Below are 144,179 nucleotides of genomic sequence, written 5' to 3'. Positions count from 1 at the left end.
ACACCTATTCATGCATACCTGTCATTACTCCTTAGTTATAAAGGGGTTCAATCCTTTGGTTTTAAGATGATGAATTGATCTAAATAGAAAAACTTCCTCATTTTCACAACACGTTTGCACATGTGCACTTGTATGATTTTACATGAGGATTTAATGCATATACCATTTAAAACAAAAGTTCAGCCAGGAACAATGAGAAATCACGTCTTACCCCGGCACCAAATTTCATTAACACACACCAGCTCTCACAAGACTCACAAGGAACAGGCCTGTGAACCAAAATTTTGGGTGCTGATACATTACTTAAGAGATCTGTCTTGACTAACAATGATAAAGTACGGTGTGGCAGCACATGTATGTGTTGAGATTGCTCCAATATCTCAGAGTTGATATGGGTAACATACAGTATATGGAAAGAAAAAACTGTGGAACACAATGAAAACAACGACTTAACACATACTCTGCTTTTGTGGAAAGATACAGAGTGGACAATAGTCAGCCCACCAGTCCTGTGGATATATAGTCAAAAAAGCATTTAAGCAAATGGGGGATAAAAAGTAGCTCTGGCAGCTTTGCTATGGTGTAGATTACATTTAGATAGAAATAGCACACACACCACTGCATTCTCTTTTGTGGAGGAATAAAATCACCTGAAATTGTTAGGCCTTACTAAAAAGAAGTAGATTCCTGCACACACAGATCACCTCTGCATATTTTATTGTTGGCGTTTCGGTCCTTTGACCTTTCTCAAGACATCGCACCCACATAGTGACACAGTGTATATATACAATGTTTAATAAGTGCATACTTGTTTGACCATCAGCACCTGTGGAAGGGCATCAGGCCTCCATACAAGATTTTATGGGCACACAAGGACATTTTAAACTGTGTACAATTCTATCCATTGCACTAGATTACATTTAGGCCCACTCAGCTCCTGGTAACTGCCAGTAAATATAGCTTATATCAGCTTCATCCGGTGGTGGTGCTTTTCCATCCTGATGGGAGTGGTCTCTGGATGGTGGCCATTGGCGAACATGAACACAATGTAAACCATAAACGCCACCGAATCTCATCCCAGTTGAATGATTATGTCTGATTGCTACGGTATATTCTTCTGGAGTTGATTGTTTTCAGATGGCATTTTCCACCACCAGCCAAAAATACCAAATCGTCGGATTACATGCGAAAGAACTGTGTTGCATCCTTCGAATACAGCTCCAGACACTTGTAGAATTGCTGCCAAGGCACATTGGAGCTGTTCTGGCACACCTATGTTGATGTGTCCTTTATTTCGCTAGTTACCTGTAGATGTGACACTTGTGGCTCCGGGGCATCCTTTGTCTCATCACAAAACCACTAGCAGTTGACACAAACATCAGTGGACACTCCGGGAATACACACCATCTCACTTGTCACACTGTAACAATCACATCGACAACTTGGTGCAAACTTGAGGTGTAAAAATGTACATAGACACAGACATCACCTTGGATTCCTGTCCTATATGACCACTGACGTATGTGTGTGTGTGTGTGTGTGTGTGTGTACAGTATATGTGTGTGTGTGTCTGTGAGGAGATAGGTGGAGGCCATCTTTCATCTCCTGCTGTGATCAGGTACTCTGCATGATATGATATGATGATACAGGCCCAATTAAGGGATGGGGTTGTGTGAAATATGTGATGACAGGGCAAGCGGAAGACTAGACTGTGATCTGACATCTGAGAGGGAGAGAAAGACAAGGAGAGAGAGAGAGACAGAGAGAGAGCGGTAGCGAGAGATTGGGTATGGGCTGGGGAGGAGGGAGGGACAGATAAGATTGTGAAAGGCTCGGAGGAAGGGAGGGAAGAGTGATGTCGGTAAGGGAAATGAAGAAGGGGTAAGAGTGAGAAAAATAGTGAGAATGAATGTTAAGTAGGGAGAGACAGAGAGAATTAATATGATTAGGAAGGAGAGGGGAAAATGGAGAGAGGCAGAATAAAGATGAATGGAGAATAATGAAAGATAGAAGAGGGAAAAAATTAGGCATTTTTTTCCCCAGGAGAAACAATGAGGCAGATGGATACCAGAGGAGCTATGGGTGTTACTTTTGATCCTACTTTTTGCAGATTTAATACAATTTTAGGGAAACTTTGATAGTGAAATAAAAGCCAGGTGGTATTTTTCATTCACAAACAAAAAGCTACAAAGGCAACTAAATTTACCCCAAGTTTTCAAGTAGGTCTAGAAAATGAGCATGGCAGTAGCATCTCAGTTATATATTTTTTTCTCATTTGTGTGTAAGTTTGCCATCTGTAACACAGCACAGCATGAGATGGGAGTGAGATGGGAGATAGGATTGACATAACACGCTCTGGTTTCTCGGTATTGTCTGAAACCTGTTTCCCTACATTTCCTAGGTCTGCCTGGATAAACTACAGCCGTGTCAGCTGTATGATTTTGATCAGGATGCATGCTCCTTTGATCACCATGCCGGTTTTTATCAGCATGCATGCTCCTTTGATACCCAAATAGGACCCAATTATGTCAAGCACGTTGTTCTTCACCTGGAGTTCAAAAGCTTTGCATAGAAACATAACAGGAAGAAATGACTCGCACTCAAACAACACTTATGGGAAAAAATAGGCTTTATTTAGCTGTCAAAAATAATATACTCAGACTCAATTATATTATATGAAATAAATACATTTCAACATATGGAATATTATCTTATTTAAAGAAGTATTGCCGGCAATAAGAAATTATTTTAACAAATGATGCCTACTAGTGTAACGTCACAGTTTGACATTGGATTTGCTTTTTGCAGGTCAATGTGAAGAGTAGTATTTAACTTGAGCCTTTATAACCAGCCAGTATATACACAATGATTGCATATTGTACAGGACCAGCTGTTATACAGAGAGTGTTTTATGGTGTGGATATCTTGAAGCGGCTGCCTTGATGAGATCCAGGCTTCTCTCCAGTTGATCAGGAAGGCTCTTTTACCTGAAAAGAGAAATATGACAACTATTAAAATAATTCAAAGACATTTCAGTTGATAACTTACATCATATTAGATCTAATTACAACTAAAGTTCTTTGAATACATTTTGAACTTTCAGTAGTTCTTCAATGTGTCCTGTGTAACACTACACTTTCAGGTGCAATTTGCTCTGACAAACTATAGCTTAACTTTGCATTGTAACCAATAGAATAATTGACCTCACATTCCCAGCTGTGAAGGGCCAGGCTGACATCATCTACACCGACCTGTAAGTTACAGTTTCAGCACAACAAACACACATGACCATGGCGTGTACAGTATGACACTGCTAAAGCATGAAGGACAGCACTTGCAGTAGAGTTTCATCACATCCCAACGCAAGATCCTGCGATGAAAGGAGTTCTGTGATCTGTGAGTTCCCCGTGTACTCGACGGCGACAAAGGACTCGACAATAGCCGCTGACATGAGTCCCCCTCATATCACGCTGCACTTTCCTCCCATTGTTCCCCCTGCACTTCTCACATGTATTGTCTTACATGATATCCTTAGAACCCGATAAGACGCCTGGTGAAGGTTTTTTGTAGCTGAGGACACAGGCCTGGGAGTGTCTCAGGGTTACAGCTGCTTATTATTCTCTCATAGAGGAGACTAGGAGACTGCAGGGGCTGGGGAACGCCTTATCGGATCCCCTTTACACCCACCCCAACCTGGGTTACCTCCGCCCCTCCGTCCCTTCCTCCATTACTCCCACCATACCTGACACTCCCTTCCTCCAGAAAGACATTATGGTATTACATTTCCCCGAAACTATAGAGCCCGTTGACAAGCATGGGAGGTATTCTGGGGCCCGATATGAATGTATAGGCTGTATAGTCTGTACGGAGAGCAGCTGGGGTCATTTGAGACCAACAGCGAGGATGCCTGACTGGTTTAGTTAAGTCTTCACTGTATGGGTGTCATTGTTTGCATCAGACAACAAAGATAGAGTGACATATCATTTTTAGGATCCCATGATTTCAGCAGAGATGCTTCCTAAAGGCCTGGTCTAAATGCATTTCAGATTTATCTTGCCAGACGCTTGAAGGACCTCAAAAGTGGACACATCACTCGCAAGATAATATAAGTCAACAACTCCCTGCATTTTTTTGCCAAGTATTCCAAATGTACAAACCCACTGTTTTGCCCAGGTTGTCTTCCTCAACAAATATCTCTGATGTTTGGCTGACAGTACAGACCAGTTTGGGGTTCGGCAGGGGGTCCCTGGGCTTTCAACGGCCAAACTCAGCCCAACTCCAAAAGATGAAAGGAGCAGAGTTCAAACAAGTCAGGCGCGCCACCCTGCCTGCTCGGAGCACCTCAAGGGCACACACTCCCTGCCTGGGCTGCCTGTCTGTCTGTGGCAGCTGATCTGAGTCAAAGCTACATGTGCCTCTCTCCGCATCCTCCTTCTCTGCTCTGCTGACTCTGCAGTTTCATACCTATATATAGGGATGTCCGCACTGTGTGTGTCCGCGTGTGCGTATGCATGCGGGGGTGTATCTGTACCCCGGTAGCTCTGAAGTCCTTTGACAATCAGTGAATGAACTCAGTGACTCAGCCAGGAGGTGTGTGTGTACTGGATGTTTAAGTGTGAGTTTGCATGTGTGTGTTTTTAATGTATATTTTTATTTATGTAGGTAGGTGTGGGTGTGTGTATGTGTGTTCATATATTAAAGCATGCTCGTGTATTTCTGGCTTATGAAACCTGTCAGAGTACTTGCAGAGGTTACAAAGGCTTGTGGGCGTAAACAAGATGTCTTGAACAGGTCATGTTCTCATTCAAAACAGGAAGATGGGCGCTAAGTTAAGTGTAATATTTTCAACTCACATCCACATAATAAAAAAAAAAACTCAGAACTCACTGCAGAAAAAAAAAAAATCTGTACTGGCAAAAAGTACTGTTCTTTTTTTTTCATTCCAATATTCCAGATTCTTTCATGCCAGTCTACCCTGATTTTCCCAGACCAGATCTGCAAACGCGAATGGTTGTCATGCTCGCCATCACAATGCGCACTTATGCGGAAAAATCCTGGAATTTTTGGGAGTGTTCTCCCCTCATCCACAAAAAAGGATTTCATGTCGAAGTGTCTCTCGGGAGATTGACAAAGGCAGAAAGTAGGGCCTGGTGTTGCCCCAAGTCTGATAACAGGGTGGAGGAGTTGTATGCCTTGCACTCCTCCTGCTAACTACTCCCAGTAGACTGCAGTGCTCTCTGAGGCATCTGACTCTGCTGCTGATCTACAGAGAGCAGAACTCGACTGAGGCCAGCCACAATTGGAAGAGACTAGTTTTACAGACTTGGTGCACCCAGAAATATGAAGCACACACACACACACACGCATGCACACACATACAGAAGCATGCACAGGTACTATGTATTTGCAATATGTGTCAGTGTTGTAAATGTACATTGGATAATCTAGGACTGAGGAAAGTGCGGACACATACAGTATATATCTTGATACAGACTGAGAGAGAAAACAGACAGACAGAAAGACACACATGCACACACAAACACACACACACACACACACACGCACAGACATGAATACAAAACATACCCATAGATATGACAGAAAGACACACAACGCATCGCCTCTCCCTCCCTTCTCTCTCTCTCTCTCTCTCTCTCCCTCTCTATCTATCTATCTCTGCCCATGCTTCTGAACCTTAGGGAGACATATTCTTTTTCATCTGTCAGTATGGATGGAAACAGACATGTTCAAAACACACAACAATGGCCTCGCCAGCACAGAGGAGGCTCTATGTTTTGTATGCTTGAAGCACTGCATTATCTCCTAAGTGTCTAGCAACCCCAGTATAGTAAATAATGGATACTCCTCTTCCCTCTGAAAACCCCCTTTTTCACTTCAGGGACCAGTCATGGTTTACCTGTATAAATGCCCTTTCTGTGTCTTTGGAGAAATGGATAGCACTAAAGGATGTGGGTCAGACGATTTCATTAGCACAGCATTTCTCTCTGTGTCTCCTTCAATCAGCCGTTTGACAGAAGCAATGTCACTCAAAATGTCTTACGGACATTCTGCTATAGAATTCGCTGAGAAAAAAGATGCAGAGACTGCTGATCCATAGCGGGGAATTCATGAAATGTAGCCCATATAACAAGAGGGCAGAAACAGTAATGCTTGAAAGGAGAAAGCGCAGTCACCTCTGAGATCCGCTGGATATCCTTGCCGTCTTTAGCCTGGAGACTCTGGTCATTATGCCATTTGTTTTTGGGTCATGATCTATGTGGTTTCCCTCGCACCTAAAAACACAGGAAGGATACAATGTTATTGTTTGGTACTATATATACACGTACATTTACCTACCATAGCAATCCCTTTTCTACTATGCATAGAAACAGTGCATGTACACACACACGCACACATAAAGACACATACACAAGCATGCAGGCACTGTCTGCCTTTCTACATTTCTTATAGAGCAAAGTTTGTGAATTACATCTAATTAGAGGATGATAGTCCTGTGTGATTTACTGGGCTTTGCTATTTGACCTACTTGTCTCTCTATACTTTGTTCTTTTACATAAGCATGTAACAGTAAAGTCACCACACCACACCACACAGATAACTCTCTTTGGTCTCCCTCCCCCATTCGTTTTGAGGTTACATCGAAAGAGTTTCAGCTATTGTGAATTATTTACTTGATTCACCATTCGGCCCTTTAACCCCTCAGCAAATGCACAGGCAGTCAGGGTTAAAAATACACTCCCCGAGGATCTGTGTTTGACTGTATGTCTGTGTGTGTGTGTGTGTGTGTGTGTGTGTGTGTGTGTGTGTGTGTGTGTGTGTGTGTGTGTGTGTGTGTGTGTGGGTAGGGATGTGGGTTCTAAAATATAAAACAGTATATAACCCATGACACATATACCCCCATTCTCTCTTCCTCTTTATCTCTCTCTCTCTCTCTCTCTTCTCTCTCACACACACACACACAGGAACTCATCAGAGCATCATTATGTGGCTACTTTCTGAGTGAGAGGCCATGCTGTCCAGATGGGATTATTATAACACAGCTTGATCCTGTGCAACAGCTACGAGTGTGATTGTGTGTGTGTGTGTGTGTGTGTGAGAGAGAGAGAGAGAGAGAGAGAGAGAGAGTGTGTTGTTTTGTTATAGGGTGAAAGTGAGTCCTGACCTGTGCTGCATGACCTAAGTGAATGTGAGTGTGCACCTCTCTGTGCCCGTGAAAGGTATAAATGATATGTTGCAAGTGCAACCATAAAACTGTGCCAAGCCAAACCATTAGCGAGAAGCCGTTTCCCTCTACAACTGTGCCAAAACTGCTGAACTTGATTACATTAAGTTACAAGAGAGTGTGAATAAAATGGACAAATCCATGTTGAGCCTATGAATCAAAGGCAGAGCACTGGATGAAAGGTGTCTGTGATATATGCCTGCCTAACAGCTAACTGATTGAGGCTGTAGCAGTTTCTCTGTCTGACTGAGTGAATATTAATGTCAGTGAGATATGTGGGTCTTAATGGATCTGCGCACACACACGGACACACACACACACAAACTCTACTTGGCCATGTCGCCGTGGTACCTCCCTGGCATGCAGAAGTGTTGTCATGGATACCCCCAGACACATCCGCCATCCTATAAGCGGGGGGATGCTGAGCGCTTCAGAGGGGCTGGCGCCGAGGCTGCCTCCCCCCCCTTCCCCCCTTTCCTTCCCCAAAACCCATAACCCCCATCCTCGATCCCCTCCCCCAAAACTGATTCCCTGTCCCTCATTCTCCCCCAGTCCCAGCTCAGCCTAAAAACACTCTGTGCTGGCTAGGCCTGGAAGGAGACAGCAGCTATCTTGTCCCAACACTGGGGCCTTCACTGCCTGCCCTTCACTGGAATGGGTTCATGTAACTGTAATAGGATGGAACAATGGAGAGAGAGATATAGACAGAGAGAAACACACCAGTACCATCTTAATTCTAGTTTGAGAAAGGCTAAAATAGATGTTGAACAGGGAAAATGAATGATGTTCTCTGTGTGTGTGTGTGTGTGTGTGTGTGTGTGTGTGTGTGTGTGTGTGTGTATGTGTGTGTGTGTGTGTGTGCGCCTGTGTTAGCCTCAGGGCTGTGGTTAAGCCTGTAGTTCATCCTGAACTGATCCTTTTCATTAGCCGTTATCAATAATTCAACGTCGCACTTGCTTTAATGCTTTAATGTGGGCAAACCCTCAAACCACATACGCACGCACACACACACATACACACACACACACACACACGCACACACTCCACTTAACAGCACTCACTCTTGGCCTGCGCCCAATGCCACTGAGGTGAACATGGATGTGTAAACGTGCACATATGTGACACAGTCAGTGCACTTAAAGCTTTAAAAGGTAAAATACCTATCAGTCAGAAACACCATTATGTCTTACGAGGCGGTCATAGAAATACCTAGATTCAGGAAAGGATCCGTATATTATTTCACCACAAAAATCTGTTTTATATCAAGTTATATGTGTAATAAAAAAGCACATCAAATCCTCTGCTGTGATGTGAAGAAATGAAAGGGTTAATCTTTTATGACGTGTCCCCGCCCGTCCATGCTCTCCTCTGCCCTCCCTTTCATATTCTCCAGTATGGCAGCGCTCACTGCCTGCACGTATGCTGAAAAAAATAATCCTCTTTGATTGGAAGGCTAATTTGAAGTGTCAATTATTCTTATGCAAATGCAGGTACAGTTTCTCACATCTGAAAGGGGTTTGAGGCACAGATGGGTGCGTGTGTGTGTGTGTGTGTGTGTGTGTGTGTGCGTGCAAATTTCCCTCTAAAGCATACAGCACCATTCCATCCCCCCTCCACCTCTTCATCTATACCTCATAGGGAAGAAAGCTGGCATACAAAGACAGCTGGCATAATGGGACAAGGATATTTGCATGCACATTGTCCACACTGAACGCCGAACAGATCATAAATTGAGGATACAATGCCAAAACAGTAAGAATGGCATAGAAGTGCAAGTCAGCGCCCAAAACATTTGACAATGCGAAAGCTGTGGCTCTATGTTGTAATGTAAATAATGCGATGATGTTGGGTAAACAGAAACACAACAAGGGCGCGGATGTATCACTGGGGGTATTGTGGACGAACAAAACAATTTACTAAAGCTTTTGTCAACTAAACACTTTCCAGTAACATTCTCTTTTGCCTTTGCTATACCAGAGGTGGAGGCAAGGAAAATAATCGCAGTGTCTATACAGAGAAAGATATAAGCAGATCCTGTTTAAAGAGGTAGAGAGAGAAAGAAAGAGAGAGCCAGAGAGAGAGATAAATGGAGAGAGAGAAAGAGGGACACAGAGAGAGCGGGAGCATGTGCCTTCATGCATACATTTGTGTATGTGTATGTGTAAATATATGTGTGTGTATATATACATATATATATATATATATATTCGATCATGTGGTAATTAAAGCTTTTATCTAACTCTAACCTAAATCTGAATCTGGAGGAGAGATGTAGAAGGACGGAGAGAGATAAAATGAGGATGAAAAAGAGGAAAAAAAATCAGACCGACAGTAGACTCTGCAAATAGACAGTGTTGTCTGACCCTCTCAGCTGATGTGGTGGTTTAAGTAAAAAAAAAAAAAAAAAAAAAAAAAAAAAGGCTTTTCAGGCCCAAAACAGGATCAAACAACCTGCTGCAGAGTCCGGTTACACCATAACAATGGCTTACATTCACTCCCTGCCTCAACACACAAGCTTTTACCTCAAGTTTCCCCCCCTCCCTCCTCTATCCGTATTACTGACTCAAAGGGTGGAGAGGGAGAGAGTAAGGGTGGGTGGGTGGGTGGGGGTGGGGAGGGGAGTGTAGCGATATCTTAGACGATAATGGTGTTCAACAGATTAGATGGTATCAGCGTACCATGTTTGTTTTCAACTGTCGGCTTCTACAGCTCTACTGAGATCTATGGTCAACCCCGCAGGCACTCTCAATCTCAAGGAAACCTTTAGATATTGCTGGAGAAACTGAAGTACTCAGATAAAGACAACTGGTGAGGAGAGAGCAACTGAGGACAGATCCTTGTCTATAAAGTGAAATACTCTCACATTTTTTGAAACCTGCAAACATCGGGAGAGAGCATGAACAACATGACAACTTTGTGGCTTAAACTGTCAAGAACATTTATTCTCCCGCTGAGCACAAAGTGAAGGTGACGACATTAAACGTTGGATAGACTTATAATTGACTGCCGAATGAATAAGTCGTTTTTTAGACCTCACTTCATTATCTCAGGATTTTAAACACGCAGACACATTGACAGAGACTGTGGTCCATGATTTCCTATTGACATTCATCGTATAGCCAACTACAACACCAGTCCCTGTAAGCTTCTCTGTCCACACTAGACAATCTGATTAATCACAGACCCACAATAGACAGCTACTATCTCCTAACCTCCTCAGACCCTGCTTCTCAAGCAATGAAGAGCAGCTCTGGCAATTTGTATTTGTTTTGCATTGGTTCAGTAGTTCTGGGGGAATTAGTATGCAGTCAGGGATGGGAGAGCTTGTCAAGATCGGGAGGAAATATCTACCCACCCACTGGGTGGATCTACATTCATGAACAAGGTTGACAAGGAAGCTGACTAGTGTAAAGACAAGGAGCAAACAAAATGGCGGAGAACACCCTGAATATTCTTCTCCATATGAGTGCACTAAGAACACCTTCGCAGACAGGACCAATCTCTGTCTATCTGTCTGTCTTGTCTGTCTGTTTCAATCTGTCAGACACACTCTCTCTCCCTCTCACACTTTCTACCCCCTCTTTTCTCTTCCAGAAGTGTGTGTCATACACGTCAAAATGGTAAGGCCAGTCCTTTTGAGCGGGTGTTCTGCTGGACCACAGAGCGAATAAACATCCACGTCAGGAGAAAGCGATCCGGGGCCCTTCTCTCACTGAGCCCAGGCTCTCCTGGGAAACACACAGCTCATACAATGGATAGAGGAGGCCTTTTGTTGAGTCTCTGAGAGCTGCAGGGCTAGCTCTGGATCAAACAGGGGTGTGTGTGTGTGCGTGTGTGCATTCGCATGCGTGTGCACGCACACACACACACACACACACACACATACATAGACATAAGTAAACCACGCTGACACGCGTGAGCGCACACACACCTTCGCCCACACACACACACACCGAAACATAGACTTTCCTCATCTGCCTAAACTCAGTGTGACTAAGTAAACTTCTTCACCCTTTTGCAGTAGTTATTGGGGCCAGGAAGATGAATTTGAAATAGCCAGCAAGGGAAGAGAGGAGAGACAAAGAGCAGAATGCTGATGTGATTCAGTGTCGACTGATTTAGGCTGGTTTAGTGTCAGTCTAAAGGGGCTTTATGTTGTACTATATACAAATTACAGTTCAAAGCCTGTGGCTGGACTCTCCTGGGTTCAAGCCAGGGAAATCCTGCATGGAAGTATCTAGTGCAGGTGGTAGTCTGTGTGTGGCACAGTTATTTATTACATAGGCTTGTGACACTTTAGTATTTCAAATATATAATCTGATATAGGCATGAGATAATGATGGGGCACTGCACAAAAAAGAAACATTTATATTAAAAGATATTAATAGATAAGCTGCACTGTATTACTCAGGTGAACAAAAGAAACTACAAGTTTAAGAAACTTTATGGCAGCAATTGACTGAGTGTAGACTAGATGCACGTTAGTAAAATATGTAGTACCATCAGCTGTAAAGTCACCATTGTCCCAAAACTGTGTTTATCAAGGCTGAATAGTATGTGGGAATGCGGTGACAATACAGACACCGGAATACAAAACTGCTACAGTTCCTCCCCTCTTCCCAGAATGCATTTTAATAAATTTCCATTCCATCTACTGCCTTGCTCCTGGCCGTCTGCCCCTTGTGTAGGATCTATGGGAATTCTCCCCCTGAAATGAACTCACACCGCCTGACCCTATTCATCCCCAAGCCTGCACCCCGCTTTCTCCGGGACACCCCCTTTTCCAGTCCCCCGGTTTCCCACAGACCCCCTCTCTCCCACTCTCTGCATCCTCCTCTTCTTTCTCCCTACCTTCCCACTGCCCCCCCCCCCCCCCCCTCCCGAGTCTCTGCCTTGCTTTCAACTCCAATTTTAGGCACAATGAAGTTGTTCTGGCTGACAGTTTGGCCAGTAGAATAGGTGTTGTTTGAGCCTGCTGTGTGGCCCTGTAGTGGGCCCATTCTCCCCCTCGCTGGCTCAGTTACCGAGAGCCTTGTTGGTGGGACACGGAAGCCATCCGTCCCCACGCTCCCACCCTGACCCAAACAATTAGCCTCAAACTGCACTCAGGCTAACCTGCACCTCCTCTTTACACATGGACACGCATGTATGGACATATGCACGCACGCACACACACACACACACACACACACACACACACACACACACACACTTAGAGCTCCTACCTACTGAATCCTCAATTTCTCACCTAATAAAAAAATGTGTCCAATAAAAAAAGCATGAGGTGTGAGCATGTGTGTGCATGCTTGAAGTGACTGTTACAGTAATATCCCTCCATGTAAGGCCTTCTGCCTTTGTTCCTTCATAATCACAATGATTCTATCATGATACCATGTGGATCTCCACTATATGTTTGTGTTGTGTATATCAGCAATGCCTGAGCCAGGTTGGCCTGATTTACTCAGTTACTGCATGTCTTCTAGGACGTATCAGAAAGGATTCTGTATTGGGGTCAGCTGGAAAGACAAAGCCTCCAGCCCTCTCTCCTCTGTCGCTTTCAGTAAGCATCAACCAAGCTCTCTCTCCCCCCCTCACTCCCTCTATTTCTTTTTTGTGTCTCTGCTTTGTGCTTCCCTCTCCTTTTCAGTGTGTTATTTATCAAGCAAATATATAGATTCGCACGATAAATATTCTTCCAGTGTGTATCCCCTCTCTCACGTACACACACACACACACACACACACACACACACACACACACACACACACACACACACACAGAGGCAGGGACATGAGAAAGTGGCTGGGAGAGGCCCTGATGGGGGTACCATATGTCCAGGCGTTGTATATCAGTCGGCTCGCCCCCAGCGCTCCGCCAGACCACCATAACTTAGTTTGTCTTCAGCACAAAGTTTGGTCCAAGCTTGGCTGGGTTCATTAGGAACCTATTCTCTGGAGCCAATGAAGCTCAACAGACCTCCAACAAAGGAGCTAATCACACCCACTGTTGCGCTCCCTCTCTCTCTCTCTCTCTCTCTCTCTCTCTCTCTCTCGTTGTCTCTTTCTCTCTCTTTCTCACCTTTACTCTGTTTCTAAGAACTCTATCTGCAGAATTTCCACACAGTCGCCATCTCTTACAGTATGGGTTAATACCCAAAGGAGAAATGAATGGAAGCCAAAAATAATCAGTAGGTGCCAAATAATGCCAACTGTCGACCAAAATTTAGACCAAACTGTATTCAATGGACTGTAGAGCTCAAAGAATAAAAAAAATAGGAGCTACAGGATAGCTAAATGATGAAAAAAAATAACAACTGTCCAATAGCCGTGCAGCTAATTTGTTTGCATGTCCAGAAAGGCTTTGATATAGAAACAAAAGTGGATAATTGTGGCTCTATTGAAGATTCACACCTGTGATTGTTTGTGTATGTGTGTGGGCTGACGAAGTGTCATGTTCTCACCTGACAGACACTTTGCTGTCTCGGATGAGAGTGTTACAGAGTGAGATGTGGTGTGTCGAATGTGGTGTGAATACGCCTACCTACAATATGTGTCTGTGTGTGCGTGCATGTGTGTGTGTGTGTGTGTGTGTGCATATGAGTGCATGTGCGAGCTAAGGATGTGGTGCACCGACAATGAAGAGCCCCAGGCAGCTGAATACTTGAAATGACCTTGAACCTCAGCATTCTCCATTCCCATGGCTGCAGGGACGGTGAGCATGTCTGTGTGTTTGTGCGTGTGTGTGTGTGTGTGTGTGTGTGTGTGTGTGTGTGTGTGTATTTGAGAAGAAAAATGAGTATTTGGAGTCTTTGCACTTTATCTCAGCACATAATAGCTCTAACAATGTGCTGTAACAGAATCAAAATAATTCCAAGGCGAAGCATCTAGTAATCCAACAAATATATTGCATAATATCAGTGAGAGAGAAACTCAATGTCCATTAAACATTGTCTTATAATTTAAAAAAAAATGTAATTTTTCTATTTCTCTAAAATAAGTTTAAAAAAAATTAAATCCAGATTGTTATACTTGTTACAAGGTAGTGATGCTAGTTTTAAGAAAATTCTACATAGATAATAGATTTTCATCAATTATTAGGGTGAAAAAAGAAAAAGGCATTTTTAAGACAGAATTTCAGACTAAAATCCTTATTAAAATAGGCCGCTAGTGTGTGTGATGTCCTATCACATCAGAGCTAGCTCGCTACTGTCACATGTTTGCGTGCCCCACTGACTCCCAGCCCGCAGTGGCTGTATTTGTTCACCCTGTGTCCAGCAGAGAGAGAGGCTCGCTCCTCACCGTATCCCCTACTGTGCACACAGGCTACAGGCAAGCACGAACATGGCTGATCTGGACACGGCTTAAACACACAGATACTGTACACACAGGATGGTCCCAAAGCACACAAATACACAGAGATGACACACGCAGACACACACGCACTCGTGCACGAGCTGATGAAGAGGACTTGGTGGGTTAAGAATGGCAGTGGGGGGTGGGGATAGCGAAGGGGGACCCAGCAGGGGGTGGTAAAGGCCATGTCACCGGGCCCTGCTTGGACACAAATGTCAGCAGCATGACTACCTGTACATGGAGACCGAGCAGTGTGAGACCAGAGGAGATGATCAAGGAGAAACAGATCAAGAGGAGAGGGACAGATAGCCTATCACAAACCAAAACAAACAGAGGTACACGAGGTAGCTGTGGATAAAAAAATCAAACAAACTAAAAAACATATCAATATGCAGATTATAATTCCAGGCCAGGTTTTCATAAACGTCTTTGTCCTGTTGTTTTACGGCATTAAGATGACTTTACATCTGAGATGATTTGGGGAATCCAAGGCCAGTTACAAAAAAAAAAGAGAAAAAAATACAAAAAAAATAAATAAATACTAGCAGCACATGAACTGAAAATTATAATAAAGTGCAGCAGGATTTAAACAGGAAAACAGGCTGAATCATTTTCTCTCTCTGATGCTTTCTACAGTTTCAAAATGGTTTCAAAAAGTGACAAATGGTTTCAAAAGGTGACAAACTCCCCCTCTTCACACTGAGGTTAAAAAATGAAGCATTTTGTTTTATCCTGTAACAGCTATGAAACAATTTTTATTCTTAAGTTATTTCTACACAAGTGGAATATTAATTGACCTGCCTCCACTCATCAAAGGCAAAGCTCTTTTCTGCAACATCAATGCATGAGGTATTTTTCCAACCCTAACGCTACAATCAGATGCATTACTCAAACAGTTGCAATACTGTGTACACCCCTGCCTCTCATAGCCTATGTTGCCATTCCTGCTCCCCATCCATTAGATATTGAACATTTCAACTTTCAAAGTGGAGAGAGAGCACTATGCCCTCTGCAACCTATGAACACTGAATACAAGCATTTATGCACTTGTAGTTGCATACTCCAACAGATACCAACACACACTATGCTGTAGCTACTAAGGAAAATGTGTCATTCTCTCTCTTTGAAAGGTCAAAATTCACCATTCTGAGGCTCTTTGAAGAAAAACACAATGCTGCTATACATGTAGTCAATATTAAAGGAGGTAAAACCACCTACAATTCAGAAAAGCATGTACATGGTGACATATGTTCCATTCATCGGCTAAGAGGCTCTTGTATATGCATGGATTCTGTAAAATCCAGGCAATGTATTTAATGTACAATAAAATCAATATGCATGTGCATTTTTGTATTGGTACAAACCGTACAATGCAATGGCAGTTAACTGGGAGAATTACAAATACAAACATGCACATCCACAGACACAAACAGAGACACAGTCACACACAGTAACACAGACAAAATGGACAGCTAGCTCAATAGCTCAATAGTAACTGGTATTATAGCATTAGCCATACCAGCTTAGATCCCAATAGACATTAGAGTGAAGGGCAGTAGCAGACGATATAATAAATAATTCTCAGGTTTTGCTTCAGTTGCAATCAATCAATTTTAGAAAAATGTCAGCATTACAGTGTAGATTGGGGGTCTATGAAACGTATACTGAATATATGGTTTTGACTTCAGCTCCATACTGTAAATCATTATGAAGGTCATTATGTACTCACTAGTTTAGTTGGTGCAGTTGAGTCAAGGTGAGGTGTAAAAAAGATATTCTTTGCAGACAAAAAGGTACTGTATATAATGATTTGCGAAGGATTTTTTTTCTATTGAGCTTAAATACTAATACTAATAGCTATCAATTTGATGGACATTACACATAATACATCCATTTATAGAAGGTGTTAGAGCCATTTCTACGGTGGCCGAGAGAGCTCAACGCACTGCAACTTAAGAAAACACATGCAAATAGACAAAACACAAGCAAATTAAGAAAACATCTTCATCAATTTGACAACACATGCGCTGCAAATACACACAACACAACCAAATACAGAAACGCACTGCAAGTAGCACAGACGACAACGGATCTGTTCCCAGGGGACACAAAAAAGTGATGAACCTGGCTGGGACACGCTTGTTGTTCAATGCTTTGTGACTTTTGAAGTTATTGAAGTCGGCTACTCGTCAGTGGTGTTGGAAAATGAGCTAATATGTACGTTTTTTTTGGTTTATTTTAACATCGTGATCACATGATTCAGATATTGTTGCAGATATCTGCTGTTAACCTAGCCTTAGCCTCACTTTTTGGTTGTGTTGTGAGTATTTGCAGCACGTTTGTCTATTTGGTTGTGTTGTGTGTATTTGCAGCACATGTGTTGTCAAATTGATGAAGATGTTTTCTTAATTTGCTTGTGTTTTGTCTATTTGCATGTGTTTTCTTAAGTTGCAGTGCGTTGAGCTCTCTCGGCCACCGTACATTTCTTTTCTTTACCTTTTTTATTTGAATAGTGTAGAGGAATAGCATCACCTGGTGGCCAAGTCTCTGTTTACACCAGACGGAACAGGAAATATAGGAAGTGAGCAATCACGGGGGCTTTGCTAGTAATTGATCCAGGTGGAAGACGCCGGAGAGCATAGTAGTTTTCAACTGTAAACAATCCGAAATTATGTAACCTTTGTTTTGTTATTTTGGTTACCTTTCGTGTTATTTGATTTACTCATTATCATATACTGAAAAGGCCTATTTCAGTTTTTTATTTAAACTTTGTGGAAAGCCTTTTTCTTTGTTACTTCGCAACTTCACCTGCTACTCCATTCATTCATCATCACCATTACGAATCATCAAGAATCAACAAACTGAGAGTAAACCAATTCAAGAAACGCGTTGAGAACATGTTTGGTGTCTATAACCATGTGGCACATGGAAACATTAAAATTGGCTGCTACAGAAGGTATTATCCATAAGTACATGGTGTCTTTATCTTGTTATCAAGACATGTAACTTACACTGATGTAAATGTGGGGCCGTGTCCATATCACTTTTGTGAATACATAAAATTATGTCTTTCACCGATTTGATAATAATTTCATTTAAGCCGTTTCATCCCCTCCACATAGTTAACTAACTCATGTTCCAAGTTGTCTAGGAAGAAATATAAATTTCTATTGGTCCTTGTTTTCTTTGTCCCCGCCTCCCTTTCATGCACTTAAGTGATTGGCTGAGTGGCTTTACTGTCTGAAGTTAGCTGCTGAGAGGGAAGCTGTGCAGCCAAGTACAGGTTCATGGTATCAGATAAAATACTATGGTTGTGCAGATTTAACTGAAATTAAGTCATGGGTAAGAAGAGCCAAGAACCTAATCTTTCTGCCAGCTTACTTACGTAAAGCACTGCAGAAGTAGCTAGTTAGCTAGCCAGTCTAGCGTGCGCAGTTTCAAATCCTGTCTGCATGGCTAATAGCACAGTGTTTGCTAAATCAATTTATTTTCGTATTGAATCTTTCTGATTTTAATGTAGCACATCCTTGTGATCAAAAATAATCAATCTAAATTTCTTAATTTATGTAATTATCAAATTTTAGCTCATGTTAGAATGTTAAATAATCATGACATACTGTAAATTACAAGATTCAGATGTACATGTGTATACTGATTATATTCTAACATAATTGTGTCCAAAGGTTTGTGTTCAAGAGCACTACGCAGTCATAGAATATTGTGTAGCATTGCAGGAAATGTGATTAAAAAATGTCACATTTTTTCTGGGTGAGGACAGACACCCTCCAATTTGTGCCCCTACCACTTTCCAAATCTGACTTATGCCCTTGCATGTAAGGGCTGTAGCAATAACTGTTGTAACACACACACACACACACACACACACACACACACACACACACGCACTGATCTCCAGATGGCCATATAGTGTAAGTGCCCTGGCAAACACAGCAACAACAGATTCCCTGAACCCAAACCCGAGGCCATCTTCCTCCCAGCATGCACTTTCTTCAGCAAGAAATGTCCTACATCCTGACTGTTAATGCAATTTTTTTTTCCCTCCCGCTCTCCTTTCCCTTCATTTCCTTTTGTTTCCTTCGACTCCAACCACTGCCTGGAATCACAGCAAAGTTCCTCAGTGAAAGCAGTGTGTTCTACTCATCACCAACACCTTTACAGATCCTCAGCCAGACAGTGGTGATTTGTGCCTGTGTTAAGGCGGAAATACTCCTTGCCTCTTTCACTATATAGATTGCTGCCATTATCCGGAGCCATTCCTCTAGCTGACACAGAAAAGAAGTAGAAAACATGGGAAAAAAGGATGGAGGAATTTCACCCAACCCCTGTATGAATTGCTGATGGGACCTGAGTGACAATTTGGTATGCAATTGTCATTGTCACTCACAGAGACATTGTCAGCGCTGATTCTCATCTCGTGGAGCCAAGCTTTGCTGGGCATAGCGTGGTGTCAGAGGACAGTTTCCATTGAGGCAGTCCAATCAGCATTACATCGCTTTCATTGGCATAGCTGATAGGGACTAAATGGGGTTTGGGTATTTTGGGATTAACTTTGGTTAATATATCTGCTAATATATTGCATATGCGTGCACACACACACACACACACACTTGCATTTTACACTGAGCCAAGACATTTCACTGTAGTGGAACCTGACTAATATTTCAGCTAATGTGGAGTGAATGAGGTGGAAACGTAAATTCAACACTGTCCTCTTTCACATTGAGGAATGAAATCAAATCTTTTGTGGCCGCTGGGCATTGAGGGTGGGAAAAAACGGCAAGACGAGAGTGTTCCTTGGGTCATTCGTTTGGGCTGTGAATGAGCCAGTGCCCAAGCGGGCAGGATGGTGTGCCAAGGCTTTGCTCTCTGCTAATTGATTGCCTCTACTAACAAGAGCATAATGTATTCTATTGTGATCATCCTTTGCCCATGTTCATTAAGCCAGGAAAACGGCGTGATCTTTCTTTTTGTCTTGCTCCTAACCCATTTCTCTCCCCTGCTTACCTCATCCCCCTCCCAGCTCTCTTTTTTTTTCTTCCTCGCTCTCTTTCTCTCTCCCCTCTCTCCCCTCTCTCTTTCTCTCGCACTCTCTAGATGGGAGGGTATTGATGCAAAGGTGGTATGACAGGCAAAGCATCCTTCACCACCCCGTATGCCAAAGCGAAGCTAAGGGTAGGAAGAAGTAGAGGAACAAAGGAGGGATGGAAGAAGTAGAGTAGGTGGCTGGGAAGATGATGAAGGAAAGAACCGTGAATGAAAGGATGAGAGGAAAAGACAGGGAGAAGGATAGGGGGATGCCAAGATGAGGGCTGAGAAGATAGAAGGATATGGAAACAAGAGGAAGATGGTGGGAAAGAACAAACAATGGAAGAGGGAAAAAATATGATGCCAGCAAAGGGGTTGAACAGGATCAGAGAAGCACCTCTCGCCATCTCCCTCCCTCCTTCCCTCTCTTCCTCTCTAACTCCCCATCTCTCCCTCCTTCCCCCATCCTCTGTCCCTGTCAGGTTCCAACTCGCTCCCGCCCCCCCCCTCACACCTCTCCCCTCTCGCCCCTCTTTCACCCACCTCCCCTCCCCACCTCCCCTCCTCACCCCATCCCTGGTTCGCCTCTTAATGAGAGCTGGCGGGACAATAGTGCCATTGTTGCCCGTGTTTGGGAACCCTGCACTGAGAACAATCGCTGTTTACCCAAGCAGTGGCACAGCCCAGACCCTCTCCTTCATTACAGCTGGGCCAACTCTGATTAAGTCTGCTCCGCAAGTGCTACAATAAGCCATTGAGCCAGCCACTACAGCCCCTCGCTCTCCTCTGTCTTCTTTCTCTCCCTCCATCTCTATCTCCAGCCCTTCATCCCCTGTCTTCCCCCTACTGTCATAACTCCATTTTGATTCACGCTCTCGTGTATACGCTCATCCCCGTTTCCGATTGCTAGCATCGGTCCCACTCTGATTTGCATATGGTTCATCGCCAATGACCAAGAGAGTCACATGTTCCCACAGAGCGTGAGAGAGAGAGAGAGAGAGAGAGAGAGAGAGGGAGAGAGAGAGAAGATATTGGGGTATATACTGTATGACAAAATATTCCAAAAACCATTAGTTGCATATAAAAACTGGTTCCTTCACAAAATGACCTTCATAATCTAGGACAAAGCTAATTTCTTTACAAAAAAGTCCCAATAGGGTTGAACATGCTGCAGGGAGTGGCCATATGACCGATTGCAAAAAAAAGAGAAAACGGTCTTTCCATAACTCTCAGATCATAATAAAATCGGCATGGAGGTGGTGTTATCAAGCTGACTCTTGTGGCGGAGACATACTGAATCAGTGGATTGAAAGCCTTTTCACTCACCACATCCTTCAGCTCCGTGGCTCGTAAAAGAACCATGCTACCAGCACTATGCAAAACAGCATCATGAATATGCGTAATTAGGTGGGACTGGTGTAATTTTTCTGGGTTATGGGATGTGACATTTGTGGGGCAGGAGCATACATCAGCGTAAGCACGACTGACAAATGCATAATCCCTTTCTCTGCATTAAGGCATTTTACACTTTGCAATACAAAATATACAGTTTGCCTTCATACACTTGAGAGTCACACACAAAAAATACACACGATCATACGGATAGACATGCATGCACAGGCACACAGTCAGGTGTACACCCATACAATAAAAACACGCCTATGCCTATGCCATAAAAACAAATTCATGCGGTTAAACACAGATACACTCTCAAAACCATACGCAAAAACAGAATATGCTTGACTAAATAGATCATAGGTATCTAAATTCTAAAAACCTGTGTACAAGAAATAGAGCAAGACAGAGTCAGAGTATATTTCCAGTTACTGTAGAAAAAGTTAAAAAAAAAAAAAAAGCTTAGGTTTGGTGAGAGTAGTAGACATGAGGGTTGTCAGAGGCACCCAATTACTCAATGAAAATGGAGGAGACCTGAAATAAAAACCAACAAAAAACCTGAAATATGGGCCAACCTTGGGAGGCATGGAGGAGGACACAAAGCCTGCCATTGCCAGGCAACAAGGTAAATAATGGCAGGAGGACTGATATGCATGCATGTTTATTATAATCTGTTATTGAACTTCAATTGGTAATGAGCTTCAGACATTGCTGGAAGTAGTACAGCTGATAAGAGAGTGGGTGGAAATTTCCCTCCACACTTCACTGTGCTGTTGTGAAGTATCTGGGAGTCGGTAAAATTTATGCTGATCTTCTGATGACATTGAATTAATAAGTATCCTTTATAATATATCTATATTTTTTTGAATTAGGGTTGCATTTAGATGAATCTTCAAAAGAACTGAACACATGAATAAGGACAAATGAGGGCATAAGCACATAGGCACAAGTACACTGAAAAAAGCATCTATTAATGATTTCATCGTATTCATAAATTATTATACTCACAGCCACCCACACACACACACACACACACACACACACTCATGCACCTTCAACATACCTCTTCAGAGAGGGCCAATTTATAGACACTAGCATACTGTATTCACCCCCCTCACCACCTCTACTCGTCTCTCTCTTTTCCTTGGCATGCCCCTTTCCCTTTCCCCATTCACGCATACAGACACATACACACACACACACACACAAACACACATATACATGCACAGCACCCTGCCACAATCCACCGCCCTGCCACACATACCGAAGGGGAGGACACATCCCTCATAGCACCCAGGAAATTAACTTGACATTTGATGCAGACAGAAAAAATATATTTCGGTGGGGGGAAAAAAAAAAACAAAGTGTACCAAAGCAGAGATAGCATAAACCCATCCCCCGTTCGCCCACCCCCACCCCATCCCCCTTAAGCCCAGGAACGCATTCGAGGGGGATTTCAGCGATCTGCAATGCAGACGCCACTGGGTGCCCACGAAAAAATGAGCTTCATCTTTTGCCTGTCCTCCTCGGTGTATGCTGTCTGTCCCTCTTTGTTTCCATCTTTTATGATGCTGGCGCTCTATTTTCATATCCACTTCAGCCCCCCACCCCCTCCTTCTTCTGTTTGTGTCTTTCGATTTGGGAGGAAGTTGAAAAATAAGAAAAACAGTATTGGAGGATCACTTGATGGTGCTTGCGTTTGCAATAGAAATTAAGGCACGCCCTTTAAGCCACTCCTTGTTAATATGGAAATGCATCCAATAAGGGAGAGGATGTTTCGAAACAGTTGTTGCCGCGCCGTTGCTCGCCATTTAGCATTTATTTTGTAAAAACACTGACACATACTGTATACCTTTACTGAAATAGACTTATTTGGATAAAACCACATTTTTTTTATTTGAACCTCTGTGTAAGTCTGTGTTGATCACTCCAAAATTAACAATTAAATGAACAAATAAATAGTAAATGTGCCCATTGTTTACTACTCTGTGGAAAACAATGATACCATGTTAATCATTAATTGCTCTGTAACAGTAGCCGCTCATGGCGTTCATACTACAGAGATTACAGCGCACCTACAATGTCATGAGAGCAGACTAGAAAATAAAGTGCAGTGTGATCTTGCATATGTTTGATAAGATTAACGATCGCGTTAAAACCCTCTTAGTCACCTCGGCAAGGCGCCCAAACAACATGAGCAAGAGCAGGGCACAATTAATACATCATTATGCACTGCTACAGCTTATATGCATGCACACATACAACACACACACACACGCACACACACACACACACACACCAAGAGCGCGGACCAGCCAGTGTCTGTCTCAATATCCCCTGCATTAGACATGCAGGAATGTTAACATCATTATGCACAATTGTGAATGTCTGTCTGTGCCCTCCCTCTTTTCTCCCCTACCATATTGTGTCTGCGGGTTAGTCCAGATATGTGTGTGTGTGTGTGTGTGTGTGTGTGTGTGTGTGGTGTCTGGAGGAGGGCGGCATTATTTAAATATGTTTTTGTGTATGCAAGTTGACACAAATCACTGATTGTTGAATGGCTATGGGGACCTCTGAATATGAGATTGTTCAACCATATATCCACTAATACCTGCATTTTTCAAATACAGCCGCACCGCATGATTTATATTCCAGAAAAAAAAACAGACGGCTTCAGAAAATTATTCCATTTTCATTTAAGGATTTTGATTAAAAAAAATGCTAGGATTCATCTAGAAATTAGGGCTAAGTTTAGTTTTGGAATCTATCGCTGAGTAGATACACTCTTGCATGTCACACACACACACACACACACACACACTTTGAACATTGTGCATAATGTTGTATAATGAATTATCAAAATGAAGATCTATAATTTAGGAGAAGCACAAGTGGCTTTTAACTTTTGTATGTAGCAAATGAATCTCTTTGTGTATTCAGCACTGCTGCATCTATGACAATACCCTGCTGCAGCAAATAGATAACCCTACTAGTGTTTTCAATATTCATGGTGAGAACCAATTCATCCAGGAAAATAAATGTGATCATATGCTTTTTTTTCCAGGGCTAGAGGAAAATGGAGAGTAGGCTGGGTTGTCAGCGCCTAATCCCCCCCTCACAGGTTTAATGAACGCACTCATGAAAATGTCACATTTTTGATAAGGTTGAAGTTTTTACTGGGAGGGCGAGGAGTAAAGGTATGACTTTCATTAGCTTTGGTGTTTCTAATATCTGTTTTGCATTTCTCTGATGTGGTAAGGATTTACGGTCAAAATATTGCATTACCCAAACACACACATTGAGTACAGCAATGCCGTTTGTAGCCGTTTTAACGCGGCTTCCTCATTTAAATTCTCTGCATTTGAGAATAGGCCCCTTAATGAACACTATGCAATTTGTTGCATCATAAAAAAAACATAAAGAGCAATTTCTGGCAGAATAAAAGAAATGCAAAGATCCATATTGTTTAGGCATTGCAAGTAAACAAGCCGGTTCATCCAAGCTTTATCAGCAGGGGAAATTTTTCAAGCTCTTGTTTTTAAGCCAGGATTTGGAATCAGATTCAAAACAGATATATTTTTAGTTATCGGGCACATCTTAAATCAGCTGGAGCGGAGGAAGATTGTCCAGCAAGGGTGTATACCAAGTCCTTGGCACCCTTCTCTGCTTTTACAAACTCCCCTGCTGCCACCTCGCTCTTCCTTGCTGCCAGCGATTTGCATTCATTTGCATGATTTTACTATGTGCATATCCTTTGTTCTGACTGTATGATGATGCAGGAGAAACCCTCCCTACGCAGCGCTATTACACAGTCCGCTGACAGCTACTTGGATATTAAATGAAAAAGCTGCAGTTTTATCTGTTTTAATTATAAATTGATAACTAGTGATTTCAACAAATACCCCACGCCTATCCCGGTCCACCAATGATAATGCAATGCATCAGAATGAGGGAAAAAAAAGATGAATATGTTCCAGTTTTGTGGAATTTTTGAACAACCATGGAAAGGACATACTGTGCTATCGCTAAGAGGCATGAGCATCTGCAATATATAGCATGGGGAAAGGATTGCATCCAAGCATGAAATATGGAATTACATGACAAATAGGAAATAGGAAAAATTATAGATGGAAAGTAAATCATTTTAAAGAAATCGCACCTTTCACATTTTTACTATATTTTCATAAATTATGTACTATTTTTCTCCCATAGTTATGACTTTACCTTCTAGGTTTTAGCCATCATTTGTAATTGTTTACTACTGTATTTCTGGATAATAAAGAATTATGCCTTATTTACATTATTTACAATGCTAATCTATGCTGTGCAAAACAAGCCTAGTTTGATGTTTGTGAATGGACCTATTTCAGAGCCTTCCTGCATTCTGGCATCTTTTGTCCTGTGTTGTTGTTTTATCTATGCAGACAACATGCACACACGCACACACACACACACACACAAACACACACACACACTGATAGACACTAGAGCACTCCTTAATCATGCAGACACATGCAGACGACTTCATTAGTCGCTGTGGGCTAGCATTGATGATACAGAAGCAGGCCGAGGACTGGAGGGTCTACATTCACAAATGCGGGCGCCACATTATAAATACTTACTCCCGCTGTCACCCTAATAGAAATGCTCTAGTAACCAGCTCTAGTGCAAATATGCATGTGTGATAGATGATTATGAGTACAGGATAGGCAATATGTGTTGTAATGTAAACAAACTATACATTTTGTGCTTTCATGGGCACTATTATCTTAATATTCTATAAACAGTAGTAAGGCAAAATTCATTGTCTACAGTGCAAATTATATTTTATTTTTTGCATTACCAATAGCATACAAAAAAGAAAGATGATCATAGTAATTTTAATATCTGGAAAGACAGAGTAAAAAAGAAAGGATATAACAAAAAAAAAGAAAAAAGAAACCTTCGTCCCCATTTCTAGGGGAATGTTTCCTGAGATTGTCAGAGCATAATTCATCTACAAAGATGGAAACTGTCCTGGCTTCCTGTTTCAGCTTTGAGCCCATGACCCTGCCATGCTCTGCACACAGGCAATGGCTGATGGGAGGTTAGATGTTGCTAGGACTCTTAAGAAGCATAGCATGAAGCCTACCTTCCTGCAGCTAACTAAATAATGCAAAGTCAGATATAGGGGTCTAATGACCCTGACACACTTTGAGGGCTCGGCTTTTAGCTTGGAGAGTGCGGCCAGTCTATAGGAGATGGTCTATACAGCAAACCCTAGCAGAGACGTTGTATTGAACTCACTAGATTGGAGATCTTGGGCAACCAGTGAAGACTTTCCTCAACCAAGAATTACAGTAAAAAGTCTGTCTTTCAATACTGTTCAATAAATTGTTCAGTGTTCAAGGGCATTGATTTACCTCCAGATAGCTATGTGCTTTACAACCTTACACAGTGACACAATTCTGAAGACTCAGGCAACAGCCTTCACTTCTACAACGAGCTAGTAGTTTTCACCATCCGAACATCAAAACTGTGGTCAATCTGTGGTCAACAACAATATTAACAATGACCTTGGCCAGCCTCAATACTGACTACCACAAAAAAAACGGAATTCCTAAAAGCACAGGTGAAGTTATATTGGAATAACAATAAAGAATTACACCAACGTTGAAGTAAAAAGGTGTTTACAGTAATACTGTTGTGGTGTAACTGTTTATTCTATACCAGTAGGTTTCCAACATTTTTGTCCAGGAGTCAAAAGTGTAGGAATTGTGTTACCACTGCAGAAAACAAAATGTATTGTAGAGTCTCTTAGACTGCTTAGAGGCTCTCTCTCTGTGGTAGGAGCCTAGGTTGTAGAGGTTTAAATGGTGAGTACAGACTGGAGCACCGACTTTCCTGCTCAGCGACTTGGCCTGCCCTTCTAATTGGCCCTTCTGAGCAGTCCACCAAATGCGTGTGAGTATTGGGAGTAATTACGACGGGTAACACCACCACACACTGAGGCCCATGGGCGCTGACACACCACCTCTTCTCTTCAGCTCCTTATTCTTACAGCATCACACGAGAAATGAACTTTTCCTTTGACTCTGAGAGCACTCAATGCAGATACATTTGGAGTCACCAGAGTACTTTTATTGGGTTTCACTTTTTCATACCAAGGGCGCCTTTGTGTGGTACTGTTTGTAACCTTTTTGAGAACAAGCATAAGATTGGTATTTGCAGCTACCAAGTGTTGTTGTGTATTTTCTGCTGACAGTGACACATGCCTATCATTTCAGCTAGTTGTGCACAGTGCGTACATCTAATATTTCAAGACTTTTACATCACTTCAGCCTCCCTGGTGGTCAGCTAGGTTGTAAGAAAAGTGGGGTCAAAGTTGAAATCACGGAAACACAGATGGAACTCAATTGTGCATTACTAATAAGCCCTACCTTGACATCAACACAAGCTCAACTCATTAAAACGTGCGCTTCCTTCAATAACATAAAATGTCAGATCTAATAATAACTGGAGGGCTAATTGATAGAGCAAGATGTCCTGCACGCAACACTAAGAATGCCACGGTCGAGGGTAATTATTGAGTGTTACCGCAGATAAGGTCATTATAATGGCTGAGCATGGATTTCAATGGCTAGAGCTAATTTCTGAAATCACTTCCTGGTTGTAGTTTGTAGCCGTGTATGTGTGTGTGTGCACATGTGGTGTGAGTGTTGTGTGTGTTGTAACGATGAACAGTGAGCAGTAACCTCCGTTTCCCCTGTGCCTCTTGTCTTTGGTATGGACCAGAGGGCAAAGGAATGGGTCATGGGATTTGATATTGCCCATGGTCACGTCGCCTGAGCTCCCCTCAAACCGCTGTTATTCTGTTTACTGTGTCCTCTGGACCGCTACTAACATCTCTGCCTTTATCCAACACACACACAGGCTAACTTTGCTGCAGGCAAACAGACACACACACACACACACACTCACACACAGGCACAGATGGGAGCAGAGGGGAAAAACGCTCAGACCAAAGCCCCGCCAACAAAGAAATTTGGCCGTTTTGGACAAATTTTTCCCCTAACTCATGTTTTAATCTCTCAAATAAATCTTAAGAGCTTCAAAAAGAAAAATTCCGAGCAACTGTAATTTGTGAATTTGAGAAATGAATGAAAATTAAACTAGGTGAAAATATCATCGTTGATATCAAGGCCTAGCAACAGCTCCCTCATAGGAGAGTACACAGTCATTTTATAGCTTTTATGAATTAGGGTCCTTTAAGTATCTCACAGTTTGAACATTTTGTCTCTGCCATCCCCGGAGGTCACAGTAAACCCACAAATAAGGAGTAATACGGTTTAGGGGTGAATAGGCTAAAATAGGGTTGTTTGAGAGGTCCAAAGTTCAGGGATAAATGCAGACATACTGAATGTTTATATGGGTCAAAAAAGTTGGTTATGAAATTATTTATGAATAAGGCAATGCAAAGCCATATTTCTGTTAGAGGGCAATTGTACAGGTGCTCTACAACTGCTGGATCCTATCTGTGCACACATCTGGCACATGTACACTTGTAGCCCAGACATGCTAACACACATACACACACACACACACATACACACACACACACACACACATACACCCTGGATTCCTAACCCCAGCTCACCTTATGTGGGTCCAGTGGAAAGCAAAATCCCAGAGATCTCATGGTTGACCTCCAGCTCCTGCAGCCTGCAGTTCTCCACAGCTACATTTCTCCAACACTGCAACAATGGAAGACGTACACACACAGGCAGAGTGTGAATGTGGTGCAGCAAGGTGTAACCTTTACATGTTAAATAACAATTCTTGAGCAAATCACAATTAACATGTTTCCATCAAGGGGAGAGAAATGCAAACGCACCGTCATGTGATGGAGGAGGGAAACAGAGGTAGCATTTACCATTGCTAGTTTACTTGTAGGAATTCAAATTGGTAATAACTTTGTGCAAATGTCTTCTCAACCTTTACACTTTGCCACAAATAGCAAGTCAAACCCAGGACCTTTACGGCACATGAACAGATGGTTTACAGATCATTTGAAGGTCATGGGTGGCATGTTTTTTTCATACTTCAAAATGCTAATATGAAGCCTGGTTCAAATGTTACCTTTAAAAGTCTACAGTAGCAACATTATTGACTCCTACATTTTAAAATAAAATATATTACAAAATGAGCAGACTGAAGTTCAGCCTAGTCTTTGCAGTAAAGTCATCCAGAACCATTTTGGTGAATACCAATGCTATGTCAACAGCCATGCTGTTGAACCCAGCAACCCTTGACCTCTGCCCTCTCTCAGTGAGTGGGTCAAAGGTCAAAGCTAAAGGACAAGTCTATTTAAGGTCAAAGGTAACCATTGTAGATTTTAGCATCCTAAGGTTAATTTCAGCTTTTATCTTTGACTCCAAAGAACACAGCAACATGCTGATGAACTGGAAACAATACATGATGTGAGTGTCCTAGAAAACCCTTGTATCTGTTGCTGTTATTTTTATTTTTTTTACCATTTTAACCTTTTAACCCTTTAAAGAGATACGACTGTTGACATTCTCCCCCATGTGAAGTTAGGGTCAAGTGCATCCAGTCAAAAAGTATTGTCAAATGTCAAAAATGGACGGGCATCAATGAGAAAAAGTGCACTTTCTCGTGTTACAAGGATGATTTCCTAATTTCAGAATTTACCTTTTATCTAAGATCTTTAATAGATATTGTATTCATAACCTGGAGTGACTGTTGGTTATTACAGCAGAGGATTTTCTTGTAATTTATATACTGTATATGGAATATCTTTCCCCTGGTTAGGATATTTCCTGTTGCGTTCCCAAGTGATGGTGAGGCTCTTCTGACACGTCAACACCAAGCTGACAGATGCCACTTTTTATTAAAGCTCCATATCAAAACACACACACACACACACAGGCACACACACCCACAGGCACACGTGTACACACACACATGCACGCAGACACATTTGCACTCACTCATACACTGTGGGGGTGCAATGTGGCAATAACAAATAACACAAATACATAGAACTGTAATTATTTTCTTCTCAATTTTATTCATGTTTTATATTATTAAAAACAAACAGCAAAAACAGGACATTAAAAATCATGAATCCTGGAAAGTTAAAAAAGACAAATGCATACCATACAATCATACCATATACCCTTTAATTTCACACTTCAGGAAAAAAAACCAAAAAGACAAAAAACAAAAAAAAACAATAAGGATATCTTTATACTTGACATATTCCCATACTCCCCATTCCAGTGTTCTACACTGTTTGAGTGTGTCTTGTGGTTGTGTGGCAACCCCATGTGTGTGTGTGTGTGTGTGTGTTTCGAGCCCTACGGCAGGGTTTAGGGTAACTATGCAGCACTCCCCCCTCCACCTTCACCCCGTTCCCTTTGCGGCTTGTGTGTCTTGTCTCATCCCATCTCTCTCCTGCCCTTCTTTCCCCCTCCTCCGCTCCCCTCTCCTCTCCTCTCCCCCCCTTGCTACTCTGCTTCTGGCCTACAATTCGGGGGTGGGAGGGGATGAGGGGGGCAGGGGGGTGGTACATCAGCGACGACAGTGCCAAGAATCAACCACTGCTCTCTCTAAAAGCATCAATGTGGTGATGCAGCACATGCTAAACCTAACGCTTAGCCTAACCGACCATATATGTATGTATTACATACGCTTATAACACACACACACACACACACACACACACACACACACACACACACACACATAAAACATGAAAATGATATGTACAAAGGTCAAACCCCCTCAAGGATATATATTATAGCATGGACAAATTAAATTTATATTTAAGTGAACCACACTGAGTTGGCACATGCTGTATGAAACGTTAAATTGGAAAAAAGAAAAAAATATAAAATCTTGACTAATATGATGCAGTATTGATTGTGCCTTTCTCATATTGTGTGACTCCTCAGCAATTGTACCTACCTATATGACAAAAGGAAGCAGTCACAGAACAAAAGCATTTCCTTTACGAGAGGTGTGTCTACTCTCCACCCCGGTGGCTTACAGTGTTTCATTATCCAAAGTCGAGGTCTACTTTGCCACCCAGCTCCCCCATGCTGCCTGTCTCATTTCCTCCCGGTAACAATCCATTAGCCAACGCCAGGCTCAAACACGCAGCCGTTTAATTATACTCACTTCTCTGGCAGCACGCCGGGGCGTACCACTCATCAGAAGAAAGGGGGAGGTAGGGGAGGGAACAGCTGATATTGTATACTTTATGCTGGTAAAAGGGAACAACAGGCTGAGTATAGTAGCTCACATAGACAATATATATAAAAATCAAACACACGCATACACTTCTGTCAGATAAACACAACTTCCAGATGAACACACATGCAGCCACGGCATATGCACAGACACACGCATACGCACCAATGACCAAATTACACCGATGTTGTAATTGTAACAATAGTCAAATACCTCAGATACCTCAGACTTGCCGAATCTGGTGATTCTTACTGTCGTCCTGCAATATGCACTAGTGTGTGTGTATCTGTGTGTGTTACCTGTGTGTGTGTCTATGCCCGAAAGACGGGGATGATGTGCACTATAATTCATTTTGAATAATTTCCTGCACATTCTTCTTCTTGCTATGCCTCAGGAGCACTTCAGGATGAAAGGGAATGCTAATGCTCTGTCTGTATCTCACTGAACAATGTGTGTTTGTGCGCGCGCATGAGTGTGTGTGTGACAGTGTGTGTGTGTGCATGTGTGTATGCCTCCTCATTGAGCACGTTTATGATAATTAACAGATAGGAGAGGTCAGCTAGAGTGTGTGTGTGTGTGTGTGTGTGAGAGAGAGAGAGAGAGAGAGAGAGAGAGAGAGAGAGAGAGAACGATAGAAGTATAACACTGATTTACATAAACTAGTAATATTGTCACTGAGTTCCTTCCCTCTGCTCTTGTCATTTTTGGTATAACAGTAATAGGAATAGTAGCATCTACACTCTCACCAAAAAGGTTCCACTTTGTAACTTTTATCAGGAAGTGTGCACCTTTTTTCTTAAGGTGTGTGGATATATTCATGTTATAATACATGTTTCCTTGTATTTAATTTCTATGATGTATAGACCTTTACAGTGGTAAGCTTTTGTTGAAAATTACTATCAGCAAATAATTTGAGAAACTTTTTAAACACTGCAGGAAAATAAACTTCCATAAAGGTAACTTATAATTGCTTCAAACTGAAATGGCTCCTGTGTCCCATTACAATATTCTATTGAACTGTGCTCAATAAAAAGCCAACCCACAAATAGCAATTGTTTCTACTGGGGTGAAATTACATACAAATGGGAAATTCAAATCCTTTGAATATTAGCAAATATCGGTTCATTTCTGATGGCCAGGGTGGTAGTACTAGCACTCCGTACTCAATAAACGGCGTGCATTAGAAAGCTCAACACAGGCCGATCTCATAGGTGACAGTAATCGAGGGAATTAATGCATGCAAATGAAATGCTCAGCATGCATTGCTGGCGATGACAGTAATTGAATAATTGACTTTCAGAGCTCCATGTGCCCGTCCACATACTGCGCTGAATTTGTATGCGTTAATGTGTATGCGTGCGCGTGTGTCTATGCCAGCGGACATTTTAGGTCTACCCTTCTCACACTCTCACCACTGCCAAACGCCTTAAGATGGTGGCACCTTGAGGCAGAGAGAGACACTCATAGAGAAAGCCAACCTCCTCCTCCCTTTCCCCCTTCCTCTACCTCGGGTCCTCACGACAACACAGGACAGGCCCCCCTTCCTAACCCCTAGCCCCCCTAATAAATATTTAATTCACCCCTCTCTAATAAGGATATTAGGCGAGTACACCCCAGCCCTGGCGTATATGCATGAGTCCTTTCTCATCAAATTTACATAAAAGGGCCAGATGCTAATGCGAGCGTAGCAACTACTGCTTACTATTCTATACGCACCGGTACTGGCTCCCTAGACAAGCCCGAGATCCCATATAATTTAATTGCCGAACAGTATGGCGTTTTCAAGTGGTTCGCCGTATTCAAATCGCATCAAGGCCTCGATACCGTGTGCTTTACAAAGAGGGAAAGGTTGGCATATTTTAATTGTAGTGGCAGCACATCTATAGTATTTATACTGACTTCATGTCTCATGTAGCCCCTCCCCTCTTTGAAAAGGTACATAAAATAGTCATCTTTATGCAAAAAAAATCTGTGGATATTCGGGCAATGACAATCACTAGATTTTACAGGGACAATGTGTTTTACAAAGGCAGCGCTTACTCAAACACTGATCCCCAATTCAACAATTAAAGCCATTTGAGGTCAGGAAGCCGCATTATGCTGATTGTGTTAGGAGTTAACTAATGGGAATATAGCAAGAGACAATTAGCACTGTGATTTACAACAAATACCTTGACACTGACAGTCGGTAGATATATGTACGGGAAAATACAACGTCCATACTACTTCAATGGAGACTATAGCATGTTGAGACTGAGCACTCCGATGTTTGTAATTAATAGAGGATGAATAATGCAGTGACACGAAATACATTATTTACACGCTTTCATCTTCGAGGAAGATTCAAAGCGTATTTCAGATGCAATTATACTAATTTATTTATAGTGCATGGTATTTGCATAATCAAAAGCCAGCGGAGCACAGATATCCTGGAAGACAGGCTGACAGCCAGCTTTAGAACTGTAGTGCAAAAATAGCATTTATGCACTCAGCCTGAATATCGTGCACATTGCTGTTGCCAGAATATCAGTTTCTAATCTTGCAGCTATAGTTAAATCTGTGTTGTACAAGTTGATAGCATTATTATCATTGGCAAAATATACACATATACCATAGCATTAGCACCATGCTGTAGTTACAGATCTAGTAGGAAACTTCTGCAGATCAAGACCCTATTTTTTGTGTTCAAATTTAAAAATTAATCATGCTGACTTGCCAAAGCATTATCTAAATAATTTGTATTTATCTGGCATTTGAGCAAAAATATCCAGCTATTTGTAGATCGGAGTAAACTGCATCATTACAATCTCACACAGCTTTGCTTGCATTACACTTGGTTATTCCACAAATGAGGTGATTGACATAGTGTTGCAAAAAACAGGACACAGGGTAACCATTATGCTATCTAAATAATGTCAATAAACGATTATATGTATATATATACTGTATATATATGTGTGTGTGTGTGTGTGTGTGTGTGTGTGTGTGTGTGTGTGTGTGTGTCTATATATACATATATATATATATATATATATATATATATATATATATACATATATATAGATGTATATGTGTGTGGTTATATTAGTGTAATTTGGCCAAACGTTCCCCTCAAACTAAAAACAGAAACAGAGCATAGGCTGGTTTACTTTTTCTCTAAAGCCTCTCCAATGTTTCGTCTTCCTTCCCTTGTCCAAGAATCTTTCTGATGTCCAAATCCCTTTCTGCTCTTTTTTTCCTGCCTCTATTCAGCCATTTTGGCAAACAATAATCAGATTCTGCGGTGAGTGCTAAATTAAAATGTAACAGAAGTTGTGGTAGACTGACAGACATGCATGGTGATGGACATTTTTGATTCATTTTTATGATGTGTCCCAAGGCAGGTTTAAGCATGATACAGAAAAACTTCTAGCAGTATCTAATTTGGGCCAACTACATTTCAGTTTAGTACTTGACTCTGGCTTCATGTTAATTTTAAATGGGCTGACTTTGTGTGTGGCCAATCATGAATGGGCCCGGCAGCTTCTGTGCCATGAACATTTTGTATCTACTGATGAGTTTGTTGTACGCAATTTTCTGGGATCCATTTTTTGCTCTGGGCTGCTGAGTTTCACCTACTGGTGAAAATTGTAGAATTTAGTTTTGCTAGCTACTATTCATTTGTCATCATGTTTAACTGTAAGCCATTGTCATGTGATATTTTGGTACTTAATTTTACTGAACAGGCTTTTTTGTTGTTAAGAAAATAAAAATCTAGCTCCCTTACTAACCCTCAGATTTCTCAGAAACTTTTACTGAACACCCAACTAATCTATTTTCCTATAGTTCAAACAAACAAACAGGGGTGGCTTTCCTGATAACGATGTATCTCAGATACAAGTTTATAAGAACTACTACTACTACTACTAAGATCAACTTCAAGAATCCTGACAAGACATAACAGGTCAATTAAAGTAATCATCCATTTTCTGAGCTGAAAACACAACAAGTTGATTGAAGAAACCTCGATTTTAAATCAGATATAGTTTATAGCCTCCAACAATTCACTGTATTTTGTTGCCTGTAGATTCTTTATAATGGTGCCATATTAGTAGAACTGTGACTGAGGCTACCTTGTGTTTGTAGGCTGGTGTGAAAATATAGACCCAGCAGACCATTATAGGTCAATAATTTTCACCTGATGAGAGAAAATATTTACTGAATTTGCAGGCTCATAAACCACACTTTTCATGTTGTGGGCCAATTGCCTGGGATCTGCTTAGAACAGTGCAAAATAGCTGACTGCATAGGGTAATACAGCAGACGCTCGGATTTGGCATTGGTGAAAGAGAGGTAGCACTATTTATGTATTTATTTATTTGTTTTCACAATAAGGGTTGGGACAAAAAGGAAATGCCTCTAATGGCTTTGACGTAGTGGAGCGCAACGTTTAGATAAGACAGACACACAGCACCTGCAAAGAGATACTTGAAATCTCACGACTAGTGCCAGGTTGACGTGAATGAACGACACATTTCACTTACTAGCTACTTAAGTTAAGTGAACTGAACAAATATCTGGACGTGCTTCGGGAAAGCCGCCCCAGATCAATTCAATGTCATAAAAGCTGATCAATCTGATTAAGCAAGAAAACAACAATCGCATCCACAATAAAACCCCATCACTTTCAAATGCTATCATAATGAATGATGTATGGAATAGGTCTGCGACAGTGTGGGAGAGACCAAGGTGTCTGTCCAACATGTCGGCCATGCATATCCATGCAGTTAGCTGAAGGGGAGGGCCAGACACTGTGGCAGAGCACAGCATGCCCGCTGCTCCCCACAAGACGCTCAAGTGGCCATGCATGATGTCATTAAAAAGGGCCCAACCATGACATTCCTCAATGGATTATTGGCATGTTATGGCTGGCTGGTCTGTTATAGAGGGAGGTTGACCAGATCCCTGTTAATCGGCAATGTGGTTAATAAAGCCAATGATAGCTTTTGTGTGTTTGTGTGTCTGCCCAATTACTGTGTGCTTGCAAAGCTTCGCCTTATGTATTGACCACAGCTATATATGAACAAAGATATACTCTCACATTTCGCTGTGGGAGCCAGATTTATCTTATGACTTCAACATATAGACCAAGTCAAACAATATCAGTCACAATGCTACTAATGTATGTGAGGTCAGCTGACAGGAAACACATTTGAACGCCTTAATGCGTGTGATAAATCTACATTGAGCCAAGGAGACAGGGAGTGGGTGGCATTCTAGTTTCTTGCGTACAACACTCTAAACACACACACACACACACACACTCACACAGAAACCAGGAACCTGTCCTGCACTGGCAGGCGCTGATGCTGCCATGCGCACGGTGATCTCACCTCCCGTTGCCGTGGCGACACCAACCAGAGGGAAAAGCCTGATTGTGTGTGCGCATGCGCGCGTGTGTCTGTGTGTGTCTGTGATTGTGACAGAGGCTTGAGCTGGAGGAGGAGGAGAAGGAAGAGGAGGAGGAGAAGAAGGGCCTGCAGGAATTCACATTGTGCCTGGCTTGTTTAAGGTTTATGTCTCATTCACTTACTACCCTTTATCAGGGGAAATACTAAACCGGCCCTTTCAATTATCAAGGCAGTGAATTTAGCATGGCCGCCTGTTTAGACTGGCAGGCCAGTGCTTTAATAGGGAAAGACCCAGCTGCTGGGAGGGGAAAAGGTATAGAAACGTTCAAACTGTTATACACACAAACACACACACACACACATGTGCAAACATGGGTATTATCCAAATCAAATTAATTTGCATATGTTGAGATGCATAAACAGGAAGGAATACATGCAGGTCTACAGATATCAATTCGTATACAAAAGCATGCACAGATGCTCAACCATGGACAAACATACAGACACATGCATGTGCGCTCACCGCACACACACACACACACACACACACACACAGTATAACAACACTACTCTTCTTTCTCTGAAGGCAAACAGCCAAAATAAACTCCCCTACTACCAGCTGGTATTGTTGAATTCTATTAGTGATGAAGAGCTAACTCAGACTATAGGGGTCATCTGCTCATCAATGGGTGGCGGTGGCCTAGGCTGCTCCACAGCCGTGAATGCACTGAATTCATTACCCCTGGTGCACAGATGGCGTCTGGCTGCCTGTCTCAAGTTCAAGTTCATGTCCAGGAGACACACACACACACACAGAAAGGGAGAGACATGGCCCAAGCCAGACAGACAGACGTTGTTGACTGAGACACAGCTATTGTTCCCTTTCATCAACATGATGTAGTAGCCTCGCTAGCTACTTCAGCCGCCAGGGTCAGTTAATAGTGGAGACAAGCACACAGAAATACATACACGCATGCAAACACAGACACAGACACACAGTCACACATACATTCATAGACACACACACACACACACAGTCTCTCACACCATCAAGTCTCGGCAGCATGAATATTGCCCGAGATTTCTGTTCAGTGAACCTGGATAGTTTTGACTGTGGCTTGCTTATGCCGCAGATGATGCTTCATGTTAGCTCACAATCTCAAACAGATACACTATATGACAGCAATATAAAGAATGATGGCTTCTGTAGACAATTTACAACAGCTTTCCTATTGCAAAAGAAGCCCTAGTCAATTTCTGGCCACTTTGCTATTGCAAAACAAGCTTGGAGTAGGCTACACTGAGTAACAATAAAATACAACAATGCAACAGACCTATTAACAATAGCACCCGTATGATGACTATATTCACATCCTTTGTCTGGCATGGAAATTACCCTGGGCCGATACATATTATAAACCTACTACTGCACCTGCCATACTGCAATTGTACAACATGAGCTCTCAGCACAGAGGAAGCACATAAAAACCCTGGGCACGCTCACATAAAATATGCTGATTGCCCGTCCAATGAATATGAAAAACCTTCCATGGTCGCCATGGTTATGTTACTCAACCAATCACGTGACAACAATGGCTGCGGTGCACTGTGTGCGTGAGCATGGAAGGAGGGCACAGCCAAGCACGCAGCCCCCATTACTGGAGAGAAGTAAGGGGGACCGTCACCACCCATTTCTACACGCATAGTCAAATCACACGCCTATATTTCTTCATGGAAATGGCCTGGTGAAATGAATGGCGGGGCCTTTCTTTTTTAGCAACTTGCTTGTATGGCAGCAGCACTTCCATAAATAATATAAAACCGTACTTTTTCACAATTCACACAGTAGAAGACACTACTTAGCGCCTCAAAGAGACACAGGGATGAAAAGAAATGCACCTTTACACTGTCAGGTATACTTGAAATTCAGATATAAAGGCCATCTGATCATAGATAGAGAATACAGTTCATTATTTTTAAAGACTGGTGACAGCAGTGGTTGCCAGTGTTCATAAAAAGCACTAATGTGAAATATACTCCATCTACAGGGACAGGCGGTATAGGGCCATGCCAGCCACTGCCAGCCCATATCTCTCCTCCAGTATGCAGCCCAGGAATACTGAGAGTGGCTGAGAAGGGAGATGCATGCAAGTGTGATTTGCAGCAGTTTGAGACATGTGATGCTGCTCTCTCCTGGTAACACTACATCTCAGCATTGCATTGCATTTGCTATTAACTGGGTGGGTTTTGCATCCTCTTTATTTGATGCGGACCTATAGGTTATATTGTATAGGACATGGGCTGAATCAAGCCACTGGATGTATAGATTATCTTGTGAATACTGACTCTATTTATGAATTTAAAAATATATATACTGCATTTGAAAATAAACTTGAGTCTAAATATATTAGTGCACATTTTGTCTTAATAAGAAGCCACTGTCTAAAACAAAACTTTAAAAGTTGAAACAATACTAGATTTCATTCAGATTGTTTAGTGCTGCTGTAGAAATTCTAATGAATGATAGGAGAGGGTGGCTTAGTTACAGACCCCAAGTTTTTTTCTTACTCTGGGCTGACATTTAGTGTGGCCCCCAGACTCGAAAACAATGTACCCTTTCATAAAGCTAGACGACGATTTCAATCGACTTAACCGAGGACAATAAGACTTGGTTTATTCACCGCTGCTCGGCCCAAATTGTGTTCTCAAATTTTCTTTCGGGCAAACGTATAATGACCTGGTATTGTATGCCGTCTTTGACAGGGGTCGGGAACAAGAGACACTAGTTTTGTCTGACGGTGTGAGAAAGTCGGCAAGAGACCCTTTCAGCAAAGGCGGTGTTGAATTCAGCCACTGTGGCTCTATTTAACATTGAACTTGAATAATCCTCTGTCGCAACATACAACACCAGCATATGGATATGCTGAACTTGATCTATGACATAAACAGCTATTTTAATTTCCCAAAAACCTGAAAATAAAAAAAGAAATGCAAATGTACAACGTGAGCAAAATAAAGAAATAGAAAATGAAATAAAATTAACCCACGAATTATCCAACCCTCTCCTTACAGCGATAAGGCCTGTTTTAGACACGTGGTCTCCCATCTGACAGATATCATCCAGCAACTGAGAAACTCGTCAAGTGGGTAACAATCAGCTCAAGCTGTGGCAGTGTAGTGTAGACAATACACAAAACTAACACCCATTTAGAAAACTTGCACAGCTCAACACAACATTACACCCTAAAAAGAAGGCAGTCAAATAAATCAAATAAACTATTGTAATGTGAAGAATAGATATTGTGCTGACGAGAATGGGAACGGGTTTTCTTTTTTTTCTCTCTTTTTTTCTTTTCTTTTTTTTTTTACAGCTTTAAGTGCATGGGTCCCTGTTTGGGATGTTGCTTAAATCATACCCAACTACAACATCCATTAAAAAAATGAATAAATAAATCTCAATGCACGAGGAAAGCACATAATACAAAATGCCAATTCCTCCTACGTAAACCACTCTGATCTTCCAATTTTCGAAACGATCCTTAAGTATTAGAAATGTTCTCCTCGCATTTTGTTCTGTAGTATTGTCGTAATATATGCATGCTGGGGGCCACCATAATATAAGCTTTAATTATTATTTTTTTCCTCCCACAAATCTTAATCTCAAAAACAACCGTGCTGTGTTCATGGTCAAGTTCAAATGCAAAGAGAGCACCAAGATGTCACCTATTCAAATGGCCTCAGACGCCTTTATGCAACATTATCTGTGGTGTTACTAATTCTCAGGAGAAGAACAATATAACGCCTGGATCCGCGCTCGAGTGGGGCCATGCAGGATTACAGAGTTGCAGCACATCCCTTTCAAATTCATAAACCCGCATAGTTTTAAGATAATGACCCAAAGTCCTCATTATCAGTACAATTGGCGAGGCATTACGCATAAAAGACCGTTACTACTCCAAGTTTAGGAGCGCCGCGTCGGCTGGGGCTGGGAAACGTCGCCTCTTTCTTTGGGGATGCAGATGAGTCTGGTGCACTTGACGTCTTTTCATGACCCCTGTCGGCCCCCATCCCCCCCTCCCAGCCCCTCCAGGCCCTCACGGCGCTGTCTGTCATATTGGGCCTGGGCATGGCATTGCCACTTGCCCCACCGAGCGTGGGAATGGGATCGTCCAGTCGTTCACATCTCCTGCACTGCGGTTAACGGAATCAATTAAGCAGGCCCGACCCCCCTCCCTATCGCCCCTATCCCCTCTCTCCCTCCCTGCCTCCCTCTTCTGCCACCTCCCTCCTTCTCCTAGCCCCACTCCCCCTCTCTCTCTCTCTCTCCATTTTTGTCAGCTCTGTATACGTCCTAATTATTGCTGTTTGGGATGCCAGCGCCGTTTCCTGGCCGGACTCGATCATGCTGAAATAAGAAGCATGGAGGCGCACACGTGGGTTCCTACAGGAGCCCTAAATGTCACTAGGGTCTATGTTGAAACTTAATTCAGATTAGAAAAAAAAAAACAATACCCCATGTTACCGATAGCATCAAATATAAATATTAACATGCAACATTTGGCTTGAAGGAAAGTTCAGTGTGTGCGTGTGTGTGTGTGTGTATGTATGTTTAAATGTGCGTGTGCGCGCGCGCAAGTGTGCAATAATACTGCACATAAGGCTACCTGAAGTAGCAATTAATTAAATCAAGGAAAGAAAGAGGTTAAATAAATAAATGTTTGACCCCTTTCTGATGATAACATATACACTTATAAACTTATATAAGCTACGTACAATATGGAAAAAAGGCAAAATCAAGCCAAATGAATCCCATCAACAATCTCAGATCCATGGGAAAATTGAGTGTCACGAGTCCTCCAAAGTGCCCGACGAGTCTGGAAGTAGTTTTTACTTTCGGTTATCTAGCTTTATGACGAGCAGAACACTCATACAGCTAGATAACCAAAGATAACAACCCACTTCCTATTCTTCAGCAATAATCCAAAAGCGAATTTCCTCTTCTGTGCTCCAGGTTTCCTTCCATCAAAACTCAAATATATTAAACAAAAGTCATCAGTGTCCTTTTTGTAGTCACATTGTAGGCTACATTATATTCCTTATATTCCCTTTTTGCCATTGAGGGCCACTACTGTCGAACAGCCCCGAACTGTTACACACCCATCGTAAAAAACGGGGAATTCTTCGGAAAAAAAATGATAGGCTATATAATCCCAATGTTAATGTCATATTCACTTGACATTAACCAATATTACTGAGTTGAAGTAGGCCTTGAAAATCGCGGGTAAGGTGCAGTCATCCTTGCACAGGGGCCCTAATTTGCAATGCAAATAGCTTCAATCCCACAAAAGGCTCTTTCGCCTCTATTAAGTCGTTGTGGCAGTAGCAATAGATATCCTGTGAGGCCGGCGGAGAAGGCACACGGTAGAGAAGGGGGAAATCCGGTTTCCTGTGGAAAGTGCAATAACGACACAGGGAATTACGACGCGAATGTTTCGGATTAAGAAGCGAGGAGCTTGTTTTTGGCCAAAGAGTGTCAAGTTGTCCGTTCACATCCAGCACGTACTTAAGAAGAGAGAAAGCCGATGACTCTGAGCCAAAGGGTCCGTTCTGCAGGCTGCATGGTCGGTCGGTCTGAAAAGAGTGGGGGAATAAGGGGCCATCCCCAAAGGATAGGGGGGGCTGGGGGGTGGCCAAAATGTGGACCAACCCCGGTGAGGTCAAAGGCCTCGGACCACGACAATGTAACTGCGGTGATGTCATGAAAAAATCGCAAATGCACCCTCCTATCCATGCACAATCTCCATCCATTACAGAGAGCGCACTGGAATAAGTCCGCCTTGCAGCGAGCAGTCTGCACGCCTTCTCTCACACAGGGGTGAAAATGGATGGCAGGGAAAGCATGTATCTATGTTTTTTATACAGGATGAGAGCGGTCAACTGTTTTTTTTTCTATGGAGGATACAATCAGAAATAGCACCGATTAAACTATAAAAATGAAACAACTCAATGAGGAGAGCATCCTGGAGCTGCCTGAGCGCCAGCATCGTCTCTCTGTCCAACGTAGGCTATATTTTCTATTCGCAGCAATAACACGCTACTCGCTCGCTTATTGCTCTCGTTCACCAAATATGCCAATGTAGCGTACTGCAGGAGTTAAATTGCTCTCACAGACTCGGTTTTGCGTCGAAATCCTACAAGCCTCGAGTGTGTGTTTTTTCATCGTCGCATCCGAAGGGTAGACTACAATGGTATTCAGGTAGGCTATACTGGCGATGTCGCCTCACGCAAAATAAGCCCAAGCGCTTCACCGTTTACGTGTGTTGTTAACCCGCTCACTTTTCCATTGAAATAGAAATAGTAGACCAATAGCTCAACACAAACTAGGTCAATATATGGGATCTTTGTAAGTGAGACAACAATAACAGTGGCAACGGAACATGTGATGGATCATGCGCAGGAGCGTGCAACTGCAGGTTACCGAGTCAGTTTATGGCACCTTGTGCACAACTTTGATTCAGTTCTGGTCCTGAAAATATCCCCAATTCAGATAAAAGTTGGCCTACGACAATAACTGACCCAATTAATGTGCGTTTGCATGTGAGTGCACACGCGCTCGCGCGTTTGTGTGGTGTGTGTGTGTGTGTGTGTGTGAGAGAGAGAGAGAGCGAGAGAGAGAGAGAGAGAGAGAGAGAGCGAGAGAGAGAGACATATGGTAAGTGAAATATCAGGTGACAAATTAACACCGTATTATTTGTCATCAGTATTTTTGAGTGAACACATTCACTTGCTACACTTTTCGCTCTGCCTCGCAAGTTCACTCTCATTTCGTCGGTGGGAGGGGCAAAGTGAAGGTGTTTTAATGAGCAAAATAAGATTCACAAGGCCTGTGCATTTCATGACCGAATAGTAAGGGATACCTTCCTACATCACTTTGTGCTGTAAATGGTCATAAGCATATTGCTCTTGCATCATTATCCCCACCATGCATCATCCTTACAGAACACGAATATATTCCCAGGGCAACACATGACACAAGCAAGTAGCCTAAATATACCCAAATGTCACCTCTATACTGAAAAATACGCAAAACTCAGTCATTTACGCACATAACGCTCATGTGTTTTACTTCTAGTAGAGCATTGCCATTTTTCCAGCTCTTTAAAGATGATTTATCATCTTGGCAAATTGTCTCCCCTTGATGAAAATCTAAATGGTGGATACTGTACTGTAGGAACAACTTGATATCATTCACAGATCAACATTAATAAGTACTACTCATTAGGATACTGTACCCGAAAGTAGGCTTCAGAGTAGGCCTCCAACACTGAGGCCATGCTTTAATCATAACACACCAATCTTTTCATTTTACAGCACTGCAGATCCTTTTTAAGTATATTAAACTAGATAACTAACCCTGTGAAGGTTAATGATGACAAGCCAAAAATATATGATGGGTGTAATCCTGTTCATATAGGACTCTTTACTTATTGTTTGTGTACATTGTGCTTTTCGTGCGTAATGTAAAGTGTAACACCGGATAAACAATGCATTGAACTCTTTTTAGTTTTCAGACCTTGTGTGATAATTTTGATGACGCTATTCATTCATTGTACAGTGTACAAGTTTTTACTTCATCTGTTCGAGCATAACGTCTCAACTTGCTTTCTAAAAAAAAAAAAAAAACTAAAACAAATGTTTGCTCATTTGCTCATAACTGTGAATAAACTGAATCTTTTTTTTTTACTGTGAATTACTGACGAGTCCCTTTGTGTTTAAATGAGTCTGCTATTATTTTTCCCCATTTCCCATAAAATTATCTCTAACACATCGCCCCAAATTCATTTCTCACAGTGCATCGAGTCCATACGAACTCAGGTTACAGATTGGCCGTCTCAGCGGTATTGAAATATGTTACAGTCATATCAATAAGCTATTCAGTCAACATCTCAGTTTCAACAAGATTATATATTTTTTTACACTAGAGAAACAAAAGCAGATAACCACAGCCACTGCTTTGTATTAGGGGAATAAAGCCGAGTACACTCAAAAGTGAACTTAATTGCAAAGGGCAGAGTCCAGTGTGAGGCGTTGGCCACAGTACACAACATTAAACTAACCACTATATTAGTATCAGCACATCTCCGGTAGAATTGAATTAAATTACCGGTTAATTGTAAAAGTTGCTGTGCTATTGCCTATACGGGGGGCCAAGGTGTCTAATCAGTGCGCCCTTAATTCCAAAGTGTGTATCACAAACTTCACATTTACTACTAAATACGCGGAAGCCCATCACGAATCATCAGTCCATATCCGCTCTTAAAAATAAAAACACTTCACAGATTCTCTCTTACGGGTAGCTTGGTATTTCACTTTTGCGCACAGTTGCCTATAACATGTACACACACAATTGCCTATATGCAGCCTATTACGGTGGGCACAAAAGTTGCACTTACTTCCTACAGGTGAAACAAATCACTGCAATCGATCAGAAATCGTCCCAAGCAGGAAGAAGAAGAGTGGCGTTCAGGTGGGGTCCGTGAGGTGTAGGTTTCCCCTCAAAATATCCCAGCCGTATTTTTGGGGGGCCATCACTTTAAAATTGCCGCTAACACTCAGTAGCCTGCATTAGGCGTGCTTCAGCTGCTCTGTGCAAAGCATTGAGCATATCCCGAGCACATGATAGACGGAGAGAACGAGCAGGAGGGAGGGATGGGGAGAGGGAGAGAGAGACAACTTTCCCATAACGTCTACAAGCACCAAATAGAAAAGTGCATGCACAGTTGAGCTCTCAGAGTGTGCAAGTTTTTTTTTCTTTTTTTTTTTTTCCCCGGTGGTGGTGGGGATGAGGAGGGAGGGGGTGATGATGATGATGATGAGGGGGAGGAGGAGGAGGAGGGGATGTAAAGTCCATCCTTCTGTGTGAGGAGAGGACGTGCTCTGAAATTCAAACAAGTTCCCTCGGCTCTTTTGTTGCAGGCACGAACTGAGGAGGCATTGTTCGCGGTTTGGCGTGGACCTCTCCCTCCTTTTCCCAGACCAGGTTACGAAGTGAGCCCTCGCAGTTGGGCGGTAATGAATTTGCTGCAGGCGCTTCGCTAACACGCTTTGACAAACGGAACGCATTTACCGGGTTTCCAGACAGAGTGGAAATTATTTGCTACACGCAATTCCCCAAACTTAAGTCTAGAATGAGGTCAATAATAAAAAAGGAGCTCTTTGTGGAAAACACACCACTTTAAACTTCACTCAAAATGTTTTGATTGGTCTGTGTGCATAGTAGGCCTATTCTGCCATGAATTCACCTTGCTTCCACTAGCCTAATAAGAGGTAGCCTAATCTAAGACTAAGACGCACACACAGACGTGCGTGTTTCCTCTTTCTCACGCTCTCACTCTTACACACACACGCACACACAGTAGCCTAGAGAGAGAAGAGAAGAGAGAGAAATCTTTCAAAATAAAGTTAGAATGAGGTGACCTACTTGTCAGTAGCCTACCAGTAGCCTAGCTTGTGCTTTTTCTTAAGTTAATTCTCTTGGTGATGACATACTTTTTTTTTTTGCTTTTGTGAATATAATATGTTTCTAGACTTTTTCATGTAATAGGCTACGAGTTGGAACGCTTTACACTCCTAGAATACCACCTCTTTCTCTTTGGCGCAAACACGCTTTATACATGCTCCTTTTTTATTTGAAACAATTGTCAGATATGATAAAAAAGAGATATATATATTTTCAAGATCTCATCGCAAACGAATCCCAGAAAAAAACAGCATGTGACTTTGAAAAGACAGTGCAAACTCTGAGCGCAACGCATCCTCTCTCATATTATCTCCCACCCTTTGCCTAATTGCAGGCGTATCCATTAGACTCAACCGGATTCACGTTTTAGTTTAACAGCGAGGGCACGTTCAATGACGTAGACAAGCATATCAGCTACGTGCAGCCATATTTAAATACATCAAGGCAATTAGCGCATCAAAATATGCAAATCCCGCTTACTACATAGTCCGCCTGGCCGCAGTCGGAGTAATTTCCCCCCAGCCAGTTCTTGGGTGTTTGATTGCCGTTTTGAAAGCCAACATAGCCTTGTTTGTTTTTCCAAGAGGCTCCGTTAATGTGAACGGGGCAGAAGGGAGACATGAAGAGAAGGGGAACCGTGGCTCCTGCGTGGAAAACCGCCCATGCGTAATGAGACGACCCGCTCCGCCATTCTCAATGCTCCGACGCTGTTGGCTCTGGTGTGCGTATTATTTTTAATATTGATGCATATTCAGTGGATAGATTTGCATTACATACTTCTCGCTCAGTGTTTATTTCGTCCTACTTTTACGTGCTTTGGGATGCAGATAGATGTAAAGCCTTGTGTACAGCCAGCTGGGGCGAGGAGATTTATTAGCCAAATTTCAGACTACATATTTAAATTACAGGCTAATGAAATATTGGCTACAGTGACATGATATCGGCGACATCGTGGTCTCTAGTCTAGATACTGTTTATAATCTCAGTGATGTAAATAGGCTATAGCTTTTGAATACTCAAATACAGCATGCATGAACAAAGAGGTCTCTAGTGGGTAAACAATAGAAGAGATTCAGATGTAGGCTAGTACTGAGGAGGTAATAGTTCAAGATCAACATGGCTGTCTCATAGCCTATTTCAGCACGAGAATGACATAGGCTGTGTGGAAAAAATAAGAACCAAAAAAAAGTATCATGCCCAGTTTGTCAGAAATCCATTGACGCAGCGCTGACATTTACAATAGCTCAAGCTGTCTCCTTGGCGTTCGTGCACGCGCGCAGTGGTGCCGAGGACGAGCGCGGGCACGCACACACGGTGTGCGTGGGGATATAAATTCAAATTGATTAGCTAATATAGTACACAGACATTTACATAAACAATATCTGTACTTTGTCGTTTATTTCGCCATTCAGAAAATGGCATTTAGTGCGTGTTGGTGATATTCAGAGAGCCGTGCCCCGTGGTCTTGTTAGGCTACAAATCAGGCTTAATTTAAACTTACCTTCAATTAATACAATCCAATTCTGTTGCTGCTGCCGGTGGTGGTCGGGGTTTATTGCGTGTCATCTCTCAATCAAGTTGGTAGGACGTTTTGCAGGCGGGCAAACTTGATGGTAGAAGCCAAAGCAGATGCGGACGCTGTGCAGTCCCTATACTCTCCTCATCATGTGAACCTTGCTCCTGAACTGAAGTGGTCAGACGGGCCCGCGTAAAGATATGCAGAGAACATGCTGCCACGAGAGCCCGTTACCCCACCTGCGTCTCTTGACACCACTATTGGGCTCGTTACTCTAAAAAAATGTACCCTATAATAGGTTATATAAAGATTTTTCATTTCATTTTAAAAGTAATATTGACCTGCCTGCTTTTTCGTTACACCTCCCAAAAACTGACGGTTGCATCCTCTCTCACCTTCAAAAATCGAGACAAAACTCAGGTGTCTCTCCTGTCAGTGATTAGTGAAAACCAACGTTCACGTGCAGTGTTTTTGTCATGCTTTGGCTAGCTAAAATCAAAGCAGTGCTAATTCTTCCACTCGGAGAAAGTAAACTTTTCGGCTGTTTCTCAAGCTTAGTATGAGAGGACGACGACTTAATTGTGATGAGAACCAGCCAGTGAAAGGTGGTGGGTTGTAGGTTTGTGGATAATTCAAGTTCGAGTTGATCTCTAGAGGGGTGATAAAAAAAAGCCATGACTATTTTTTAATTGGTATAACTGTAATATTGTTGCTGAAATTGAAATAGGGCTTAGTAATGCGTTACACCACTCGTTAGTGGATAAAGAAGTAGAGACCTACTAACAGCATTTTACTGTAACACGGTAGCCTACTGATGGTTATTTCACTGTATGGAAGTAGTGGTTTAGGCAACCCATCTTTTTATTTTCCACTTCGTCGCTGGTTCTGGTTCAAACCCAGCCAGTGGGAGCTGGAGAGAGACCAGCATGGTGTCCAGTGTTCCCCTCGGCCCTCACCTGAATCACGGATCAGAGAGACGCACTTGGACACCGGGGGGTTTTCACTCTGTTCTAGTCTAGTCTATGAGGGGGCTGCTGCACGTCAGGTCGCATTTAATGAATGCACTAATGCATCCTGGATGGTTTCTGTGATAATGCCTGAATTCATCGACTTTATCAAACCGTGTTCGAGTCAAAGAAAAACGACAATTTAACAGAATCTATACTAATGAGATGGTATGGTTATAAAAACAGGGCTAGGCCTACTGTAACAAAATAAGACGCCCAGATGGGATTTATCTGACATTTAGACGCTCTGCTATCCAACATTCCGAAAAAAAAGTGATGTGAAAAAACCCTTAAACTAATGATTTGACTGGCTGTAGATTTTATTGATAAAACGAGGCAAGCAAAATGAGTAAATCAATAAATTTGCTTTTCAGAAGGATTATTAAGCATTATTAAGGCATTATTAGGGCAGGCCGTATTATACAGTTTGTAAAGGGTACAGGCGTGCATCTTTTCAATAGAAACAATCATGTTGGGACGTTTTGATTTAAGAAATTTTAGATATTTTGCAGTAACAATAGACTACACCATCCAGTTTAAAAGGTTTGAGATTGCGTTTTGTACCAAGTATGAAAAGCTTTTTATCTGTGGTTAATTTTGTTTTATTCATTTTTGCTTTACACAATATAGCTTAGCAACAATAAGCAAAGGTCCGCATGTGCAAACTGTTTGTATATGAAAACAAAAGGTTATTATTATTAACCTATTATTATTGTTAATATTATGATTATTAATATTATTATTGCTGCAGTGGTTGCTGTTGTTTTTATTATAGTAATGTACACTTATTTCTAGACTATTCCACGTTCGATCAGGCTTTCCTGTCGGATCTTAAACTGGCTTGGTGTATTTCACATCAATTAAATGATGAGGGCGAAATGCTTTGATTGACATTCGGCAGACAGAAGACTGGGAGAGGGAGTAGAAGTGTGGGCCTTTTTAGGTTTGGTCGTATCATCTGAATGGCTTTGAGTGAGGATGAGGATGATGAGGGTGAGGAAGGGTGTGGGTGGTTTCCGACTAGACGAAGAAATGCTGACATCTAGTGGCGCTTTTGGAGAATGGAAATTATGAATATGGTTCCCAGCCTCGACGGTCAGTGAGGTAGATGAAGCCTCTCTCAGCCCCCCAAAATGAATGTTAGGAAAGTTTCGCGTGCACACACTTAAATTAAGGTTAAGTAACTCGTTGAAAGCGCAAATTGCTACAGTCTAACTGGATAAGTTACATGCTACTGCATTGGGTAGAAACTATAAATGCGGGCCATGGTGTGTCAACTACTGGACTGTAATCATATTGATTGCGTTATTAGGCTATTAAGCCATATGCATCATCAAAACATTATAGGCTATTGCTAACGTGTCCTCTTTTTATGTTTTTTTTCTTTTAATTCAATTGATGCTATTTTTGTTTTACGAGGGTTGTATAGGCTATGCCGCCATATAGACCGAGGAAATATCTAATTTGCCAGTGGTTATTGTCTTTTTCTGTTGACTTTGCCACACAGGCTGTTATTTGCCTGTAGCCTACTGCCTATAGCTTTTAACAAGAGCTCCGTTACAGTTATCGGGCCTGTTTGTCAGACCTAATGGCGAGGTGGCTTAACTTAATCTGACCTTTTGAGAAAGTCTAAATATTGATGTATCAATAGATTGTTTTTTCTGACAGATAATAAATGATAGTGTGCCTGCAGTGACTTTTGAAAATCACATCAGTCTTTGCCTGCATGCTTCACCAGCGGCTACTGGAATTAAACATTCACATTCACTAAAGTTGATGTAGGCTAAATGAAGCAGTGGAGGGACTATCCTTATTTCAGGCGAGTATGGCCTTATTAACCCTTACGAAAATCAGTCCGTATAGGAATATTATAGTGATTACAAAATATACCATTAGGTACAATAAGGTCATACAGTCTAAACTCACTGCTGACTCATTATAAGCCGCTATAGGAATATTATCGGAATAGAATGATTTTTCGCAGGATGTTAACAGCCTCGGTATAGCCAATCGGTGAAGTATACGGGCCAGACTGTGGCCAAAGGATATTCCCAATATTATGAATTCGATACCTTCGATTTAGTACATATTCAATACATTGTGAGTGATGAGGGTTTGTTTCTGTTTCTGTTTCTGTAATTACATCAATTCCAAGATCAAATAAACCACTGTCCGAACAATCTAATGTTGTGTTGGATCCACTTTTTGTTTTCTAATGTAGCAAAGTCTTTTAACATAAAATCCACAACAGACACTTACCATTGATTCAGGTTTCTCTCAAGCACATTTTGTTTTATTTCTAGCTGCTGCTTGTTGCATAAATAATGGACAAATCGACTCACCGTGAGTTTGGTAAATGGCTGCTGAAAAATCGCTCGGTTTTTATTCCTTAGGGCCAGATGTGGGACTCATTAGTTAGTATGTTTCAGATGGAACATCTAACATACATATTGCATTAATTATTTTAAAGGGTATGTGGTAGGTGTCTTTATTATATAGGCTAAATCCACATTTGACTAATTTCAATTTGGAAACGGAAACTCAGTTATTTTCAAACAATTCTATTGCATTTCTGGTTTAAGAAAGATTTGTAAATTATCACAGAGGGATGCAATTAAATTTAACAGTATGAAGGAACAATTGCTGACTTCATTTTACAGACCTGCAGGTACTCACATAAAAACTAGAACATAAAACTTTCCTCATCATAATACACCTCTTCTTTTTATATTCACATTCACTAAATGATGGTGACAATTGAAACTTCGTCGCTAAATACGCATCCCTCGATTTAAATACCGTTGTCGAAGCTGAACTCATTTAACAGCTTGACTTGTCTTCTCTTCAAGGTCAGTTTGTACAGTGAGGAGTCAGTCTGACCAGGTAGGCCCGCCCACCGCCGGTGAGACAGCGAAGAATCTGAAAAGCACCTTTGGGTGATCCGGGCCTGGTCTTCCAAAATACTATCAGCTCATGAACTACCCTAACGAAAATAACTATAATAATTATATAAAAATCATAGACGGACGTTATATAAATACCACAGAAAATATGTCCCTTTAATGATATAATAGGGATATTATAATGACAGCCATAGGAGATAAAATAAATACAAATAGTTCCCAAAAAAATCACTATTGACTACAAGAGACACACTATAAGTCCCTATAGGAATATTATATGAATAGCCTAATATAGTGTTTTCTTTTTTTTTTTTTACATTTCCCTTTCTTCGCCATAAGAATGTATTCAAAACAAATAGCCTACTTAATAATTTTAGGTAAAGAAAAGACAAAAATAATATTCATAAAACGAGCCATGTTACAGGCAGAAGAGAAATGCAGTCTTAGCAAGAGAAACAAAAAGGTACTGAGGGATTTTGAATACTTTGACAAACAAAAACCCAATTGGGACACATTTTAATATATGTTTACCGTAATTTATATAATTAAACCAGTCCTACATGGGGCTTTTGCGTGTTGCTATAGTAACATGCTGTAATAACACCTTCATCATCTAGTTATAACTTTGTAACTACAGAGGTAGTTACTGGCAAAGTTTCACTTTTTACCTCCCACTGTGATTATAAGGTAGATACTGAGTTCTTGTGTTTATGACAAACTATTAGAACATTTTCTTTGCATCAAACATTAATATTTGGTTATTACAATGTTATGAAACCATAATAAAAAAAAATATCTGGGTTTGAGTCAATACAATGTTTTTATCTAAGAATAAGCTAACCCTGGAGTATAGAATATTTTATTGTGTTCTGGGAAAAATTCATATATTTCTGATTTGTAGGAACCGATCACTGTATTTGCATTGTTTATTAATATGGTGTCTGTTTTTCACTGTGAATTCCCCTTTAAGATTCATGTGCACTGTCTAGCATTATGTATAACTGGGAGAGATGATGCCACTGTAATGTTAAGTGAGATAAACATAGGCTTTAAATGTCAAATAAATGTCTGCAGTATGAATACTTATGATATAATGCCATGTTTGTTTTAATGTAAGTGGAAAGAAACAAATGTAGAAATGATGCCACTGTCATTATTTCAATTTCATGCAATCCATATTGCCTTAAACTGTAGTTTCTATGGCACCATGCACTGACTTGGCCTTTCTTTCATGACAAATATTCATATGAAGATGATTTGTTTTTGAGCCTGCAAAATATGAAAGTGACCATTGTTTTGAGATGCATGCAGGAAACAGGTCAAACACAATGAAATCACACCAAGTCACATCAGGGTAACTAAGAAAGCCAGTAACTTTACTGAAATCTCTGCAAAATACAAATAACCTTTCCCTCCAGCAGAGGAGACTTTTATTTAATCCCCATACGTTTTCACTACATACAGCTGAATCAAGTCCCTTGAGTTACAGAGATGTGGATTTAATTTAATAACATCTTAGTCTCAAGTGGCGACAAAGGCCAGCTTATGCCGCTGAAAGCCGCTCTTGCGTTCCAAAAAACATTAACTCCAAACCTCCTCCAATTTTAGGTTTATACAAGCTACATTTGATACTACAGACTGACTTTTTAAGCAATTTAAGGTATTACTCTTTTTTTCTTTTTTTTAATTCTTTTTCAACTTATGGATACAACTTAAATAAACCACAAACAAGGTGGAGCAACAAAGAGTCCCAAGTGAATGCAGGGACCTTAAGCAAATGGTATGTTATTACACATGGCTGTACAGGTGTCTGGTCTCCCCTTTGCACTGCAAGTGACTCATCAAAACATCAGCTGAGGTACTGCTTGGGTAAATTTTGAGGTACCAAGAATTAGGCTATTATAAGAATGACAAATAACAACTGATCAACAGATGACGCAAAAACAATGGCTTCAAATTTAAAACAAAACAAACAAAAGAAAAACACACAAACAAAAAAATAATATTTGATATAAAGACAAGTTTGCTCCATGTCTTTGGTTAAAATATTAAAACTAAAGCACTCTAACAAATGGGACATGTTGGCATTATTTCAATCAGTGAGATAGTAGCACAATAATTAGTGTGTAATGTGCTTTGATCAAGTTGACAACAAGCATGCTTTTCACATGATCAGTCCTGAATGATTCTGTTGATTGAGTGGATCACAAATTGCAAATACAAAATAAGCTTTTGCATGTAACCTTATCCTTTTCAATGCAATGCACCGGGAGATGGATGACCAACAAAACAGATAAATCATTCAAGTTGGTATTGACATTATACAGCTCGATATCTAAAGCTACATGTGACTGATTCAAATTGAAATGTGAAACCAATTGTACATTTGAGCAAATTCTTTTATTGTTTTGTTTCAATGCTTGCAAATAACCATAAATGAATGTGAAAATAAAAGTTGAGTTTACAACACAGAAATGCCACTGGCTTTGGTTTCTCCACACATATGCTGCCTGAAATATCATGTTCTTTTTTTCTCAACCTTTTGTATTGAATTAAAAAAAAAAAAGAGAGAAAAACACTGTTAGAGGCTCTGCCCCTGTTTGACTACACAGACTGTATACAGTAACAACATAGTGAACCTGCATGAAATATGCACATAGAAATACCATAACACTTAAGTGACAGCAGATACGGGAGTGGGAGGCAGAGAGATATGTGGCTAGTCTCATTGTTTAAAAAAGAGAAAATCAAAACAGCTATTTATCTAAAATAAACAATTGTGCTTCTCCCATACCAGCATGACCAATTTTTTCCTTCAGTATCTTTCTTTAAACTGTCAGTGACATTTATTAAAAGATGTGGAACCCTGTTTTGAAGAATGGAACATGAGGAGTCACAAGATGACGCAGAATCCAATCAGGCTTTCAAATGATCGGGGATAATTATCACAATGCACTTGCAATATTATCTGACATAAATATGATTCCAAACAAATATGGTGTACATTTCAATCTGGACTTGTGCAACATCCTGAACACAAGCAAAGGTTGTGGTGAAGATTTGAGGTGTAAAAAAAAAACAAAGAAAAGAAAAAAAAAATCATGTTTCATGGGATAAACTACATTAAAGAAGATAATTAAGGTTAAGAATGCAATATCTGATGCATGTAAATGTATGTTAACGTGGACTGTTATTTCCTCATCAGTATGACAATCATGTACTTGATGTGTCAACATCTATTTCTGTGTCATCCCCAGTTCCAGTCTCGAGACATTTTCCACTAACAGGTTGTTTTTCAGCATTTAGGCCTGTCTTTCCTCATTTACACAAAGCCTGGCAATGCTTTCCAGCTGGTTTTTAAGGTTAGACTAAATACAAACCCGAACAGCACTGTTCAGAGCTCAAATCAAACAAACCAGACAATATGTGCAACTGCACATAGAAACTCCACTAAGAAACCAACAAAAAAATCATTATTATATATATTTATATATTAGAAAGCTATACACAAGCATGTTAATTTCACAGATTTTTTTTTAAAGATTCTTAATATTACCATTATTATATATAATTAGAAATACACGTTTAAAAACAAACCTCTACAAAGATAAAACAGTTCAGCAAAGCATTGGATCTCAGTCTGTTTTCATGGCTTAGGGCTTCAAAGCCCTGTCATTTCACCTCTGGTTGAACTATCCATCTCTTATTAGCAAAGCTATCAAAAAACACATTCTGGCTTATAGAAACTACAAAAAGCCACAAAAATGCTTTGCATTGTATTCCTTTCATATGAAAATATAAGCAAGTGTATCGTACAATTGTTTTTTATTTTTCCTTTTTTTGTTTATTAATACTGAATAGTTAATACAAGACCCAGAGTTTTCTCGATTACACTAACGTAGCTCTTAGATCAAAGGGTGGTCCTCGCTCAGCTCCGTTCTTTAAGAGGAGCGCTAAAATCATCAAAGGTTCCACACGTCTACCATCGGGTCTGCCTGTTTACCTGTACAATCCTTCAAATGTTGCATAATAGCTTTTCATTTAGTGAGTAAATAAATCTTGTAATGTCTGGCAACTTTTGACCCCCGCCCTTCCCCCCTTGACCCTCTATTTACATAAATACGTTGAACCTGCAACATGACATCATCTAATGTTAACACACATTTTTGCAAGGGAGAACTGCAGAGAAGGTATATAGCGATGAAACTGACACTGTACACATGTATTGGTTGTCCAACTCAAGTGCTAAGGTGTTTTCCACTCGACACGCTCACTCTCATGTTCATGTTTTTTTTGTCTCTAGTCACTGATATATCGCTGAGGCAAATTGTAAGTACTTTTTACGAAACAGAGTACCTGACTTTTTTTGTTTATTTGTTGATATGCATATATGTACACATACACACACGTGTAAAGATATATGCATACGTGATTCTTTTTATCCACACACAATACAATTTATGCATAGTTCCCCAACAAAAAGACCCCCTGATCCCATCCCAACCAACACCCACCCTCCCAAACCCCCATTACAACACCCCACTGGTTTATATAACGTCAATATGTATAGCACACACACTCAGCAAAAAGAAAAAATCAAGGAAAAAAAACAAACGTTACAAATAGATCTGCGAAAAGGGCTGTCCCTCTTCTTTCCTTCAGCGATAAAGAGATAAAAGGAGAGAGGCCGTGGGGTCGGGTGGTGAGTGACTTGTGATATCGAGTGAGAGGAGGAAGAGAAGGAGCTTGACTCGGGGGCATCGTAACGCTGCGTGTTGGGGGCTCAGGGCAACTCGGGGCGCCGCCGGGGAGAGCAGAGAGCTATCATGTCGCCCATCCCTCTGACAGGCGCACCCGTTTGATGGAAGGGCTCTCGCGCTCGTCCAGGGCGGGCCGGGCCAGTCCCAGAGGTGAGTGGAACTCGTTCCTGTGCTCGTCACGGTCGCTGCCCTCGTGGGAGCTGCTGCAACTGCTCAGGCTATCGACCGGGGAGCGTCCCGAGTCCTGGCGGGACGAGGGGTTCTGGGGCGGCGGCACTCCGCCGCCATAGCCCCCCGGTGTGCTGCTGGTGCGATCTCTAGGAGGAGAAACAGGTTCGGACTTGATGTGCAGGCTTTGAGCAGAGGGCAGGGAGAGATTTGAACCCTGACATAAGTGAGAGCTAGAGCAATTTCTGTAGGAAGGAAAGGAAACGCAAGGTGTTACAGAGTTACAGAGGAAGAAACAAAGTGATTTTAAAGTCACTGTGACACACTCAAACATGCATGCATGCACACACGTGTACACATACACACACACACACACACACACACACACACACACACACAGTCTATCACATGAAAACAGAAAGGTGTCATGTTTGTGTTTGACCTTGCCAAGTGAAGGCAGAGAACAGTGAGGAACACTTAGGCCTCTGAGTGTGGAGTATCAGTAAAAAGTCTCATGCAACCAATTTACAGCAGGTAATCTATCTACAATATCATTGTCATTTATCCTTTTTTTCTTCTTTATGGAGGAATCTGTGTTTCTGGCCAGAACAGGTTGCTTATGTTTATGCAATTGTCAAAGTAATGTGAGAACTTCTGTATGTATTACATTATGCATTTCACATGTAACACAACACCTCACTGGTAAGTTTAATTCACTCACCCTAGCTGGCCAAGGGCTGAATGCTGCATGTTCTGGAGGTGTTGCTGTTGCCACCCGCTCATCGAGCCAAGGTGAAGGGAGCTGCCACTGTTGAAGCCAGACAGGGAGGACAGGTCTGCACTATTCAGGGAATACTCTGTGTACACAAACACACAACACAGAAGAAGAGAGAGGAGGAGGCAGGTTATAGGTGGTTCAGATCAGTTCAAACAGGTCTGCAAAGAGAATACAGCTCTGATAATTGTTGTTGTAAAGTGAGGATTAAAATGATCCATTTGCAACTTGGTGTCCATAGGTGCCATTATGTCACACTGCATGACTGTGTTCTGTGTCAGTGGGTGTGATGAGGGATAAGTGTGTGACAATAGCACCCTCTTCTGTTAGATTACTGTATAACACATGGAATTGGTAAAGTGAAGGTTTCAGATGTAACCGACCTACACATAAACTACAAACTGGTAAAATTATCATTTTCACCAACGCAAGATCTCTATGACAATTATGGTCTCCAAGAATATTGTTGGGTAAGATAAAAGATATTACATTAAATCTAAAACATATTGCAGCTAAATAAATGACAGTGCGAATGTAACATTGAGCTTGTGTTAATGGACAAATGAGAATTCAACACATGAATAAAATGTGTGGAGAACATATACACAGTAGAAGCCCTGGTACGTACCGGTACCATAGGAAGTAGAGATGGCAGATGGGTAACCGCCCATGCCTTGTCCTGGTAGAGTGGGAGTTGCTACTGATACCACTGGGGTGGCCAATGACTGAGCAGACTGAGAGTTGTTTATTCTCTGGTTCTGTGGGAGAGCAAGTGACAGACAGAGAGCGACAGAGAGGGGAGAAGCTTGAGCACATCGAAAATCAACTCCAGACAAAAAAAAAAAATGCCTTTAAAAAAATAAACAATAAGCTAAGAAAGTTGTGTTTTTTGTTTTTCGTTCGTTTCTTTCCTTCCACAGATGCTAGGAGAATGAATGTGATGCCAGCTTCTGGGGAAATTAATCACTTGACATGCGGCACGGCTGAACCCTGCCAACCCTATCATTTACCACCCTTTCCGAGGGCCCACTGTCGCTATAGTAACACCATCGGTCTCCACGGCAACGCAGGGTAGCGACGGCAAGGGAGAGGCACTTTACTGTGGCAGAGGGGAGGGTTTGGCAGAAAATGATGGAGGTTTGATGCAATATGAAAGTGTACTCTTTTGTTGCCTTTCATTTCAAGATTCTGAGTAATAAAAGCTGCGTGCTGGTGTGCTTTGCAACGCTCCAGACTCAGTCAAAGAGATAAGAGGAAGGGAGGAGGGAGGATGAGTAGATATATACAAGGGGAGAGATGGGAAAAGGGGCCAGGCTGCTTTTACTCTGACAAACCACTGGATGGCACTGTGTGTCCTCACAAAATGTCCTCCGAGGTGACATTGGGGCCTCCAGCACACTCAGCAACAATGAAGGTGAAAGTTACCCAGGACTACTTTTCTCAAAGTGTTAGAGCTTGCTGTAAAAACCTCGGCATTGAGAGACAACCGCTGAATGTAAATCAAAGTTTCTTTTACTCGGGCGACTGCAATGCTCTAAATTCTACAACGTGTACTATTCTCGTCTTAACTAGTCTCTGATTATAAAAGTAAGGTTTGCGGATGATGTTTTTAGGGTGCAATTAGGGTAATTTGTTTTGATTTCTAAATTTGAGCGGCAGTCTGACTTACCAATAGCAGATCGACATCCTCAGACTGACGGCATTAAAAGGGGGAGGGTGATAAATTCAAATTAGTGAGTGTGAGTGTGCAAGTAGAAGTGGTGGCTGGGTGTGGGTCTAGGGATGGAGCTGCTATAGGATTGAGCCAACGCAAACAGAACTAATGTGAAAAGGGGATGCTGAGGACTATTGCTGCTACGCTAACTTATCACACCTTATTATAAAGACAAAAAAAAAAAAAATCCATTGGGATCTACAGGACGCCAACACACGTACACACGACAGAACAAATATATCAGACAATATATCAGACTTGGGCCAAATGTAAAATCTGAACTAAGCTTTATGAAGCTGCAGAGGAACAGGAAAAAACAACAAAAACGTAATTTATCTAAAATCAAGCTCATCGCTAAACATAACCTCATCAACCCCAAGTCTGATATTAAGAGATGAAAGGAAATAAACAATAGCAAACGAACAGGGAAGACCCCCCGTAGATTGGGAGATATACAGTAGGGAAAGGAGGAATGACAAAATGAAAGAGGGACGAAGAGGTTACTCACGATGGAGGGCATGTTGTTCTTGGCGCCGGGCGGGATGAGCACACGTAGGTCAGGTTTGCGGTTGTTCATGCCCAAGTTCATGGGTGGGGGAGACTTAGCCTGCATGTTCTTGTTCATGCCACCTGGAGAGACCAGCAGACCGGGCGAGTTACGGTGGTTCCCATACCCATTTCCTGAGAGAGCAGAAAGAAAGGGTGGGAAAAAGAGAGAGAGAGAGAACGAGAAAGACAGACAGCGAAACATTACATACTTGAATGATCTATGAACCAAAGAAATTTCCGCATATTGTCAAACACGTTTCAAAAGTTTAACAAGTGGAAATCCGACTCCCCATGATGCTGTAGCGTAATTAAGAACTACAACCTGTTTTCACTTGTCAGTGTCTCTCTCCCATCTCCATTATTGGTTTTCAGGGGCAGAAATTTTACTAGCCCACCAGTCCGTGGAGACTCATGAGAATAGTGTGAACTGGTGGAGCAGACAGTCAACAGACCGTTTTTGTGCAAGTCCTTAACATTCACCACTGTTTGTTATATAATGAAGGCATCCACTTGTTTCAGAGAGGACTTCACCCTCCACCTCTGTCACTGTCAGTTAAAGCTATATGTACCCGGCAACAGCCAGTGAATCGTGTAAAAACATCTAATTACGGGTAGCGAGACCACAGAGGGATGGGACCCATCATTTGGCCATCTGAGCTGAACACATGTGTGGTTCCTCCAGACAAAGACCCTGCCTTGGGGTTGCCACCGGATCCGTATTCCCCTAGCTGCGGAGGGCCAAGTGTGGCACCCGTTCCTCGCTCAAAACCAGTGGGGCAACATCCTAGCAACATCATTAAAAAGCTGAGACTGGAGCAGTCTTGCAAGCAGCATAGTCTTTGTTTCTAACCCAATCCCACAGGCTGTTTTTCCCCCTACTTCTCCTTCCTTCTTCCAAGGGGTAGAACACAGGGCACTGTGTGGACGTTCCCACTTGAAAGACGGTTAGGAATTATACGTTAGACATAAATGAATTTCCTAATCATATACTCCAGGGGAAAATGAGTCGCAGATGTCTTCCTGGGCAATTTCCCTCGCTGATCTTTGTTTAATTTGAGAGAGAGGTTTTTGTTGTTTGGAAATGAAAAGTCTCGAAAGCTCAATTTGAACAATCTGAAGAGTAAACGACCGCTAGCGGTGAGAGAAAATGAGGCCGTCTGACAGAAAACGAGAAAAACAGTGTGTGTGACTGCTGGCGTGTGTGTGGTGTGTGCTTGTGTAAGCTGATGTTAACAACACAGACTCTGTGTACCATTGTATGCTCTGCTGTGTGCATGTAATTTTGCATGTGCATGGCTGTATATTTAACATAAGCGCAGTATGACTTGAGACACTTTATGAGATATGCTCTATGACTGCTTGTGCACAGGCCATGCGCATGGATGCACGTGTGTGTTTTGTATTGGACCCTCTTAGTTCCAGTGTCAATCTCACATTAGCGAAGAGGCAGCTGCCTCTTCAGTTTTCCCGCTCTCTCATTCTCATGGCTGGCCCTTTGTGAGATGGAGTGGGTGCATGTGGAGATAGTTGAATGAGCTCACTCACTCACTCACTCACCCACAAACACACACGCACACACGCACACACAGACACACACACACACACACACACACACACACACACACAAACACACACACACACACATACATTTTTAGTAAATAACCCAGCAGGAAGCACATCAGTGTTTCTGTACAGATGAAAAAAAGAGACTGAGCCATACAGAGACATTAATACACAGTTTGGTCAAGATGACATGGACTCCATCTTGGAGACAATTAAACAGACATCTGTGTATTTCCACCCCGTGGAGACGGTTGCAGTCCAGTCAATTAGCTGCTGGATGAGTATGATCATGAGTGGCACAGGCCAGTCCTTACGCCCTCACAAAGTTAAATCACAAGTTAGAGCTAGAACTGCAAATTCAATGATTCTCTTCTATTCTATTCTGTAGCTTGATCACCCTGATCTTAGAACAGTTGCGTCTGATGTTTACGAGTGCTGTAGGTGTAACAGCTGAAGACATGATATCCAGTGTTCACTTCCACTCTTCTCCTCTGTGCTACTTCGCACAGTCGAGCTGCGATGCAGGCTGGCGTCAACCGTTTAGAGGAAGTACCAAAATTAACACAGCCCAGCCAGGAGTCTGTTTGGCTGCTGTATTAAGCTCACACATAGCGAGCAACATCTGATCTGAGATTCTGATAAACAACTTAATGCTATTTCTGAGGGCTGGGGGAGACCTGAGGTCAAAGCTGAAGGACTGCAAACTGTCTCTAGGTGCCATGGTTACGACCTAGCACACCTCGAGGTGCATGTGTTCGACGAGACCCCCCCTCCAAGCCTTCGTTCTTTCTCTCTTTCTCTCTCTCTCTCTCTCTCTCACACACACACACACACACACACACACACACACACCCACACACAAAGGAGAGGTGTGGTTAAACTCATGTACATTTAACTGTTACTGAACAAATTTCTGATGTCCTGTTGTGGTCTAACAGGCGCGCTCCATTCTATTCCCCATACGCACACACTCTTCCGTTGCGGTTTGGCCAAATGTGCATTCAACACTGAATTCACCAACTGAACCGAGGTGTCACACTCACGCTTACAGCTTGTACAGTTAGTGTGAGGTGCTGACACACGAGACACACATCGTTTGATCTATTGAACCTGACCGCTTGCCAGTTACTGTATCAGCTTCATGGGGTTTCAGAGGGGGAGTTAGCAGTAGCATGATAAGAGGTCAGAGGGTGACTGACCAATGTTATAAAATGTGCGTGCTGGTAAGTATAGCTTGTATTTGTGTGTAATGTCTGTGTGATTGAGGCACAATATGTCATAATGATATATCTTGTATGCACCTTGTTTTAGAGAGTAATTGGTGCGAGATCAAAGTGAGAGGTGACAGGAGTTGCTGGTTAATTTTTCACTGTGCTTTGGTGAGTGGAGTGCTGATCAGAGCCGAGCTGACAGCTACATAATTGCACAAATGGAGGTGGGAGGTGTTCACAAGCTGGGGCCTGCGTCCGGGGCTCCCTTCTCTCCTTCACCCACTTTCTCTCTCTCTCTCTCTCTCTCCCTCCCTCCTAGCTAGCAAAGGGGTTGACAGATATAACACATACATAGATGTGAAAACATACACATACACACACATACACCTCCCACAGCATTTCCATAAAGAGGACATGATGACTCAGCCTTCCAGTATTAAATGCTGTCATTTCTCTCTTATCAATCAAATCTGACACTGCTGACAACCATGACATGAGTGGCGAAGGAGCAGTTTTGTGTGTGTGTGTGGGTGGGACACACACACACACACACACACACACACACACACACCCTGTGCTACTTAGGCCATGCCACTTAAAGCACACACAGAAAGGCAACCAGACGGCTACCTAGACAATCAGCTTATCAAAACTTGCGCTGAGGAGAAGAAGAACAGTAAACCAGTCCTTGCGGTGCCACAGTGGCTGGGCCACCTCACGTTGAGTCACTCAGAAGAACATCATTAAAATGGCTGACCAACTTCACAGAACACTTCCATCTGTGTTCCCCCACTGTTTCTCCTTTGCACACATGCTTCCACCATCAGTGGATATTCATCACTGGGGTTTCCCCCCCCCCACACACTCTTTCTCTCTCCCTCTAGATGAGATTTAAGAGCGTTGAATGGAATCTTTTAGCTTCCACATGACTCTCTCTCCACATCGTGTTTTTCGCCGCTGCTGAGCGACGCGGAGCTCTCACAGAGCGCCTCTGTTCCTTCACCGTGGCGACACAAAGGCTACATTTGAAGCACACTCTGGAGCACGCCGCCGACGGAACACACGCCACAACAAATGGCCCTGTTGTGAGTGTGTATGTGAGTGTGTGTGTGTTTGTGTGTGTGTGATGAGCAGCCAGACAGAGGAACCAGGCATTGACCCTTCAGATGGAGCCCTAGGGGCCAGACAGGGTTGCCCAGCTGTGCCCCACTGACACCCCCGACTCCCCCTTTTTATACTCTGCACTGTATTTCAGGGTTGTAAAATTTAACCCTTTAAAAGGGAGTCTCTTTGCAATAAAACAGTGGCCTGACATATCCTAAGAGACACACCCGTTCATCCCCAGAGGCTAACACACATGATCCCACACACATGTTCTTTAAACATAGGTTGCTCCACTCTCCACAGGATCATTATGGCATGGTGAGCTACTCAAAACATTGAATTAATTTGGCTGCAGACATATGATAGTAGTTAGCCTGTATAAAGAGTTTATGTAGCAAAACAACTTGGACCAAATGGGAACTACGGGTGTTGTCATTTGCAGTTTGCATCAAAACCCAAGAGGTAGCAGAAATAAATAGCGGTTAAAGGGTCGTATATATGCAACATGTTGCTGCTTGGCTCATTAGACAGAGAGAGAGAGAGGGAGAGAGAGAGAGTTAGACGGGGGGGGGGGGAGTTAGGGGGGAGAGAGTTAAACAGGGGAAGAGAGAGAGAGAGAGATAGATAGAGAGAGAGAGAGGGAGAGGGGAGGAGTGAGAGAAAAAGAATTAAACTGTACAGTCACAAGTCCAGCACCTCTCCTGATTGCCCATCAGTCTATCCGCTGTTGTATAGTATAATTTTACTTCTTTTTTTCCCCCCACTTGCTGTACCATTTTATAGCTGAAACCAAGCAGGATGTGTCACAGCCCCAGCACTGGGCAAACATTCCCAAATGAACTCCAAGACCACTAACATCAACACATCATGGACAGAATCTCCACTTGGGTTTGGGTTACTATTAGTCATGCGTTTTATGGCCCCGAGTGGGTGAGTGGGTACCATGTATGTGTGTGTGCGTGTGCGTGTGAGTGTGTGCGTGTGTTAGCAGACAACTGCGAGTGAGAAGAGGAGGCCATTCTTACCAGCACTGGTGCCCGCGCCAGTGGTGAGGTCAGCACCCATGAGGCCACCTGAAAGATGAAAGAGAGAGCAAAAGAGTGGAAAACCATTAGAGGAGAGACCTCCCTCTTTCACACCCGCATTACATCTACTATTGCCTCTCTTCTCCTACCTTGCTTGCCTTTCAGTAGCAAACTCAATTTAGTCATAATCCGCAGTGTGTGCGTGTGTGTGTGTGTGTGTGTGTACATGATACGTTTGCTGATACCAAAAGGAATACTGCCTCCCACTAAAACCTTAACGCTCTGAGCAACTGGACACTGCGAGTGGATACATGGAGACACCGTCCAAGAAAAATGACACATTATTATTTTTAAGCCATGTGAGGTGGAAGAGTGGGAGGGCCCAGAACGTGTGCGGTTTGGTGTGGATGCTGCGAGCGCCAAAACTCATATTTAGTTTGTGCTGGCGCTTCTAGCATCCAGTTGTAATGACAGGGTGAGGGTGTGGGCAGCAGCCTACCGACCAGAGGGACAGAATAAGGACTCTGGACAACAATAACAAACTGACAGGCTTGATTTGCTTATGTCACCAGCAACTCAATGCCTATACATAGGGCCAGACATCCCCTGTATAGAACCTCACACTAAATCAACCAGACTTCTGGCCGGGGGTATGCAATATTAAATCATCGACTTGCTTTAAATAACATACTGAGCAGGCAATATGTGAAAATATGGTGGGGTTTGGCCTCTGATTTATTCACTGCCTTCTGGTGGAACATTATTAGTAACTGCACAATTAAATAGATGGTGTATTTGAAGTGTGTGTTTGCGTGCATGTGTGAAAAGGAGAGTCGTACACAGACACGTGTCTTTCTGACTGTATGTACATGGTTGCATGAGTGCATGTGAGGTCCCACCTGTGTTACCTGCACTGGGGGGTCTGTGTGTAACTCCGGGAGACATGCTGTTTCTCTGTAGGCCATGGTGTGCCAGTGGCAACAGGTTGTGGTTGCCTAGGGAACCGCCGGGATGGCTGTAGATGAGACTGTTCTGGTTGCTAACGGGGATGGACACAGGCATCTCGTAGTTAGATGGGGGCACGGCCTGCTGAGAGAGACAGAGAGAGAGGGGGAGAGAGAGAGAGAGAGAGAGAGAGAGAGAGAGAGAGAGAGAGAGAGAGAGAGAGAGAGAGAGAGAGAGAGAGAGAGAGAGAGAGAGAGAGAGAGAGAGAGAGAGAGAATGGTTAATGTTTAAACCAAACAGTAAGAGATTGAGAGGTGCCAGCAAACACAGTGAGTGAAGAAACTAAAACAAGACCATCAAATAGAGGAATGGACACAGACAGAGGGAGAGACATGACACTCCAGAAACACTCCAGGAACACAAAGGAATATAAAACAGAAGCAGTCAAACACATGCCGTTAAAAAAAAAAAAGAAAAAGACACTGAAAGACACCAAAGTGCACAAGGACAAACGGACAACTAACAATAGACATGCATGCATAGATGAATGGTAGAGAAAACTTCTTAGAACAAAGAACGAGACAGTAGAGATGGTGAAGGGGAGCATTGCACAAAAAGGAGAGGGTGAGCGCTTAGAAAACTCCTCTTTGAGTAACTCAAAATGTTTGCAAGCTGATATATGGGATGGCTACACTCTATCATACAAACCTTATCCAACAGAGAGTGAGGGAATAGCAAATACTAAGAGGAATATGGGCATTCTCTTCTATTCTACTTTGAATTCTATTAATACTAGTACAGTGCCCGTTCAAAACATGCCTGTTCGGAACGGGCCGATTGCTTGGCCTCCGGTATTGCTGCTTGTGGCTTTCTCGAGAACGAGTCATCCAAACAACTTCACACTCAACACTGCGCTTCCAGTCACTTGCTTTGAGCCCCGCTGCTGCACAGAGCGCTGTTCGCTTGTTTATTCAAAGTTTATTATTATTTATTCAAAGTGTGTCCAATCCGACACTGCACGTCCTTGGGTCCCCAGCAATACACCCGCCAAGTGTGAAGTAGATCGGACGAACGGTTCTCGAGATATGCGGAGGACACACATACAGACAGAGATTCCTTGTTTTATAGTATGATAATTCCTGTAAATGAACTTTTTTTGCCCCTGACATGTTGTGACAGGGGCCCAGTGATTGTAATGAAATTTTCTTTAGTGAAAGCAAAAGGTTGAAAGATTGTGCTGTGGTCACTGCATTTATATTCCCAGAAATACATTCTTGGTTTATTACATTAAAGAAATAAGAAGGCTACGGTTTACTGGGAATAAGGCCAATGGCATCCCACTGTTCTAAATGAGCTAAAGATAATTCAGTCTGTCTTCACCTCACTATAAAACTCTACACAGTATGTCCTGTAGAAGTGGCTTTGAGACTTGAGCAGTGAATGCAATCAGCATGGCTGAATTACTGTATGTATATGCAGGAATAACGTATTTCTCTGTCGCACGGAGCTAATGCAAAGTGTTTTTTAAGTGGCAGACGATCAGTCAGCAGTCTCATCAGGAACATGAGTAGAGGTAGCTAGGAAGGCCTCCTGGCCCCAGGCGTCTAGTTTGTCATGTTTATTGTGTCACTTGGCAGAAGGGCTTAACCTTGGGAGTGCCCTGGAAGTGGTTGATCCTGCATGTTAGCTTTAGGAAGTAGAAAATAGGGCCCTAAATTGCTGCCATGTGTCTCAGGGCAATGGAGGGAGCTCATCAGTGGGAACATCGGCCTGGCTGACGTGGAAGTAGGATATGAGCCTGAGCCCTGCCTAGTCTTCTTCAATTTTCTCCCCTTTGCTAATGCTCTTTTTGCAGGGCAAATATTATTTCACAGTACAAAGAGGGTTACTTTAACCATATTTCATTGCAGACCTCTCCACGTTTCGCTTTTGCTGCAACTCTACACAGTGGTGGGCTAGCCAAACGCTATGGTTGCTTTCTTTCATAACTAGTGAGTGGCTGTCTCTGGTTCTGTTTTATTTTTTGAAGATTTTCACTAATTTCTTCCATCTTGGATTCCTTGCCGGAGTTTCTGTACCTCATGGCTGCTATATGCTCTGTGGTTCAGCGAGTGTGTGGGGCGGTAGGGGGGCTATAGCTGTGTGTGTCTGTGTGTTCACACATCCCATCACTGGTGTATGGGCCCCGCCTGCAAGCTGTCATTTAACTGGTGCCATCCTTCCTGTTTTCACTCATCCTCCTCCTCCCCCTCTCCCCACAGTCCCCTCAACAGTCCCCTGCAATCCAGAGGCCCAGTGCTTGGCAGCCACCCTGACCACACACTGAACTGCCACTTGTTGTGAGCAGAGTCACCCCCACCGCTGCTGCTCCACCCCCATCCCCACCCAGCCCCGATCCCAACCCCACCCCACCCCGCCACGCCACCCCAGCTCACCAGCCCTCGCCTTGCCTCTAACCACATCTCCCCCTGCTCCACACAACTCTGCCAGACACTACTGTTCTTCTTTGAATTATCTACCGTGGAATTATCTCTTTCTCCGTATGGCTAGAACGCTAACCATTCCAATATGGTGCTTTCTGAATGGAGAGAGAGCTCAGTTGACACTGAAAAGAGCTTTTATGTTGTGGTTTCTGGCAACTGACTATGTTGAGATCTGATTCTTCTGTAAAATTAATGCTGTATAATATAACTCCAGCAGCTGACAAACTCTAGATCTATATATTGCCACCAACAAAGATGTTGTTTTAAAAGATGTTACTGTTAGACGCTGGCTTCATTAGCCTCATTATTTATATTTTTTTGAGGTTACTAAAGGTTGAAAAGAGATAATTGGGTTTGTTCATCCTCATGTAACGTGTGAGTGAACGTGTGCTCAAGAGGGTGTGCATGTCTGCTGTTGTTTCACTGCTATAATGTCTGTCCTTGTTGTTGCGGGTGACTGAGCGCTGTGTTTTGGTGCAGGAAAAGGAAAAGCACATGCAGACCACACCTCCCCTGAGAGCCAGGCAAGGCATTATGGGTAACGGGTTCAGGGTGGGATACCAGTAAAGTTAAAATTTGTCATGAGAGAAAGCACGCAATCACTATAACAAAAATGCCTGGTAGTTATGGTTAAAGCTATGTCAAATTTGAGGACTGTCCCTCAACTATAATCAAGCAAAATCAAAGAACTGTAATTTTTTTCACTGTAAGTATATAGCTGCTAGTTGTAATATACATATCCGTATTTGCCTACTAGATTGTGGTTAACTCTCACTTTGTGTATTTAGTCTAGTGGCAAACAATGGTGGTTAGCTGGGTTAGCTGAACAGTTACTGGCCACTCGGCATCTTGTTAGCCAGCTGAGGATGCGGTGTAGCGTCAACCCAGTACTTACGGGTATCTTATGAGTTTTAATCATGTGATCAAACTCCTCGTTAATCTGTTTGTATTTCTCCTCAGTGCGTGGGGTGAGGGTGAGAGCAGACTCGAGCTCCGGGCTCTCGCCGCCTTTGTTCTCCTTCTTGCTCAATGCCTGCCAGGTCCCACAACCCCCACAGAGACGGACGGACGGAGACACAGATGAAGGGAGAGACGGATGGTAGGAACAGATGACAAAAAACGAGGAGACGAGGACGTAGGGACAGAAAGGATAGGGGACAAAAAGGGAGAGAGAGGAGAGAAAGGTGAGAGGAAGGCTCAGGGGGTTCAACAAAGGGTACTTACACACAGTCTCTGTCTGCTGATCATCAGATCAATGTCCTCGTTTATTTTCCTGTACTTGTCCTCGGACTCGGGGCTGTGGCCGACCGAGTCGTCTGCGTCGGGGTCGGGGCTGTCACAGCCGTTTAGGCCCTTCTTTCTCAACGTCTGCAAACAGAGCAGTTGCACAACACAGTTGAAGGGCTTGGGGGGGAACGGTGACCCAGGAGTACAGCTTGGGAGGGGGGAAATGAACTGTGAGGAGGTGCCTTTTAGAATCGATCCTGACAAAACACAAGTTGGATCAGGAACAAATTGGAAAATGATTTAGGGATTTCTTTAACAGAAGCTAAGCCTCGACTCAAGCTTATCTCTGCTGAACGCATTTCAAAAGTGTTTTCTCTATTACAAAACTTTGTCTGTTTCAGAGAAAATGTTCCATAAAAGATTAACTCCATCTTTAACCTTTATGATGAATCGTTTTTTGGCAGGCTCCATTCTAACCTCCATCAACATGGGGTGAGGTGAGGACACAGTGGCTGCTTTGTCAACAAGTAAACATGCAGCTAAACACTCAGGATGGCACAAAGGATTTAATCGCATCCACTAACAAGACATAACAAATGCTCAGACTCTTCGACCAAATGAGGCAGCATGGGACCTTAAAACCTCATAATTACACAGGAAGGGGGGACAGTCATAAAACATGGGAGTAAAACACATTTTATAACCATAGTCATCAGTAGATAATGAAATAGGACTAAGATACAGGAAAGGTGACTGAGTTCAGTTCGGTGATATGTGTGTTATTGTGTGTGTGTTATATGTGGCAATTTCTGTTTTGGCCACCTGATGGCCACCTGCCCCCATTAGAGTGGCCAGAAAACAGCAGACAGACAGAGAAGCCCCACTCTCCACTCGCTCACCACTCGCCACAAAGAGAGAGAGAGAGAGAGAGAAAGAGTAAGCTGCCTCTCTGTCCTTTAGATATCACTGACAACCATAACAACAGGGATAAGTTTCAGAGCACATTACTTTGTGTGATAGCACGAGGGTATGTTTGCCTGAGCGAGCAGGGATGTACCGATGGGTGCTGTGTTCGTTTGCCTCGTACAGTGGGAGACAAAGAAAGAGCGAGGAAGAAGAAAAGTACAGTAGCTGACAGTTAGAGATCTCATCAAAGGCACCTCCCTCCTTCGCCTCCCCCTCCTCCCCTTCACTCTCTACCTCCCCTCCTTCCCTCTCTCCTCCACGGCTGGCTTTAATAAAGGGAGATTAGTCTACAGGAGGAATATCACGGGCCTGCTCCTGTCTGCGCAGACGTCGCTTCACACTGCGCTCTCCTGCTTTCATCTGAAGCTCCATATCAGACAGACGTAATTAAATTTACTTTAGCACACCCTGTATTTGATGCTGATCAAGTGTGTGTCTCTCTCTGTGTGTATATGTTTTAGTGTGTGTATGTGCGCATGTGTCTGTCGGTGTGAGCGTGTGTGCGTGTGTGTGTCTGTGTGTAGGAGGGGAACGAGGGGAATGAGTCTGTGTTTGTGTGTGCCTGTGTGGGTGTGTGAGAGTGGGTGTTAGCGTTGAGAAAAAAAAAGAGAGAAAGACTGAGCAGGAGAAAGATAGATGCTAAGATAAGTTAATCTCAGTGAACTTCTCCCTCTTATTTGTTTGTCTCCTTCAGTACTCACTCACGGAAGAGATACGAGCGCTAGCTACTCCATCACAACTGGCAGTAGAAGTGACAGGGAGCGATCTGCCTGCTTAGAAAACAAATAACAATCCAGTCATCTCTCATGTCAGCAGAACAAAGCCCTGTTTTGAGTGTGGTTTTAGTGAACTTAGAGGGCTTCTTTTGTGTGTGTGATAGCTGTTTGATTCCTGAGGCGTCTCGTGGCGAAGCATCTACTGTAAGCGTGTCAACATTTGCTGGCTCTCCTCTTCTCACTCTGAATCCTCACTTGGCCCCCAGAGTGGAAATCTGGAGTTCTGAATTTGAAAGCATCTCTCACATCTCTGACAGTCTTCAGGAAATCACACCAAACAAATCAACCAAGGCAACGCAGGAGATCTGACTTCTAACAGACCTACAGTGAATCAGGCACTCTTGCTCTATCTGAGGTGGATGAGTCAAAAGAACAAAGGGGTTGCAAAGGTCTAGCATGCTGTCTTTTTTGGCAAAGGCGTGAGATGTAAAACTTTTCCCATTTCTTTTGTGTAGCTCCAATCTGGTCTTGGCGATGTAAGAATTCATATTGAACTGACAAGAGCTGAACCGCTGGCCTCTCTTGCTGTTCACATGAGAATGCATTCAAGGAAAAACCGACTTACTTTCTACTCGTATAGCACAGAATTCAACCGCCTACCGCCGCCAGCACAGAGCGCATGAGATAACACTTCCATTCTAGGAAGAGCAGCGCCGGGGCATGCTGGGAGGCGGGAACGAGGGCTGGGGTAAAGGTGAGACCCATATGGGGTAACTGAGCTGGTGGTCTGGAGGGGGTGGGGGTAGTGGGTGGGGGGGGTAGTGGCTGAGTTGGGTGTTGATGGGGTGCAGGGAGCCAGAGCGCGAGTGTTATATGACTTTGAAGCATGTGGCCCAGGCTTAGCTTTCCAGCGGGGCTCAGCAGATCCAGGGTGCGGTACAAGGGCGCTATGCCACTCATCCCAGTTATGCCCACCTGTTTAAGGACATCACACCTGTTGCCAAAGGCTGACACACCACCCGACAACCAATCATATCCTACGGAGCGTTCATATGGCCATAGAAGGCCCTCTCACGCTAACACCCTCACCCCCCCCCCCCCCATCCCCCACCCCCGTCTCACCCGATCCTCGTCATCCTATGTGTTTTCTCCCTCTCTAATTGCCTAGAGAGCACCCTGAATTTGTTATGTATTTCGTTGCTCTCCATAAAGTCATCCACATGCTGCTCCAAACAAGGCTCTGAGTCTCTTATCCAGTGACATCATCATCACTATATGAGAGACATCAAAGAGCAGTCTCTCAAAATGACTGAGGGAATAATGATCATTGGAAAGTGATTTCCCAGCTACTATGCTGATATTGAAAGAAAGAGGAGTATGGATATGAAGGGCTGGCAGGGAAAAAGAGTCTTTAGGGAATATGCTAATAGGATGTGGATTAAACAAAAACACTTTGGTGCACTTCACTCATGCCAAAAACTGAATTTTATGCACAAAAAATATTCCCCCAAATTATCATTCTTATATTAAAATTCTAAATTTTTCTAACTAATTAGGATTTTCATTCCAAAAAGAAATGCACATGATTTGAATAATCTACTCTTACAAAATGATTGCTTGCATGAAAGTAAAACTTTTCATGGAGCAATATTAAAGTTTCTTGCCATTGTAAAGCCTCTGTTTACAAAACAGTGAAATGACAATTAATTTTTTGTAATTATCAAACAATCAGTATTGGATGGTTGATGTCAAGGAATTAAATCCTTTATATATTATTTACAAGGTAAAAAAGCCATTCTATAAAAATCAAGCAACCAGAAGTGAATTTCCTATGCTCACACCTTAACAGCTGCAGGACATGAAAGCTTCTGATCCCTAAGCCAAAGCTTTTATTAATGAGCAACGAAACAGAGCAAATGTCCTAGCATGGACACACTTTGAAGTGAGAGACTGGTTGAGGATAGAACCAGATAAAAGGAGAAAGAGGGAGAGTAGAGAGAGAGAGAGAGAGAGAGAGAGAGGCAGAGATACAAACCTACAAACGACTACAATGCAGATATCGTCACTGGGGCGTATAGAGTTACAGAGAGCGAGAGAGAAAGAGAGAGCAGAAGGAGAGAAAGTCCGAAGGAGAGGAAAGACTGCGAAAAAGCTGTGTAGGCTTGCTTGGCTCTGTGTCTTTCTCTGTGGCCCCTTTGGAGGCTTGCTCCTAATTAAACTCCTTCTTCATGATGCTCCCTCCTGACTCGACTTGTCACAGGGCCTGCGTGAAGCAGGCACAGCGTAGACACTGCGTCCTACATACTTAGACACCCGTCTCATCGGTACCCTTCAGCTACACACCCACAGCTAGGCTGGCCTAGACTGGGCTATAGGCTGAGTTGGACTGGGTAGAGCAGGGCCAGAGAGAGTGAGCAAGAGGCTAAGCAGCGTTGGGTTAGGTGAAGGTGAGCTGGGTTAGACTGAGATAATCAGAGGCTAAGTGTGTGAGCTGCAAGGGGACTGATGCACATGGCCATTGCTAAGTGCTAGTACAACTGTCAATGTAACAGTTCAGTCTGTATATTATGCATGCGGTCTTAAAAAAAACATGTATATTCCACTTTCCTAAGATTTGAGTTCTCTACGGTTTTAAAAGAGAAGCATGCCCATTTAGCTGTTTTCTTTACACGTTTCATAGTTTGGGGTGTGGGTGATAACCTCATGGAGCTCTTGTGAGGAACTGTGGAGGGTATCTGGGTGTGAATTCTGGGTGGCCTCAGGGGGTCTGCTAGGGACAGCTGACGCCTGCCCACAGCCCCTGCCATACCAGGATCCGTCTGCTCGGCATTCTGCCACCCTGACCACCCTCTCTATCCCTCTCTCTGCCCCCATCGCTCTGTCTCACTTTCTGTCTCAGTCTGTCGCTCAGTCTGTCTCCCTGCCTCCGTCCTCCTCCCCTCATTACTACATCTCAACAGAATCTGAGTCAAACCAATTTTGGCTCGATGGACCCATCTTTCCTCAGGTAGAGACTCAGCCTGGTGGGCTGTATATTGAGAGAGCTTTGTTGTTGACCATTCCCCACTGTGGTTATCTTGGCAGTGGGCTTTGAAGGGTAAGACACATTCAATATTGTGTTTATGGCTACTGGCGACAGTTAGGCCAATGAATGTTTCTCAATGTCTTCAAGCAATGGCTGGCAGCATCAGTGCAAAAATCCTCCACAAAAACATTGAGTAGATAATAAAGGGCTTTTATATCACTGCCAACATTGTATGTCTTCTGAATACACACGCTATTGTAGGCAAAACCAAGACTTATGAAAGAAGATAGTATAGTGGTAGGGCACAAAGACTTTCCCCCACTAAATGCAGCAGTTTATGCTTTTGCAGTACATTTCAGCACTTCTTGATGGAAAACACCAGTTTCTGTGAGACGAGCACAATAAAAAGGCATTAATAACTGTGCCACTTATGGTTAATCATGTTTGCCGTGTGGTGGGAAAAATAAAATGAAACTGGAATAAACAGCCTCTCCCTGACCGTGTTTCAGCCTGAGCCAACGGTTTGTCAAAATGTTAAAAATGTTAGAAAGCCGATTGATTCACTTTGGCAATTATTAGACATTAAGGTTGTGCTCCTTGAAGTCTATGGCATTATGGTAGTGGTGCGGACAGGCCATGGCAATGTGTGAGAATGTGTGTGGGGTGGATGTGACCACAGGGCTACCTACAGTATGCACTAAAGAAGTCATCTTCAGTGACTGGTTTAAGACCCAAAGGTGAGTCACAATGGAATTAAAAACGGCCCCCAAATAATCTTGAAGAAAATGTCATCTCAAGCTAGAGGCTACAATATTTAAATAGTCTTTTTCATTTCCTGCAATGCTCGATAGCCTGAATAGAATACTGTAAGACAGTAGGATAACCTAAAAAAAATAGATTTTCTCAGATTATCCTTCACAATAACTTACAAAACTAAGATTTAGATCATGAGAATTTTGGAGGGAAAAGTGGCTTGCCAGAGGAAAAGTTTGAAAACCACGGCACAATAGGGAGCTCCCAAGCTTTTACCAATTGACAGACTCAATTTCATCAAAGCAGATTGGTATGGAGCAATGTGGCTCAGTGTCAATGGGGGTGAGGCAGTGGGGAGAAACATTGTCCCTTCCCATCACAAATAACAAGATGGAGGTGGTCATGGAGTGGACCCGCTGTGGATTAAGACCCCGCAGCACTGCTGCACAATAAGCACATTCAGGGTGGGCTTGTTGGTGGCCGGGGTGGGGTAAAAGCGTGTTTGGGGTGTGCTCTCATTCTCCTTATTTCTCTCTTTTTCTCTGTATCTCTGGCTCCCTCTTCCTATCGTTCTCTTTTTTTTTGTCTGTCTCTCCCCCCTTTCTCTCTCTCTCTCTCTCTCTTTCTCTCTCTTTTTTTTCTTTCTTTCTGCTTTCCAGAATGGAGGGAACATCAGAGGGATCAGGCTGGCTTAGCTTATTGGAAGCAGATGGCAGACCAAAGGCAAGAAGGCCACAGTTTCATGAAGCGTGGTTTGAACATGCCAGGACCATGTCGAGGGGCATGCCCATGGATGATGGCTAGGTGGTGTGTGTGTGTGTGTGTGTGTGTGTGTGCATGCACACATGCTGCTTGTGTGAGCATTTGGAGGGGGGGGGGGGGGGGGGGGGGGGTTGATTTTGTAGGTTACTGATCTGAGGAATGGGACCCCCAAATCACAGTCGTGCCTCGGCTGTTTTTTTTCAGTCATCATCTGTGAATCCCTCTGCACTGGTTGAGGCGACGTTTGAAAAACTAGCGCATCAATGACTTTTCAGTGATTTGGTGGCTTTGAAGCCCCTTGCTCCTGGTGCCCTGCTGCACTATAATCAGGAATCAAAGGCTGGCGGCTGGGATCCGTCATCCCTGGGCAAAATGGTCGCGTGTTCGGTAATAACTCTGTCTAACTGTGTAATTACTAGCTGTCTAGGGATCGCTAGATTGGCTAAACATGAAAAAAGGGAAAGAGTGATAAATAGAGCAAGAGATAGAGACGGAGTGTCAGAGTGAGCGAGACAGAAAGGGAGATAGAGAGAAAGAGAGAAACAGACAGAAAGGGTACTGTGCGCGACAAGGTTCCTCCACATATCTGCAAAGTGTGACACTGTGATGCTGCAGTGTGCTAAAATCACCATTAAGACGAGCCGAGCAGAGCAGGGCCCACTCACAGACAGACGGTCTCAGCTAGCCAGTACACAGCACAATACCAGATGGTCCAGTGTTCTCCATATGGGAGAGACACACACTAAGCACATGTCAGAATCCAACACTGTTTGCTACAGCAGCATCTCAGCCCTGGGAACAAAGTGGTCATTCACACTAGTCACTACACTGTATAATTACTCAGACAGACACTATGAGACACAATGCCAGCTCAGTGAAACTGGATAAAGAGGGCACTTATGGCTGCACCCTCAACCTACCATCTTTCCTGTCGTCTACACTCCAGTTACATAACACATCTCTATTAAAATTTGAGTTGGAGTATGTCTATATGTAATTCCATTTCAATAAAGAGAATCGATTGGTCTAAATCTTGTGTAGAAAAAACTCTTATACTTGCTTTAATTAGATACATTACAATGCCATCTGAGCAGTTTTAGTAATGAGACACGTGGCATTATGTAATTCCAATGTGGTATTATCAATAAATGCTCTACTGTATAAACCCTTTAATTACATGTTTTAAGCAACCATAAGAGACTATCTGTGTAGCCTCACAGCAAAATGGCTCCAATTCTTTTAGGGTGGTAGTGGGTCAATTTTAAAGTCCCCCTCTGGCCACCGTCCATTCCCTCTTTGTCCCCCACCAATCGTCAGTTATCGTCTTTTGTCTCTGTGTCTCTTATCGCGTGGTGCCACAACAGGAAAGGGGGCCTGAGGGAGGCCTTGAGCAACAATGACCAGCCGGTTGACCTCTATACTGTGACCTTGAGTTTCCACACCCTGCCCACAGCACCAATCATGGGAGGGGGGGAGAGGGGGGGGATGGTTGGTTGAGGCCAGGGGGGAAGCTCCAGGCAGGGCAGGGAATGCCATCTATAAAAATAGATCTTCATTATTCTGAATTTTCCACAAATAGTTTCAAAGAACAAGGCATCATTTCATCTTAATGACTGGCGTGAATTGTTTTGGGCTGTGTAGTGGAAAAGCCTTGCCTTTTGGCAGCGCAGCCTCAGAAGTGGCCTGCCTTTGCACCGCTCCACACCACAGGGACCACATATTGGCACATTTCAAACAGTCTATTTTTAAAACCTCCTTTTGTTGTTGTGTGAGTACCTCAGACTTCCGCTTCAGTATATTGACCTTAAAAAACACTTCTGACGGTGATCCAAATGCTACTTATAGTTTCTTGTCTGAGGTTCTGCTTTTCTGGGCAGCAGGCGTCTGATGTGGGATAAAATGCTGAGGCTGTAGATCATGTACATTAACTGCCATTTTGTTTTAAGTCTCCCCTTAAAAAAAAAAAGTAGAAGCAAATACTATATAAAATATTGTGTCTAAGGGGCACTGGAGACAGACATATTTACACATAACACAATGTGGTGTAACATGCCAAAACCATCCTTTCGGCTGTGCCTGACTTGGCTGTGTGAGGGTGAGACCTCTCAGGGTTTGTCACTTGCGCCATGGGCAGACCTGCCAATTAAAATCCATTGAAAACCACTGCCATGCTGGACCCCACCTATAGAGGTGGGATATTATGTTTTTCTCTCCAAAGCCTATCAAATATGTTTTTAATAAGAATTTCACCTTTCTCCTGTGGACACTGTTAATATACAAGTATAAGTAGTGTTATGCTACCGTGGTGAAAAGCAATTTAAAGTGGCAATTAAGAGGACTCACAAACAAGACCAAAACAAAACCAAAAAATTTAATAAAAATACAAATCAGATCACTGGTGCTACTGCTTTTGGCATTAATTCTCACTGCAAATGTTTTAAGTGAGATGTTACTGAGAAAACTGTGCACATAGCATTTGTAAACTAAACTATGCCTTTATTTTCTCTGTATAAAAAGTTTAAAAAACAAGCAGACAGGAAGCCTCTGTGTGGTAGAGCGAGGGGGGGAAAAAAAAACTCAGTGAATTAAATAATACAGTTCTTTATCCCAAGGATCAAATGTTTATAGGCACCGCTGGGTCTCAGACCGATGGTCTTATGCATGTGGTCGCCGAGGGCAACTCTTCATGGTCGATCCTCAGAGAGAGAGACGGCAGCTGAATGAATAGCCTGACACTTTGCTTACTCACTCCTCCAGTTCAAAAACACCCCCCACCCACCCTGCCTCAAACAGAGGGAGGGAGGAAGGGTGGGAGGGACGAGAGAGAGAGAGAGAGAGAGAGAGAGAGAGAGAGAGAGAGAGAGAGAGAGAGTTCCACATCTATTCTTCTCCCCTCTCCCAGCAAGGACCGCCAGCCAGGCTCTATTTTTAGCTTCACCACACACTATTTTTAGACCACTACCGGTTTTTGAGGCATTTATTAGGGAAAAGAATACCAAAAAAAACAGAGTGAGGGCGGGGGAGGGCTCGATTACTTTGCCCATCTAACAAACACTACTTTTTATAAGTGGTGAACTCAGCAGATGTACCCAATCACGGGGTGTGCAAGGGAAATATAGTGACTAAAGCGAGATATGTTTAGGAGAGAACATACAAAAGTATTCCTCCTTTTCTTTACTCTATTCTTTTGCCTTTATTTTCTTTGCCCATAGAACAAACAACACAACACAACACATTGTTGCTATCTGGAGCTGCGTGTCCGGAAAGAAAGGACAGAGAAAGGGGAGATATAGATGGGTGTAGACTGGGAGAGAGGAGTACAAAGACACGCCTCAGTCGGTGGAATTCACGACGCTTTGAACACTGGGAAGATGTTTCACAAGTATGCAATATGTGGTAGGTTTTTTTTCCACCAACCTTTGAGCTTCTTTGTAACTCTGTGAAATGAGTGAGCTGACAGAGCCAGCTCTGCCTGTGTTGTTAAGACTGGGAGTATAAAGTATAAACTGAAGGTAGAGGAAATATATTTATAAGAAGTCATTGACTGTGGTAAAACTTCTTTCTCTCTCTTCCTGCACATGAAAGAAACACACTCAACTTCATATACTAACTAGTAAAAAAGCATTTTTTTTTCAAGATGTGCTGTAGCATGCAGATGGGCTGTCATCACTCTTTGTTTTAACAAATCCTTATGCTGTTAGCTTGCCAATGTCACAAGGTTAATTTACTTAGTCAGTCAAAGCGGCTTCAGACTTTAATCCTCGACTCACCAGGAAAAACAAGCCATGTTGCTGATCTCTCCGTCACTGGTAAACACTGAGGCACTGTGATCACCGTGACTCCCCCACCCCCCCCTCGCCCCGCCCCGTGTCACACCACATATACCCTATCCAAGCACCTCAAAACATCCCCACACAAAATCACTGTGGACAACTGTAGGACAGGAGATGTGATATGACTGCTTTATTTCTCTTGGATGCTGACACATGTAAAAATGGTAGTGGGTAAATTAGTGAAGGCATTCAAGCTGGAGTAATTATACCGTCTTTGAGAGCCATGAGAAGAAGTCATTCAGTGAGCTGATCAACAGAGAAAACTCCTTAAGGCTAATGTTCTCCATGCTGTTTAGAAACCAAATAAGCACATAGAATAGCACACATGCTGGAAAATATTTTCACAAGAGTGAGGCAGAGCATGAGCACACTGGCACTTCAGAGAGGGAGATCACATGTTCTGTTGACGTGCAAGAATATTATGGAGAGGAAGGAGAAAAAAAAATGTTTAAAAGAACGAAGAAGGAAAAGTTTTGAGGCAAATGAAACTGAAATCGACCAAATTAATTAGTCTCTCTCGTATTTATAATGTGGGGGAAAAATCATGTTTTATTGCCAAATGAAACATTGTGCAAGGCATGCAATAAATTGGTGTGGATGTTGGTACATTACTCTTTTCCTTTTGCCGTCTCACAGGCGTGCTCTCCTGCTTTTCTTTCTCTTTATTTTCCTTTTTTTTCATCCCTCCCTCTTTCTTTCCTCTCTCCCTCCCTCCCTCCAGTGGACTGTCACTGGGCTGAAATCACACCTGTGCTTCTCACACGTCTCGGCACACGGGTGAACCATACGCAGGGTGAAACATGGTGAGGGAGCTTTGCTGAATCTCATTAGCCAAGCGGGTAGTCATTAACAGAATGACCTTTGGAAATAATTACCAGCCTTCCTCCCTCCATCCCTCTTTCCCTCCCTCCTTCTCTCCTTGCACTCATCCATCCCTCTGTCCCTCCCCTTCCCCCTCTCATTCAGTAGTTCCTTCTAGGTGAGGATGGAAGGAGAAGAAAACAGAGAGAGAGAAGGAATTGAGCAGAGGATCGGAGGGGAGGCAGGCCCCCGCTGCTGCTGTTTAAGATTACAGGGTGAGCTGAACTTTCAGATTAGGTTAATCTGCTGGAAATGGGATTGGCCACCGGCCTTTCCCCTGGCAGGTAGGCAGGCAGGAAGGCGAGTTCTGCTCAGCACCGAGAGCCATGTGCCACTCCATGTGATGCTTGAGCCAATGGCATCGGAGTGTGCTGTGCTGGCTGAGGTCATCGCAATGCCATCATCTCTGCAGGGTGTGAGCCAATTGCACACATACAGTACAGGCACTACAAGTACACTCTTACACACGCCAAAAATACTTGTGTGCATGAATATAAACTCATGCACGTATACACCAACACCGTAGTATCCTTTGATTTACCAGCCTCCATCATCCCAGGTATATCCTGGTATTGACTGGGTATAAGCTCCCTATCGCAGCTCACTCACTAACCCCGCGGTTGTATCACAAACCTGTGTTCTTTGTTTCAACAGAGGGAAAACAAACACATTGTGGAATAGGGATTTGGCACGGCCCGGGTGTGATGTTGGATTTGGGGCTGTTCAATCACTACGAGAGCCAGCCAGCACCACTTAGGTTTGGGCTTGATCCGCAATCATCAGGAGGGGAAAAAAAAGGACTCTTTCATGTGCTATTGCAATTAACAACCCCCATACTGGCATAATAAATCTCCAATGAGAGCTCAAAGAGATTCTTCCTACAGAGGAATATAAAGAAAGAAAAAAAAAGGAGAGATAGATCTATTCTCTTGTTATTTCCCAACACATTTCTCCCTTAATGCCGTTCACATGTCCAGGAAACCGGCCTGGCAGACGGCGAGTATAGGAAATCTATCTGCGTGTTTGACTGTTTTATCTGGAGCCAGACTCAGAGTGTACTGTAGACCTGCCAGGAGGACACACTTGCAGGCCCGCTCGGACATCCAGCGACGCAAGATATCTCTCTGCCTCTGTGTTTGCTTTCATCGAGCTATTATGAGAGCTTGGATGAGCAGCGCTTTAAAGAATTAGCATTAATTAAGCGGACCTCCCCCCTTCTTTGTGTAACGGCTGATAATGCCATGTAGTACACTTTTTGTTACAATCCACGGGGAGAGTTTACACACCGTATCGTACGTGACAGTATACATTGAATTGGTTTCAGTGAAAGCATTCAAAACACTAGAGAACATATCTTCCCAATTTGAATATGTATATTGAATTGTTGTTGGATTTATGTTCCTATTATTGTGGGTTTCTATGTGCTATACATTGTGAATGTGACAACAATCATTTTGCAGCCATCTTGATTAGCAATGCTTCTCTTGTGTTACCACTTGGGCTTGGAGGAGGGTTGCATTGGTTTCTTGGTCTTTTGCTTTCACAGATATTTGTGGAAGTGTCATCCTCAGCTGAGACGGTTTTCAAGTGAGTCATCAAGACCTTCTTTACCACTCCTCGCTCTCTCTTTCTCTCTCTGTGCCTTTCTCTCTGTTATCTCTACTACTCTCTTTATCTCTCATACACATCCATACACCCATACATAGACAAAGAGTTTTGAAATAATGGAAAACGAGGAGATATGCTCAATGAAAAACAGGATAAAAAAGAGAAAGACAGAAATAGAGTGAGTGAGAGAGAAAAGCCCTCCAGCCTCTTGTAAACATGCTGTAGCTAGAGAGGCTGTGCAACGCTCTCAGTGCCACTCTCTCAACAACGCTAATTATCAACCAAAGACATGCTAATTACATAGAGCTTTATTGCTAATGTAGCAGGCCTCTATGCCAGCCGCCCACACTCTGAGCTCCGCTCCCCTACCTCTGCCTCTCCTCCCACTACACCTCCAGGCACAGCAGCAACACAGAGAGAGAGAGAGGGAGAGAGAGAGAGAGAGAGAGAGAGAGAGAGAGAGAGAGAGAGAGAGGGAGCGAGAGAGAGAGAGAGAGAGAGAGAGAGGGGGAGAGAGAGAGAGAAAAAGAGAGAGAGATGCGTGCCTTTCTGAAGACAAGGGGTTTCTGATATACAAATTTGAAATTTGATATTATATGTGATAAATCAGCTGTCGTATTGTGTGTCTCTGTTGCTCTCTGGGGACCCTGGACTTTGCACCCACCCCCAAACCCAGCCCTTCCTCCTGTTCTTGTCCTCCTCCCCATCCTGCCATCTCAACAGGAAGTCCGCTTTGCTCCTGCCCTCCATCCACCCCCCCGCCCCCCCTCCCAACTCAACACCCACGTTCCTGCACCTGTGACGTAGCCTAGCAGCGGCACACAAAGCTCCGCAGGAGAGATCCGACCCCCCGTTCCCCTCGCTCCCCCTCCCTCTCCGCACACCCTCCTTCCACCCACACTAAACGTGCTAGTGTCAGCCCTGTGGCCAATCCCGTTAGCACGCCGCAGCTAAGGCTGAAGGCCTCTTCAGATCGATTTCTCCCGCTGCGAATCGCTCAGAGAGAGCGGAGCCCGAGTCCGCTGGGGATCACAGGGTAGGTAGTGCTCCGCAGCACTCTCCCCCACTAGGCTCTTTAGCGTCTTCCCCTGACACGGCTGTTTACACGTTAGCCATCCTCCGCTCCCTAATGGAGAGACACAGTTAGAGAGAGAGAGCTTCAAAGCAGGGAGCTCTCGTCACAGGCACTTGCTGAAACATGTGACAACTCTCTTCATGGGCTCAGCTCGGGCAGGCTAATACACTGACTATAGGCGACAGGGGCTGAAGGGCTTTCTGCATAAAGGATACCAGTACTTAGGTACACTAGGGATATGAGTGTATGCTAAATGGGTTAATGTAAATGATATAACGCATAGAGAATTATTTTTTATCCCTCATGATATACTTGGATATGATTAATTCGCAAAGTACAAGCTGTGGCGATTCACATGGGTGTGTAATCAGAATTAAAATAATCTTTGGGGACACAGCATGGATGTAAATAGCTTTACTGATTATGTATTTTTTACTGATTATGTTTTAGAGTTGCACAACAGATTATAACTACAGCAAAAAGTGATTTCGTGTGTATAAAAAAAAAAAAAAATACTCCAAGCTTACAAAGTTATAGCCTCGGCTACACCAATAATCTGAAAAGGCCTCAACAATATGAATTATAGAGAGGAAATGAGAGCATACACAGTACTGCAAAATTGAATAAGCTGTTATGCTGTGTCTAGTGGGCCTAGGATTTATTTGTCTTTCTAAATGCTTTCCATTATAATGCACCCAGCACGTGTTCACTTTGTTTTCATCATTAAGGTTAGCCATATGATGAGTGCTGTATCACTTGATGTATGGGCTACATTAACACACTACATATTTGACCGCACCAGATGGATATGGTTGTGGAGTAAAGGCAATAATGACAACAACAAAGAATGAATAACACTGTAAAGTTTGCATGATGGTGCGGTGTATTCATTTATGGTGTTTTTTTATCTCCAGCTTAAGTGAAATCAAATGCTTTTAAATACATTGTAACCTACCTTGACATGACAAGAGCTTGTTTGCCCATGTATTGTTTGTGTGCACCTGTTTCCCAAAGAGTTCTTATGAAAAAAGCATCTCTACATTTCATCAGCGAGTGTGGTGTGAGTGTGCATTTGTATCTGTTTGAGTGTGTGTGTGTGAGAGAGACAAAAAGGGATAAACTAAGCATGCATGCATTTGTGTGTGTGTGTGGCCCACCAGGTTTGTCAGATCTCCATAGTAACTGTTGCATAACAGGGTCACGTTGTGAGCTTAAGGATCCTTGAGGGTGTCCGCTCAGCGTCAGCACCTGCTTTAGCTACCTGCCTACTGGCTGGCCTGACAGCGCTGTTTAATGTTGCCTTGAGCCAGGCTTATGACATGTGCGTCCAAAGCAACTCAGATCAACATGCTACTCTAAGAGACACATCAATGACAACAAGACACCAAGGGCAGCAGCCACTGGCTACATGCCACAGGGGACAGTCTGGAAGGTCCAGATCAATGATCCCTCTATAAAGGCACAATGTACGAGCAACACATGGAGGCGATTTTAATGAGAAATCTTTCGACAAACAGACTCATTTTTATTAGATTTATTTTTTTTACTTGTAGTCCATCTTGTCCTCAATGATTTTGCACCATTAATATCCACTAAATGTAACATTGTACATTGCCTAAAAAAAATTGCACAAGGAGGTGAGGTTTGCTACTTAAGCTACTGCCACTATCTAAGTGATGTAAGTCTTAAATACCTTTCTGAGAGTGGTTGATATTAGGACTGAACCTTTGGGGAGGGCAGGCAAACTATTGGAGCGGCTGTCTCTTACATTATGTTGGTAAAGACGCAAAGAGAGAAGTGAGGGTTGCTGAATGAGTCAAAAATGCAGCACACATCTGTCTGCCCGCATGTGTTTGCATGAGTGTGTGTGCGTTTGTGTGCATGTGAATTCCCTTGCGTGTGCGCATTAGCTGTGCTCGTGTGCGTGTGTGCCGTCTGCGTTTTTCTGTAACTTACCTCCACAATGTCCGAGTTGGTCCTGCTCTCGTGGGGCTCATTGTACTCGGTGTATTTAAGCAGGACCTTGTCCATGTCTGTGCTGGCATACTGGAACAGCTTGTTGGTGCTGTTGAAGATGATCAGGGCAATCTCACAGTCACACAGCACGCTTAGCTCGTACGCCTTCTTCATCAGGCCAAACTTTCGCTTTGTAAATGTCACCTAAGGAGAGAGGGATAAAGGGAGGAGATGAAGAAAAAAAGAGGATAAAGATTAGCTAAGGTGAACACATTTTATTCATAAGACTTTTCTTTATTCACAGCCAGGGATGGGGGAAGTTTTTATATTCATACAGATGACTGAAATATTTTTTATGATGCAACTACAATCAAATCAACCTGTTTTTTTCTGACTTGTAGTACTCAATTTATTATGATAAAAAAACTCCATCACCCTAGACATTTTTTCTGCAATGAGTGATGAAAAAATGAATCTGGCATAATCACAAAACAGCATAAAAAGAATATCTGCAAAGTGAGGTCTGCTGTTGGTTCAGCACCCTCCGACTGAAAGGTTACTGTAACAGTTCATCCACGATACCAGGAAAGAAGAAAAAAAAAGCTGGGCATGCATTTAAGGAACTGAAAATAATCTGTCTCAGAGAGATAACGGTAAAGCAGATCAGTTACTGCTTGTACATCAAAGCACGCTGAAGTTCAAGATGGAACATACGTGACTTGTAATTGGCCCTTTCATATGATCTGAGTGTGCACTGTCTCTCTCACACCCTGTTTCGTGTAATAGACAAATAGCTTATTCTATTTTAATCTCAGAAAAACAGCTGAGATACACTGTTTTCTCATGGTGACATTAATAGCCATTGTTCATCTGTTGTGTAAACCAATTAACCACCTCTCAGGGTAAATGACAAACCATCGATATAAATAACGGGTGGTTTCCCTGGCTGTGCTTGAAGCTGTGTGTCAATGCGCAATAGTGAAAATGCTCCTTTAACTTAAACCACAAAAATTGCCTTCTCTAATGGGGGCCTTTCTCTTTCTCTCTCTTTGTCTCTGTGTTCGTGTGTGTGTGTGTGTGTGTGTGTGTGTGTGTGTGTGTGTGCATGTGTGTATGAGGCCCAACACCTTGGCCAGTACCTTTAATAACACAGGCATACAAGTGCCCACATTGTCAAAATAGAGCAGCCTCTATTCCTCTATTGTTTGGATCAAAACTAGAGCAGTGAAAGTGAGTTAATTCCAGTGAGCTGCACCTGGTTCTTTTTCCAAGCAGTGTGTGCAAGCTCTTTGGCTGTATGGGAAAATGAGAAAAAAAAAGAAACATCACTGCCAGCTTCCCTCTCTGATCAACATTGCTTTTTTATCGACATTTCTTTCTTTTCTTCTCCGACTGTGTATTCACAGTAGAGATTTGTATGGAGGAAGCTTTTGACAGAGAGGAAATATTGCCAGAACTGTGCCCAGCTGGTAGCTAATGATCTCAGTTTGTTGATTAACTGGATCTTTGTCTATTCTCTCCTGACACCTAAACGGGCCAAAAAATACAAAAACCAAAACCTCTGAACAACCCTCAGTTAAATATGCTCTGAATGTAATAACTGTAAAGTGTAAAACTGTAAAACAACTCGTGTGTGTTTCTACCTTTTACTAGAGCTTTACAAAGAAAGCTTTTCAAGCACTGATCTCTGGGTCAACGTATTATTGAAGAGATAATTGAATATATCAATAGCATAAATCCATCATACATCCATTGCCCTTCACATTCTCTCTGAGCTCCTTAGCGGCTGTGCAGCTTTGAGGCTTGAAAGAGGAGATAGGGTTGAATGGATATTGATAGATAGTTTTGGATTTCCTGAAATGATATCTCCCAGGATGCACCAGAGAAATTGAATATCAAACTATCCCCCACCTCCACCCGTCTCTCTCTCTCTCTCTCTCTGTCTCCCTCTCTCTATTGAGAGTGGGTAAACCTTAGATGAACTACCGTACCCTGTCCCAGCTTCTCCTCGAAAGTTTGCCAATGATGTCACTAAGCCACGGCGAGCTCCCTATCGGATGGCAAGCAATGGCTACAGACAACAGAGGATGAAACCAGAGACAGGAACCACGTTTCTAACTCCTGACAAACCGGTGTGTGTAACGTCAGGTTCTATACCTCGGCACAAACACGCATCTGATTCACCGACGCCATAAGGAGAAAAAGCTCCCCTGGGCTCTAAATACCATGCTGACATTTACACAGTCATACTGAAATGTGAAAAAACAGATCAAAAGGCAGCTTTTGACAATAAGATTAATTGTCATATCCAACCCACTCTAAGCGGTGCCATCCAAAACTGAAACGTAAGCACCCTAAAGGGGTCTGCCAGCCTACAATAGCAGAGCTGCAGCCAGGCCTGTACATGACGGAGTAAACAAGACGACGGGACTATAGGACAGAAGGTCAAAACAGGCTGTTCAGGAACAGGACATGTAGAGTGTTGTCTTCCCCAGGAGCCAGGCGGACTCTTGAGGGGAGTTTGGACGCCAGGGGCACCGGGGGCAGACACACAGGACACAGCTAGCCGCCGGCCCAGCTCTGTTATCACCCACTCACTCACTCACTCACTCTGCTGGGGCCATTAATGTTTCAAAAGGTGGCACGTGGCACACATGGCGTGCTGGGTGTGCGTCTCCAGGGTCCTGAGCTACTAGTCTCAAAGGGGAGGCCCACATGCTGGCTCTGCTCTCTCTGATCGCCCACACATTACCGGACCACTGGCAGACACATGCAGGCACACACACACACACACACACAAACACTGCAGGGTAAGGTAACAAGCTCTATCTTTTTCTCTGAGAGAGACAACAAAAATCAAACACATTAAGTACTTGCGAACATGTACATAGACACTCACTCCCTGCTTCTCATTTCAACATGTAAAAAGGGAAGAACAGAATCTGATCAAAGTTGTCCTGATCCTTCCACTTTAAATGAGGAACTGCACAAGCATTCCCGCATATTGTAATTCACACATAGGCTGACTTTAACAACTCCACAGGAAGAGAATGAATGTGATTATGAAATGCATAAACTGACCAAACAATAACACCCACATAAATATCACACCCCGCCCCCACGCCTCACTCTGACACATACAACCCGCTACCTCACAATCACATATACTAACAACACTATGCACATACATCCATAAACACACACAGATACACAGTGCATGCATGCTTGAAAACAAACACGTACACACACGCGCATACACAGGCACGCATTAAAAAGTAACAAACAGTTGGCTTGTACTGTCTTGACGGTAAATACTGACGCAAACATCTTGTGGGATGTGCTAATGTGTCAGAAAAAACGTACCTCCACTATGCAATTTTAATGTTCACTGGAGCAGTTTCACTGCTTGAGGTAACTCTGTCGTGACTTCATGGCTTCACATGATGCCGTCATGTGACCCAATTAGCTCATCGACATTCATGCTGGTGATGTCACCACGGGCCTTTCCTGTGCAAGCTCAAAACATCTCTCTCTATTTACAGCGGCTGTAAACTACTGCTCTGCACCTATATTTATTAAGCTACTGATCTACAATCTAACTAGGTCCCCATAACAACATTTGATATGAATGATACAACTGATCCACACGCATTTACAGAGACGCCTGGCAGTGCAGGCCTGGCTGCCTTTGTTAGTACAAAATGCTTATGATCAAAACTACAGTATATGTGAGAAAGTGTCTGCAGGCCAGAGAGAGATGTGCCGGCATAATAAGATATTGTGATATTGAGCTCATGGCGTTCTGTAAGCGGTACACTGACTGTCAAATCATGAAAAGCTTTACTTGACTGTGTGTCATTGTTTTGGATATTTTTATGGAAAGGAACTGAACACTGAACAGTTATACAGTTCTAATTTGTAATTTAAAGGCGTTCAAGCAACTGTAAATCAGGTTCACAAAATGTGTGATGTTTGGATTGAAAATATATAATATTTTCCTAAATGAGGCCACTGTTATTGTTGTCTAACCAAAAAAACCCACTGTAAACCACCCGTATCTCAGTGTGGGTGTAGTTTTCATTTCCTTGGTCAGTGGGTGCTGTTAGACACACCAGTATGCTAATAACAGAGCATGACCATTACAGCACCTTTGCCGCTATGCGTTTTGGTGAAGGAGATCAGTGTAAAAACCCTGGTAAGTGCGTGAGTGTGAACCCAGCTGTATCTTTTCACAGTAAATTGGGAACCAGGGTGTGAAACCTATCTTCACCCACCCACACACCCACACACACATGCACATGTACGCACACACATGGTTTTTGTTGTCACACTTTTTGGCAATCTTAGAGAGAAGACTTAAGCTATATCATGGTATAATGGGACACTTGACATTCAAACTGACTGTCATTGCATGCTTGTAGGATGTGTTTATATGAACTGGTTAGAGGCTGGAACCCTCATTTCCCAACATGCACAGCCTTCCCATAAACACATGCAAGATAGACTCAAAGCACAAACATGTTTATCAGGATCAGCTCTAAAGAATTGACCAGTCACACCTCCTCAGGCAAGGAAAAAAAAAAAAAAAGAAAAATGCTAGGGATAAACAGAAGGACGAGAGGAGAGAGGGGATAGCGGCTGATTCTCTGCCACATGGGTGAGAGGGGAGGGAGGGGAGGAGGGAGGAGAGAGGGGGCGGACGCACAGGAAGCACATTTGTATGCATTTCCTCTCATAACAGGAAGAGGCCAGTGGCTTCCCCTTCACAATGGCTTCGCTTCTGCTTCCCACCTCCTGCCTGCCTGTGCTTCCCTGGGGGGAGGAGGAGGTGGAGGAAGAGGAGGAGCGGAGAGACAGGCACCAAGAACTGCTGGTTAGCAAACCAAACATGGACACACGGATACACACACTACACACACACACACACAAGCACAGAAGCACAAAAGGACACACACTCACACACGTCAGTCAGCTACTGAGCAGCACGATTTGTCTTCAGACAAACACTTATCCCATTGTCAGAGGCCAAGCAGGAAGAGATGGGCTTACGCAAAAGGAATAAGTAGAGGAGCCCAAGACCTGGGCCTGAACTCTGCATCACAGCCAAAGAAGCTGTTAAGAGGGGCATTACAACAAAAGAGGCTTTGTTCCACCTCTAATATATGCTATGCTCTTCTCTCCCCTCAAAACCCCACTTATCATGCTCTTTCAGTGTGCCCTCATTGTACAGTAGGAACAGGAGGCAGCAGACTCGGAAAGCTGCAAACATTTCTCTGTTCATTGTTTGAATCAAAGTTGACCAAAGTAAGCGGTCGAAAGCTAACCTATGGAACTGAATGAGCGATGTTTTTAATTATGACAGTTTTAGTCATTGCTGCCTTAAAATATATGGCAGTTTTGATTTCTTCTCTTCTGCGAGCTAGCGATTACACTACAGTACAGCACTGTAATGGCTGGGTATGCTCCTGCTCTGTATGTTCCTGTTTATGCTGAAAAACCACAAGTGGAAAGTGATATATCCACCGACTGAAAAAAAAAAAAAGTGGCTGTTACTTTGCAAAGCCAAAGTTTAGTGGCCAGAAAGACAAAAATAACTTCGTTTTCATTCATTTGAGATGGATGAACATTTGTCGTGGCACTAAGGCTCACACTGTGCGCTGTAAGGGACACAGGAGAGAAACGAAAGGAAGCTAGACAGAGCATTGAGACCATCACTTTCTACGTAGGAAAAAAAACAAAACGCTATAGAGTGAGGTGATATAGCAAAATGAGCCAAGTCAAAAACATGCGAAAAACAAGAAAAAAGTTTAGAAGACAAAAGAGGGAAAAAATAAAGCACGCAGAAGGTGAGAGCTTAGTGAGCCCTTTTCAGGTGAAGTCTCGCGGCGCTGAACATATAACACAGAGGAGCACCGCTCGCTGTGGTAAAAGGAGGAGACGGTAGAAGGTGGGAAACAGGGAATTAGAGGAGGGGTGCAGGGGTGATGAGCTACCCTGTGGGCCTCATTATTTTCCTGCTGTTAATTTCACTCGCACATTTTCTCACCCCAATGCTGTTGATTGGAGAGAGGAATGCTTTGTCGTGGAAACAAAAAGACCCCTTATTTCAGCTGCAGCGCTGCAGCTGACTTGATGCGGGAGAACAGGTATATGCAGGAAGATGTCATTTCATTTTTTTTTTGTGTCATTTTTCTTTTTTTTTTTCTTCTTCCAGCCAAGTATGTGTGTGTGAGTGTGTGAGTGTTGTCGGGGGAGTTCTGTTGTTTTACTTCCTGTGCCTGATGACCTGCTCCATATTTGACCTTTAGCCCTGAGGCCCTTCCCCTCTGGAACCCCCGCATCCAACCTTCCCTCACAGGGCAATGCACACACACACACACACACACACACACACATCCTAAATTAAGCCTACTGAGTGTACTGGCCGGAGAGGTAACACTCATTAGAGCCAATTGCCGTAAATTAGTCAGACCCCAAGATGGCTGACTCCAGAGAGATAGATGTGTTTTCATGTGTTTACAAGTATGTATTTGTCTACGGTGCATAAACAAGATACTAAATGCACCATCTAAGTATGTGTCTGAGTATATAATCTGTTTGAGTGTCTATGTCTGGAATCTATGTCAGTGTGTGTGTGTGTGTGTGTGTGTGTGCGCACACCTGTGCATGCATAATGTACGTGTGTGTGTGTGTTCTTGCATGTGTGTGTGCATGTATGTTTGTGTCTGCGTGCCTATCTCTGTGTGTGTGTGCAAGCCGGGGCGAGAGAGAGCCTGCTCTCTGTCTGCAGCCCGTGCGTTTATGGCACAGGGGGCTCTTTCATGTGCCCGAGGCTGGGAGAGGGTCTGAGTGGTCGGGGGGCTTGGAGCCAGTTCTCGCACACTGCTGCCCACTGTCCGGGGCTCCGGGCAGCCAGTCAACGCCGGGGAGGCCTGGCCCTTCTGCCCCTGCTCTGGGGAAGTGTTTCGGGGCCTGGGGGTGGCAGCCCAAAGTGGCCGCCCAGAGAGAGCCAGGCCCTGTGCCCACTGTGATGCTGCCGGCCGCAGGGAGGGCAGGGACGGGGGTGGGGGGGGTTGGCGGTGGGGCAGTGGAGCCCTGTGGGTGGCAAGGTAGCGTTGACAGCCCCACAGAATGGTGCCACTCAGTGGAGGGCTGCAGGATGGAGGAGGGAGTGTATGCAGACAGGTAGGAATACGGAAAAAATGGCTTTGATAATAGCTATATAGGGCTGTCTAGGAATGGCTGCAGGAGTGTTGTCCCTGTACTTTGTTTTAACAGTATGTGTTGTGAAACGTTGGGTATTCATATCATATCAACTCATATCAACAATCCACTGAAGAAGAGGGTTGGTTGTGTACAGAAGAGCTTTGAGAAGATGGCAATAGGTATAAATTTTGGGCTGTGAGCTTTTTAGACATAAATCAGTAAAAGTATGTAAAGAATGTGAGGTTGAAGGCAATGCTATACAAACTCCTCTGGTGTTTATTTGGCTTTGGCACTGGGACATTTCCTCAAAAAGGAAGTGAAAATATGCAAAGCCAGAGCTTCCGTTTAGACAAAATAAAAGCTGGAGGAAAAAAAAAAAAAATAGTTTCGGTGTCTGTCCCTGTCTTGTGATGTCCACCTCTACACCAACCCAAATGTGGTGATGTCATTCATTTAGGTCTCAAGTTGAATGACACTGAATGCCATCTGCTCCACAGAGCATGTGATGAAGTTTTCCACATGTGACCGATGATATCATATCAGTAGGAATGCGCCGTTCATTACTCAACTAAAAAACAACACAAAACCAAGAAAGATCAAGTAAATATCTAATCTATCATTTCAGAGGGCAAAACAACAAACTCCAGCGATATATTGATTCTCCTTTCCCTGAACTCCTTCTCGCTTCTCCCTCTCCTCTCCTCCCTCCCTCCTCTCCCTGTAAGTAAAGCCCGGATATCTCAGGCATCGATTCCCCTCAGGTGTCCTTCCTGTCTCCCTCTCTCCCTCCTTATCCTCAGGAGCCGGAGTGCCTGGTGCGACTGGCGAGCCCGGTCTAAGGTGGGATGAGAGAGAAGGGCTGAGATAACAGTGGGGAGGAAGTGTGGGCGCTGGTGCAACGCGATAGCTTTCCTCCTCATCTGAAACTCTGTGACCTCCTCCTTGCTCTCTCTCTTTCTCCCTTTCTCTCTCTGTCTCTCTGTCTGCCCGTCTCTCTTTCAATAACAAATACACAAATAAGCATACCGGGTGACACAGGCACACCCTCCCTTCTCCCACCCCCCCCAAACATCTCTTTCTCTGTATCTCTCTCTCTCTCTCTCCTCTTTGTACCTTCAGCTGTGACTCCTTTGACAACCTGTTACTGAGGTGAGCACGCTGCGCATCAGAGGCAGCGAAATGAGCAGTGGAGGGTTGAGCAGTCGTACACTTCTTCAATGCTCTTCTTCTGACCACTCATCTTTATCTGCGGTACTCTCATTCTCACTCTCCTCTCTCTATCCTCTTGTTACTTGCAATCACCCTCATGGAGATCGGCGATGATAGCAGTCGCGATCCACTTCAATTACTCCTCCAGTGTTACCCAATCGATTCCTAGAGCCTCTTCATGTCACTTTACAATGGCCAAATGACTGTGTTCACATTTGATATAGCATGCTGCGAAAAGGTTTGTGGAGCATGTTAGGCAATATCGTATCAAGACATGACGGAGGCAATATGCTGGGCCAGTGTTCGAATAAGACGCTTGTGTGTGTGTGTGTGTGTGTGTGTGTGCGTGTGTGTTTGACCTGTGATCCAGGGGCCACGTTAGCAGCGTATGGATCCAATTGGGCTGCCAGGAAGCTGACAGAGTGTCAGTGGTCACTTGTGCCACAGGAAGTGATCGATTGTGGGCCTCCAGGGCAGAGAGAGGTCTGTCTCTATCTATTTCCTGCCGCAGACAACAGTGTCTGCCTGAATCCTGTTGTTCACAACTTATCATTTTTTCTCTCCAGTTGCAGCCCAAGTAATGCCAGCTGTTTCTGAAATGAATGTCTATTATTCTGCTTTTGTGTTGGTTCTTCGACTGGGATTTATCTTTTCTAATCACTGGATTTGAAATGCATCCGAGCCGCATCGATATCTGTTCTGCTATGTAGAGGAAAACTACAGCAGTCCTTCTGTTACTGATTTAGCTAAAGAAAAATACTGTTTCAGTGTTTGTCTCTCAGGCCCTCCTTCATCTCCACCCTCTTGGCCCAGTCCAGTCCAGTAGCTACTCCAGCTACGTGCCACTTTGGACCATCCCATCTCTGTTTGGTTGTTTGTTTATGTTTTCTACCACCCTGCCCCTCCTATGTTAACCCCTCCCCTCCCCCGCTACACGGTAATATTCCACTGCCAATGAGCTAAAGTGGGTGGCATGGTGTGAGAGGATGGGTGTGTGAAGGGTGCTACAGTTGTGTGTAGGCCGTAGTCCTCAGAGCGGGCAGTGATTTGCAGAATGGGATTTGAGAGCTACAAATGTTCTCATGCAAATCCCTTTTGGCGAAAATCCTCCTGCCACCCTCAGATTGGTTTGTTAGATTTAAGGGAAACAACCCTGCCATTATAAGCCAATGTAACCCTTCTACCCAAAGCAATAACTGTGCTATCCCCGCATACACCTCTCTGTCCCCCTATTCACATATTGCTAAGACTCCCACAAGACCTTCATTTTTGAAGGCTATGTGGGGTGCAGGGTGTTTCTCCTTCCCCCCTCCTCCACCCCTCCTCTCCTCCACCCTCATACTCATCCATCCTCCCATCCCCAAGGGACTTACCTGTCTGTTGCGTTCATCCATAATCCGCGTGATCTGAATCTTTTTCCTCCCCATCGTCCCCGTCTCTTTCTTTCTCTCCTCTTCCAAAAGAACTTTATGCTTTCTTCTCCTCTTTCTTCTTCTTTCTCTTCTCCTCTTTCCTCTTCTGCTTTTCCTTTATCTGTCTTCTTTCTTCTCTCTATTTGCACCAATCAATTCAAAGATTCCTGCATCCGTACCTGCAAGAAAGAAAGGGGGAGGGGGGGGGGGATAAGCATTAAGCGAAATGAAATATGGCAAAATACTGAGAGAAAAAATAATAAAAGTGGCATCATGGCAGCCACAAGGGAGGGTGAAGAAAGACAAAGAATCTGTCAACAATGTTGTGAGAACTGCTGTGTTTTTCACTGTCGATATCATGCAAATCAGTTTTTGCATTTTTTTCCCAGGCACCGACTATGAGAGGAGACAGCGCTGTCAGGATCCTGCCTCGTTCACAGAGAGTTTGACAGTGTTTTGGAAGTGCCGCTAACTTAAACGCTCTAATCACCAACACTGTAACATTACCTCCAGACTGAGAAATACATTTTGTTTCTTCCCACGAAACAGCACTGTATTGACAGTGGAACTGCCAGACACAGCTTTTTCTACTCTATCTGCGGCTCATCTCCAAAATGGCAGACGTGAGTCGCAGGATAGAATACAGATGTAAAACCTAGCGTAGTCTTGCCACGTTCTGGCAAAACAAAGCCAACAAAAAAAAAAAAAAGAGCCAAGAGTGATCTTTTGAAACATGGTAAAAGGATGTTTCTTGGAGCCAGAAATCAAACACAAAATTCCAACATGAACTTGTAAAACAGGACTTGAACCAGCTGGGTATATTGTATGTCAATGAGTGCATGTGTGTGTGTGTGTGTGTCCATCTGTGCATTTGTGTGTGTGTGTGTACCTGTGTTTGAGGAGTTGAGGCCAGTGGCTGCTGAGCTGGACTGCATGTGCGAGGAAGAAAGCTGCGCTCCAAAAAGTTTGCGTGAGCGAGTGACTGTGTGTGTTTGTGCACGTGTGTGTGTGTGTGTGTGTGTGTGTGTGTGTGTGCGCGTGTTCATGTGTGAGCTTGGCTAAGCTAGAGCTCTAGTGCATCTCTCCAGAGTGCTAAAGTAGGCCAACCCAATCTATCTCAGGGAGGAGCAGAAGAACTGTTGTTGTGTTTTCTTTTGACAGTAGAGGTGATAACGTCCCTCATTATGCAAATGAGCATCCCATTATTTAAGCTCAGTGCAATGCAGGGGAGCTGTCAGCGCCGTCACATTAAAAAAAATCCTCCATCTACCCTGCCTTTTTTTCTCTACTTTCCCCTTCTTCTCTCTTCTCTCCTTTCTGAACCAGATTTCCGGCACCTGGCAGCACAAGCATCAGACATTGATGTGGAAGACGACACCGCTTCACCAAAAGACATGTCAGTCTCAGTCTCTCTCTCTCTCCCTCTCTCTCATATTCTCTACTTCTCTCTCCCTCTCTCATATTCTCTAGCTCTCTCTCCCTCAGTCTCTCTCACACTCTCTCTCTCTTGCACACTCACATACACACGTTGTAATGCACTTCCCTCCTCCTTTCCTTTTTTTTTATCTTCCCCTAACCTGAATCCATGTATTTATTGAGTAACATGCATGAGAAAGCACAAGAAAGCTCCAAACCCCTGTAGTGAGCGCAGCACATTGCACATTGCACTTGACCTCTTTGTGCTAGAGAGGAGGACATTGATAATGAAAGTGCATAATAGGGACAACCAGGGATACTGTGGTTCTTAGGGACAGGCCAGGACCTGGTTTACAGTAGCAGTAGTAACTAATAGATCATGTCACTTGCAACAGAAAACACTGACTCAATGTACCTGTTCTCGAGTCAGTAGTATGGGCATCTCATAAGAATTCGTTAGGGCTAAATGTAGTCAACCTTGGATTACCACTATGGATTAAAGAATAAATGCTTTGCCACTGAATTTTAATTTTATTATTTGCTGTATTATCATAAAATGCTCTGCTTGAAAAAAGAAAAAAACAAACAAACATCCAACACACACTAAAGAAACACAAACACAGTGTGCAACAATAGTATGGTTTGAACAACGATGAAATGCATAACAAAAAAACTTCCTGGGTTGATGGTTTGGAATACGCCCACTCATGGCAAAAATGAGAAAAAAAAAACAACAAAAAAACACAAACCCATCTTTTGCAACAGCCGGACTGCACCATCATAATAATAACAAAATCTAAAATAACTCTGTGGCAGCTCTTCAGAGGCTATCCAAAACATTTTAGCATTGCTCTGCACAAACACACCCATCTACAGACAGAAAAACAAAGAGCTGCCCCCTAGAAGGAAAAAGAAAAAAAAAAAAGAAGAAGGATGTTGTCAGACAAACTAGGATTACAAGCCAACACTAAGGCGCTTGGCACAGGACAGCCAGACAAGGATATCAATCAAGCCGGCGTACCTCAATCACAAGCTGACAGCATCGCCTCCTCCCAGTCTCCTCCTCAACGCTACCAGGCCCGGGCATCGCTCCAAACAAGGAGGCGTTACCTCTGCGATCCCTGCCTCCTGGCCTCCACCTCCTCCTCGTTCCTCCCACAGCCCACTGAGCTGAGCTGAGCTGAACCTCTCAATGTCAACAGCCGCTGGGGCAACACCTTAGGCCTTACGTAACATTAACACTAAGACTAAGCCCGTGTCCTGAACATTTAATCCCTGCTTTGGCTCCTAGCGCCAGCCAACGCTCCCCGAGGTGAGGTTCTGCTGCTGCTTAGCCCCGTGTCGGTACCCCCCCCCCTCTCACTCTTGCCTCCTCTACCTCCTCCTACACAACAACGTGAGTTCCCTCCATCCCCACTTCACCCCCCCACCACCAACAACACCACCACCCCTCCCCCTTTTCCTCACACCCGCCCCCGTCCCATATGAGTGCCAGGCAACTCGCTCCTGGCTAAGAAGAGTGCCCACCTCCTCATCGGGCTCTCTTCCCTCTCCTCTTCCTTATTCTATCCTTCCCTCCTTCCCTCGTGGCAGAGAGGGACGGCGAGCATCAGTTAACTTAACAGATTACCACTGAGCCACTCAATCCAATTTAGCCTTGTGACGCCGAGACAGCGAAAAACAGAGGGAAATGCAGCAACATGCGCTGCTTGCTGAACGTGGTCAACTGGCACAGGGCAGCAATCCGCGGCAGGGACTTTCTGCGAGACACTGACGCCGACACCTGACGTTGAGAGGGCAAATAAAGTGAGGGAAAAAAAGCGAGGGAGAAAATTAAGACGCACAGAGAGAGAGAGAGAGGGAGAGAGAGAGAGAGAGAGAGAGAGATGGTGGGGGAGAAAGAACTAACAAGCTTTAACACATTAAGCCAATTTACTAATCCCAAAGTAAGGCGTAGGGAGTGAGGGAATGAGATGTGGAGCGGGAAGAACAGACCAAAAAGATGTTGTGTTTCTCTCTTTATCTCCTCTGCTGAGCCTGTCTAATGGTATACGCCTGATGCATTCACATTGGCATGATAACTGGGAGGAAGCGGGTGGGGGGTGGAGGGTGGGTTTGGCATGGGGGGGGGGGGGGGGGGGGGACTAAGGTCAGAGAGCACACTGGCACGAGCAGACAGGGGGAGAATGGCTGCTCCTCTGCTTGTTTTATATCCTGGGTCCCAACTCTCTGTGCTTTGAGTTGGAGACGTGACAATGGAGGGGAGAGAGAGAGAGAGAGAGAGCAGAGGGAAACAGAGGAAATTGAGAGAAAGAGAAGGGAAACGGAGGGAAGCAGAAAGAGGGATCTTTTTGAACAGGCACCAGGCCTCTCCAGGGGGAGGGGAAGAGCTGTACCCACGACCCTCCCATCTGTTAAGCAGACGGACGGAGAGAGAGAGAGAGAGAGAGAGGGGGGGGATGAAGGGTGGGGGGAGGACGGGAGAGATGGAGAGGGAGCAGCGATTCAGCACATAGATCTAATGAGCATTCTCCCTCTCTCTCTCTCTCTCGCTCTCTCTCCTCTCTCTCTCAGAAGTGGAGCTGAGAGGACGATGAGAACATATACACTCAGTGCACCACAAGGCTTGATTCTAGGTCGCCTCTCTCCCAAGTGTTTAGTCACTAAAAACTAATATACAGCACATGGCGCTTTTTCACATTCTAATAGACGGTCTGTAGGGTACTTGTTAATGTGGCTTTGTTATTGAGGACAGACACCGAAGACGACTCCACTGTATCAAAGGGGCGACAAAAAAAGAGGAACTTTACCTTGACTCATCCCCGGGACTAATTCGTCACTTTGAAAGACAGCTGCATGGTGCAAATAGAGAAGGTTTTGTTAGCACAAGAGGAGGGGTGGGAGATGGTGACGGAGAAGAAATGCACATGTTCTTCAATTCTAAGAACAAGAGTTGCGCACAATCATCTATCAGATTATTTCTGCATTCACAGAATTGTGAAGGACGGTATAAAACCGAAACTAGCGCTCCCGTAAACACTATGTGTGCAGAATTCTGCTGACACCGATATTCTCGAATCCTAATTCTACACATGTTATAGCAAATTGGGGAAGGTGATTTATCATGACAGGATTGGCGATGTTTTTCCAAGAAACCCCACCTCGGCAGCACAGCCTCGGCTCATGGTACATCTGCAACACATTTGGTAATAGCATGTGTCCTGAAAAAAAATATATAACGCCAGTATCCCCTATCCTCCTAGGAAATGTGGTTGTGAGGATTTGAAATAACATATTACACTGCAGTAAGTAAACCTTTTAGGAGGTGTATGGTACATTAAATAAACGCTCTCTCTTTTTAAATAAACTCCCATTTCCTTGAAGAGGACGACGAAAAAAAAAAACACGCTTTAATATAGTTTTCCAAATACAATCTGAATGTGAGTACACACTCGCAGGGCTCCATTTTTTCCTTGAGCATTTCTGTCATGTGGAAGATTTTTTTCTCTTAATCTGGAGAACATTAAGTTTTTTTTTTTTTTTGGTGGTTTCTTGTGTGTGTTTTTCTGTATATAGGTATGTGTGCCTGTGTCGGTATATGTGCGAATGTGTTTGTGCGCACATCTCTGTGAGCGTGCGTGTGTGCTTTTGAGGGAGAAAGAGGAGTAGACAGCACTTTATCTCCCGTAAGGATGGATGGAGATATCGCAGCAGAGACGAGAGGAGGAGCGAGTCGATGGCCAGGCAGAAGGGGAACAGAAAAGTGTGTATCAGGTCTCATTGTGCCTCTAATGTCATTACAGGCAGTGACTCCTCTATGTGGCACGTCGCACTCCCCATCTGTCAGAGCGTGATAGGCAGGGTGACGAATGGCTATCACTGCCGCCCCCCGCCGCCCACCCCTCCTCCCCTCTCCTCCACCCACCCCCACCCTAATGTCTGTATCCTTTACGAGTGCTGGGGGGAGAAGAGTGACCTAAACCTGGGCGGTAGCCCACGCGTAGGTGGGCCTCTATGGCTCTGAATCACAGCAGATATTAGGGCTAATTTAACATGTTAGCGGCTAAAGAGATTAGCAACATGTACATCTGGGGATTAGGGTGATAGCAGTGGATCATCGTATAATGTGTTCATTCCTTCTTTTTTTTTTCTTTTCCCCTGTGCGTTCTCTCTAAAACTTGAAATTGAGAGGCTGCAGTGTGTGTGTGCTTGTGTGTGTGTGTTGGGGAATATGTCTTCACCTGTCTCTCTCTATTAGCTCATGGTTTAGTTGGATCATTAGCGAGACAGAGATGGTTTCACATGTATTCTATTTCCAATCTCCATGTCCCTTAGAACTGAGACACCTGTCTATTGATGAGGAGGAAACTGAGCCAATTGCCTGTGGTTGGCATAAGTTTTATATACAGTGCCAAGCATTCATAAGTGTGATTGACATTATGGAACAAAGTATATCGTTATAAGTAGCAGCTCAAGTGCTATAAGTTGAGCTCTCAATTCTCACAAACCCCAATTCGGCCAATTTCTCAACTTAAAACTGATTGATTTCCATACTAATGAGACTCTAGCAGCACTGTTCCCCCTCTTATCCTCCCATCCAACAGCTCTGCCCTGGGGTCTTGGAGGACAGAAAGACAGGAAACACACACACACACAGCCAGCTCAGCGGAAGGATGTGACATCAGCAGCCACAGACAATCAAAGGTGCTAAAGGTGCTTCCTTCCCTAAATCACTCTGTCCACAGAGCATAAATTGGGAATCAAAACTCACCACTCTTCCCTAACATCTCCTACAGCAGAAGACAAGCAAAGAAGAGATAAACAGAAACAACGTGCTTTCTGGATCTGCTCAGGTTACTTTGGGAGATCATTTTCGGCTTGACTTTCCCTGAAAGTTCCCTGAAATATGGCTTTGAGGTTTTTGCCTTTATATGACCAAATACTTAAATATTTTAGGGAAATCTTTTCAGCTAAAAAATAATCACGATGCTGTCCATGGTTGAGAAAGAAACAAGGAGAGAGGGAAAGGAACACTTTTTACTGTGCAAAGCATTTGTTTATTCTGTCTGAAAATAGTCATTTTTGAAGAAAAGACCACAGACATTAAAACTCAATCTTGATATAAAATTTTGTAGGAAGCATGTTTTTGTTAGGATGTGTTGGGTGAATAGGGCCCTGTGGTGTGAGTGGTGCAATACAAGATTAAAGCATTAGCTTTGCGAAAAGCATTTTCATTTATGCATTACAGGCCATCCTTTCAGCACCTCAGCCGCAATGGTTGTCCTCCACAGCAACAGCAATCAGCTGGAAATTGCTTGAACATTTCTAAACTAAACTGCATCTCTCCCACTGAAAGAGCAGTTGTTAGAGAAAATAACACCTGCCTTCAAAGTGCATAAAAAAGAAACAAAAAATAGGAGAGAGAATACAGGGAAGATGATGTGTCTAAATTTGCTTCTGATGTGTCAGCTTTTCATGTAAATTCTAGTCTAAAAATATTTAGATTTGTATATATATTTTTTCATCAAGTGTGAGAAAAACTCTTCATCAAATTTGTAATATAAGAGAATTGTCAAACATCTTACAACGTTGAATTTATTTGTCTCGTACCTTTTTTAATCAATGGAACTGGCAAAGTATTTCCTACTAGCCCACTGTGTCTTTGTGGCATTCTATTACGGGACCAAAGGAAATCCATTTTCTACCCAGTGGTGTCTTCTCTAATCGCAGTTGTGTGTTCAGAGAGCAAATCACCTATATAATTCCCTCTCTTGGATAGAAACGGTGTATGACTTTGAGGTAATGGAGTGGTATATTATTTATTTAGGTATTTAATGTTTATTTTATTGTGGCAAAAAGTACAGTTTTGCCTGTTTTAGTCCTCTGATATTATGGCATGGGGGAAGTATGATGAGGAGTAGAGTAGGGAGAGGGAGCTGTTCGTTTGGGCAGCTGCAGTTCTCACTCAGCACCAGCAAACAGGGGCCTTGGGGCCATCAGAGCTGCAATGGAGACAGGTAGCCATCCGTCAGAGCCAGCATGGAGACAGGTGAGAGCCATCTTTCCATAGCCCATTGCTGACTTCCCCAAGGACGAAGGGACTTGACACAATGCGTCAACCTCCCCTTTGAAAGGAGGCCAAGGGCTGTAAAGCTGCAGCTGCCAGGCCAAAGGCAGACAAGCAAGAGGGCGCACGTGAAAGCGAGACAAAGCTAGACAGACAAACACATAGAGAGCGAGAGAGAGAGAGAGAGAGAGAGATAGAGAGCGAGAGAGAGAGAGAGAGAGAGAGAGTAGCCACAGTGGTTAAAAAGACATTCCCTGTCGATTGTCAGCTGTTTTGCTGTTGTGACAGTGGCTTATGTCCACAAGTGATAAACAGATAAACATAGTTAGAGGACCGCAATGACAAACCTGCCACACACATACCCTTGTGCCAAAGTGGAAAAAGAGGTATCAGAAAAAAAAAAAGGAGAAGAGAAGAAAAAGCAGAAGTTAGGGCGAGCCACAATTCGCAGAGGCCCCGGAAAGACTGGAATGAATCACCATTGAGTGCGTTCAGTCTTTCCATGGCATGAGCAAAAGGAGGGCCAATGGACATGTTCAAGTAAAGCAGAGATAGGAAAGAGCATAGAAACAAAAATCAAGACAAGCCACTCAATAAGGGCAGCACAGTACAAGCTGCAAGCAGAGAGAGGAGATGGGCAAAGGGAAAAATGAAAGGTATTGGTGTGGTTTTGAACATGGAAGCAGTGCGGATTGTGGTGATGAACGCAACCGTCGTTTAAACACGAATAACTTGACTTTAGTTTCACTTAATCAACAAAGCAACATCTTTTCTTTCACTTCTCTCTCTGTCTCTGTCTCTCTCTCTCTCTCTCAAACTTTCAAGCCTCTTTCCAGCCATTGTCATTTACAAAGCTGTGCCGGAGGTCATGTTTTCCAATGTGTGCAAACCACTGCCTCTATTCACATGTTGCCACGTACACTACAGGACACAGGTGTAAGCAACCACCACACAGATGCCGACACTGAAGGACTGGAACAGAAAATGAACGCACATGCACATGAATGGTCCCACGCACGCACACACACACACACACACACACACACAGGCATTTCCCTGTGTGCATTTGTACGTCTTTATAGCTTATTTATCAAATCACATCAACCAACGCAATTTATGAGACATCTTTCATACAACAACAAAAAAAAAAAGAAAAAGAAAAAAATAATAATGAACAAGAGAACCAATGCAGCGGAATTACAGTATAAACCCTTCAATGAGCACCCAGCCCCCACAGGAACAGCCGGGAGTCATGTCACTAAGAACACACAAAGCACTGACATATTCACCCAATTATGTTCCCTGCCGAGTATGACAATGTCTCAGGATGTTAGCAATGTTCTCCAGCAAGGCGGGGTGAGTGTGCATGCATGTGACTGTGTGCGTGTGTCCGGGGGTTTGAGATTGAGGCTGCGGCCTATAGGTACCGGGCCACACTGTCTTGCGTTCAAATACAGCAAACTTGCCAGTAGTCGCGCGCCCCCGACCCAACACCCCCCCCCCCACACACACACACACACACCCCGCTGCATCAACACCAGACAACATGGTTAGACGATCCACTGATGATTTCATCACAGGCCCCCCCGTCGCCCTTACTCTCTTTCTTTGCCACAGCATTCTAATCACCCTAATTAAACGCTTTGTTCATTTAGAAATCTCTGATGACAATTTGTTTCACTCTACCCTACAGCAGTGGTGGCTGTGAAGAGAGGAGAATTAAATTTGATCTTCTGACAGCAATTATTAAGTGCTCCCTCCTGGCCTCAATTAAGGCCCGCAGGCTAATGCTAACATGGCTAACCCTCATGCAACCATGCGGGCGCCAGCTTACTTCCTATTTTTCTTCACCAGCTTCTTTTTGTCACCTTTTTAAGTGTGTGTGCATGTGTGGGCGTGTGTGTCTGTGTGTGTAAATTTGTTGGGCATGTGCGTGCATGCTCGCCTATGTGCTGTTTTCTATTTTGCATATTTGCTTATGGGAAGGGGTAAATAAATTGATTTCCTTTTTTCGGGTCTTTGCTGTAAGTAAGTGAGCATGAGACGACTTACAGATCTACGGGGAAGTTGTGGAATTTACGATTTGTCCTTCTCTTGCTTGATCAGCAAATTTGGATACCACAATGATACTATTACGTGAACTTATTATTTTTGAAGTTACGGCAAGAACATGCAAATATTGAACCTGATAAGACGGGAACACATTCTAAAGCAAAAAAAAAGCATATAATGTGCCATCCGTAACACACAGGGAATAGACTAACTTAACTTCGGTCATCCCCCTTACCGTTAAGACCTACTGTATGTTCCCTAAGCTGAGAGAGGGGGCTAGAGTGTCTCAAGTTAGGAGATATAAATAAATCAATAACAGACACTAACCATGACCAGTGTCACCAGTGTCGTGCACTGGGTGCATGTGTGTTCAGCTGTGTGTGTGTGTGTGTGTGTGTGTGTGTGTGTGTGTGTGTGCGAGCACTTATGGAACAAAATGAACCCACAGACAGCAAAAACTACAAAATCATAAACAGCTTAGACTCTGAACAACATTGCCTCTCCCTGTTTATGTGACACTCCAACAGCATTACATCTCATGGTCACAGCCTTGCCGAGCTGAAGTGAGTGCCACAGCTTTGTATTGAGTCTGTGCACAGCGTGTGGGTAATTTGCAGAGAAGTAGAAGGTTGCACACTTCAACAAGGATGTCCTTCATAGATTCGACCTTCTGTTTTTTTTTTTTTTCCTCCGGTCCCTGTGCTCCGCTAGGAAACCGAGTAACCTAGATCGTGGAGTCGGGAGAGAGAGAGAGGGATTGTGACAGAGAGAGAGAGCAAGAGAGAGAGAGAGAGAGAGAGACAGAGCAAAAGAGGAGATGGTGGGTAGAAAAGGTAAGAGGGTAGGATAGATGGAGGAAGGGAAAAGTGTCAGATTCCGCACCCCCCCACCCAACGCTTAAAAAAACAACAACTCTGTCCTGCTAGCATGATGTCAGGTTTGCTCTTCCCTTTTCTGATTACCGCAAGCTGACTGTGCTGATTATTGGTGAGCATTGTTGCCCTGTTGATGCTACGCATCATTAAACAGAGATTGTTCCACTGTTAGTGTTTGTTTAAGCAAGGGTGGTGTAATGTTTCCAGGCAGTGTCTCTCCACCACAGATGCACGCACACACACACACACATTCAATGTAAACTTGAGACACAAGTTGCATGCCCTGCATCTATAATTTATGTTCCCCTTTTGCACTATTTAAAGTTGAACTTGGTGAGCTGAAAACACAATAAGGCAAACAAATCAAAAGCAAACACTGAAACAACAAGTGATTGGGCTATTGCAAAGTATATTTTCTCCTCTCTAAAATAAAAAAATAACATATACAAGGTGCCATACAAAAGCTTTTAAAATCTGAATCTTTGTAAGCACAGTAGCCTGTACTCTTACACTCTCACAGTGCTTTACAGTTCCCAGAGGAGCGCTGGTGGTGGGGTGCATGAGGAGAAAGGTTGTATGGAGTGTGGAGGGCGTGTGGCGGCATACAGTACCTACAGATCAGCCTCTGTTTAGGGGAGTGGCCCCACCAAGGCCAGAGCCGGGCCAGACCCAGTCCAAGCCTCTCATTAGTCATCGGCTGGGTGCCGCGCTCCTGTTTGGAGTGGTTAAGGGGGAACCGGCGAGGGTCTGGCAGCTCCACTGTACTCCACTCCCCGCACCATCACAACCCGACCTCATCAAAGCGAGCGCTCGTAATTTGTCACAGAAAGCAGCCAATTAACATATGTTAAGGGAGGGAGGGAGGACGAGAAGAAGGGAGGAGAGGAGGGGAGGGAGAGTGAAAAAAGATAGCGTATGATTAAAGAGTCTGCACAGCTGCACAAAATCAAGATGGCAAAGAGAGGTTTGAAAGAGACCTCAGCCCCAGTGATCTGATAAAGCTTACTGTTACTTAACCCCCATGAGCAAGAGAGAGAGAGACAGAGGGAGAGGGGGAGAATAAAATAATAGAGACAAACAAATATTAAATTACTGCTGCGAAGCTACAAGCCTTGGCAGAGTGCCTCCGCTCTCAGTGCGTGACTATAGTGAGGGCCACTGTATCACACAAAGATGACCCCTTTTGCCAAAACACCACCGTCGTTTGACTGGGGTCTATTTTTAGCCCGGAGCACACCATTGTGTTTGACGTAATTCACAGTTACGCTAAAACCTGTCAGGCACTTCTGTTTTTTTCAACTTTTTTTTTTTTTTGGTCTCAAAATGTGACCGTCTGGTGCACCACAGCAATTTAGCTCCTTCTCTCATAAAACAAAAGGTGTTTTTTATTTCTGTTTCATTTATCTGTCACAAAGTGTCAAACAAGTTGCTTACATTCTGACTTGTTTGTTTGCTTTCAAATTCTTGTTCCTCATGGTTGGTTTTTAACATGCTGTGTGTGGTTGTTTATGCATGTGTTGCATGCCTGTTGTGTACAGCTGACGTGTGTGTGTGTGTGTGTGTGTGTGTGTCTGGGTGTGTGTGTGTGTGTGTGTGTGCATTTCTATGTCTGTTATTGTTGATGTTGTTGTTGTAGGAACATCTTGTGAAGTGAGTTGTGTGATATTTTGCCTTGTTGTTGGATACGGTGGCAGGCTGAATGCATTAGCAGTGCACGGCGATGCCATTCTGTGTTCTGTCGTCTCTCAGCCGCCTCTGCCTCGTCTCTCTACAGCAACTGATCACACAGGCTGACAGGCAAGTTCGGGCCTTCGTCTGCCGTGCCATCCTGCGCTATGCGGGCTTCAACTCTTTCAGCCAGGAAGCTTTAAACAAATTTTGAGTGATTTGGAATTGTACGCCAAGTCATGGGGAAATCCCCCCCCCCCTCCCCTCCCTAAAAAAAGGCATAAAAATTGAATAATGATTCTGTATTCCTAATTCAGCCGTTTGGAAATAAAAAATTCTTGTCATTATTATTATAAATAATATCCCAATTACCATTCTAAGTGAATGAAAGCGGTTTCTACTGATGCCAGAGATAAAAATGGCAAAGAAAGCCGCAAATGGCCCACAGAAAGGCATACGCTACAGTATATATAAATCATGACTGTTTCTTTTTTCCTCCTCTTCCTCTCCTTTGCACTCTTATCCTCGCCATCAAGCATCAATCGTTATTTATTTATTTTTCCTATTTGGGAAGTAAAGGGCTAGAGTGGAGGAGTGGAGGAGTGAAGGAGTTTGGGGGGGTGGAGGGACGGCGGACGGACAGACGGGGGGGTGGAGGGGTTGTGTGTGTGTGTGTGTGTGTGTTTGGTTCACAAGGCTCACTGCATGGTTGCATTTTTCTCTTCTCGTCTCTGCGTTGTAAGCTGGTGGTTCAGTGAAGGACCTGGCTGCCTGGAGTCCCCCCCCTTACCCCACCACCACCCCAACCCCCACCCCCACCCATCCCACCGCCCTCCCCCCCCAAATCCCTCTGCTGCGAGCACAGCTGCACCGTTCACATAACCTCGCCTGCCCCCTCCTACCCCCCCCCAGCTAATGATAGCAGAGCACGTCCCCTCCACAAGGCAACAGCTTTTTCCACTTCATATATACACACACACACAAACTCACGCGCGCACACACAGGAGCATCGGACACACGCGCACTCGCATGCACACACACACACACACACAGACAAACACACACACACACACTGGTGGGCACAACATATCTCTTTTCCTTCTCTCTCTTTCTTTCCTTCATTTTTTCTCATATCATTGAGTGCTTTTTTTTTTCTTCTCCTCACCCTGAGAAAAATCCCCAGGCCTTATGACCCAAGGAATGGTCTGAGAACGTTACACAGTCCCCTCTACCCCCCTCCCCACCACCCCCCGCCCGCCTCCCACTCTCCCACCCCACCCCTCCAACTCCTCTAGCTTCCCTTTCTCCCTCTGACCAACCCGACGCAGCAAGTGACCTGTATTACAGCTGCGTGTGGGAATTTGTATATGTGTGTGTGTGTGTGTGTGTGTGTGTGTGAGTGTGTGTGTTGCCGCATACCTGTGCACATGTGTCAAAGTCGCATGTACAGCACAGTGTGACTGAATGTGTTCTTCATTCATATGTACATATCTCTACAGTGTGTGTGTGTGTGTGTGTGTGTCTGTGAGTGGAGGAGGAGGGAGGTGAGGGCAGCTCTGGGCTTCTGCTGCGCCTACTGTGCATTATCCCAAATAAACAACTCATTACACGTGTACTTAACCAAGGGGAGCTAGCGAGCATCGGAAGCTAATCCCCGTTATCGTTCCCAGCGTTTCTCTTCCGATTAGGCTACAGGGAAGAGGAGCCCAAGAAGGTAGGCTGCTCAGCGCAGGAGTAGAGAGAGAGGAGGAGGGAGGGAGGGGGGAAGAGAGGGAGGGAGGAAGAGAGAAGAAAGAAAAGGATTTGAGTTAACTTCCCACAAGTGCCTTTCTTACTTATAGTATCCCTTCTCGCTCTCTGTCTCTCTCTCTCTCTCTCTCTCTCTCTACCCTCTTGCCTTCTCTCCTTCCTTCTCCCTGTGGATTTTGCACTGCTCTTCCTTGTTTTCGACCATCTCTCAGAACTGGGTCATCGACAGACTGTGCGGCAGCATTTTGAAGAACATGGGGGGAGAAAAAAAATGCGTGTTCTTTCTATGAGAACAATCCTAGGCTTCTTTAACAAGTAGCCCGCTTATCAAATTAAGCTGTCAAAAGCACATTAATAACAGGCAGCACAATTCCCTTCACAGAGAGGGGAAAAAAGCACATTGGAAAAAAAAAAAAAGATTTCTCTTTCGCTGTGTAAAGACAGTCCACCAAGGGCAGTAAAGCTTTCCATTTCTCTCTCTCTCTCTCTCTCTCTCTCTCTTAATATGATTATGGGACCAGTATTATCAGGGCCATGATGCAGAGTGCCACTCATTCAGAGGGTGGGCAATAACCCGGGCTAGGATGCTGTAGGGATGACGCTTGTGTGTAATAGAATTACTGGCTTTGCATGTGTACTGTCTCTCTAATTTGTACTACACACACTCAGATACTTGGGCCGGATCAAAGTTTTACGGGTAAAGGGCATCTCAGGAAGACGATATTTATTCAAGGCCAGGTAGTTACATAGTTTGAATGAGGAATACAAAGGCAGGAGCTCTTGAAGAATTAATTGCTTGAGTAATTATGAGAGGCAAGAACACACATGACTGCTATCGGACCACAAAAATGAGTCACTAAAAATGTTAGTTATTTGTTTTTTTTTAATTTATTCATTTATTTATTCATTACTATGGTACCTGCTAGTATCAACAGTCATATCACATCATAATTTAGTCCTACTTTCAAACTTACCATCATTATCGGCAAAGCAATAGTTTGTTCTGGCAATTATTTTCATTCTCATTTTCATTCTCATTTCAGAGCTCTCACTACCCTTGGAAACACGAAGCCGGATCATCCCATAAGTCAAGTGAGAGCAGAGTGTGAGGGAAACAGTGTATAGCAGGGAGGCAGAGAGAGAAAGTTAACACTCTCACTGCTGTTCAAATGGCACATGCCTGAGACGGAGAAATGAAATTAACACGACACCTCGGCACACAGATGGCAAAGAGGAGAGAAAATCACCCTGTGACCTTACACTCATAGACTGTCGGGAAAAATACAGCTCTCATGTTGAAGCAATTCTATTATGTTGCGGACTTGACACGCTCCTCTTACAGCTTTGTACTGTGCTCAGTATTTGTAAAAAGAAATTAACATGTAATTTTTTTTTTTTATTCATGCTTTACCAAAATCTGACAGTGTCAGCAAAGGCTGCTCATACTGAACTGGAAGGTCTTTTGTGTATTACTCCGGAGACTGATTTTCTCACACCCTCAATGCGAGTCCCATCCTGTTTGCTCGGCCCCCGAGGGGGCTGCTCCGTCGCAGCCCGGAGAGGGAGCGGGCTACTGGTGGGTGGATGTGACGTGGAGGCAGTGGGACTCTGGCGGAGGGAGGCTACAGCCACGACAGGTATCCCCCACACTTCCTCAGCTATTTTTAAAACCATGAGTCCAGCACCGGGCCAAAAATAAGACGGACGCCATTTTTATCCCAAATAATAAAGGTCTCTCTCTCTCTCTCTCTCTCTCTCGCTCTCTCTCTCGCTCCCTTACACGCACATTCCGGTTCACACACACAAACACATACCATAGGAGCACAAAAAAACATGGATTTACACCGCACAAAGTCCTGCATTCAAAAATGAACCGTGCAACAGAGACCAAAAAAGTGAAAAACTCCTTTATAGACAATGAACCCAACTCTTTCTCTCTCTCTCTCTGTCTCTCTCGCGCGCGCGCGCGCACATACATTCGCACACGCACACACACGCGCACACACTCCCTCGCACACACACACATACACCCTGCAGACAAAAGTCAATATCAAGGCTGAGCTATTTCTGTAGAGAGCACTATTTAGGAAGTGTGGGCTGGGTGCCAGTATTCTCCTCGGTATCGTCTGGGCGTCATTGCACCGCCGCTGTTATACAAACTCTCCTCTCCTCGCTCCTCACCTCTTTCCTCTCTCTCACCCGCTCCTCACCCTTTCCACCCAACCCTTGTTCCATTGTCAGTGCACACACACACACACTCTCTCTCTCTCTCTCTCTCTCTCTCTCTCTCTCTCTCTCTCTTTCTCAAACACACACACACACACACAAGGTTATTTGTTTTTCCACTGGGTCGAACCACAGTGCCAGGTGAAAGCATCTATTGGCAGGGCCCAGAGAGTGGCTGGTGTGAGATCACAAGGCCCCACTCTGCCCAGCAAACCTTGAAGTGAAGCGCCGGGCTGGAGTTTCAAACAAAGTGCCCCCTCATTCATTATACATGCAACTGCACTGAAAATCTCCTTCCGCAACACCATCTCTTCTCTCTCTCTCTCTCTCTTTCTCTCTCTCCTCACATCGCCCCTCTCCCTTTCTCTCCTTTGCTTTTTCCAGACAGAGCATCCATAAAGTATGAATAAAATTAATGACATCACGAGCTGCACTTTGGAAGAGCCACTGTAGGAAAAGCCATACATCACAGTACAGAAGGAGCCGGGCCGAAAAATTGTTAAAAAAAAAAAAAAAATGGACAGAGAGAGGGAGGGTGAGGGGGGGGATGGAGGGGAGAGGGGGGGTGGGGGGGGGTTGCTTTGCCCTTATCTACCCATGTGGCGCTAAATACTGCTGTGTGTTATTATGTGTAATGAAAAAAAAAAACATTCTCCAAACTAGTTACCAAGTGATAGAAATTCACCAATTTGATTCATTTTTTCATAACCATCATCGCAGGTAATATTCAATCTTTCACGGCTCTGTTAATTGTGTTTCACTGCAAAACCAATTAGCTGAAAAGTTTTAAAACACCTATATATAACTATACAGATCATATTGATTATTTTCTTTCTTTCTTTCGATTTTTTCCTGTATTTCCACACATTACTTTAAGCCAAGCTGAATCTTTCTCTCTAGCCCTCTCATTTTTTACACATTTCTTTGTCTTCCTCGCTTCCTACAGTTTTTTTTATTTTTTTTTTTATTTTGGGCCGAGCACTTTAAGCGTTCGAGACAGGCCTACGCTACACATTCTTCACAGGCTGGCTCCTGGTCTGGGAATGGCACAGATGACAGTGGAAAGGAACACTGGTGTGGACTTTGGCAGGACACCGCCTGGTTAAGCTGTGTGCTCTGCGGAAGAGGGGAGCCCTGACCATGGATTCCTATACAGCTTTTGCTCGACTCAGACAGTGTTAACAACGTTTTCAACAGAACGGTCCCCTTGGAGTTAAACAGGGAACTTCCTGATGTTAGAGGTTGTGCCCAAATATCTGTGGCTCTGTGCCAGCGTGCTGTAAAATAAGGATCATATTCAAGACTGTAATATTCCTCGCTGGAGCTGAGCAAAGAAACAGATATATCAATTGCGCTGTCTATTAGTGGAAATGTAGTGCGACGATGTTTCGTTTCAAGAACAACATCACACAAAAGCCTGACCGGGTAGAATTTGAGTCCCCTTATTCCTCTGAATCCATTGTGAACACAAGATCTGCTAAAAATACCCGGTAGCTTTAGCGAGCGGCGCGGAGCTCGAGCGGCGCGGACAGGGAGCGGTGGCGGCAGCGGCGGAGACTGGGGGAGCCGAGTGAGCGGGGGTTTCAGATGGATGTGAGCTTGTGTGAGGCCGAGGCACAGAGCTACCTCTGTGCGTCTCACCGGACCGTGTTGCAGAATGACTCGGCTATGTTGCAGCCGTGACAAAGATAAATTACAGCCACTGGAAAATATTTCTACATTTTTTTTCCTCTCTCTCTCTCTCTCTCTCTCTCTCTCTCTCTCTCCTTCTGTACACCTCTTTTCTTTTTTCTTTTTTTTTTCTGGTCATTGGGCGTAGTCCAAATGTGTGCCACACCAAAGGGAGATGGTGAAAGGGGGGAGGGAGGGGGGGGATCTCTCTCTCTGAAAATATATTTTTTGGGGGGGAGTAAAGAAGTTGCCCCTCACCATGCACAGGTCAGGCACTGTGTTTTATCATGGAACATGCCCTCCATTCGCCAGGTTTATGTACATGGACAGCAAACAGCTCCCCCTCACCCTAACCCCTAAAACTCACACCTCTAGCTTTAAATAAAAAGGATTCCCAGTTAATTCCAGTTTTATTGCACAACATGTTTAGGGCAGGTAACACAGATGCACACTGTATCTGGCATTAGAGATGAGGCTACATGCGGGACAGCCGCCTGCGTTAGTGTGATATCAAATGAAAATGAAAAAATCTCACAGGAAAGCAGCTAAAAAAAAGTGTCTGAGTGACTGTTGGGGAAGTTAATAAACTTTGGCACTAATGCGTATGTACTGTACAAACAAAATTGAATCATATCATCTCATTTTAAAGAAAGAACCGCTCATAAAAATCAGTCTTGATGCCGTGACATTCAGTCTGAGCCATCCAGTGTTTAGACAAAGGAAAACAACCTCTGTTCTTCTCTAAATGTTTCTCTTGCTCTTATCGCCTAAAGTCCTCTGCTCCCTGCACTCCTCCAGCCTCCTCGCCTCCCAGGACTCTCTCCCTATCCAAATATTTCAGGGAGTAGGCCTCAAAAGTATGGTGAGGTGTTTTAGGTGTCTCTTTAGGTGGGCTGCTGCTGCTGATGATATGATTGTGTGGTCAGTACTGCTGAGTACGGACCACCCAGCAGGCGACGGCTGCCGGAATGACCGACGGGCCAGGCAGGAAAGAGGAAACAGGAAGAGAGGAGGCAGGACGTCCTGTTCATCTAGTCCAGTGACCGTTAAGCATTACATCACTGCCGCATCACTCTGAAATGACGGTTAGCTGATCAGAGGCCAGACGCTCTCTTTCTCTGCTCTTAACTCACCTCAGCTCTATTCATTTTATGTCTACATTCTCTCTCTCTCTCTCTCTCTCTCTCTCTCTCTCTCCCTCTCTCTATGCATCTGTCTTCTCAGTTTGTCTTTTCAGCCCTCACACTGACACTGTTTTCCAGACTGCTCCATCGTCCCAGACATCAAATCATACCCTCTTCTGTGTGAGAATAAAAGAAAAAAAAAATAAAGAAAGAAATACACGCATTTTCATTTGAATACACACCAACAACAACCTCACAAAAACTCAGACAAACACAAAAGCACAAACATTCCGACACGCAAACAGACAGACAGAGACAAGGCACAAACTTGAACGCATGCACGCACACACACAAAACCTCCCAGACACACAGCACGCTGACAGACAAACACACAAAGAAACAGCAAACACAAAGCACAGCACAGCCAGAAGTCTACTTTATGCAGAAATATTCTAAAATGTGTTTTACAATACAATTAAACATCAAAGGCTGATATATTCCTCTGTGATCTTTAACACCCCAGTGAACAAACCCCATACACCCCCATCCACTTACAGCGCACAGAGAAAGTTGCTGAACGTCACCGCTAATTACTAGATAGAGACAGAAGAAGACTTTGCATCATTATGCAAAAACCAGGACATATTCAAATATATGCATTCAAATCCACCATAAACCATTCAAGGACTGTGTTATTTACTTGGGATTATTTTCTTAGTTTCATGAGTAATTGCAGCTCTTATGAAGATGCACAATGCAAAGAAACACAAGGGTAAAAATTTCTGACATGCACAACAGTTAGGACAATGAAAGGGAGATCTGTTCTAAATGAGTAAATAAACACATGGTGAGGTCGAGCCTGATGCTTTTCATTAGTACTATAAAAAATGCATGAAAATAAAAAAAGAGAAGACTTTTCCTCCCATGTAGCAGCAGAGGGAACACCTGCCTTACACAATAAACAAGAGTTGAGACTACAACAAGCCCTTAAGTTACCATAAAACCTAAGTATTTGCATCTGCTCATACACAGACAAGAAAACGGTTACTCTAAGCAAATGTTTAACTCCTTCACACTGTCTGTGTCAGAAAGATTTACTAAAAAAAGAAAGAGCTTATCTTGCAGTGTATCGTCTTTGAATTTTTCGGTGTGCTCTATCACATTTATACGAGAGTGCTGAAACCAAAATAGACCGCATCATTTACAGTATACAAGGATGTCTCTTGACGGTGTAAGATATTGTGTAGCTTCCTATATATGAGGTAAATATGATTCTCTGGAATTGCCTCTTATATTACCCTCTTGTTTGAGCCGAAGGGCATGAAGTCCAATTACAGTACTTCAGTATCTACCACCAGATCTTGCCAAACTGCAATCTGCAAATGAGAGTGTTTTACTGATGTTTAACTGAGCAAACTCTGCAAACCCCTTCCAAAACATTTGAAACCATTAGCGAAAAAAACATTAAAGCATAGCAAAAGGGGCTATTAAATTATTTGCTTAAACGTAAAGGCTTCTGATGTTTCCATTAAGAATAATGTTTTCATAGATTTGGTTTTCCATGAGGAGGGAATCTTGAAATGTGCCTTATGTACAGAGTAAAATGTCTATGATCAGAAGTAGCACTGTGGTATACTTTTCCCCTTCTTTTTTAAACTTGATAGCACACATTTTACAGCAAGCCTTCGACAAATTCCCTAATTTGACTGCATGCACTCAGAGAAGCTTACTCTCTCTCTGGTCCTGCTGGTCTCAGCCCACCAGTAAATCTAAGCATTCACATATTTATGGGCATAATATTAGAAATTTATGATTAAAGATATTAGCAACAGTCCCTCCCATGCTGCCTTTGTCTGAGCGGCTTTTCCAAGATACGGCAAAGCCCTGACCATGGCATACAATGTGTCCCTTCCCTTCACTTAACTGAAGCTTTCCTGAGCCCCTGGTGTACAGCAAAGTGCCCCGACAATCGGCTCAATGCCCTGGCCAATCACAGAGACACGTGACCTTCTAATCCCTCTCTGTGAGAAGGGTAAGAGTGTGTTGTCACTGTTGGTTTTGTGAATCAGCGGCCAAAATCCCAAATGATTTGTCAAGAGGGACAGGTCTTAGAAGAATAAGAGAAACAAAGCAGCGCAGGCCAGATAGAGCGTGGGTGTTGGTGCGTGTGTGTGTGTGTGTGTGTGTGTGTGTGTGTGTGTGTGTGTGTGTGTGTGTGTGTTTGCGTGTGTGCACGAGAGAGAGAGAAACAGAGAGAGAGAGAGAGAGAGAGAGACCAAGCTTTTGTCTATGCATTTGTGTGTGCGTTTGTGTGTTTGCATGTTTGTCTGTGCCTGTGTGTGTGTGTGTGTGTGTGTGTGTGTGTGTGTGTGTGTGTGTGTGTGTGTGTACAGGGGCTCTGAGATTACAGAGCTTGGCTGAGAGAGTCCTCTGTGTGTAATCGTGGGTCCACATGCGAGCGCTCACCTTCCTCTGAGCGGATTAACCTAACGCTAAATCCCAAGAGAGCAACAGGCCAGACAGGCCACACAGAACAACTTCATTGACGATGGGCAGATGAGAGAAGGCTATGTGTAAAACCTTTTAATAGACTTTGCCAAATTTATTTAATGAATAAACAATTAATATAACGCAACATAAAGGACTGTAAAAACTAAGTGGACAATGCACAGTTCATTAGATGATAATATCCATCTGAATTTTTGTATATATCATGTATATTTCTCTAATTTAAGTAACTTGGTGTGAAATCAATCAAGCGATAAACAACTTAAGCTATACAGTAGGCTTTTCATAGAGTCACAAATTAAGTAGATGTAGTGGGCAGCAACACCGCACCACTTAAAAAATTGTCTGTACTTTTCCAGAGTGCCCTCACAATGCCCTGCTAATACGCTGTATTTCAAATCTATATTAGTTCTTAGAGATCTCAAAATGTACTGTGATTATAATTACAAAATTTAATTAATTTTGGGAAACTTCAACTATCTCTACCTTAATAGCATTTTTAAAAAGTTTTGAAGGATATTTAACAGATATGGACAGTCTTCTCACTTATTTTTTAGACGTGATAAAATTGTTAATGAACTTTATAGTGACTTATTCAAAGCAATATGGGTGTTATATTTTATATGGTCAAAGATTAAGCAGAGTTAAATGCACGTCTAGCCTCTTCCACAATCGGCCAAAAATAAAAGGAAGTATACAGTGGCAATTTTAAATATTATGAGAATCCTTAGTTCATTTGCATCTGTAATCAATGGGCCTAATATTCACACTTTTAAACAAACAGAACAATTTTCATTTCTAAAGCTGCAACCTGTGAAAGTTGCCACAGGTTAATTAAGGTGTCATTATTAATCCTCTGCAACAGGTTCAAATGAGACACAAGAGACTGAACTAAAGTCACCACATAAATATATTGTTCTCCCTGTAGTGCAATTAGGCTAAACAACTTCAGTCACAAAGTCACAGAGATGAAAATTACTGAGATCCAGCTTGAGCACGCCTAACCTTCTCTATCAGCCTGGTAAGGCTTCAGACAAAGCGTTGACTTAGTACTTACAGCACTATTACCAATGTGTCTCTGGTCAGCATGAATTTATGTTCACATATAGTTGGGTTACACTGTACTGTAGGTTAGTTTGGAAAAGATAAATATTTGTATCAGCTAAGCGCTCTATTCAGAAATATTTAAGATAGTAGGTTTGGGCTATCAAAACTGGTTTAATGTAAATTGTGCCCTAGGTTATTGAAAATGCACTGAAAACTTGAATTGTGCTTTCAGTTAAGCAGTGCATCTCAGTGTACTTTGTGTAAACTACTGCCCCAAAAGTATATTCAGCTTACTTCAAAAAGATGATCTTAACACCATGCAATATTTCCCTATAACTTTTGCCTCAATGAAACAAATTATCAGAAATGAATAACCTTTGATCTACATATATTTGTTGATTTTCCACTTTCATCAATTAAGTTCCTAAGTTTTCCATATGATTAATTTGTTAATAGTATAAATTAAGCAGGCTATTACTACATCTTATACTACAGAATAACTTTTCAAATGCCACTGTAGCTTTAGAGCCTGATTTATTAAGGGAATGTTATATTAAGGAGGGGAGTCTGTTCAGTAGCTGTGGCTTTGGGACTGTGCGCCTGCATGTGGACAAGAGAAAGCTACACTACAAGGTCGAAACAACAGTAAGACAGTAACTAAAACACGAGTCAGACCTTGACTCTCCTAATAGACCATAAACTATTTGATGCCATGGGTGTAATTATATGGCACAGTTGTCATAGAGATAAGTTAATCAGGGTCACAACAAATCAATAGGCGCAGTTACTGTACTTTGTTGGGGAGGTAGCGTGCATCAAATAGCCCACAAGTTTCCCTTATGAGATAAATAAAGATCATCTGATGCTTTTTCAGCGAGATGCAACGTGTCTTCTGGATATCTGCGAGTAAGTGGCAGGTGGTGTGGCGCGTTACTTACTTTATTTCGCATGAAATCTTGTCCGGTGAAGTGGGAGATATCACAAGCGGTCCCCCGGTTGTTTGGTCCAGCCGAATGACAGGAAGGTTGAAGCCGCTGCTTGATGGGGACGGACTTCGCCAAGACGCACTTAAATCCAGGAGCGCAACTCAGCAGAGGACGTCGCCGGGAGGAGAGGGGGGAAAAAAGTAACCTACAGTATGTGGTATGAGTCTCTATAATGTCATCAAAAACTACTCGCGCTCTCTCTCTCTCTCTCTCTCTCCCTCTCTCTCTGTCTCTCTCTGTCTCTCTCTCGCTCTGTCTGGTCGGAAAGTGTGTCTTCAGGAGGCGGTGAGGACGCTTCGCCTGGTCTCCCTGCGAAGTGCCGGTGAGCGGAGAGGGACCCGGTGGAGCGGCGGAGGTGGAGGTGGAGGTGGCGTTGCTGCTGCTGGACGTCTGGAGCTGATGGTGATGTTGAGCGGCTGTTTCTGTTCCTTCCCACAATCCTGACCGAGTCTTTCCCTAAACCCTCTCCTCTCCCAGTGCGAGGAGAAATAATCGTTTTTTTTTTTTTTACTCCTGGAAGGGGGCGGGCTCACATTTCCCAACTCTACTTTAATGAAAGAGGCACGGCTCTTAATGCATTATTATCGCGAACCCCGATAGAGTGGACGCACAATTAACTGCTCTGAGAGGAGCGCTATAGAGGGAGATTATGGAGAATATGTGCTTTAACTAATAAACCAAGGGAGAGCACGTTGAGCATCTGCAGCCTCCTAGACACCTACATCCTAGCCGCCTAACTTCTTGTTTTTGTTATGATAGATTAATTTTTAGCCTATTGTTTTATTAGTGCATAGTCACATCAAATGGAAAGTAGGCATACACTGCAAAAATATCCACCCTAAGTCTCACATTCAGATGAGATAATTCCACTTGTTTCCAATGCAGTTTCACTTGTTTCATAAAATTTCTAGAAACCAATACTTTGTGACAATTAAGGCAGAATAGCAGGTCACTCCACAAGAAAATGTCACTTCAAAAAAAGTATTGAAACAAGTTGATTTGCTTTGGAAAGAAGTGAAATTCACCCCATTGACAGATTTGTCCCCCTTGTTTTAAGAAAAATAAGATTTTAAGACTTTAATGACATGATGAGTTGGACATTTCTCGCAATGTGATGCTGTCAGAATTATGATCAGCTCATTGATTTGTTTAGTAAACTCCAAATAATAGCGTCAGCAGGTTTCCTCCATGTCTTTGCAGCATGACTGGTAACTCTGGGAGAAAAGTCTCTTTTCTCAGTCACCACAAACTACTATCCACCTCCAGCCGCCAATCTTTCTCCAGGACCCAGTTATCTCTGACAGATAAGCCCTGACACAGACAGTAAGCATGGGGAAATTACCAAGCCTTTATCCATCCAACCAAATGATTTCAAAACATCCACTCTATTAGTGTGAAGATAACAATTAGAACAGCAAGTTTGCCACTTCAGATAAGACGCAGACAGGCAGCGCAATGGTTGTCTGTACAGAGATGTATCCCAGATAGGCCTTGTAATACTGCAGTGCTATTATATCCAGATTATATGGGTACTGTATCAGTTTGAGGACTCTTGAATGGTTGTCTTGAATGGAGACTATTAGACTCTAATGAACTACGGCATCAGTTCTCACTCTCAGTGGTCATGGACACCTTCCCATAAGCAAAAAATATATACTTAATATTAGGTTGGGACTGATATGCGTTTTTGAAAACCGATAGCAATATTTTTGGACAGTTAAAATTGTGTGCAGATATTCTGTATATGTAATTTTAACCATTTTCATGCCAAAAAAACTCAAAAACAAGCACAAGTACTTAGTGTTTCCCCCAGAATTTTATTCTTGACATAGTGGAAAAGCCTCTGAACCTCTCAATTAAACCCATACAAATCAAATTATTAGGTGGGTTGGCAGCTCTTTAAAGCAGGGTGAGGCAGGTTTTACACACTGCCATGTCTGAAGCTGTTGAGTAAAATCTTATCCTCACCCCCAACACTGACTGACACTCGATTTTTATTGAAAGGTCAATATTGTTCAACTATATAGGTGAGTCGATACATCAGTCTTAATATACTTAACCAAACTTAATTAACTTTTTTTTTCTAAAGTGTTACTATTGGATATAGAAGAGCATATACCTTCTCAGCTTAGCATTGCAGTGCATGCCTGCCGCTATGCACTGTGTGAGGCACAGGTGGGCACCAAGCAGCACCCCGATTTTTCTTTCCCTTGAAGTTCATCTATGAAGCATAAGCTGTGTGTGCAGCCAGCCAGCCAGCCAGCCAGTCAGTCAGTCAGAGTAGGAAAAGGCGGGGCATGAAATCAGTTAATAAATAAATCAAGCTGGCTAATCTGCTTGACGGGCGGACATTACAGCTTGTAACTGAACCCGGTGGTGTCTGATGACTCGGGATACCACCTTCACATCACCTGACCCTTTAATCTTTAATAGCATTTCCTCTGGACCCCAAACCTCCATAATAATCAATAAGCTGTAGTCTGTTAGACACAGTGGGCTCGTAAATGCTACATGGCAGATATCAATGCCATTAGATATCAGCGTGTATGGAACATTGAATATCCACATATGACACATATAATTGACATGATTTCTTCATTTCAGGCCTCATGCTGTGTATAACTGACAACTGCATGAAATCTGGCACTGGCAGAGAAATTATTGTGTTCAAGACATGGGCTGTCCTTGCTATAAAATGATAGTGACTCATTTTATTGTGATATTTTAATGTGCGCTATACTGTGGGATTCAGATGAATGGACATCTATGGGAGACAGCATGATTGTACGTACCACATTCAATATTCCTTCGTCTAAGCGTGCGCGCCCTCAGTCTTGTATTCTTCTATGTTGTCTGTCAGTAATTCATCAGAGAGGTCCTTGCAGTTTTTTCACAATGCTTGAGGTTGTCTTTGGTTGGCACCTGGGAGAAGAAGTAACATAGGGAGGCATGAGAGGGAGAAGAGGGAATGAACCTGCCAGTGAAATGGTAATTGTTTGCATGTATGTGCACCGTGCACACAGTCTGCAGGATCTATGCTACGGTCTGTGTGTGTGTGTGTGTGTGTGTCTGTATTTCATATGTCCATATGAAATACAGAAAAATAAATGGGGGAGGTGGATAGAATATATTTGAATGGTGAAAATCATTAAAAGAGGCAAACACTGGCTCATGCATATTCATAAATGGCTGTCTGAATTGTCTACAGGGATAAACTTATAGTGAAGGCATACTAACAGCCTCGTTCCATGCTCACAGATTTAATGCAAAGTAGGGAAGACCTATATTTTCTTCTGTTTAAATGTGCAGAACGGTGGTCTACGGCTAAATCTAAATATGTCTGAAACACTTAAAAGCATTGTAGCGATATTATTACTACAATCTATTGTGCTGTTCAGAGTATGTCACAACATAATGCCTTTTACAGCTGATAAATTTAGACAGAGATTTAGTTACACAACTCATATTGAGACTGCTGAAGTGCATGCAAACATGCTGAGTGTGTTTTTGTCGCTACCATTGCTGACAGAATATTTAAAGTCTTAGGCATTTATTTATGTAAATATTTTTTTTAAGGGTGAGAAATTGTGGCATTTGTTGCATCTTAAGCCAGATATTTTCTCCCTGATTAAAACTATAACCAGATTATTAGTTTCTTGCCATGTGAAACTTTTCCTGCCCAACCCAGAAGCCATCGTCCCCCCCTCCTAACCTTATTAAGACATCCCATCCTGAACTTACTTAGTGTTTAATGTTTTGAGGGGTGTTGAGTGAGTGTGTGTGGGGGTGGGGTGTTGGGGGGGGGGGGGGGTGATAGTCTCATCAAAGCCTGGTGAAAAACCCACAGTGCCAAAATAATTATGTCATTTCAAATATGTCACAGTGTGTATACACACACTTCAGGCTTTTGGGCAAATGCAATTTCATGAGGTTTGGCATCAGCCGTGCATAAGAAGAGAAGGGGGAAACTGCGACTGGATGTTAAGTCAAACACATAAGTGCGGTTTGCTGATATTGATCTTGCTTGGATTGTTTCTTAAGCCTCTCCTGGCAGTCACTTCACAGCATGTGTCACACACACACATACACACACACACACACACACACACGCACAGAACAGCTCGCCTGAAAATGTGTGTGTTTTTTGTAACGGAGGGAGAAAGAAAGGAATGCCTCTCTCAAGCATAAGATAAACACAAACACATTTCCAGGGCAAACAGGAACAGCCCGGGCTCAGTGCAATCTGTTGTCGATCATGCTCACGTGAAAACACAATCTGCCTGTCACAGTAGATGATGTTGTCAAGCACTCTGCCTCGCTACTCCCGAGAATTAGCCAGCTATTACAGAAGTACTACAAGACGCATGGAGTATTTGTTGTTTGTCAGATATGTCTGAAGATGCTCCGAGCTTTATCTGGTATTTTCTGCTTTCAGTCACTCTCCCCGTCTTTATTCCCTAATGAATTTCAGAGACATTTGGTGTTTTGACATCGGATTGATGCTACATGATGTGACGACCAAACTCTTCACAGGGGGTGGAGAGAGACCTGCGGGCCAATTTAGCTCGCTGGCTCAGCTGGGTATGTATAGATCTTGGTTCTGCGTGTGTGTGTGTGTGTCTGTGTATTTGAGTGTGTGTGTATTTGAGTGTGTATGTGAGCATGTGTGTGTTAGGGTTAGACACCTTTGGGTTTTTAAAGGCCAATACCAATACCGATATTTTTTACACTTTAGTTGCCAATAGCTGATATTTCATGTCGATATTCAGTACCTTTAAATTTGACCATTACTATGACAAAAAAGTACAGATATTCAGCATTTCCCCTATTCTTTTATTTGACCATCACATGACAATAAAACTCTCTGCTGCTCAATGGAAGGGGAAACTCATGGGATACATTAGCTACCTTTAAATGAAGAAGAAGAGAAGAAGAAAAAAATGATCGAACAATTAAATGAAGAAAATAAATTTGATTGCAGGTTATACCGACTATTTTTATGTGGATGGAAAGGAACCTCCATCATATCAAAAGTGGACATCACTGATTGGTCAATATCCGATCTAAAAGGCCAATATATCGGCAAAATGTATCATCTAGTATTTGTGTGTATGAGTGTCTACTTGTTTGTATGTTTTTATATGTGCATTTGTGCATGTGTAAGTACACACACCTGCATGTGTGTGTAATACCGTCCATGTGTGACTGTCATGAATGCATAGAATTTATAAATTTACAAACTACAATATCCAATATTCATGTACACCAATTGCAATTCATGTAAATAAACTAGATCCATATTGTGCAGGACTTGATCAGCCTGAAAATCTGGATTCTGATCTCAGGGAAAACGAACCGCCTTTAGACCGCCATTCAGCACTTTGTAGGAGAACTGAGAGACATTTCTCTGCCTTCCTGTATTTGGTCTTTGTTTAAGTCATCCAAAGCATTATATTACACATGATTTTGCGTTCCTTATTAATAAGGTTTATAATGAAACTCAGAGGGCAATATCATAAGTAATTACAGTCGTAGGAATCCTGCCACTGTACAGTATAATTAAGGGAGCAAGGGTGAGAAAAGCACTTTTAATTAACTGAAATCATATGTCCTTATATTACAAAATATAAAAGAGGGAAATTCATGGTTCTAGGGATATATTTATTTGTACATTCAAATGAGCTTTCCATGCAGTATAAAGGTTAACAACTGCCATTCTCCAACTTAAATTATGCTTGGCAATATTATAGTATATTGATAAGTAAGTAAGTATAAGTCTAAACAGCTAGCTAGAAGGCAGTATGTTCAAATTTTTGTGAGTAAAGACCATGTACACTAGCACCTTATGGTATTTATTTTTACAAAATAATACATTGTCCAGTACTTAAGCTTTTGTTTTCCTTTTCATCGCTATCTCTTTAACAAAAATAGTAAACCTTAAAGCCATCTCAATAATTCTTTCTTATATTCACTATTTCACTATTACGTTAATTCCTGCCATTTCCCCAATAAGAAAAAATGATGGAAAAAAAAGAAAAGAACAAAAAAAATGTTCTCTCCGCCTATTACAAGGTGCTGGGTTCCATAATGATAGGTCTCATTTTCTCATTTAAATTTTTTGTATTATTGAATCCACAATACTATTTTATATCATTTCCTCGCTCTTAGAGCCCAATTAAAAAAAAACAAAAGTACCCCATTGGGTCAAACCATACAAGACGGACCCAAATGCAATCATAACAGAATCTGAAGGCCTCTAACGTCTTAATGGCCACATTACGACCCCTTACTGAGCATGTCACACGAGAGACGGTATTGGTAATTTGCATGTGTAGTGCTTGACCAACAGTATTCTGTCTGTACACCTTTTATCCATTATGGATGAGGCACAAGCTGAACAACAAGCTCTCCCTTTGTTCTGCCTGATGCTCCAGTTACATCATAGGAAAAGCCCCATGGTCCTGTGACTGCGCTGGCTGAAACACACGGCCGCTGGGTGAGGCGTTGATCAGACCTGTTGCTTCTTCACTTTGTGATACAACCATCTATACAGGTACATGCAGACATGCCCACACACACACACAATGCTGTCTGCCAAGAAATTCACACCGATCTGTGCATTGGATATATGAAACTTTTGAGTGGTGAAGATACATGAGATACACTGAGCTAAATTATTCAAATGATGATAGATTTGTTAATTGGGAGATTAGATGAGACCGCGTCTCTTATCTCATGATTAAGACATGTTCTTTTTTCATTTCTATATGGATCAAGTTAAACTCAAAGCCCAGACAATGCCACCCCTTGGTTTAATTTAATGAATGAATGATGATGAATGAATGAATTGATTTCCATGGCACAGACTAGCACAAACATCTTGCTTTTATTTTGTGAGCAACGATTGTTGTAGTAAGAGTTTGCAAGACTACAACAAGTTATCATACTAGTAAGGATAGATATTTGCACTAGATTCTCTGCGCTCACAAGCTTAAGGAATCTTTTTTCTATAAAATATGTAAAGTTTGACTACAGTGCTCTGGAGGTCTATTATTCAACCTGATGAAGCTGTCTGGACCGCTCACTGGTCTTACAATCAAAAAGCCTTCATGTCACTTTGGCTATGCAGTATAGGCAGTCATGAATGCAAAACCCCATACCTGCCATCAGGGAGCCACCTGCTACATATGAAGCTCATTATGCTTCTGTAGTTGCAGTAGGACGCTGCTATGTAATTAAAGGTGCTGCCTATAGGGGAGCTCTAAATCCTTCTCAGTGCACATTCAACTGGTTTATCACATGGACCAACTGGCGATTTGCCAGGTGTGTCTATACAAAGTTCAATAACTTTTAAACCTAGATCATTCCAATTTGGTAAAAAAAAAAAATATCATTGTTTTTAGACAAATTATTCAAGAACATTCAGGAAAAGTACTTTATTTCATAAAGATTAAATATTAGTCACTATTATCCCTCATACAAACATTTAACCATTTTATTTATAAATTGCTCTTTTTAAATGTAATCCCTCATACTGGTACAGTTCTCTCTCTCTTTCTTTTTACCCCTCTCTTCTCTGTGCTATAGCATTCTGCAAGTGTAATTGCCACACTTTCTGTCTGTATATCAGGGGCTCAAAGTTCTCTTTGTCTCTACTAGATTGCTTCATGTGAGGGAAAAAAAACCCTCACTTTCCGCTAATGATTTTTCCTCCTTTTGAATGGTTGGAAAGTAATTCCCTCCAAACTGCTCCAACACAGGCACAGTTATTTCATTGTTTCTCACTGCCCTTTCTCTAATTGTGCCCATAAAGGGGAGATGCCAATATTACATTTTTCTGTCTCTGTTCAAGGGGTGCCCACTGGTGTTTCCTGAAGCGGTGCAGTAGCTGTGTCTGACACGTTTTTGGTGTTAAATGTGCAGCAATGGAAAAGATCCCACATCCCCGCAAGTTCCATGATCATCATGAGAATAAAGTAGAAATGGCTTGTGAGTGAAATAACTGAAATCAGACTGATTTCTCAATTTATGTTTGGTATATATTACTTGTTGATATAAAGTGCTTCTACATCAAATGTGTTTTGATCATAAAATTTATTTTTATCTTTTATCATTTTACTTTTGCTGTATATTGTATCATGAGTAATGAGAAAGCACACAAACACACTCACCCTGCACAGACATTTGGATGGATATGGTGGATTTTACCCTACTGTTTCTGGCACACTACAGAGGTGAAGAAAGCCAATCATAAATACTCTAGAGAAACTGAGAGCCCAGGCCGTTGGTGTGACAGAACTGTCCTTGCATCTCTGTGTCAAGCAGTCTTGGCCTGTAAGCCTCTCGCCACTGATCTAGAAGACTGATCACCCTTCCCTCAGTCATGAAATATGTTTTAGATCAGGGTTGAGGTCTCACAAAGATCTGTGTAGCTTGAGAGGTTGCATGCACAACACTGGATCAATCACAGCTCTACAATCATACAGCTGATGGTGTGTGAGTGTAGCAGGGGCCTAAACTGTATATTGCATGACATTCAGCAATAACAGAAAAGCTTACAATTATCACTGTTTCCAATTCCTATAGTAACCATTACACAGCAGAAGTCCCTTCTGCAGCTGTTGACCTGAACCAATTCCCTTGACAATTAAAGATCACTCAGCACGGCTATGCAACTTCTCCCACACTCTCAACAAGCAGCTGATAGCATCTCCCTGTGAAGTAAAGCAAATGGAGAGGAATATAATGTGTGTCTAAACTGAACTCCAGCTCTGATGTGCGATAGCGAGGCCTAGCGACTGGCGGTGCAGGCCCGTGGTACGCGGTGGAGCTCGGCAGACGAGCGGCGGCGTCTAAAGCTCTTTGTGCCTCCAGGATCACCCCCAACTCATTCTTATTCAGACATGATCAGAGGGGAGGCAGGCAACTGAGATTAGCAGCAGATCAAAAGAGCTGCCTCGCGCCAGCACTCGTGTTTTGTAGATTTAGGCGGCCCCGGCGCGCAGGCTTCTATAGAGGCGGTGGAGCGTCATACTGTTCGCTGGCCTCGACACTGCTCAGGGGGGTAGATGGAAAGCGAGTTTTCATACAGGAGGCCGGACTGCGGCTGGAAATCTTTCAAAATGAAATAATAAAGTCGGCAGAATAGAATGAAAAGGGAAAAAAAGGAGAGCAGAATTACTATGCCATTACTGTAAGCAATTACAGTGGAACAAAGATACTTGTCCTTTCCATGCCGTCGCAACTGAAACTACTTCCATATGTGTAATATGTCTTGGTTCAGTGATAATTTGTTTTAAAAATGAAATGCACTTTCTACAATAACATAGCTTAGGTAACCCAAGAGCATCTGGATCTGTGGTACCCACAAAATAACCATGGCAACTACTGCCAAGCATTCTGTCAGAGGCAGTTATAAAATAAACAAGCAGCAATGTACACCTATACTGTATCTCAATCTTCCTATTAATTTGCTTCTGTAACACCAAAAAGAAAACCCGAAGAGGAATACTGTGCATATCTGCATCAAACTGCATTCAACTAAATGATGCACTTCTAAATATAATCTGCAATCAACGATAGAAGTGCCTTCAGCTACTGTAGCTGAATATCATTAAACCAGCAGTAACCGTACATAAGCCATGATATACATTAATATAATTCAGCAGAAAGGTACAAGCAATAGAGTTTTACCTTTTGTATTATATTCAACATACTCCATACTCTCAATTCTGTACATAGTACAGCAACAATGCAGCTAATAGCACAGTATAGTGGTGAAATGACAGGATGAGGTGAGTTTCAAAGGCAGAGAGGCAACTGCGTAACAGCGCTCGCCACCCTACAGAGAAAGAAAACAACACGTTTCCTTAACTCTGCTCGCCATCAAAGCAGTGGAATTCAGGAGCAGAAAAGTTAATAAGTGAGGACTGAGAGGTTCCTGTAAACTGGGTCAAAGTTTCTCAGGTCCTGCCTCTTTGGGGTTAATGGTGAGAGGACAGTAATCTCTTAACAAGTACAAACCAAGGAACACGGTTACACACAACTCAGTTGGAAGTTATGTACTGTAAATAAGTATCTAGTTATATGTAGCTGTGTATTTTTCTTGCAATAGCATTTTGTTTATTTCCTCTATTTCTATTAGCTGAACATTATGGTTCTGTCTCACAGCTTTGATCAGAAGAAAAAGTGAAATTAAGTGTCTAGTTAAATTTGATGGTGATGATGATGATGATTAGTAGTAGTATTAATACCAATAATATTATTGGTATTAATATATTGATTATAGTGCTAATAAATGTTAATGATTTTACAATAAAGATATCATATTGATACAACATTAAATAATAATCATATATCTTACTCAAAACAAAGACAATATCAGATTCAGGAACAATATTACTTTGTCCCCTTCTTTCATCCAAATACTACAACACTACAAATGTAGCAGGAAAAAGTCCAACAAAGGTATTCACCACGCATTAAAATCAAACAAAACCTTTGTTTTAGTATGAAATTCCTCCTGGTTGTTTTGGGACATATGCCCTGTATTGGAGACCCTCTCTTCCTCTTCTGCCTTCTGAGGAGCCAGTTGTTGCAGCATAAACCCATTCGTTTAATATGACAAATTTCCTTTTTTGTTTCAGTTTGACCAGTAATGTCTTACTTAAGCACCAAGCCGCATGAGACAAATTGCTATTGAAGTGTGCAGTTGCCACTTAGGTAGCTACCTTGAGGGAATGAGTCATTTCTAAAGCAAACAGCATGTTAAGGCCGTGCTCTTTTCTCTCACTGATAATTCCAGATTGTGCAATGAGATGTTCTAAGCAATTACCCTTAAAAGCACCAGTAACCCAAACTGACTGTGAAGAATTAGAAACAGAGAAACAACACGATATAAAGTTCCACTTTAGCGACTCAAACCATTTGTCATGCCTTGGAGAAATAAAAACGTAGACATTTAAAACTTAAACACACGCAGTTCCAGGAGCCTCAATCAACTATTCCCCAAGTGCTCCATAGAGGTGATTGGCAACAGCTGGGACTTGACTCCTCCTTCAGCAGAGTTAAAGCTTGTCTGTTGACTTTCTTTCTACTTTGTCAAGCATGAGGAGAACCCAAAGTAAAACACTAATTACGTCTATTCTTCTTTGTTCACTCTCCATTTCTTTCTCGGGCTGCATGACAAATACATTGTTCATTGAATACAACAAGGATATAACAAAGCAATTATAACACTTCAAAACCAATTTCAAAATCAACATTTCAGAAAGTGAGCAGCTTGCATTTCAGAATTATGGCTATGTGTTTTAAAAATGTCATGACCTGCTGTGGAGAGTATAGTTAAAAAACCATGACCCTGCCGGAGACAGATTTTCCACAATCAGAGTGGGACTCGGAGAAGAGGAAAAGAGGGAAGGGAATAGGTGTATTCTGGAAACTCACCCGTGCCGTTTCTCTGCTTCCCCAGGAAGTTACACCCTGCAGCACCAACTGAGGGCCAGCTCAATCAAACAATTCAAAACTTAAAAAAAAAAGAAAAGAGAGATAACTGTAACTGTGACAAAGAGAAAACTGAAAAAAATACTAACAAATAAACAACTTAAAATAAATGTCCTGCATGTGATAAAGCCAGACCAGCTGGCTTTGAATAGAAACCCCCGATTTGGGTTGTGTGTTTGCCCCCGTTCTCCGTCTGAACTGAACCCAGGTCTAGTTCTTTCCAGCCCCCCCACGCCACCCCCACCCCTCCATCCTAGCTCAATCCACCTGCCCCTGTCACTCCTGGGTAAATTTAGCCTTCTGAGGGATCAGTGACACCCCCCCGCCCCACACACACACACACACCCCAGACCTTTGTCAGCGCTGGCATATGTGCCCCGGATTATTGCCCCTCAAAGAATGCTGCCATCTTCATAGGGTGGCAAAAAAAGACACCCCTCCCCTTTTTCGCCCTTCACACATACCTGACTTGAAACTGTGTAGACAACATTCTTCTCATTAGTGATGTATTTTTTTTAAACAGAGTTTTTACAGGTGGAACTAAATTTCATAATTAAAAATAAATTGCATAAACTTCCAATGTGCTTATTTCTGTATTTAAATGCAATCTTTTTGTAAACACTCAACAGAAAACACACCATGCTATATTAAATGGGGCAGAACTCTAAGGCCTATATTATGGACTATTACAGATTTTTCTGTAATTTGATGACCTAGGGTATTACAACTACTCAACATATTAAATAAACGTCTCTATAACACATGCCATTGCCCCTTTCATAACCAGCACCTGTGTAATCTATTTGAATCATAAATAAATTATCCAAGGGAAGAGATTAGCAAGCATTGATAACATCTTGTCAAATGTCAAAATCCCAGGTTCAGTGGTATACACCTATAATTTGGTAATTTTGTAAGCTCATTTAACTAAGTATATCTATGACTAAAATCCGCCTACAGTCTTGTTTTTTCAAAGAACCGCAATGCTCAGGAAATGTAGCTTGCTTTTCATTATATTGAGTTTAACTAATACCTGATAAAAATCATACATCTCCATCCAAGAGGAAAGTTTTGAGTTTCCCTAAGCTGCTGGCATCCCAACTGTAAGCCATTTCCTCTTCTAAATGATACATTCACTATTTCAACACAGAATGTAAGTATCAACAAGCTTAAATCGCATATCCACTGTGACTCTTTTCACATTAGCAGAGTTTTGCGGGGGTGGCACAGGGGAAATTGTATTTTTATCAAGGTATTTTCCAGTCAGAGTATTACAACTGGTGCCAAAATCTAATGCTGATAATGATAGCGAGTGATACACCTAAATTACTGTTTTATATATCCCTCTTAAATCAACCAATTTTCTAATGTGGAGATAGATGGTAAGATGAGTAGAATATAGATTGGTATTTTCCCAGAATATATCCAAAAGAGGAAAATCCACAGTGAGAAGGGAATAAAACAGTGGTGTTCCCTTGATGATAGGGGTTCACACTCTCCCATTGGTGAAACATCTTTTGTATTGATCTGGTTGTATTGTTTACATGTTTCTGGGCAAAGATAATCAACTAATCTGTTTATTCTTGTAAACATGGGGTTTTCTGTCGCCACGACTACCTGTACTCCTAAATAATGAGAGATCAGTGTCCGCTCTGTCTGATATTTGCAATGATCTCACAGACAGGAATTCAGTAACCTTTTTCTTTTTTTTGGGGGGGGGGATGTTATGGGTAGTGGTAGTGGTGGTGGTGGGATGTTAAGAACTAGTTATATCAGACTAGTTAAAGGGTATTTCAGTTAATTATGGCATCCTTACATTAGGAAGGGATTCAGTATCTTGTTTACAGTAACTTCAACAGGGATGGACACTCGTTCTGTGATGGGATGGTCTCAACCACCAGGCCAACTCACTACCTTAGACACTACAGAGCCTAAACAATACACAACCATATGTATGTGTGTGCACACACACACACACACACACAGAGAGACACACACACACCAAAACTTTGTGCTGCGTTTGTGCATTGGCCTGTGTGTTTTGGCTGAAGACTAACTTTGAATAAACAGCCTTGCCAGTAGGGGCCTGGTAAGAGGACATTTTAGCTCTGTCTCTCTTTTCATGGGGCTGCGTCTAAGTGGAGGGACAGAGGGCTAAAGCCGGACTGTCTTTTTATGAGTGTGGCAGGGTCAAGCAGGGGAAGGAGAGAGACCAGCATGGCAGGCTGCGGCACCATGGCATGGCGCAGTGCTTGACCACAGGAACCAGCAGGGCTACAGTACTGTAAGTAAGTTTCTAGGGTACATCCTGTCCCTATCAAACGAGGCCTGGCAGGTCCACAAAAACAATTTGCCTTGAGTGTACAAATATTAAATTTGTGCGTTTGTGTATGTGTGTGTGTATGCACGAGTGTGTTCATGCATGTGTATGGTGTGTACTTGTGAGTAACAGTGTACTCGCAGATGTGTGCATGTGTGTGTATGTGTGTTCCTGTGCATATGGGTGTGTGTCAGTGAGGGCGCGGCTGCGTGTCCATGCAGTGGCTCACAACACCGTAGGCTACGCCAGTGGTGAAACACAAAGTGTTCTGTCAGCTGGGAGGTGACGGGCGACCAACAGGAAACGTGGCGTGGCGTCTCTTCTGAAAACTCCTTTCACTGTGTTTTATTTTCCCCCTTTTTTCTGTTGCTTTATCATTAAATCATCAGCAGCAAATTAAAGTAATTATTGTAATGAACCCAATGACAGGTTTATGTAACTCTGGGTGGATTTATGAGTGCTTTTATAACATCTCCACAGTAGTCTGGTGCAACCCTACAGTCTGGCTTGGTGCTGATGATGAAGTATCACCAATATGTGTGCGTGTGTGTTTACTAAATGTCTCTTGGAGTAATAACAAACAGAAGAAGTGGTTTTGCAATATAGGAAGCAATGCTTTTCGGTGTATCTATGTGTGTGTGTGTGTGTGTGTGTGTGTGTGTGTGTGTGTATATATATGTGCACATGTTTAACCCAGAAGGAACTTTTCTTCTTCTGCCTACGGTGCGCTGTGTGGCGTGAGCTGACTTCAGCGTGTCTGCCCAGCCCTCTGCTCCACACAAGGTCGCTCTGTGTGTGTTCGGCCTCGGAGAATGAGGGGAGGCCGTGGCACACAATCACCACTAAGCACATACCTTTCTGCCCCACAGCCTCACCAGCCCAGCCCAGACACAAACCCAGGGGCTGTATGTTTATCAAGTGTCTCCGGGTCGGAGTGCTGATCTAGGACCACTGCTCAGGTGCCTTTTACCATCTTTTTTCAGAGAGAATCACTCCGCGAACTGACTTTAGATCAGCACTCCAAATCTGATATGCTTGATAAATACCAGCCCAGGCCTTAACCAAACCCGGGCCAGCCTAGATTAACGAGGCCTGACCGAACCGCTCCTCTGGAGCCCTATCCTGATGAGCTCTGTTGGTTTTATAAGAGGCCCCCTGTGACAGGATCTGATAAAACACAGCAGGAGGAGGGTTAGGGAGAGAGCTGGGGAGTACAAGAGAGAAAGATTGAGAGAGACAAGGACATAGAAAGAGACTGAGGGAGAGAGACAGACAGAAAGAGAGAGAGCGAGAGAGAGAAAGAGCGAGAGGGAGTGTGCACACCTCGATCCAAAAACAATATTTTCACTGAAACATTAGCCTCTCCATCTGGCTCTTTTGAAGGATAGATTATGACTGGTGCCATGGCTAACTCTTTATCCCACACTGTTCCTTCTATAGTCTGACATTTTTTTGTAAAGAATAGGTGTATAGGAAACAAATGTGAGTAATGTGACTACTGTTGGGCATGCACAACTGTACATTATCTTACTTTAATTGAAGAGTGAATGTGAAACAAAACTGCCTAGATGAGAGACTGCTAGACACTACATCTGATCTAAATAAAATAAAAAAAAGATAGATATATCAATTAAAATCTATCTTAATACATGCTTTTTCTAGTTGGCTGTGGTCTTTTAAGAAATCAAATAACATTGTAATCTGTCAAAGAAATATATTTTTTTCCCTTCTACTTTCATGTCTGTTCGTCCTTTCTTGGATTGGAGAATAACAGAAAGCATTTTCAGGTGGCCATGGTAACAAAGCGAAGCACTTACCCTCACACTCACTGCTCTATGTTTCCCTTAACTTCCATATAAATCTCCCTCATGCTTCTCTCTCCGTTTCCAGAGTATGAATTGTGATGGAGGGCTCTTTTCTCCTAATTGTATCCAGTGTATATTTGATATATAACAAAAAATAAGAGCTCAGTTTGAAACATTCAGAAAAGAGTGTTTCCTCTCATGTTACTCAAGCTTTCTGTGAAGGACTTGCAGTAAATGCCCAAATCTTTCCAAAACAGAGGTGGGTTTTTTTTTTAAAGTCTGTGTTTAGCAGAACATGTTTAAAGCAGCAACATAGACAAGATGGTGTTTTCTGAACTGTCTCTCCTCTCCTCTCCTCTCCTCTTCTCTCCTCTCCTCATACTGTGATTCAAGCTATGGCCTCAGGCACCATCTTTAAAGTAACGGGCGGTCCAATTGAAGCGTTAGTCCCATATCTCCCATTTAGGGGAAACGTCAAAGATATTAAGCAAAGGAGTAAGATGGGGCAAAAATGGAATGACTTCTTGATGAGCTAGATCTCATAAGCTTTCACAATTAGACCGGACCAAACTCTCAATATCAAAAATGAGCACTTGATTAATATTCACGCTTCAAGTTCTAATCATTGCCATTGTAAGATACAGTGCAACCGCATCATTAAATTAAATCCTAGTGCTTTAAGTCTCATTTTCTCCTCATATTGCTCTTTGAGTGTTTTCACCCCTGACTAAACCTCAATGGCAGACGTTTTGACTTGAAAGCTAACAGGAACTGATACAGTGATGAACTTATGATGCAAATTGAGCGCAACTTAACTACATACCACATTCAATAATGCCACATTAGACCACATTAACTCAGCATATGATCCTGACTGCCTTTGAAACCATGCCAAACAAGAAATTGGCTACTAGTATAATTTTCAAAGTAAGGCTATATTTAGCAACGCACATGGACAAGTTCCTTCGCTTGTTGAATCAGAGCATTACACTTTCTGTTATTGCTTGTAATGTAAATAAATTGAACTACATAGAGCATCTTTATATACTATATAATTAGTTTTTCATTTTGATCATCTGTGTGTATTTTGATATACATCTATTGTAGGTTATAGTCTAAGCTATGCAATGCACTGATTTAGCAGTATACTTAATTCATGGAATGTGCTTTACTACATATGTGCACCATTAACATTATGTTCATGTGTGGTTATGCATGGGTATGCATTATCATGGTTTGGCTAGTACTTTTGTGTGGCATGATTACTGCAGGTCCATATGGTGAACCTCTTTACCGTGTGTGCCGACAAATACTGACCACATGAAGAACTCCAAAAACATATGGAAAATCTCATTCGCCTAAATTAACCTACATTTTTCAGTCCCATGTGTATTTGCATTTTGGGGGTGGGGCACGTGCAGTGAGAGATTTATGTACCAAATCAACCTTTGTTATGTGCTTACAGTGAAGCCAAGCTAAACCATTGGTGATGTCTGTGTGTCAATCACGTCAGCTTACTTAATGGGTTATTGACATCATCTGAGGGGAAATCATTCACTCACTCGCCGTTAATTTCTCCTTATTACGTACCTCACTGGCAATTCTCTTCACTCTCTTTCATGTTTTTCAACCTATTCTTTCCCTTTGTTTATTTAAAGTGATATAACACTTTGATAGATCATTTTCACTTTTTCAGAAGCATGACTTAAGTCAGTCAACTACCAACATCATATGTATTCGCCACGTTTTGGAGGTTTTAGTGTTTTCACTTGAATTGAAGATTCATGCAGTCCTGTATGGGTGAGAGGGTTTGTCCACCTATTCAAAACCTAGGATAAAATTTGAAAAAGTCTGGAACTCAATATAAAAACAAGGTTGTTTTTTCTAAATTTCAATAATTTTGACTTTTCAAAGATATTTGTTTATACAATGGCATTTTAGGGGCACTATAAAATATAAAAATTGAATATTTCTAGAAAAAAAGCTTTCGAGGAAAAAGTCGTAATATTATGAGAATAAAGTTGTAATATTTAGAGAATAACATAATAGTATTACAAGAACAAAATATTTTGAGAATAAATTATCAGTGCTAAGGACCTGACACTGCAGGGGAGAAGAGGAGCAGTTCACTTCCGAGTCCCGACAGCTGCCAACTGACATCTTTTCACCAAATCACCTGACAGACAAACAAGGCTGTTCTAACACTCTTCAAATAGCGTTGTTGTTTACAGAGGAATTTGCATTATTTCATGTTCAGTTGTGATTACCTTGCTCAGTTGCAAAAGTAGTAGGGCTTTTATTTTGAAAAGAAAATGAGCTTCGGCGACAAAACTGGAAGTGTATTGAGGTATTGGCAGCTCAATCCTTTATATTTCGACTTTTTTCTCAAAATATTATGACTTTATTCTCAAAATATTACAACTTTTTGCTTGTAATAGTATGACTTTATTCTCGTAATATTTCAACTGTTTTTCTCGAAATTTTACGTTTTTCTCTTAATATTGACTTTATTCTAGTAATATTTCACCTTTTTTCCCCAAATATTAGGCCTATGAGTTTTTTCTCGTAGTAGTATGACTTTATTCTTGTAATATTACAACTTTTTTCTTGAAATTCTGACTTGTAATGTAATTGTAACTCGTAATATTACGATAATATTAATATTACTTTTTTTCTCAAAATCTTAGAATTCTATTTTTCCATAAGTGGTCCTAAAAAATAGTTTCCATGAATGTGACCATGAGTGTGACTACTAGAGTTGCTTTATTATCTTGATCTGAATCACCACAGTTTGAAAATGTATTGGTACTATTATGTTGGTCCTATGGAGCTGCAGTGCGTTGGGTACAGCAAGGCCCAAACAGTATCAGGGTTTTGAAGTTGACCCACTAGGGCCACCTATATAGAAAATGTAGGCATGGTGAGGTGCTTTGGACAAAAAGGTCCACCAAAGGCATACACAATTATGTTTTTTAGACAAGCTGTAGAAGGGAACAGGGAGACAAATTCTATTACGAATTCCCAGGTAAATGACACTGGTATTTGACTTAATGTTATTTTTCTATTGCTTTAAGTCCTACAACTATTCCTTGCCTTATTCAGTCCTTAGAGTATGAAGTAAATTTTAAGGATCTCAATATTTGGAGGTACTGAAACCATGTTATCTGAGTGAAATAGTAAGATGCCTGAGGCAGGTCCAGCCTTTGCTAGACCCTATGAGATTATGACAAAAGAATACAATGCTCACTTCTGTCAAATGTATGACTTGAGCGAGTATAGAGAAACAACCACAACCTACAGCTTACAGACCAAAGCCTAAGGGAGCAGAGTACTGTGGTGCCCAGGGAAAACAAAGTCTCAGACCAGAGGTTTAGGGTGTTGCCTGGCTCTTCTGTCAACTGCATTTAACATGACAGAACGCAACTCTGACCCGGACCACATAGATAGAAAACGTATGACTATGTCAGGGGAAAAAATGATATGTCAGTTGTTTCATTATGGCACATGCAATTGCCATGCATGCAATGGAATGGGGGTCATTCAATCTGGTACAAAAATACAGCGAGAATTTCAAGAAAGTCATTGTTGAAATTTCACACACAGAAGAACCTCACGTATCCAAACCACAAACATCAAAAATGAACTGTAAGAGGGAAAGTGTGATACCTCTATGTAGGGTATCCACCCCAGTCATTTTGATTGGGTGTGTTTGCTGTAGGATGGGGTAAGAATAGAAAAAAAAAAAAAAAAATAGATAATAAGTCTATGTATGCACCTGCTTAAAAGTTGATAAAGTTCCCCTAAAACTTAATTCCAAATCTGTAGGCTACAGTATGTTTCACATTCTAAGTTTGTAACAGAAAAAAAAAAACTTGGGAGATTTGATTTTCTTTGAAACACCTCATTAGAAACAACCCAGTAATGAATACAACCAAATAACAGAGGACATCCCTGTGTCAGGCCACGTCTTCCCTCCGCTTTTGCATCTCCATCTGATTTATATTTCAGAACACAGTGTGATATTTCTTAAATTAGCGTCTTCATTAAAAGGTGTCTTGTTTCCTCCATTAGATCCTGTCATGGTGGCAGTGCTGTAATCTGGCTGATGTAAATCCTCTCTAGTTTGTGTTGTGTTAGGAACTCCGCAGGGCCTATACCCCACCCCCACCTCCACCCCCCTGGCCATATCACTCGCGCACACACACACACATCCTGATAAATACATCTGGACAAAGACACACACAGAAAAATGCTCATAAACAGAACAAACAAACCCATATATAACACACACAAACACGCACACATATATATACATTCACACTCAAAAAACACACTCATATGTACACATTCACAGATATATAGCGAGTGAGCAAGCAAGAGAGAGAGAGAGAGAGAGAGAGAGAGAGAGAGAGAGACTTGACACCTTCCTGTCAGAAGCAGTAATCATTTCAAAGTGTTTCTCCCTGTGGCCTCTGCCACACGCCCTGTACGTTGAACAGTGGAGAATAATCATTTAAATGTCTCCCAATCAGCCCTTTGCCATCTTCAATTACACCTTTCCACCCTAACATTTGTGTAATTTTCTAATCTGGCTGAGGCGTGGGGGCTGTCAAATGTGCCAGAGAAAGCAGCACAGTGCCGGGAAAGACTGACAGATGGATCCGCCAAAATGGAGAGGCACATCTCTGGATCCTCCGTACACACTGCGCTGCTTGTGGATTATGGCCACATCCGACTGGATTTCCACAATCATGATTGGAAGTGCAACTGGTTGTTTTCTTTCTGTTAACACCCATGTACGTATTTCTTTTTACAATAAAAGCAAAGCTGACATACAGGCTTTCTGGACGACACTGGCAATATGCTAAGAGGCTCAGGCTGAGAGGGATGACAGGTGATCAATTTGTAGAAACGACGACAGGATCAAAGATGTTAATTTCAAATCTTGCTGCACAAAACATTCAGTCCCATGTACCTTAGCGCCAGCACTGGTTTAGCATTACACAGGTTGACTAGTTGTTGTGACCTAAGTGCCACTGAGTGATTACTAGTGCTGGCAGTAGCTCTGGTACTACTCAAAATTGATTTTCTGTCATTTCTCAAGTCCAGTACTTATTGCCTCTGTGTAGAGCCACTGAGGGGTAAAAGCTTTTTGAAAGGGCAGCTCTTGGTTGAGCTGAGATTCTGGTAGTGCTGTTCTGAGCAGATGGATGTGGAGTGCCAGTACACCCCCTGAGGCATCACCCATTACAGTGTTTTAGGTTAAATTGCCCGCCACTCTCCTAACCAAAAAAAGCACCTAAAAACACAATGAAATGATTCAGATCATTACCCCCTTTTTTTTTTTTCCTTGTCTGGCACTGGAATTAAATGATTGAAAAAATATACACACTTTATATGTATAGTATAATATGTATATTTAATTAAACATTAGTATATACAGTGTGTAAATATGCACATACATATCTCATTGTTTGCTGTTTCAGAGGAAGACGTAAGAATAGTATTAAATATTAATAGCTAATAACTATGTAGTCTTAGGTCTCTTAGGACTGTGTCTTTATAAGTTACCTGCAAAAATCGATGCTTTTCTGAGGCGTCATTTGAAGCTGAAATTTGCAATCAGTGTGATTGCCTGGCAAGGATGATGGAAATAATGTTTTTAGATGCTTCTCCAAGGACAGAAATACGAGATCTGTGGCAATCACTGCCAGAGTAATTATCAAAGAATGGTCAAACACACATACACACACACACACACACACACACGCACGCACAGACTGATTAGCTAATGCAGCTTGTTATGAACAAATGTGATGCTTCATTTCTGCTGGCAAATCAAACAGCTTTGGCTTGCGGTTTCAGACTCATTAGAATAGATCTAAGAGAACTGTTAAAATGGAACATGTGCCCTTGGTTCTGACTCAAATACCTGTTCCAATCCATCAGCTCTCAAACTGACCCAGAGCCAAGGCCTGCACATCAGGACACATTCATCCGACACAAGAGTGTGTCAGGGAAAATATACGAGGGGTTTCATTCCCAAATCTCGTATTCTTTTCGGAAAAATTAAATCCTACCTGAAATCGATCAGTTTAAAAAATATATATATTAACCCATAATACAAATTTCATGCCATTAATCATTCTGCAAAATTAGGTGTAATTTCTTAGGATATTTGTTTTCAGAATGAAGATGTTTAGAATTAAAATGAAACTGCTCTCACAATTTTTTTTGCATATATGTTATAATCCATGTTCACATGTATTTTGAATGAGCTAAGAATTGTGCATGTTTCTGTAGGCCTGTATTCAAACATTGAACTACTATAGCAACAGCAACCGAACAACTAAAACTCGGATATCTGCTTTGTGGAAACACGTTTCATTTCTCTTTTTTTTTCAGTGAAGTCTGTGTATCCTTCTGAAAGTGGAGGACATCCACTGATATTCTTACTTCTTTCATATGCTCCTTCTTAACTCGTCTTCCTTGTGATTTTGATTAGATTCTAAGGAGCAGGTTTGGCTGCTGCTACAACACAGATGTGACAATCTAATAAGGCAAACCCATGGTCTCCCCGTTGGAAAACAACCCTTCTTTTGTAAACCATCTGTTTAGGGTACTTTAAACCAATGCACCATGTTATATTTAGTGTCATTCCTCAGAGGCGGTTTGATATTGCTGAGTGGCAATAAGCATTTCCCCCAAGGTCTGTATTTCGGTTGAAAACTATAGTAAACAAAACAATTTAGGATGTGTTTACCTTTGGTTCAATACGGACAGGGCAGAATATGAGTGAGTGAATGGTTAGTTTCTTAACTGTTGCCGGCAATTTAGCAACCACACTGAATTTCAACAACTGCATAGAATGCACGTTTTTTGTGTGTTTTTGTCCCAGATCCAAAAAAACAAACACTTCCCAGGGCCATTTTGCACAAAGCCTATAGCAATCTACAATCACTGGATCGGTCTCATCTTCATATAAACTTCAAATTGGTCTCACATTATTCCTGTTCTCAGATCTTTAATGCATACAGGCTTCGGTTACCTAATAAATAATGCTTCCTGTCATAAGCTTTCCATGTTGAACAGTTCGCTGTTTGAGGACAAGTGTGGCTGTTCAGATTTTCCCAACTGGACTTCTGACAGACACTCACACAAACAGAAATGCAACACCTCTGCAACAGATTCCTCACCACGGCTGAAGGAGAGAGAGAGAGAGAGAGAGAGAGAGAGAAAGAGAGAGAGAGAGAGAGAGAGAGAGAGCAAAGAGAGAAACAGACAGACAGACAGAACGGCAGATGGGACATGGTGTAGGCTCTATACATATATGGATAAAAGAATAAAACATAATGTCGTTACCTGTCTATTCACAAAATCCATTACGTAGAACCACTGCACTGATGAACATCTTGTTCTCACACCGTGCAAAACACCCTCTCTGACTGGCTATGAATAAGACTGATCTGTCAACACTATTTTCAGACAGACTCTCCCATGAGCATCAAAACTAAACTGGGCTTTCCTTATAGAAACCGGGAAAGAAAGTAGACAGACATCACACAATATAATCTTTATGTTTAAAGACAGCTGTATTAAATCCTTAATTGAAAGTAGGAATCAAATGTACCATGAATGATCTCCTTTACAAGTTTAAGGGTGCACACAGAAATGTGAAGTAATCCACTGGAGCTGTTTTATGTGTTAAGGCGTAGCAAAGCACTTTTATGCTTTTCCAATAATGTAAAATGACACTAAAACAGCAAAACCAATGTTTAACACTGACATGCGGAGGCTGAATATTGTTCTTTACATGAATTTTACATTGCGGGGTAGTCATAGTGACTCATCTAGTTACTCTCCTGCTGTTTAGTATTATTTCAAACCTGTCAAGTAGTGAGCTTGGAATTATAAGGTTCCATATTACTTTTTTTTATTTTTTTTTTATCAAAATTGAGTTAATCTTTGAATGTTATTTTATGCTTGTGTAGTGTTGTTATTATTTTTTTTTAAGAGCATGCTGGGGTTAAATATTTAAAAAGATATCAAGTTCTATCTCAGAAATTGCATTTCACCATGGTATTATAAGGTTTTATTTCCCATCAAATCACAAACGTCAATGTTTCAGTGAGGACCAATCAACCTTTCAGCCACATCCTGTCAGAGGCTAGATAATGTAGCCTGAAAATGTGGTAATAATGGCGAGCAAGCCAGAAAACAAGACAATTTTCAAAGTTAAAGATGACATAACTCCACTTTTTCACAACAAAAATGAAGGGCAAGTGAGGATTTTAGGCTTAATGAAGGCTAATTGCTGTTTTACCAACCAAATCATTAGCTTTCTGCTGCGCTAGCTAGCATTAGCTAGCTCAGTCTAACTACAGAGCTGAACATCAGATGGCCTAGAATAAACATTATTGTTCCCTCACAGGTTATTTCTCTTTATCTACTATTTATAATATGTAAATAACTCCTGTCCACTGGTTACCATCGCAGTTACCATCACCGATTGGATGTTAAATGAATACCCCTATCAGAAACAGTGTGTAGCCAAAGATGGGTTTAAACAAGATGTGTAACTTATTATATTGAATTAAGTGTTTTTTAATGCTAGGTTGACAGCAGCAGAAACAGAGAACAGCAGTCACATCAGCAGAAAAGGAAGATAAAATGGGCAGACAGGGACAATCAAGGAAAAAGGCCAGCAATAAGAAAAAAAAGGCCAGCAACAAGCTGTCCAATTCATGCTTTAATATTCAAACAACAGCAAACAAGAAGTACTACAATAATATCTGCAGAAAATTTGAGTATCTTATTTTGGAACAAGTAAAAGCAGTCAAACATACAATGGTATGCTGGTCAGCACATCACTGAACTGATCAGATGTTGTAAACTGTATTAATATTTTGATATTCAAAAAGTTGTGAAATTCATGTATTTATTAATTAATTAAAGTCCTTTTATTAAGTGAAATTTCTTGTTTGGAAACTGATGTTATTGTAATTACCGTGGCTCATGATTAGGAGTAGGACTTTAATTATAATTCAAATATAAAATACTATAACAAATTTGATTTAATTTGATGCAGCCTAGTATTAATATGTTTCAAAACTGACTTGATAATTACATTTTTGTTTCCCATTGAAAAAGAGGTTTCCTCATTGTAAGCTGTCAGATACAACCTTATAGAACCAAAACAAAGATTGACCTTACATAATTACAAGGTTCTATCTTTGTTAAGGCCCTCAAGAAAATCAAATTTCGAATTGTCCGAAGACTTTCAGATTTTGCATTCAAAGAACCATGCAAGCCGTGTTGCGCTATAAAGATAGATTTTACTAAATAACACTTGCCAGCTGGGATGTCAAAACTTTGATGTTCAATATCTCAAAACTGCTCTCTACCCAGATAGAACCTTATTATTCCAAGCTCACACAGTATTGATAATGTCCTCCAGAAAAAAAATGTTATTTTTAAATGTTCAAAATAAATGCAAAAAGTTCTGTAAATGCAGACCTGATGTTGCCTATAAATAGAAGACAAAACAGTGGCATTTAACAACATACCACTTTTGTTACAAAGCAAACAAACAAACATTCTATACAAATGAAAAACGCTGAAAGCGCAAAAGACGAGGCGGAAATCCTCTGACTAATTGTCTCTGCACAAGTTCCTCCTTGAGCTGCAAAGCAAGGGCTTGGACCTTCATTGCTGATAAGGCTGTGTGTGGAGTTAGTTATTTTTTGGGGAGGGGTGCAACCCGACTAAGAGACTTTATTGATTCAAATTAATTAATCCACTTACTGAGGAGGGGGATTCTGTGGCTCTGGAGCGACTTAAATAGTCCACACAAATTAAACTGTAAATTTGTTGCCTTTAATGATATTCCCAAGTAATTGAATTGCAGGAATGTTTCAAAACATGTGGCATTAGCATGCAAAAACCATGTGTTTTAGCAATGGATAACCCAAATAAAATTTGGTATTAATTAATTTTTGATACGGTTCAAGCCTATTTAGTGTGATTGTAATTACCATCTCTGCGGAAAAGTAATAGTATGTGGGTTTTAGTGAGGAACAGCAGATAAAGCTAATACAAATTCACATTTCAGATGTTAGCAAATAATATATAGAAAAATGTAAGTGAAAAAAGGGTTATTTGTGAATTTATCACTGAAGTACTTCATTTCAATTTATGTAATAAAAACTGTCATTTTGAAAATTCACCATTCCAAGATGCGTTTTGTTTTGTAGGTTCACTCTTGTGTACTGCAAACATAAATTGCAAATAAAAAATTTAGGTGTTCTGTATTTTTTAACTAAAATTTTTTTCTTTATATATTTGGTCTGGCGGTAAAGTTGTAGGTATTGCTCCTGTTCCTCTTTTCTTCTCCCTAATACTTTGTGACAGCCGTACCACAGCATCCTCGGCTAATCCCAACAGGAAAAGCATAGATTAGACATTTTGTACCTGCACAGATGATTTTACATGCACTGCATGACAACTGCCACTACTCATGCCAAAACAGAAAAAGAGAGAAAAAGACAGACATGGGAGAAAAATAAGTAAGACATAATTATCCTTTTCTAATTTACTGAGGGAAGTTGGTGGGATAATTGATGCAGCGTTGT

At 42.6% G+C, this 144,179-nt stretch overlaps 1 protein-coding gene across 2 annotated transcripts; it reads right to left on the bottom strand.

Moving 5' to 3' along the window:
• Positions 1–56,169: 56,169 nt before the first annotated feature.
• On the bottom strand, positions 56,170–118,257 carry mef2cb (myocyte enhancer factor 2cb). Of its 2 annotated transcripts, XM_071527215.1 has the most exons (11): positions 117,874–118,257; positions 94,494–94,711; positions 84,706–84,909; positions 69,148–69,291; positions 68,819–68,956; positions 65,395–65,584; positions 64,496–64,543; positions 59,552–59,724; positions 57,958–58,087; positions 57,276–57,411; positions 56,170–56,703 (listed from the first exon to the last, which is right to left on the bottom strand). In XM_071527215.1, exons 2-11 carry the CDS (start codon positions 94,545–94,547, stop codon positions 56,451–56,453), a joined length of 1,470 nt encoding a protein of 489 aa, XP_071383316.1. In that variant the 5' UTR covers positions 94,548–94,711; positions 117,874–118,257; the 3' UTR covers positions 56,170–56,450. The 2 variants fall into 2 exon arrangements, with proteins under 2 accessions (XP_071383316.1, XP_071383315.1); XM_071527214.1 differs by lacking the exon at positions 68,819–68,956 and having other exon boundaries at positions 56,170–56,799; positions 65,404–65,584.
• Positions 118,258–144,179: the final 25,922 nt, after the last annotated feature.

This window comes from Centroberyx affinis, unplaced genomic scaffold, assembly GCF_046629955.1.
Source record: "Centroberyx affinis isolate AG114_WGS23_722 - 3 ecotype Tasmania unplaced genomic scaffold, CSIRO-AGI_Caff_v1 ptg001502l_1, whole genome shotgun sequence".
Classification (NCBI taxonomy): Eukaryota; Metazoa; Chordata; class Actinopteri; order Beryciformes; family Berycidae; genus Centroberyx; species Centroberyx affinis.
This window is presented reverse-complemented; position numbering and strand designations above follow the sequence as displayed.

What these genes read in the sequence shown, in the direction of transcription:
- mef2cb (XM_071527215.1), bottom strand. Translation starts at nt 94,547, where the DNA reads ATGGGGAGGAAAAAGATTCAGATCACGCGGATTATGGATGAACGCAAC. An exon ending in CCAACTCGGACATTGTGGAG is followed by an intron (nt 69,292 to 84,705) that starts GTAAGTTACAGA and finishes CTCTGTTTGCAG; the next exon opens with ACGTTGAGAAAGAAGGGCCT. An exon ending in TTAAAACTCATAAGATACCC is followed by an intron (nt 65,585 to 68,818) that starts GTAAGTACTGGG and finishes TGTCTCTCTCAG; the next exon opens with CAGGCCGTGCCCCCATCTAA.